This window comes from Chlorocebus sabaeus, chromosome 20 (assembly GCF_047675955.1).
Source record: "Chlorocebus sabaeus isolate Y175 chromosome 20, mChlSab1.0.hap1, whole genome shotgun sequence".
NCBI classification, from domain to species: Eukaryota; Metazoa; Chordata; class Mammalia; order Primates; family Cercopithecidae; genus Chlorocebus; species Chlorocebus sabaeus.
The window spans coordinates 121,143,752-121,276,381 of NC_132923.1; the positions used below are offsets into that span (position 1 = coordinate 121,143,752).

Consider the following 132,630-nt stretch of genomic DNA (forward strand, 5'->3'; position numbering starts at 1 on the left):
CAGGAGAATGGCGTGAACCCAGGAGGCGGAGCTTGCAGTGAGCCGAGATAGAGCCACTGTCCTCCAGCCTGGGAGACAGAGTGAGACTCTGTCCCAAAAAAAAAAAAAAAAAGGTACAAAAATTAGCCAGGCGTAGTGGCGCATGCCTGTGGTCCCAGCTACTCAGGAGGCTGAGGCACAAGAATTGATTAGACCCAGGAGATGGTGAGGTTGCAGTGAGCCAAGATCGAGCCACTGCACTCAAGCCTGGGCGACAGAGTAAGACTTGGTCTCAAAAAGCAAAGTTAATAGGAATGCAGCCTGTATGTTCTGGTGTCATCTTTTAGCAATTCCATGAAGTACAATGGAGTTTCCAAGTTTTCTCTGTGACAAAGGGATGCTGCTTTGTCAACTTTTTTTTTTTTCTTTTCCACAGGGTAAGAGTCTTACCCTGTAGCCCAGACTGGAGAGCAGTGATGTGATCACAGCTCACTGCAGCCTCCAACTCTTAGGCTCAGGGAATCCTCCCACCTCCTGAGTAGCTGAGACTGCAGGTACATGCCACCATACCTGGCTAATTTATTTATTTATTTATTTTGTTGTGACGGAGTCTCGCTCTGTTGCCCAGGCTGGAGTACAGTGGCTCTATCTCGGCTTACCACGAGCTCCGCCTCCCGGGTTCATGCCATTCTCCTGCCTCAGCCTTCCGAGTAGCTGGGACTACAGGCGCCCGCCACCTCGCCCGGCTAGTTTTTTGTATTTTTTAGTAGAGACAGGGTTTCACCGTGTTAGCCAGGATGGTCTCGATCTCCTGACCTCGTGATCTGCCCGTCTCGGCCTCCCAAAGTGCTGGGATTACAGGCGTGAGCCACCGCGCCCGGCCAAATTTTTGTATTTTTTGTAGAGACAGAGTCTTACTAATGTTGCCCAGGCCGGTCTAGAACTCCTGGGCTCAAATAAGCCTCTCACCTTGGTCACCCAAAATGTTGGGATTACAGGCATGAGCCACTGTGCCCAGCTGAGCCTTGATGTTTAAATAGTGGTCTGGGGAGCCGCAGCACTGACATCCCCCCCGGAGGCTGTTAGAATTGCAGAATGTCAGGTCCCACCTCAGACCTAGTGATTGAGCATTTTTACATATTAACAAGATTCACAGGTGATTTGTATGCACATTTCAGTTTGAGAAGGACTGTTTTAGAATGGAAGATAAAAAAATGGCAGATAAGGCATGGCGCTCATGCCTGTAATCCTAGCACTTTGGAAGGCCAAGGAGGGAGGATCACAAGGTCAGGAGTTCAAGACCAGCCTGGCCAACATGGAGAAACCCCATCTCCACTAAAACAAAAAACAAAAAACATAAAGCAAAAATTAGCCGGACGTGGTGGCGGGAGCCTATAATCCCAGCTACTCAGGAGGCTGAGGTGGGAGAATCGTTTGAACCCGGGAGGTGGAGGTTGCAGTGAGCCAAGATCGTGCCAATGCACTCCAGCCTGGGCAATAAGAGCAAGACTCCATCTCAAAAAAAAAAAAAGGCAGGTAAAGTGTTAAATACCTTCAGTTCAATTAGGGATTGATAAGAGACAGTGTGACCTAAAACATTCTTCTGGGTTGAATTTGACCTTGTTGCCTGGACGGTCAATATTGTGGTGTTTATCCTCTTAGGGAGAGAACTCCAAAGACCAGATCATTTCCTTAATCTGCTTCTCTAACCAGGTGTGGATCCAGATTGCCTCAAAATCTTGAGCTGTTAAGGCTAGGAAGAGCCTGAGATGTCATCAGTTGAGCTCAATCCTTAGCTGCTGCCCTGCCCACTTCTGCACACCCCCATTTCACAGGCAAGGCTCTGGGAAGGGCAGTGGTTTGCTCAAACCACATATCAGCCCAGGGCTGGCCACAGTCCTGGGTCCCAGCCAGTAGTTACGTTTTCTCTAAGTTTTGGTCCATTTTTTTATCTTATGAATTCAGCCTATCTTTTTAGAAAAATGAATTTTAAAAACATATATGGCCGGGAGCAGTGGCTCACACCTGTAATCCCAGCACTTTGGGAGGCCGAGGCGGGCGGATCACCAGGTCAGGAGATAGAGACCATCCTGGCTAACACGGTGAAACTCCGTCTCTACTAAAAATACAAAAAATTAGCTGGGCGTGGTGGCGGGCGCCTGTAGTCCCAGCTACTGGGGAGGCTGAGGCAGGAGAATGGCGTGAACCCGGGAGGCAGAGCTTGCAGTGAGCCGAGATTGCACCACTGCACTCCAGCCTGGGCGATAGAGCGAGACTCCGTCTCAAAAAAAAAAAAAATAATAATACATTGGTTCGTATTAGAAAAGTATCATTGTAGCAGGACGAGCCACAGACAAGAACCCGTCAGACACCGAGTTGTAGAAGGAAAGGACTTTATTCAGCTGGGAGCATTGGTGGACTCACGTTTCCAAAAACCGAGTTCCCTGAGTGAGCAATTCCTATCACTTTTAAGGGCTTACCACTCTAAGGGGATCCACGTGAGAAGGTCGTGATCGATTGAGCAAGCAGGGGGTATGTGACTGGAGGCTACATGCACCGGTAATCAGTAATCCGTAATCGGTAATCAGAACGGAACAGAACAGGACAGGGATTTTCACGTTGCTTTTCCACACAATGTCTGGAATCTACAGATAACACAAGCAGTTCGGTCAGAGGTTGATTTTTAACTACCAGGCCCAGGGCGCGGTGCTGGGCTATCTGCCTGTGGATTCCATTTCTGCCTTTTAGTTTTTACTTCTTTCTTTGGAGGCAGTAATTGGGCATAAGACAATATGAGGGGTGGTCTCCTCCCTTATCATGTGCTTATTGTAAAAAAATCAGAGTTGGGCACAGTGGCTCACACCTGTAATTCCAGCAGTTTGGGAGGCTGAGGAAGGGGAATCACTTGAGCCCAGGAGTGCAAGACCAACCTGAGCAACACAGTGAGACCCTATCTCTACAAAAAAAAAAAAAAATCAAAAAATTAGCCAGGCAAGATGGTGTGCGCCTATGGTCCAGCCTACTCAAGAGGCTGAGGCTGGAGGATCACTTGAGCCCAGAAGGTCGAGGCTGCAGTGAGCCATGATTGCACCATTGCACTCCAGCCTAGGTGACAGAACGAGACCCTGTCTTTTTAAAAAAAAAAAAAAAAAAGCTTTAAAAGGGTGAATTTTGTATGTGTGAATTATATCTCAATAAAGTTGTTATTTAAAAAAAAAAAAAGCAGGCCGCCGGACGCAGTGGCTCATACTTGTAATCCCAGCACTTTGGGAGGCCGAGGTGTGCAGATCACCTGAGATCAGGAGTTTGACCAACCTGGCCAACATGATGAAACCTTGTCTTTACTAAAAATACAAAATTTAGCTGGGAATAGTGGTGGGTGCCTATAATCCCAGCTACTCGGGAGGCTGAGGCAGGATAATCGCTTGAACCTGGGAGGTCGAAGTTGCAGTGAGCCGAGATCACCCCACTGCACTCCAGCCTGGGCAACAGAGTGAGACTCCATCTCAAACAAACAAACAAAAAAAGCTAGAGAGAAGAAAGTAAAATATCCTTTGAGTCACCCAAGCCCATACTCCACGCAAGTAGCCACTCATTCATTCCACAGATACTCTCTGAGGGCCTGTTCTGTGCAGGCTAAGTGCCAAAGGTTTACACCCTAGGAGCAGTGCCACCCAGGTATCCGTCCCCCGTGACCAGTGACTGCCCCTCCTCTGTAATATCTATTGACTGACCTCTCTGACCTCACCTCCTTTCTTTCCTCCAGTGCCCCGGCTACAGTAGTCCATGGATCCTGCCCCCTTCCCGTGTACCTCAGCCTGCCTGCCCTCAGTGTCTTTCCTGCCCAGCCCACAGTTCATGATCAGGCTCCACTCCCACCCCTCCTGCGGTCCTGACAAAGCCCCAACACTGCTCAGTCCCACTGCTCCACCTCCGCGGCATCTGCACCTGCACTTGGGCAGCTAAATGTCACACCACAGCTGCCTCCCTTTCAACTCATGACACAAAACCCAAGAGGGCCCTTAGTGGATGCCAGGGTCATTCACTGTCCCCATGACCCTTGCACCCCTCTTTTCTCCTCTCTATAAAATAAGGGCAATAATATTTCTGTCTCCCGGGGCTGTTGGCAGCGTTAGTAGTAGGTCCTTGCTGGGGGGCAGCCACTGGGGTTATTTCCTCTGGTCCTCAGTCCAAGAGTTCCCTGGTGTCTTGGTGTCCGCGGAGTCCCACCCTGCGGTCATTTTTTTTGTTCCACTGGTTGGGCAGGCATGGGCTGTCTGCCAGATCTGATCATCCTCCCAGAGACAGGAGGGAATGGAATGTGGCACCAGGCAGCAAAACGCATGGCTGAGCTCAGCAGGAGAGGAAAGCATCCAACTTCCTGCAGCGAACGTCCCAGGTGATAGGTCGAGTCCGGCCCAGCCGGTGGGGCCAACACGGAAACTTACTAGGGCCTCGAAAAGGTGTGTGTGGGAGTTCCGAGAGGAGTGGACACAGCCAGCATCCCAGTCTGGACCCACAGGGCAGGGCAGGGAGAGGAGATGGCCCCGCCCCCAGGAATCCAGGCCGCACCTCCCTCCAGGGAACTGAGATCAAAACCGGGAGGAAGGAGGAGTGTGAACCTTGCGCCCAGTGACTCACTGCATCCCCCTAGGGCAAGTGCTCTCACCCGTGCAGGAATCCTGCCCTCCTTCCCACTGACGAGACCGTCTGCACTGGGTCAGCCTGTGTTCATCACTGACCTGATTCACCTGCACACCTTCATTCCCCCACCTTCATCCTCCTCCTCGCAGGGTGTTCAGATGTTTGCAGGTGCCTGCCTGTGTTTACAAGTAGGTCTTGGAAGATAAGAGAGGCAGTGGGAGGGGTGGGAAAGCCCTGTTCTGGCAGTCAGGACACCCAGGGCTTGGCCACTAACCAGCTGTGGGAGCTCCACCGGTCTCACACCCTCTCTGGGCCCCGGCCACCACCTCTGTGGTTATGGGCGGTTGGACTCAATGGCAAGTTCATCTGCCCTACCGGCTTGGGGTTCTACTGGCTGGGGGTTCTTCCTTCTCACCGTTGCCCTTGTGGGAAAAAGTCCCAACCCTGGCACAGAGTCTAGGAAGCCTTGCTGCTTTGGTTCCTGCCTGAGGCTGGCCCTCATCCTGCCACTTCCCACATGCTCAGCCGCATTTCGCTGTACCCAGCTCAGAGAGCAAGCGCCTGGAGAGCTCTCGTCCCAGAGCCTCGCCTGGCTGACCCCTGCACACCCTTTAGGCCCAGCTCTAACATCACTTTCTCCATGACCTGCCCTCCTGGACTCCTGACTGTGCCTCCCCAGCACGGGCTGTTCTCTTTTCTCCTTTTTCCATTAAACTGAGCTCTGTGCCAAGGGCAGTGACTGGCAGATGGGAGGGGTCAATTAGTATTTTATTAATGAGTGAATGACTGAATGAACAAATGAATGAATGCAGTGGGATCTCTAGGCACACTGGAGTGGAGCCATTGTTTACTTCCTGCCCATGGAACTTGATTTGATGCCATTGGGAGTTCTACCCTGCCAAGGAGGGGTTGCTGGTCAGAGGGGTGCTGGAAGGCGGGGGGTGCCGGGGAAAGGGTGCAGATTTGCAAAGGAGGTTCTACTTGAGCTCCCTGCATGCCACAGCCCGTCTGAGCAGTCCTGGGAAGCCCCAAGCTGCCAGGCCCATGACTCACAGGCCCCAGAGAGCGTTCTTAACCCTCCCTGACCCCCCATCTGTCTTCTGATTGGGCCCTCAGGGTAACCCCTCATGGGTTTCTCTCCTGCTTCAGCCAGTCCCTCCCTGTGGTCTGAGGTGTGGGATCCTGCTAACTGTAAAGGACCAGTTCAGGATTCCTGGGCCGTATTGTGATTTTTTTTTTTTTTTTTTTGAGAGGGAGTCTCGCGCTGTCGCCCAGGCTGTAGTGCAGTGGCTGGATCGCAGCTCACTGCAAGCTCCGCCTCCCGGGTTTGTGCCATTCTCCTGCCTCAGCCTCCCTATAGCTGGGACTACAGGCGCCCGCCACCTCACCCGGCTATTTTTTTTGTATTTTTTAGTAGAGATGGGGTTTCACTGTATTAGCCAGGATGGTCTCGATCTCCTGACCTCGTGATCCGCCCGTCTCGGCCTCCCAAAGTGCTGGGATTACAGGCTTGAGCCACCGCGCCCGGCCGATTTTTATTTTTTTGAGACGGAATTTTGTTCTTGTTGCCCAGGCTGGAGTGCAATGGCTCGATCTCAGCTCACTGCAAACTCCGCCTCCCAGGTTCAAGCAATTCTCCTGCCTCAGCCTCCCAAGTAGCTGGGATTACAGGCATGCGCCACCACACCTGGATCATTTTGTATTTTTAGTAGAGACGGGGTTTCTCCATATTGGTCAGGCTGGTCACGAACTCCTGACCTCAGGTGATCCGCCTGCCTCGGCCTCCCAAAGTGCAGGGATTACAGGCGTGAGTCACCACGCCCAGCCATAATTTTTTGTATTTTTAGTAGAAATGGGGTTTCACCATGTTGGCCAGGCTGGTCTCAAACTCCACACCTTAGGTGATCCACCCCCCTTGGCCTCCCAAACTGCTGGGATTACAGGCGTGAGCCACCACGCCTGGCCCATATTGTGTTTTCCTGAGCAATCCTTCCTGTGTTCATGGACAGGAAAAAAGTTACCACGCGTACTAGGTGAAGGTCACTCTGATTTTCTGAGACCCCCTCACCATCCTCTTCCTACTTCGCACCTGTCTCCCGCATGCTATAGAAATTGGGTCAGGTCGCCGGGTGCAGTGGCTCACGCCTATAATCCCAGAACTTTGGGAGGCCGAGGCAGGCGGATCACGAGGTCAGGAGATCGAGACCATCCTGGCTAACACAGTGAAACCCCGTCTCTACTAAAAATACAAAAAATTAGCCGGGCATGGTGGTGTCGAGCGCCTGTAGTCCCAGCTGCTCGGAGGCTGAGGCAGGAGAATGGCATGAACCTGGGAGGCGGAGCTTGCAGTGAGCCGAGATTGCGCCACTGCACTCCAGCCTGGGCAACAAAGTGAGACTCCGTCTCAAAAAAAAAAAAAAAAAAAAGAAAGAAAAGAAATTGGGTGAGGTCCTCCACTCCTCTTCTCTGCCCTTTTCTCAGCCCCTCCCCCTTGTCCAGACATGACTCCCCTCTCAGCCCAACTTTCCTGTTAGCGGAAGAGTGTCTGATGGCCTCCTCTCACCCCTTGTTCTTATATCATCAGTGGGAGGCAGGGCATCCCGGAGCTCAGGCTCAAAGGCTTTCCTCTTTATCCCATTAGTTTGTTAGATAAGAAAGTTTCGATTTCAAAATAACTTTAGATTTACTGAGGCTTGGCATGGAGGGTCACACCTGTAATCCCAGCACTTTGGGAGGCTGAGGCCGGCGTATCACGAGGTCAGGAGATCGAGACCATCCTGGCCAAAGTGGTGAAACCCTGTCTCTACTAAAATACAAAAAATTAGCCAGGCGTGGTGGTGCATGCCTGTAGTCCCAGCTACTTGGGAGGCTGAGGCAGGGGAATCGCTTGAACCTGGGAGGCAGAGGTTGCAGTGAGCCAAGATCGCACCACTGCACTCCAGCCTGGTGACAGAGCAAGACTCCGTCTCAAAAAAAAAAAACAAACAACAACCAAAAAAACATCTCACGCAACTATGCACATTTGTCCAAACTAGGAAACTGACATTGGTACAACATGACTCACCAAACTCCAGACTTTATTGGGATTTCACCAGATTTTCCACTAATGTCCTTTCTTCCTTTCCAGAATCCATCCCAGGAAACCACATGACATTTAGTCATCTGCCATTGCATTCCTTTATGTGTATGATCAAGGTAATAATTCTGTTTTGCAGGTGAGGAAAAAAGTAATTCAGTGGCCAAGGGATGGCCCTGTCACATCTAGGGGACGAAGGCAGTGGAATAAAGGGTTTAGGACTTGGCTAAATTTAGAGCCGGAATCTATGTGGTGTGACCTTGAGCCTTCGTCTCCCGGTCCGAACGATGGGATCATAGATCATTCCTTCCTTCCAGGCAGCGGTGGGGACTAAATGAGATAACATATGTGGGCGTATGCGTGCCCACGAAATGGTAGCTGCTGCTGTTGTTATTACTGTCAGTATCGCCATTCTAGGAGCCTTGATCCCAGGCAGGCTGCCTAACTGCTGAGACCTAGCTTCCTGTTCAGCATAGTCAATCATCCCACCTCTCCAGCCTCACCCCAAACAAGACAAACAAGAGCTCAGGAAACAAACATCAGTTGTTGACACCCTTCCTTACCCTCAAAACTTAAAGAGGTTGTGTCTCAAGGTCAAATAACTGGCTAGGAGCTTAACCAGAGAGAGAATCTAGTTTTTTGTTTAGTTTTTGTTTTCGTTTTTGTTTTTGTTTTTGTAGAGATGGGGTTTCACTCTGTTGCCTGGGCTGGAATAGAACTTCTGGGCTCAAGTGATCCTCCTGCCTCGGCTCCCAAAGTGCCGGGATTACAGACATGAGCCACTTCACCCAGCCCAAGAATCTAGGTCTTGCTAAGACCTTGTTCCATCCACTGGGCAGAAACCCTCCCTCTTGTCTTCCTCCTCCCTTCCCCTCCCCTCCCCTCCCCTCCCCTCCCTTCCCATTCAGAGACTACTCTGGGAAGCAGAGGCCACCGGCCGGCTCCTCTTAATTCCACCTCATGGGATGCCCTGCAAGGGACCCCATCACCTCCCCTGGCCTAAAGGAACTGCCACAAACACCTGATGAAGGAAGTGGTCCAAGGTCATTTTCATTTTCAAAAAAAGTAAAATCATGACTCCCACACAGATAGAAAATGAATAGGTATTAACCATTTTATTTAACTCATAAGAGAGCCAGGTGATGTTATAACCAGCTCAAAAGGGCAGTTAAGAGCCAGGCGCAGTGGCTCACTCCTGTAATCCCAGCACTTTGGGAGGCCGAGACAGGTGGATTGCCTAAGGTCAGGAGTTCAAGACCAGTCTGGCCAACCTGGTGAAACCCCGTCTCTACTAAAAATACAAAAATTAGCTGGGCGTCATAGCACATGCCTGTAATCCCAGCTGCTTCGGAGGCTGAGGCAGGAGAATCACTTGAACCCAGGGGGCGGAGGTTGCAGTGAGCCGAGATCATGCCACTGCGCTCCGCTCCAGTCTGGGTGACAGAGTGAGACTCTGTCTCAAAAAAAAAAAGGGGGGGTGCAGCTAAGAACAGTCACATTCATAGGTCAGGAATATTGAAATGAATGTGTAAATGAAACCTGGTTTTTCAACAAGAGAGCGAGTGAGAACCTCTACTAGACAGTGCAATATATCATTTACCTACAATTTACAGAGCTATAAAGTTGCTCAAAGGCAACAAAAGGCTAGAATCTGATAACTAGGAAGGGTGTGCTGGGTGTAGCTAGTGCATTATTTTCCGCTGAATCACACACATTTTTTTTTCTGCAGAATGAAGGTTATGAGCAGGGTATACTCCGGAGTCTCTAATCTAATGCTCACTCTCTGAGAATTAGTGTGAGTCATACAGGATACAAGGACCTTTCTGGATGGATTGGGAAAATTATATCTCACTTGCAAGCAAGAGGCCTGCAGTCTAAACTCCCCCTCTTAAGATGCAGGTCTTGGCCTGGCGTGGTGGCTTACACATGTAATCCTAGCACTTTGGGAGGTCAAAGCAGGAGGATCACTTGAGCTCAGGAGTTCAAGACCAGTCTGGACAACACGGAGAAACCTCGTCTCTTAAAAAAAAAAAAAAAAAAAAAAAAAAAAAAAAAAAAAAAAGATGCAGGTCTTAGCCGGGCACGGTGGCTCACTCCTGTAATCCCAGAACTTGGGAGGCCGAGGCAGGAGGACTGCCTGAGGCCAAGAGTTCCAAACCAGCCTGAGCAACATGGTAAAACCCCATCTTTACAAAAAATTTTAAAAATTAGCCAGGTGTGGTGGTGCATGCTTGGGGTCCCAGCTACTTGGGAGGCTGAGGTAGGAGGACTGCTTGAGCCCATTGAGCCGTGTTTGCACCACTGTACTCCAGCCTGGGCAACAGAATGAGACTCTGTCTCAAAAAAAAAAAAAAAAAAAAAAAATGCAGAACTCAAGACATTAAAGATTTTTTTCAGCTGGACTTTGGCACCTGTGTTACACGATGGGTTCTGAAACGTTCTAGAATATGGATTTCTGAAGTGGGTCTGTACTGGAGGACTATAGAGTTTTCACTGGACCCGCTTTGATCCTGGCTCTGCTGTGCAGCCTTGTGCAGTTATACCAGCTCTCTGATGTGTAGCTTCCTCCTCTCTGGCGATGTCAAAATTGCTACTTCATAGGTTATTTTGTTACATAAACTGTACATTAAAGTGAGGAGAACATTTTTTGGAAAATGTCCTCAGTCCCTGCAATTCTTCCTTATCAGCCCAGCCTCCTCCCCTCTCCCCATCCCTCCCATTCAATTCCCCATTTCCACCGTTTGTCTCTCTAGCAGGGTAGGGAGGGGCTTGGGTTGCCCTGGAGGGGCTGGCCTGTGCTGGCTGAAGTTCACACCTGGACGTACCTTGTACCTTCGGGAAAGGGGCCTCTGGGGACAGGGTGACCATCGGAAAGGCTCAGGGTTCCCCAGTGCACCCTACTGTCCTTTGTCCAAGCTCTGATTCTGTGCTTACTGTGGCCAGGTTCCCAGGTATGAAATTACAGGGTATCGGCTTGGGACTTCCAGCTGGGTCCCTCCTAGCAGGTGGGGGTTTGAGCCAATGAATAATTCAGTCTCCTGACATAGATCTCCCTCCAAAAGGGCATGTGTCCAGGACAGTGGCAGCAATTCCACAGCCATATCACTCACTTTATAGTTTTTTGCTTTGTTTTGTTTTGTTTTTGAGACACGGTTTCGCTCTGTGGCCCAGGCTGGAGTGCAGTGGCGAGGTGTGATCTCAGCTCACTGCAACCTCTACATCCCGGGCTCAGGTGAACATCCCACCTCAATTTCCCAAGTAGCTGGGACCACAGGTGCTCACCACCATGCCCAGCTAATTTTTCTATGTTTAGTAGAGATGGAGTTTCTCCATGTTGCCCTTTTCTTTTGTTTTTTTCCCCACCAGTTGTCAAGTGATCCTTTATTGAAATATTTTCCTTTCTGCTTCTTAACTGGCTGGGCATTCCACAGCACCACTGTTAATGTCATCTATGATGTCATGAGGGTGGCGGCCATCAACATTACAGCCCACAGACTGGGCAGTCCCCAGGATCTCTTTAATGGTTCCAGAGAATTCCCTGGCTAAAGATCGGTGCCACATCTGTCGAGCAATGTTGACGATCTCATCAAAAGTGATATTCCCGCCGGGCGCGGTGGCTCAAGCCTGTAATCCCAGCACTTTGGGAGGCCGAGACGGGCGGATCACGAGGTCAGGAGATCGAGACCATCCTGGCTAACACAGTGAAACCCCGTCTCCGCTAAAAAATACAAAAAAAACCCCAAAAAACAAAAAAAAACTAGCTGGGCGAGATGGCAGGCGCCTGTAGTCCCAGCTACTCGGAATGGCATAAACCTGGGAGGCGGAGCTTGCAGTGAGCCGAGATCCGGTCACTGCACTCCAGCCTGGGCGACAGAACAAGACTCCGTCTCAAAAAAAAAAAAAAAAAAAGTGATATTCCCACGGTGTTTAATGTTTTTCTGTTTCTTTCCGTCTGTTGGTGGTTCCTTGAGGGCTTCGATGATCGGGGCAGAGGCAGAAGGCACCACCCCAATCTGGGCCTGTCTGTTCTGAATGGTCGGTTTCACTGTAATCTTCAGGCCCTTCCAGTCATCCGTTGCCTTGGCAATGTTACCATCAACCTTTTTTGGAGACAGACCCGGGGCCAATCTTGGGGGCCAGCGCAGAAGTAGTACCCCCTTCACCTCCGGTGTACCTCAGGTATACGACTTTGATCTCGTTGGGGTTGAACTTCAGCGGCATGGTGGAAGCGGCTGGTGTTGGATGAACCCGAATTCGGGACAACTGAAGAAAGTTGCACCTTGGTCTCCTTCTTCTTCTTCTTTTTTTTTTTTTGAGACAAAGTCTTTCTCTGAGATGGAGTCTAGCTTTGTCGCCCAGGCTGGAGTGCAGTGGCATGATCTTGGCTCACTGCAACCTCCGCCTTCTGGGTTCAAGAGATTCTCCTGTCTCAGCCTCCTGAATAACTGGGACTACAGGCGCACGCCACAATGCCAGGCTAATTTTTGTATTTTTAATAGAGACGAGGGTCTCACCATATTGGTCAGGCTGGTCTCGAACTCCTGACCTCAGGTGATCCACTGGCCTCAGCCTCCTAAAGTGCTGGGATTACAGGCATGAGCCACCACGCCTGGCCCAGACTGGACACTTTCTAGTTTTGCAATCTGTTCTCTCCTCTCAGCCTCACTGCAACCATGCGTGGTGGGTGGGCCGGAATGACCCTTCCCCTCTTGCAGTTCGGAGAAGCTGAAGACCCAGGTGAGCCCTGAAATAATTCATGCCTGGGCTCCCCGTTCACCGGCCCATGCTGCCCTCTAGTGGCTGTGTGCGCACCTACCTTTAGGGACTCCAGGGCAGCCGGGACAACCAGTTGTCTGCAGACAGCAGTGGCCAGCCTTCCCAGGCTGGGCAGGGGACCCTAGGCAGGGACCGCCCCCTCAGGACCCCTCCAGCACTGCATGCCTTCACCAGTTCCTCTTCCTGTCTCACAGCATCTGGTTTAGATGCATAGATAGATGTATTATATATGTATATTTTAATTGTGCTAAAATACATATAAAATTTACCATCACAACTAACTGTACAGTTTCATGGCATTAAGTACATTCACACTATTGGGCAACCATCACCATTATACATCTCCAGAACTCTTTTTTTTTTTTTTTTTTGAGGCGGAGTCTCGCTCTGTCACCCAGGCTGGAGTGCAGTGGCCAGATCTCAGCTCACTGCAAGCTCCGCCTCCCGGATTTACGCCATTCTCCTGCCTCAGCCTCCGGAGTAGCTGGGACTACAGGCGCCCGCCACCTCGCCCGGCTAGTTTTTTGTATTTTTTTAGTAGAGACGGGGTTTCACCATGTTAACCAGGATGATCTCGATCTCCTGACCTCGTGATCCGCCCGTCTCGGCCTCCCAAAGTGCTGGGATTACAGGCTTGAGCCACCGCGCCCGGCCTTTTTTTTTTTTTTTTTTTTTTTTTTTCTTAAGACAAGAGTCTTACTGTCACCCAGGCTAGAGTGCAGTGGTGCGATCTTGGCTCACGACAACCTCCGCCTCCTGGGTTCAAGTGATTCTCCCACGTTAGCCTCCCAAGCAGCTTGGACTACAGGTGCCCACCACCCCACCTGGCTACTTTTTGTATTTTTAGAGAGAAAAGTTTTCACCATGTTAGCTAGGCTGGTCTCGAACCCTGGCCAGCTTTTTTTTTTTTTTAAAGACAGGATCTCACTCTGTCATCCAGGACTGGAGTGCGACTTCGACCTCCCAGGCTCAGATGACCCTCTTACCTTAACCTCTCCAGTAGCTGGAACTACAGGTGCATGCCACCATGCCTGACTAATTTTTTGTAGAGACGGCGTTTTGCCATGTTGCCCAGGCTGGTCTTGAATTCCTGGGCCCAAGCGATTTGCCTGCCTTTGCCTTCCAAAGTGCTGGGGTTACAGGCATGAGCCACTTCGCCTGGCCTCCAGAACGCTATTTTCCTTCCCAGACTGAAACTCTGCCCCCATTAAACACTAAACTCCTCATTCTTATTTTTCCCCAGTTCCTGGAAACCTCTGTTCTACGTTGTCTTTATGAATCTGACTAGATACTCATATAAGTGGAATCATACAGTATCTGTCCTTTTGTGTCTGCCTATTTCACTTAGCACAATGTTGTCAAGGTGTATTCACATTGTGGCATGTGTTGGAATGCCATCCTTTTTTTTTTTTTTTTTGAGGTAGTCTTGCTTTGTTGCCCAGGCTGGAGTGCAGTGGAACGATCTTGGTTCACACAACCTCCGCCTCCTGGGTTCAAGTGATTCTTCTGCCTCAGCCTCCCCAGTAGCTGGGACTACAGGCCTGCGCCACCACGCCCAGCTAATTTTTGTATTTTTAGTAGAGACGGGGTTTCACCATGTTGGTCAGACTGGTCTCAAACTCCCAACCTCAGGTGATCCGCCCGCCTCAGCCTCCCAAAGTGCTGGGATAATAGGTGTGAGCCACCGCACCTGGCCTAAGAAGGCTATATTTTAATGATAGGAGAAACCACACCAAACCAAACTCGGTGACTAAGAGAAAGTGGCTCCTGAGAGCTGGGAGCTGGTCTGGCCTCGCAGCTGGGGTGTGGTGTGCTCCCAGTTCACCCACATGAGGAAAGGTCACTCTGTGACCGTGAGGAAGTGAGTCAAAGTCAAAAGGAACAACACTCAGCAGTTGTCCTGAACACGCATCTCAGGGCCACCCACACAAATGAGACTGTCTCCCTAACCTGTGCCGTGCTGCGTCGCTCCCAGTCACAGCTGTAGATATAAAGGGATCGAGCCACTCAGCCATACAATCACCCCGCTTTCTGACAGCACACATCCAGAGCAAACCCACACTTCCTTAAATCTTTCTCCAGATCCGATACCAGCACTAACACCGCTTCTGAAGACACCCTGGCTTCCCCGTGCTGTGCGGCCTCCCTTGCCACAGCAAGCATGATAAACCCAGCTTCCTGGTGGTCAGATTTGATTGATAGGCAGCAGCGCGACCATGGAAGGAGTGACAGCTAGATAATTTCAGGGTTCACGAGATGGAGCCAGTGACTCACGAGCTCAGCTGAAATCTCTCAGCCTGATGCTTCTCTTTGTATCACAGCAACCCTCCATGATAGATTAGAACTGTTCCCACTTGACTGGGGTGGTGACTCACGCCTGTAATCCCAGCTATTTGGGAGGCCAAGGTGGGAGGATTGCTTGAGCCCAGGAGTTTGAGATCAGCCTGAGCAACATAGTGGGACTCCATCTCTGTTTATTTATTTATTTATTTTGAGACGGAGTTTTGCTCTTGTTGTCCAGGCTGGAGTGCAATGGCGCGGTCTCAGTTCACCGCAACCTCTACCTCCCAAGTACAAGAGATTCTCCTGTCCCAGCCTCTCAAGTAGCTCATATTACAGGCATGTGCCACCAGGCCCATCTAATGTTTTTGTATTTAGTAGAGATGGGGTTTCACTATGTTAGTCAGACTGGTCGCAAACTCCTGACCTCAGGTGATCTACTCGTCTTGGCCTCCCAAAGTGCTGGGATTACAGGCATGCACCACTGTGCCCGGCCTCTCTCTTTTTTTTTTGAGATGGAGTCTCGCTCTGTCACCAGGCTGGAGTGCAATGGTGTGATCTTGGCTCACTGCAACCTCTACCTCTCAGATTCAAGGGATTCTCCTGCCTCAGCCTCCCGAGTAGCTGGGACTACAGGTGCGTACCACCATGCCCAGCTAATTTTTTGTATTTTTAGTAAAGACGGGGTTTCACCATGTTGGCCAGGATGGTCTTGATCTCTTGATCTGGTGATCCACCCGCCTCAGCCTTCCAAAGTGTTAAAATTACAGGCGTAAGCCACCATGCCCAGCCTCTATTTTTATAATAAACTGTGTGTGTGTGTGTATATATATATATATATATGTTTTTTTTTTTTTTTTTTTTTGAGATGGAGTCTTAGTCTATCACCCAGGCTGGAGTGCAGTGGTACGATCTCGGCTCACTGCAACCTCTGCCGCCCAGGTTCAACCGATTCTCCTGCCTCAGCCTCCCAAGTAGCTGGGATAACAGGCATCTGCCATCATGCCTGGCTAATTTTTGTATTTTTGGTAGAGACAGGGTTTCACCATGTTGGCCAGGCTGGTCTTGAACTCCTGACCTCATAATCTGCCTGCCTCGGCCTCCCAGAGTGTTGGGATTACAGGTGTGAGCCACTGCGCTCAGCCAATAAATACAATTTTTAAAATTGCTCCAGATAAGAACATCAAGCTGAGGGTTACTAACTTGTCCACGCTATTGAGTACAGAGATAGGTCTGAGATCTGGGTGGCCTGTCCCCAAGCCAGGGCTCTTTCAGGCCACCAACTCTCCCTCGGCCTGTGCTGACCAAGTGAGCCCAGGGGGCAGTGTACAAGCTTGAAGAGCGACAGCAGCCTGGTTTTGTGCAGGGGGCATGCCCTCGGGGAGAGTGGTCTTCTTTATTTTTGAGACAGGGTGTCACTCTGTCACCTAGGCTGGAGCGCAGTGGCAGTGGCACAATCGCGGCTCACTGCAGCCTCGACCTCCTGGGCTCAAGTGATCCTCTCACCTCAGCCTCCCAGGTAGCTGGGACTACCGGTGCACACTACTGTGCCTGGCTCGTTTTTCTTAGAGACAGGGTTTCGCCATGTTGCCATGACTGGTCTCAAACTCCTGAACTCAAGCCATCCACCCACCTCAGCCTCCCAAAGTGCTGGCACTGCACCCAGCCTGACTGTTGATTCTTATTTTGAATCAGTCTATCACCTAGGCTGGAGTGCAGTGTTGTGATCTCAGCTCACTTCAACCTCTGCCTCCCAGGTTCAAGAGATTCTCCTGCCTCAGCCTCCCGAGTAGCTGGGACTAGAGGCATGCACCGCCATGCCCAGCCAATTTTTGTATTTTTAGTAGAGGCAGTGTTTCACCATGTTGGCCAGGCTGATCTGAAACTCCTGGCCTCAAGTGACTGGCCCACCTCAGCTTCCCAAAGTGCTGGGATTACAGGCATTGGTCACCACGCCCAGCCTGAGTGTTCATTCTTAAAGCATTTGGCAGCTCTACTGAGGCCCCTGCAGCCAACCCCATTGGTGGTGGCCTGTGTCCAGGAGAAGCACACTGGTGAGTTGGCCGGCGCCAGCCTCTGGTGCTGGGGATGAGGCAGGGAAGGAGCCCCTCCATCTGCTGAGCTGAGCCCCAGCGCTCTTCAGACGCTCCCACCACAGCGAGCAGATGCCCAGCAAACATCTTTCTAGGGCTACCACCAAAGGCCAGCGTTTACCTGTGCGAGAGCTTATACACAACATGGAAGAGCTTCTAACACGTATGCGTTTATTTTCATGTGTAAGAAGAAAAATGTAACTAGCACGTGAACATGACTGCACGATACATGGCTCAGCACAAGACTAAAGTCAGAAGTGAGTGAAAACAAAATAGCATGTTGATTTAAGCGAAAGAACAGAACAGGAGGTCTTTGGTTAGAACAATTGTGGAGGTGGCCTGTGAATGCAGAAGTTCAGGACTCCCTGCTATAGGCTAAGGGTGAGATGCTGCCATCTGGGCTGAAGCCCCTGGGGTTCTACAGAGAAGCCTGCCCAGTGCATGGCCCCTGTGGCCTTCTCGTGAGAGCCTATGGGACAGCAAGACCCCAGGGAGGAAAGCACATTCTGTTTAACTTGTCCAGGTGCTACAAAATGTCTTAGAAGCGATGAAGCAACAATGATGATTCTCCTTCAAAGGGAAGAAGAATCTTCCAGGTGTGGTCTTGAGGAGGCAGGGGTTACAAGACAGGCGGGGCTGCAGGGCCCAAGTAGGACTTGAGGTCATAACCAGGGGACTGAAGAGATACCTGTCCTGGCACCATCCTGGAGAAGTGCTTGTGTGTGTGTGAGGGAGAGGGGGTGCATGGCCCGAGTCAAGGCTGAAGGAGGCACACTCGGTCCCCGCACCCTGTTCGCAGCACGTACCAGGCTCTCACCCCATGCCTGCTGACACACCGCAGCACCCGGGAGGTGCCAGAAGGCAGGTGGGGGGCTGCTGACATCCCGGGGTGTCTGTGGACCACCCTTTCCTCCTGGGCCTGGGCCCTGGCCCCACTTTGGCACCACACATTCCAGAGTGGGGAAGTCCATGGCTGTGCCCCACTGGATCCCATTCCTGTACATGTGCGAACCAAGGCGAGGTGTTTGCTATTACGCTCCCCACTAAATCCAAAGAATGTTGGTTCCCATCATTTCAACCTCAATATTTTCAGAAAGTACTTTTTTTTTTTTTTGGAGATAGAGTCTCGCTGTGTCGCTCAGGCTGGAGTGCAGTGGTGCCATCTCAGTTCACTGCAACCTCCGCCTCCCCAGTTCAAGCAATTCACCTGCCTCGGCCTCCCAAGTAGCTGGGATTATAGGTGCGCGCCACCACATCCAGCTAATTTTTGTATTTTGAATAAAAACAGGGTTTCCCCATATTGGCCCAGGCTGGTCTCAAACTTCTGACCTCGAGTGATCTGCCTGCTTTGGCCTCCCAAAGTGCAGGGATTACAGGCATGAGCCACCACGCCCAGTCTAAAAAGCACTTTTTTTTTTGAGACAGAGTTTCCCTCTTGTCACCCAGGCTGCAGTGCAATCTCACTGCAACCTCTGCCTCCCAGGTTCAAGAGATTCTCCTGCCTCAGCTTCCCTAGTAGCTGGGATTACAGGCACCTGCTACCATGCCCGGCTAGTTTTTGTATTTTTAGTAGAGATAGGGTTTCATCATGTTGGCCAGGCTGGTCTTTCCTGATCTCAAATGATCCACCCACCTTGGCCTCCCAAAGTGCTGAGACTACAAGCGTAAGCCACCCTGCCCAGCCTCTAAAAAGCCCTTTTTAAGGAACCCTGGAGTTGTTCCTCAAATAGCTCAACCCTGCAAGCCAGGCTGGTCCCAGCACCCCTACCAGACAGCTAGTCAGTGAGAAGGGTCCAACTTCCCCCAGCTTTTCCCTGGAAGTGGGGTGGGGTCAGCAGGGAATTCTGGGGGTGACGCTCATGGTCCAGGAGCCTTCTGATGCCCAGAGGGTACAGGAGGAGTGGAAGGCCTGGGGGTACTCAGCCCCACTGTATCTTGGACAGGCTAGGCCGACTTGCAGGCTGGTCCCCACGGAGGCTCAGAAGGAAAGTGTGCAAGAGCAGGTCAGGAAAGGAAACCAAGTCAGGGAAGGGCCCAGCCGGGGCTAGTGGTCCATTCACTGCCCAGCAGGTACTCAGCAGCACCCCGCAGCACTCCGCTTCACGTGGCACGGCTTGCAGAAGAGACGATTGTTCAGGGGGTAGCAGCCTTGGTCCGTGGGCTCAACAGACAGGAGGATCCTGCAGTCCTGAGGAGACAAAGACACATGTGGACCCGCCCTGGGCCTGGGAGCTGCCTGTACAGGGGAGGGACTCACTCGACATCTGCTGAATAAACCAACTACATGAGTGGATGTACTCCCTAAGCGGGAGGAAGGTGGATGCTCGTTGCTGCCCTCCCAACACCTGGGCCAGGTCTCCATCTGGGAAGATGAGACACAGGCACACAGGGAGGCTTTAATCCACATGGAGGCGCCGGAGAGGACATTCACCGTCAGGAGAACTAAGGACACCTAAGGAAGTCCCCTGAGCGTTCAAGGAAAGCTGGGGCTAGAAGGGCCTTAATAACCCCTTTATTATTTTTTAAAATGTGTTTTTATTATTTATTTTGAGACAGAGTCTTGCTCTGTCGCCCAGGCTGCAGTGCAGTGGCACGATCTCAGCTCATTGCAACCTCTGCCTCCCGGGTTCAAGTGATTCTCCTGCCTCCTGAGTAGCTGGGATTACAGGCATGTGCCACCACACCCAGCTAATTTTTTTTTTTTTTTTTTTTTTGAGACGGAGTCTTGCTCAGTCGCCCAGGCTGGAGTGCAGTGGCGTGATCTCGGCTCACTGCAAGCTCCGCCTCCCGGGTTCTCGCCATTCTCCTGCCTCAGCCTCCGAAGTAGCTGGGACTACAGGCGCCCACCACTACGCCCGGCTAGTTTTTGTATTTTTAGTAGAGACGGGGTTTCACCGTGTTAGCCAGGATGGTCTCGATCTCCTGACCTTGTGATCCGCCCGCCTCGGCCTCCCAAAGTGTTGGGATTACAGGTGTGAGCCACCGTGCCCGGCCAACATTAATATTTTCTATTTTTCGAATCACCAAAGGATTTCAGAATGAGGAACACAGGGACTGGGACTCGGGGCCCAAACTCTACCAACATCACTGTTCTGCCCCAGAAACCTCACCTGGGCACATGCTGGAGAGTAACAGAGGGGACAATTTGTGCACAGAGACTTGGTTCTGGGCACCCTTTGGAAGCTGCATTGATCCCACAAAAGAGTCCTTACAGGGGGCCAGGCACGGTGGCTTACCCCCATAAGCCTAGCACTTTGGGAGGCCGAGGCGGATGGATCAAGAAGTCAGGAGTTCGAGACCAGCCTGGCCAGCATGAGGAAACCCCACCTCTATGAAAAATATAAAAATTAGCTGGGCGTGGTGGCGGGTGCTTATAATCCCAGCTACTCATGAGGCTGAGGCAGGAGAATTGTTTGAACCCGGGAGGCGGAGGTTGCTGAGATCATGACATTGCACTCAAGCCTGGAAGACAGGGTGAGAGTCCGTCTCAAAAGAAAGAAAAAAAGAGTCCCTATAGGGACTACTTTGGGGTCACAGGTGGGCCTCCTGATGCAGTAGGGACCAGGGTCTGCAATCTGCCTTCCTCCATGGTCAGCTGGGTGAGGTGCTCCTGTGTCTCCTCCCTGCAAGGCTACTTGGGTCTCTCAAATGGACCACGGGCTACACAACGGCATCTGTGCCACCTGTTTGGCATTGTAACACATGCTGGAGGGCCACATGAGACCCCTCCTAAATTAGAACCAACTGGAGAAAACACCTCATCTACCACCAAGTCTCACAACCTCTGCAAGGCAGTTGTGCGGTGGCTGAAACCTCACTGAACCCAGCCCACACAAGCATGGCTGGAACCCGTTTTCTGAGACTGTTTGCCTGTTCCCCCCCCCCTTTTTTTTTTTTTAAGATAGGGTCTCACTCTGTCACCCAGGCTAGAGTGCAGTGGCATGATCATGGCTCACTGCAGCCTCCAGCTGCCAGGCTCAAGCAATCCTGCTGCCTCAGCTTCCAAAGGAGCTGTAACTACAGAAGGGTACAACCGTGCCTGGCTAATTTTTCCAATTTTTTGTAAGATGAGGTCTTACTGTGCAGGCTGGCTTTGAACTCCTGGGCTCAAGCGATCCTCCTGCCTCAGCCTCCCAAAGTGCTGGGATCATAGGTGAGAGCCCACGCACCCCACCAGTTTCCCCATCTTAATGGGGACAATAAATCCCATCTCACAAGACTGTCACTAGGATTAAACAAGGTAAGGTCAATGAAAGCATTTTATAAATTTAAAAATACTACCTACATCTAAAAGCACTGTTATCCTTCCAACAATAGTCATAAATAATATGGACCCCAAAGCAAGTAGAAATGGTGAGATATGGGTGTGGGCAGTGCATGGAAACCCATTTTCTTCTTAGGTTAACAGCACTCAACTCCTTCCAGGCTGCTGTGTTTCAAGAGCCTCATTTTTTTTTTTTTTTGAGATGGAATCTTGCTCTATTGCCCAGGGTAGATGGCTAGAGTGCAACGGCACAATCTCGGCTCACTGCAACCTCTGCCTCCTGGGTTCAAACGATTCTCCTGCCTCAGCCTCCCAAGTAGCTGGGACTGCAGGCATGCGCCACTATACCCAGCTAATTTTGTTTTTTGAGACGGAGTCTCACTCTGTCACCAGTGTGGAGCACAGTGGTACAATCTCGGCCCACTGCAACCTCTGCCTCCCAGATTCAAGCAATTCTCCTGCCTCACCTTCCCGAGTAGCTGGGACTACACACACCACCACACCCAGGTAATTTTTGTATTTTTAGTAGAGATGGGGTTTCACCATGTCGGCCAGGATGGTCTCCATCTCTTGACGTTGTGATCCGCCTGCCTCAGCCTCCCAAAGTGCTGGGATTACAAGAGTGAGCCACTGCACCTGGCCTAATTTTTGTATTTTTAGTAGAAACCGGGTTTCGCCATGTTGTCCGGGCTGGTCTTGAACTCCTGAATGCAAGTGATCCATCCGCCTGGGCCTCCCGAAGTGCTGGGATTACCAGCATGAGCCACCGTGCCTGGTCAAGAAGCCTCATCTTCTGACACATAACTTCTGGAGTCCAAATGCTGACTTACTACACCGCCCTTGGCCAAGTCATCAAGACCACTGTGGGGGTTTATTCACTTCCTGACTTCCTGGCTCAGGAAAGTGCCAGTCACTGCTGGACTCATTAGGACAATGGTGGGGATAACAGCATTTAAACTTCCTCATTGGGCTTTCAAAATGCACTATCAGCAGGACTTTGAACTATAACCAACAAAGAAAATGTAATTACGCAGCAATTTATCAACTTCTCTACCCAGCTCCTTTGACAACCTCAGTGAAAATAGTCTTTGGGTCCCAGTATCTGTTTATATAAGTGGGAGTGAACAAGTGTTTCGAAATACTCATCGAGTAAGAGATCTGCTCTGGGGCTCTCCAGTTAGGTTCCCCCATAAAAGTTGCCACCTTGTCACCATCACCGGAGAAGACAGAAGCTTCAGTGACAAGGAGCCAGCAGTAGAAGGGGTGGGAGACGATTTCTGAGCCTCCTCAGCAGGACTGACTACATAATTTCTAGGATCTTGGACAAAATAAAAATGTGGGGCCCCTTGTTCAGAAATTAAGAATTTTGGCTGGGTGTAGTGGCTCACGCCACCCAGCACTTTGGGAGGCCAAGGTGGGCGGATCACTTGAGATCAGGAGTTTAACACCAGCCTGGTCAACATGGCGAAATCCCGTCTCTACTAAAAACACAAAAATTACCCGGGCACGGTAGTGCGAGCCTGTCATTCCAGCTACTCGGGACGCAAGAGAGTTGCTTGAACCTGAGAGGCAGAGGTTGCAGTGAGCCGAGATAGTGCCACTGTACTCCACCTTGGGTAACAAAGTGAGACTCAGTCTCTGAAAAAAAAAAAAAAAAAAAAATTAAGAATTTCAGGCTGTAGATAGTGGCTCATGCATGTGATCTCAGCACTTTGGGAGGCCAAAGTGAGAGGATCGCTTGAGCCCAGGAGTTCAAGACCAGCCTGGGCAAATTTCTGTAGAGAAGTCATCCCTATAAAAATTTTAAAAATAAAAAAATTAGCTGGGTGTGGTGGTGCGCACCTGTACTTACAGCTACTCAGGATGCTAAGGTGAGAGACCTGCTTGAGCCCAAAATTTCAAGGCTACAGTGAGCTATGATTACACTATTGCACTCCAGCCTGACTCCAGTCTCTGTCTATTAAAAACAAAGGCCGGGGGCAGTGGCTTACGCCTGTAATCCCAGCACTTGGGGAGGCTGAGGCGGGCGGATCACGGGGTCATGAGATCGAGACCATCCTGGCTAATACAGTGAAATCCCATCTGTACTAAAAAATACCAAAAAAATTAGCCGGGTGTGGTGGCAAGTGCCTGTAGTCCCAGCTACTCGGGAGGCTGAGGCAGGGGAATGGCGTGAACCCAGGAGGCGGAGCTTGCAATGAGCCGAGATCGCGCCACTGCACTCCAGCCTGGGTGACAGAGCGAGACTCCACCTCAAAAATAAATAAATAAAAATAAAAATAAAAACAAATCAAAAAAATCAAGACTTTAAAGAGAGCAATAGCAGAACTTTAAAGCTAGCATAGGACCCTTCTGATTGCCAAGTCGTGTGTGACGACACCTGGGCCCTTCTTCCTGGGACAACTGCACCAGTTTCTAATCAGCTCACCCATCTCAGCCTGACCCCTCTCTGCAGCCTGAAGTCCAGACTCTCTAGCCTGGCACTGCAGCCCTTTCCTTCACTCTGGCCTCAACATTAACCATAACCCCAGCCCTCTACACTCCAGTCACATCTATAGACTTCCACTTCTGGCCGGGAGCAGTGGCTCATGCCTGTAATCCCAGCACTCTGGAAGGTTAAGGCAGCTGGATCACTCGAGATCAGGAGTTCAAGACCAACCTGGCCAACGTGGTGAAACCCCATCTCTACTAAATACAACAATTAGCCGGGTGTGGTGGCGCACGCCTGTAGTCCCAGCTGCTCGGGAGGCTGAGGCAGGAGAACCGCATGAACCCAGGAGGCGGAGGGTGCAGTGAGCTGAGATCGCGCCACTGCCCTCCAGCCTGGGTGACAGAGTGAGATGCCATCTCAAAAATAAATAAATAAATAAATAAATAATAAAAACAATTTAAAAGAGACAATTTCTAAGTGAAAAAGTAACATTCAAAAGAGTTGATCTAGGCCGGGTGCAGTGGCTCACACCTATAATCCCAGCACTTTGGGAGGCCGAGGCAGGCGGATCACCTGAGGTCAGGAGTTCGAGACCAGCCTGGTCAATATGGAGAAGTCCCATCTCTTCTAAAAATATAAAAATTAGCTGGGCGTGGTGGTGGGCACCTGTAATCCCAGCTACTCAGGAGGCTGAGGCAGGGAGAATTGCTTGAACCAAGGAGCTGGAAGTTGCAGTAAGCCAAGATCGTACCACTGCACTCTAGCCTGGGAGACAGAGTAAGACTGTCTTCAAAAAAAAAAAAAAAAATAAGGCTGGGCACAGTGGCTCATGCCTGTAATCCCAGCACTTTGGGAGGCCGAGGCGGGCAGATCACCTGAGGTCAGGAGTTTGAGACCAGCCTGACCAACATGGAGAAACCACGTCTTTACTAAAAATACAAAAAATTAGCTGGGTGTGGTGGTGCATGCCTGTAATCCCAATTACTTGGGAGGCTGAAGCAGGAGAATCCCTTGAACCCAGGAGGTGGAGGTTGCGGTGAGCCGAGACTGCGCCATTGCACTCCAGCCTGGGCAACACGAGTGAAACTCCATCTCAAAAAAAAAAAAGGAAAAGGAAAAGACGCTTCCACTTCCTCTGATTCTTCAGGCTTGCTTATGCTACTGTGGATTTTTACAGCTCTTTTCCTCTTTCTGGACTTCTTCTCCCCTCTATCTGGCAAACTCCTCCTCATCCTGCAAGGCCCAGTCAAGCATTGCCTCCTACATGAGTGCCTTTGATTCTACCACGCTGGTTGGACCAGCACTGCCTTCTTTATGCCAATGCTGATTTATTTTTTATTTCATTTTTTTTTTTTTAAGATGGGGTTTCACCATGTTGCCCAAGCTGGTCTTGAACTCCTTAGCTCAAGTAATCCACCCATCTCAGCTTCCCAAAGTGCTGGGATTGCAGATGTGAGCCACTACACCAGGCCCCCAAAGCTGATTTCTACATTCTCTTGCCTGGCACCCGGAAAAGGTATGTGGTGTAGATCTGTCCAGCATCCTCTTCTCCCTTCCTCCGGTTGTAGCAACCCCTCTTTTTTTATGTGGTTCTGCCTCCCTGGCCCCAGGGGTTATCAATCCTAGCACCCAGCCACAGTGACTGGCCCTGAATGGGCATGTGACCCCAGCTGGGGTGATTAGAGGCCTTCTAGGGACAGTCTGGCTTCCTTGGATGTGGTGTGCTGTCTTTCCCCTAGGGTTTCTAAGCTGGGGAGATGTAAACCTGGGCCACCTCTGCCCATGCACTGTGCCCCGCCTCCCCACAGAGAAGGCCAGCCCATAGGCAGCAAAAATGAAGCAAACACATAAAAAAGGCAGAGCCAAGAGATGGAAAAGAGGCCAGGAGCGTTGGCTCATGCCTATAATCCCAGCACTTTGGGAGACGGAGGTGGACGGATCACCTGAGACCCACCTGGCCAACATGGTGAAACCCCATCTCTACTAAAAATACAAAAACTAGCCAGGTGCAGTGGTGCATGCCTGTAATTCTAGCTACTTGGGAGGCTGAGGCAGGAGAATTGCTGAACCCAGAAGGCGGAGGTTGCAGTGAGCTGAGATCACACCACTTCACTCCAGCCTGGCAACAAAAGTAAGACTCTCTCCAAAAAAAAAAAAAAAAAGAAAGAAAGAAAGAAAAAGAAAGATGGAGAGAGTCCTGATGCCATCACTCAATACCATCAGTGTTCCCCCACCATTAGCCAACAGATTCTCTTTTTTGTAGAAAGCAACTTGAGTTTGGTTTCTTATCATTAACGCGAAGAGTTGATAATAGACTATAGTTGTATTTCCAGCATCTTTTGTTTCTCCTACTGGACAGTGAGCAATTTGAGAGTACAGCCCCCACCCTGACCTGTCCCCATGTCCAAGCAACCCAGCCAAGGGCCTGGCAATGCAGCGACGGAATATTATTAAACCACCTGGGCTCTACTCACCTCACACCTATAGCAATTTTCATGGAAGTTTCTTCCCATGCACTCGATTTTGAAGGCATCTTTCCCATCCCGAGGAATGATGGGATTTTCACAGATGCTGCAGACGGGGGCGAATTTCCTAGAAGCAAAGAAACCCATGCTTGGGAGGCGTTCATGCCACAACCACATAAATTAATTAGCTGTCAGAACTCGGGCTGGCTGGTGTTCACCTCCTGAGCAATTTCAGTCCCGTTGCTATGGGACTGCACTAGCAGCTATAAGCAGAGATGTCTATTTCTTCCTGGCAGGAGCAGGTGGAAAGACCTGTGTAATGAGACCTGGTTTCACTGGAGATTGTCTGAATTGACAACTGTGTTCAGTGGGGCTGGGACCCATCTCATCTGTCTTTTTTTTTTTTTGAGACGGAGTTTTTTGGCTCTTGTCACCCAGGTGGGAGTGCAATGGCACAATCTCTGCTCACTGCAACCTCTGCCTCCCAGGTTCAAGCGATTCTCCTGCCTCAGCCTCCCGAGCAGCTGGGACTATAGGCAGGCACTACCATGCCCAGCTAATTTTTGCATTTTTAGTAGCGACAGGGTTTCACCATGTTGGTCAGGCTGGTCTTGAACTCCTGACCTCATGATCTGCCCACCTTGGCCTCCCAAAGTGCTGGGATTACAGGTGTGAGCCGCCGTGCCCAGCCAGTACTTCTTTCTTAAGAGGCACATCTGTCTCTCCCCTTGAGTGGTGAGCAACTTATGGGCAGGGATTGAGTCCAACAGATGTGTCCCCACTGCATCATTCAGCTCCAAGGGCAGACCCAGAGGTCTGGGGTTTCAGAGCAGGGCCCGAAAGTCAGGTCCCTGGGGATGTGTATACTTACCAAGAGTTTCAATACTTACCTGTGGAGAGACTTTGGGTACTTAGCTGCTGTGTGCCTTGGTTGGTAAAACAGAACCCTTAATAGTACCTGCCTGTGACATTATATATATTTTTTAGTTTTTTGCTTTGTTTTGCTTGAGATGGAGTCTAGCTCTGTCGCCCAGGCTGGAGTGCAGTGGCACGATCTCAGCTCACTGTAAGCTCCGCCTTCCAGGTTCACGCCATTCTCCTGCCTCGGCCTCCTGAGTAGCTGGGACTACAGGCGCCCGCCACCAGGCCTGGCTAATTTTTTTTGTATTGTTAGTAGAGATGGGGTTTCACCGTGTTAGCTAGGATGGTCTCAATCTCCTGAACTCGTGATCCACCCGCCTCAGTCTCCCAAAGTGCTGGGATTATGGGCATGAGCCACCGTGCCCGGTCCAGCCCTGTAATATTCTTTATAATAAACCAGTAGACAGGAAACTGGCCCAGCACCCAGGACTCAGGCTCGGCTCCTTCATCCTGCTTGGATCTCGCCCTGTCCCTGCACCCCACCTGGTGCCAAACCCCTCTCGTACCTGTAGAAGTCATCCAGGCAGTACACCTCGTTCTGGCTGCCCAGGGCAAAGCTCTCATCCCCAATGCACCGGGCGCAGGTCACACACGTGAAGCAGGAGGGGTGGAAGGCCTGGCCCAGGGCCCTGATGATGTGGTCCTGGACCACTTCGCCACACTTGCCGCACTTCTCCAACGTGTCCTGGGACAGAGGCCACTGCCAGAGTCATCCACGGCACACCCACTCCAACCCACAAGGGTCTCTTCTTCTGGGAGGCTGCCCTCGGGGGCCCAGGAATTGGGAAGTACAGGAGAGGCCTGCAGACAACCTGTAACTATCGCCCAAAACCTCCACCATTGCTTATAACAAATTGAGCTTAGCCTTGCATCCTTGGCTTACTGCATGGAATACTGCCCTGATGCCCTGATGCTATGGCTGCATTTCTTGTTACTGGGATATGTTTAAGGTCAGGGTTCACAGAGCTCATAGGAGAAACTTCGCTTAAACCTCAGGGTCAGGAAGAGGAATTCTCAGGAGAATTGGGTGCTTTTATCATATAGACAAGAAGCCTTGAAATTCTTTCCCTTTTCCATTTGGCCACTTGGAAGCTCAGAGCCAAATTTCACATTTCATATTTCGAAACCATTATAGGGCTTTTTTGTTATTTGGTTTTTGTTTTGTTTTGGGACAAAGTCTCACTCTGCATCCTCTACATGAGGTTCAAGTGATTCTCATGCCTCAGCCTCCTGAGTAGCTGGAACTACAGGTGCATGCTACCACGCCGGGCTAATTTTTTGTAGACATGGTGTTCCACTATGTTGGCCAGGCTGGTTTCGAACTCCTGACCTCAAGTGATCGACCTGCCTTAGCCTCCCAAAGTGCTGGGATTACAGGCGTGAGCCTCCCTGTCTGGCCTCCTCACACACGGTAGGTCGTAACATTCCCTTTGATCTCGTCTCACTTTCTGATTTTCCTTCTGTTTGGATGTCTTTATTTTACATATCATAGTATTATTGCAGTCTTTTACAAATTGTTTTATTGTTGGAAGAACACTTAACATGAGATCTACCTTTTTTTTTTTTCTGAGGCGGAGTTTCGCTCTTGTCACCCAGGCTGAAGTGCAATGGTGCAATCTTGGCTCACCACAACCTCGCCTCCTGGGTTAAAGCAAATCTCCTGCCTCAGCCTCCCAAGTAGCTGAGATTACAGATATGCGCCAACGCCCAGGCTAATTTTTTGTATTTTTAGTAGAGATGGGGTTTCTCCATGTTGGCCAGGCTGCTCTTGAACTCCTGACCTCAGGTGATCCGCCTGCCTCGGCCTCCCAAAGTGCTGGGATTACAGGCATGAGCCACTGTGCCCAGGCTTTTTCTTTTTTGTGAGATGGAGTCTTGCTCTGTCACCCAGACTGGAATGCAGTGGTGCGATCTTGACTCACTGCAGCCTCCGCCTCCGGGGTTCAAGCAATTCTCCTGCCTTAGCCTCCGGAGTAGCTGGGATTACAGGCATGCACCACTGTGCCTGGCTAATTTTTGTATTTTTAGTAGAGACAGGGTTTTTCCATTTTGGTCAGGCTGGTCTCGAACTCCTAACCTCAGGTGATCCGCCTGCCTCGGCCTGGCATGAGCCACGGCACCCAGCCAGTTAATATAATTTTATATGACGCCTTTAAGAAGAAATATGCCAGGCAAGGTGGCTTATGCCCGTAATCCCTGGACTTTGGGAGGCCAAGGCAGGCGGATCTCCTGAGGTCAGGAGTTCCAGACAAGCCTGGCCAACATGGTGAAAACCCCTGTCTCTACTAAAAACACAAAACAAAACAAAACAAAACAAATAAAACCCAACCAACCAACAAACAAAACAACCAGCTGGGCATGGTGGTAGGCACCTGTAATCCCAGCTACTTGGGAAGCTGAGGCGGGAGAATCACGTGGAATTTTTCAGTGCACCTATATCATTGCGGTCTATAGGTATACATGCATTCTCTTTAAAAACACGTTTTAATAAAAAATCACTATTTTAAAATAGAGGTGGAGTCTTGCCATGTTGTCCAGGCTGGTCTCGAACTCCTGACCTCAAGTAATCCTCCCACCTCAGCCTCCCGAAGTGCTGAGACTGCAGGTGTGAGCCACTGCGCCTGGCTGGTATATATGCATTCATAGAAGCTGCCTCAAATTCCTTCTGGAATAAGGAGCAATGATAAAGAGATACCTGAGGCAGGGCAGCAGGCCTCCCTCTAGCCTTTCCACCTTTTCTCCTGGACATGCTGTCTCTCCTTCCTGGCTGTGCTCCTGTGCATTTTACCTTGACCCCACCGGGACAGATGTAGGGGCATCTCCCACTCCCACCCTCCCTCTCATGGGCACGGCCCTTCTCTCCCCAGCACACTGATCAAGTCTTCCTCTTGGCTGCTTTCAGCTAGACACCCCTCCTCACTCCTCCTCCCCCAGAGTCTCACCCCTGAGGGACACTCCCCCATCATGTTGATGGGGTCACAGGGACACGGCAGGGAGGGCCTGGCTCCTCTCTCCTCCCACAGTGCCTCACTGGTGGTGAGCCTGGGATTAGATTGTTTGGATTCTTCTGGAGAGTCTCAGCTCCAAATACTCTAACCCCTCAAATCAGCCGTTTTCAAACTTCTATATGCATGAGAATCACCTGAGACACTTGCTCAAAATGCTGATTTCTAGGTGTGGCCTACACACATACCCAGGGGATGCGGCTGTGGGTGGTCGCCACCCTTGACATGCCACCACAAACCATCCAAGAGTTAGAAATTCCAGTATGCTGGCATCCCAACTGGCTCTCCCAGATTGCACTTGGTACCCGGAAGCAACATAGATTCCATGAGATCAAATATTGGAACCTTGTGGCTCTAGGGGAGGTGGTGGCAAGACTGATGGCAGCCTCCAGAGCCACATGGGTGTGGAATAGAATCCCAGTTGCTTGGCCATCTTATGTGACCTCGTGTGGTAGCTAAGAGATGCCCCCAAAGATATTCAGGTCCTTATCTCTGGACCCCATGAACGTTACCTCGCCCGGAAAAAGAGGCTTTCAGATGGGATAAGTTAAGGATCTTTTTTTTTTTTGAGACAGAGTCTCACTCTGTTGCCCAGGCTGGAGTGCAGTGGCACGATCTTGGCTCACTACAACCTCCACCTCCCGGGTTCACGCCATTCTCCTGCCTCAGCCTCCTGAGTAGCCGGGACTACAGGCGCCCGCCACCAGCTAATTTTTTGTATTTTTTGTAGAGACGGGGTTTCACCATGGTCTCGATCTCCTGACCTCATGATCCATCTGCCTCGGCCTCCCAAAGTGCTGGGATTATAGGCGTGAGCCACTGTGCCCAGCCAAGTTAAGGATCTTAAGATGGGGAAGATTATCCTGATTATCCAAGTGGGTCCTAAATGCCATCACAGTGTCCCTGTAACTTGACACAGAGGTGGCAATAGGGCCGCTGAAGCGGGATCCTACACTGCTGGCTTTGATGGCAGAGGAAGGAGTCAAGTAGAATGCAGCTTCAGAAACTGCAAAAGGGGCCGAGTGCAGTGGCTCACACCTGTAATCCCAGCAGTTTGGGAGGCTGAGAGGGTGGATCCCTTGAAGTCAGGAGTTTGAGACCAGCCTGGCCAAAGTGGTAAAACCTCATCTCTACTAAAAATACAAAAATTAGTCGGGAATGGTGGCAGGCACCTGTAGTCCCAGCTACTCGGGAGGCTGAGACATGGGAATCGCTTGAACCTGGGATGCAGAGGTTGCAGTGATCCGAGATTGCACGACTGCACTCCAGTCTGGATGACAGAATGAGTCTCTATCTCAAAAAAGTGCGGTGGCTCAGGCCTATAATCCCAGCACTTTGGGAGGCCGAGGCGGGTGGATCATGACGTCAGGAATTCAAGACCAGCCTGGCCAAGATGGTGAAACCCTGTCTCTGTGAAAAATACAAAAATGAGCCGGGTACAGTGGCAGGTGCCTGTAATCCCAGCTACTCAGGAGGCTGAGGCAGAAGAATCCCTTGAACCTAGGTGGCAGAGGTTGCAGTGAGACGAGATTGTGCCACTGCACTCCAGCCTGTGCGATAGAGTGAGACTCCGTCCCCTACCCCAAAAAAAGAACTAAAAAAAAAGAAATTGCAAAAGGCAGAGATGTGGGTTCTCCCTCAAGCCTGCAGACAGCACAACACCTTGGTTTTGGCCCAGTGAAGTTGATATTGGACTTCTGACTTCCAGAACCGGGATAGAATAAACGTGTATTGTTGGAAATCACCAAGGTTGTGATCTCTTAAAGGCAGCCCTAGGAAACTAATCGCCTTCACTGGGCTCCTTCTTTCTGAGCCTCAGTTTCCTCATCTGTGAAAGGGGTCAATAGTGCCTACTTCCCAGGATTGTATGGGGAATGAAATGATACAACATATTCTAAGTGCTCAGCTCAATGCCTGGCACCCAGAGGTCTGCTGCAGGGGTTACCTGGTAGCAGGGTTCGCAGAGGGGTCGCCCATCCTTCTGGTAGAAGCTCTGTCCAGCCAGCTGGCGGCGGCAGTTGCGGCATGTAAAGCACTGGGCATGGTACTGCCTTTTCATGGCCTCCACAGCCAGCTCTCGGGGGGACACGGTCTTGTGGCAGAAGGCACAGATGTCTGGTGTAGGTAAGACACAGGCCATTACTAGCCCAGCCTGCGAGGACTGTACTCAGGCACCACCCAGAACATGCCCAGGGTACCCGAGGCTCTGTCTCAAACCCTGTAAATTCCTCAAATGACAAATACAAAGGGTCATGAGGAGCATTAAAAAGGAATCTGAGTCAGGCGTGGTGGCTCATGCCTGTAATGCCAGCACTTTGGGAGGCCAAGGTGAGCAGATCACTTGAGGCCAGGAGTTCGAGACCAGCCTGGCCAACATGGTGAAATCCCATCTCTACTAAAAATACAAAAATTAGCTGGGCATAGTGGCGTGCCCCTGTAGTCCCAGCTACTCATGGGGCCGAGGCAGGAGAATCATTTGAACCCAGGAGGCAGAGGTTGCAGTGAGCCGAGATCGTGCCACTGCACTCCAGCCTGGGCGACAGAGCGAGACTCTATTTCAGAAAAAAAAAAAAAAAAAAAAAAAAAAAACAACGAATTCTGGACAGCAGTTTCAGGACAAAGGGATTGTTGGCTGCCTCGACCTCCCAAAGTGCTAGGAGTACAGGCATGAGCCACTATGCCCAGCCAGGAGCCACTTTTTTATTTTATTTATTTGTTTTTGAGACGGAGGCTCACTCTGTCACCCAGGCTGGAATGCAGTGGCACAATCTCGGCCCACTGCAACCTCTGCCTCCCGGGTTCAAGCAGTTCTCCTGCCTTGGCCTCCCAAGTGGCTGAGATTACAGGCGCGTACCACCACGCCCAGCTAATTTTTGTATTTTTAGTAGAGACAGCATTTCACCATGTTGGCCAGGCTGGTCTCGAACTCCTGACCTCAGGTAATCCACCTGCCTCGGCCTCCCAAAGTGCTGGGATTATAGGTGTGAGCCACCACGCCCGGCCAGGAGCCATTTTATATTCTGATGTGTGACCAGCTCTGAGATGTACGAAGGAAAGAAAGTGAACAGCAGAAGGGCCTAGTTTGCTGCTTATGGAAAAATGGGGCCGGGCGCGGTGGCTCAAGCCTGTAATCCCAGCACTTTGGGAGGCCGAGACGGGCGGATCACGAGGTCAGGAGATCGAGACCATCCTGGCTAACACAGTGAAACCCCGTCTCTACTAAAAAATACAAAAAACTAGCCGGGCGAGGTGACGGTGCCTGTAGTCCCAGCTACTCGGGAGGCTGAGGCGGGAGAATGGCGTGAACCCGGGAGGCGGAGCTTGCAGTGAGCTGAGATCCGGCCACTGCACTCCAGTCTGGGTGACAGCGCGAGACTCCGTCTCAAAAAAAAAAAAAAAAAAAAAAAAGAAAAATGGGGGGAGGGAGTGGGTGGACACATATTTGTATTTGCTTGTGTGTGCACAGTGTCTTTGGCAGGATACATGAGAGCTCAATGACAGAGGACGCCCATCGGGAAGGAAACCAGGTGGTAAGGAGATGGGGCAGGTTGCAGGTTTCTCACTGTGTCCCCACTCATGCTGTTTATTTTGCACCATGTGAGGGCATTAGATATTCAGAAAATAAAATAATGAGACAAAATTTCAAGACATTTTTGTTATCGTAGCAAACTGTGCAGACTAACATTTTAAATAGAATTTAGGTATAAAGGGGAAAAGGCTAAGGCAACACAAATTAAATGGATGCCCAACTACAAAGTCCATCATTGTAACATGAGCTGGGGTGGGGCTGGGAAGGGGCGTCCTCACGCTCCTGGTTTCAACCTGGAAGCCCATGCTGGCCCCATGAGATCCCCCCAGAATCCTCCCAGCCCTGTGCACCCACCTGTGGACGCCTCTTTCTCAGCAGGTTCTGCTGGGGGAGGTGGCAGCTCTTCCTCTACGGGCCTGAGGGGACCGGGCTGGACTGAAGGTCCCTCTGCTGGGGCCTGTGGGGATGCAGACAGGGAATCACCCAGTGGGGACCCCAAGCAACCCTCCCAGCTCTGTTCCTCTTCTGGGTGGCAACGGGTGCAATTAGCCGCATTGCACTGAGAAGGAAACCGAGGCCTAGGGAAGCAAGGGACCTGCCTAAGTCTCTCAGCAGGAAGGTCGCAGTGGCAGCTGACTGGGGTCCCTTGATCAGCCACTGCTCCTCATCCTACTTAGGACTCTCCTGCAACCAAGCTTCCCCGTGGATGCTGGACTGAAGTGAACTAAGCCCTTGGCCTGTGATGCCCCCCATTTCTACACAACCTCTGTTAAGGGCCCAGGGTTAAAAAAAACAGGTTCCTGGCCAGGCGCAGTGGCTCACACCCGTAATTCAAGCACTTTGGGAGGCCGAGCTGGGTGGATCACCTGACGTGAGTAGTTCGAGACCAGCCTGACCAACATGGTGAAACCCCACCTCTACAAAAAGTATAAAAATTAGCCAGGCATGGTGCAGGTGCCTGTAATTCCAGCTACTCAGGAGGCTGTGGCAGGAGAATCACCTTGAACCTGGGAAGCGGAGGCTGCAGGGAGCCAAGATCATGCCACTGCACTCCAGCCTGGGCGACAGAGCAAGACTCCATCTCAAAACCAACCAACCAAACACAAACCAGGTTTCCTATGACCTAAGGGATTAGGTCAGACTCAGGAAAATGTCTTCCTCAGAGCTGAAGCGTGTGTCTGCAGCGGGTGGAGCTGGGAGGCAGTGGCAGCCCTCTCCAGGGACCATGAAACACTTAACCAATTTTTACCTGCTGAATAGGGACTTCTGAGAGCTTCAAAGGACGGCCCCCGAGCAGAAGAATGCACCAGACAAAGTCCAAGTTTAGAACCCCTGAATGCCCAGACTCCCCGTCCCCCAACCCAGGAGACCAAGGGATTGCTGGGGAGGGCAGTACCTGTGGTGGGGGCGGGGGCGGGGACAGGTTCAGCTGCTGTAAGTCTGCAATGAGTGAGGTCCCCATTGGAGCAGGAGCCTCCTCTTCAGAAGGTAGGAGCACCGGAGGGGGCGGTGGAGGGGGCGGGAGGAGGTCCAGGTCAGGAAGCACATCCTCACCATCTAGGACAGGAGGAGGGGGTGGGCATCCTGCAATGGGGGAGGAGAGAGGGCTGGTCAGAGCCTCCCAGGTGGACTGGGGAGGGTTTTACTTACCCACATGGGCACATGGAGGGTAGCTGAGGGCTCGGGTTGGGGTCACCCCGGCCTGGGTTCCATCTCTAACTCTGCCACTGATGTGCTGTGTGTCCTTAGGCAAGAAACTTAATCTTAGGCCAGGAATGGTGGCTCATGCCTATAATCTCAGCACTTTGGGAGGCCGAGGTAGGCAGTTTGCTTGAACCCAGAAGTTCAAGAGCAGCCTGGGCAACATAGTGAAACCTCAACTCTACTAAAAATAAAAAAAAAAATGTAGCCAGACATGGCAGCACAGGCCTGTAATCCCAGCTACTTGGGAGGCTGACATGGGAGGATCACTTAAGCCCAAGAGGTTGAGGCTGCAGTGAGCTTAGATCACACCACTGCACTTCAGACTGGGAGACAGAGCCAGACCCTGTCTCAAAAAAAAAAAAAAAAAAAAAAAAAAAAAAGGCCAGGTGCAGTGGCTCATGCCTGTAATCCGAGCACTTTGCGGGGCTGAGGCAGGCGGATCACCTGAGGTTGGAAGTTTGAGACCAGCCTGACCAACATGGAGAAACCCCGCGTCTACTAAAAATACAAAATTAGCAGGACGTGGTGGTGCATGCCTATAATCCCAGCTACTGAGGAGGCTGAGGCAGGAGATTTGCTTGAACCCAGGAGGCAGAGGTTGCTGTGAGCTGAGATTGCACCACTGCACTCCAGCCTGGGCCACAAGAGCAAAACACCATCTTAAAAAAAAAAAAAAAAAATTAGGCTGGGCGTGGTGGCTCACGCCTATAATCCCAGCACTTTGGAAGGCTAAGGCGGGCAGATCACCTGAGGCCAGGAGTTTGAGACCAGCCTGGCAACCATGGTGAAACCCCATCTCTACTAAAAACGCAAAAATTAGCTGGGTGTGGTGGTGGGCGCCTGTAGTCCCAGCTACTCAGGAGGCTGAGATAGAAGAATGGCGTGAACCCGGGAGGCAGAACTTGCAGTGAGCCGAGATCGCGCCACTGCACTCCTGCCTGGGCGACAAAGCGAGACTTTGTCTCAAAATATACATATATATATATACACACACACAAAAATTAGCTAGGCTTGGTGGTGAGAGTTTGCAGTCCCAGCTCCTTGGGACGCTGAGGTGGGAGGATCGCTTGAGCGAGGGAGGTTGAGGCTACAGTGAGCCGTGATCACACCACTGCACTGCACTCCAGCTTGGGTGACAGAACAAGACCCTATCTTGGAAAAAAAAAAAAAAAAGAAATGCAAATTATGGGGCCCCACGGCAGATCTGCTGAGTCAAGAAATACTTGGGGCGGGACCAGCAGCTGTGCTGGAACAGACCGGTGGCTGTGTTGGTACAGGCCCGGGTGACGCTGCTGCTGCTGCTGACTCAGCGGAAGTGTGAGAACCAGACCCTGATGAGCTCACGGAGTCAGGAACCAGGTGTTGGGGAGGTAGTGTAAGAGTGCTGTGGCCTCTCCCAGTGCCTGCCTCCCAGTGCAGGGCCCACAGGCTGTGATGGGCGGGCAGGAATTCAAGAGAGAAGCAGGGGGACTTGAGGCCCCAGGGCAGGTGGGAAAAAGGGGGTCCCAGACCTGCTCAAGGATGACTCTGAGAGGACAAGCACTAGGCAGACAGCAGATGGCAGCCTTCGGTGTAGACGGTTTCAAGCAGCTGGCAGCATCCCCAGGGCCTGGGGCCAGCCTTTGTGTCAGACCAGGCACATGACCAAGCTGGTCACCTAAAACTTATCTCACTTCAGGGAGACTGAACCCCAAGATCCCTGTGCTCTGTTTGAGGGTATCAAATTGGCAGACAAAACGGCCGGCCAGCCATGCTGACCAGTGGTGACAGGCCAGTCCTTCCCAGGCAAGTTTGATCTTGTTCCCACACTCCCAAGATCCTCTTCCCATAATCCCAACAACCATGAAAATGCCCCAGAAATGCCAGGCGCTACTGCACTCCAGCCTGGGCAACAAGAGCAAAACGCCATCTTAAAAAAAAAACAAAACTTAGTCTGGGTGTGGTGGCTCACGCCTGTCATCCCAGCACTTTCGGAGGCCGAGGCGGACGGATCACGAGGTCAGGAGATCGAGACCATCCTGGCTAACACGGTAAAACCCCGTCTCAACTAAAAATACAAAAATTAGCTGGGTGTGTTGGTGGGCACCTGTAGTCCCAGCTACTGAGGAGAATGGCGTGAACCCGGGAGGCGGAGCTTGCAGTGAGCCGAGATCGTACCACTGTACTCCAGCCTGGGCGACAGAGTAAGACTGTCTCAAAAAAAAAAAAAAAAAAAAAAAAGAGAAAAGAAAAGAAAAAAAGAAAATGTCCCAGACAGAAATTCCGACATCTAGTCTTTATTTCCCAGACTTCCTTGCCCACCCAGAAGGGGCACATATTTTTGTTTCCAGTTGGATCCTATGTCCTGATGTGTGCATTTTGTCAAGATGGCCCTCCTATACAGCGAGGTAGCTGGGAGGAGCCTGTGTTCTTGGGATGCGAGATTAGGAAGGAAAGATCAACGTGGGAGTATCCGTCACAAGGAGGAAGCATGTTCCATGGAAACATATGCGCACTCAAACCCATGTGGCCCCTTGTCTTGACCCCTTTCTGGCTTCCTATAATCAGCACTTCCAACTGATTGCTAGCTGATTTCTATGACAGACAGGGCTGCCCCAGCTCTGCTCAAGGACAGCAAGACACCTGACTAGGCACCTGGAAGACTCCAGGGACTGCTACCCTGGGCTGGCCTCTGCCCCTTAGCATCTCGGCTGGTACCCTGTCAGATGATGACCCACCCCCTGCCCCAGGGCCCTGGGCTGTCACCCTTCCTCACTCCCACCCCGCCTGACAGCTGAGACTTTCCATAGGAGACACAGGGCAGAGGACTGGAAGGCTCCCTGTCACCATGGCAACAGGGCCAGTCCGACCAGGCCCAAGGGAATGGAACACTCATTAGTGCTGTGTTCATTTTGTGACTGATGGTCACATCCACACACAAATTTCCACTTTCCAGAAGAGGACCCTGAGGCCCAGAGCAAGGAGAGGACTCACTCCGCTCATACAGCAAGAGAACAGCAAAGCCCAGGAGAAAACAAAGGCACTTTAAAAGACCCTTCACCCACCAAATTCCCTCCTGCCTCAGGGCCTCTGCACCGCCCCTCAGACTTCACTTCCCCCTGGCCAGCTCCATGCTGTCATTCAGGTTTCAGCTGAAATGTCACCTCTTCAGAGAAGCCATCCAGAGCACCCTATGAAAAGCTGCCCCTCAGCCAGGCACAGTGGCTCACACCTGTAATCCTGGCACTTTGGGAGGTCGAGGCGGGCAGATCACCTGAGGTCAGGTGTTCGAGACCAGCCTGAACAACATGGCAAAACCCTGTCTCTACTAAAAATACAAAAATTAGCCAGGCATGGTGGTGTGTGCCTGTAATCCCAGCTACTCAGGAGGCTGAGGCTGAGGCAGGAGAATGGCTTGAACCTGGGAGGTAGAAGTTGCAGTGAGCTGAGACTGTACCACTGCACTCCAGCCTGGTGACAGAGTGAGACTCTGTTTCAAAACAAACAAAAAAGCTGCCCCTCCTCACCCCTCCACCATGCTTCACTCCATGAGAGCGCATGTGTCTGCCCGACATCAGACATCGTATTTTCATTATGTGTGTCCCCACACTGGGATGGAAGCTTCGTGCAGGCTCAAAACCTTATGTCTCAGCACTTTCTGTGTGACATGGATAAGGCTAAACACTCTACATGTATATTAACTCATTTAACCCTCATAACCACATTCCGAGGGAGCTACTATCTTTATCCCTGTTTTACAGATTAGGAAACTGAGGCACGAGAGGTTAAGTGGCCCGCCAACATCACTCAGCTGAGAAATGGAGAAGCCAGGGTTCACACCCAGGCAACTGGGTTCCAGAATCTGCCTGGCACTTAGTAGGCACTCAATGAACGAACGAATGAATGAATGAATGATGCTGGAGCCTGCCCCTTCCTCCCCACCTCTGCCTCTGACCTAGTCTTCCCAAAGTCCCTTCCGCTCTTACCTCCATTGGAAAGCTGCAGAGGTGCAGCTGGCACTGTGGTTGCAGCCTTGCCAGGGGGTGTCCAGGGGCTGGGCCTCCTCGCCAAGCCAGCCTCGGGTGTCTTCACTGGGGCAGGAGCCGCCCAGGGGCGGCCACGCCAGGCCTCACAAACCGCCTGCCTCACTTCCTCCGCCACAGCTACATCGCGGCGCGGGGGTGCCAGGGTGATAAAGACAGACGATGCCACCCTCTTCTCAGGCTTTGAGGCCATGGCTCCAGCTCCTGGTGTGGCTAGGGACAGAGTGGGGCATGGCACGGGATTGCCACCTGGACACACAGACACCCTCCCCCGAGAGGCAGAGAGCCTCCCTCCTCCCAAAAAGACAGGTCAGCCACCCTACCACCCCAACAACTCAGTCCAGCACCCAGCCCAGCCAGAGAGGGGGTGGTGGGTGTCCTGCTGGGGAAAACAGGGCCCACCAGGGGACTTGGCCACGGGGTGAGACCCGGAAGTCCTGACTGCCCCCTCCCGAACCTGCACACCTAGGGAAGCAAAGGGCAGCCCTCACCAATGATCACTTTTCCTCGTCTAACACCTGTGAGAAAGGAACAGCTCCTTCAGCTCCCAGCCCCAGCAGGGCTGACTTCTGTTCCCAGCCTGGAGTCCCGCCTGCCTGCTAGGCCACACCCCAAGTGACCTCCCTCACCTGGGATCAGATTCTCCTGGAAGGGCTGAAGTCCTGGAGGTTCAGGCTAGCTCCACTTTGGAAGGGAAAGAGAACAGATCAGGATCTGTCAGGGCGTCAGGGCTGGGCTCCAATGGCGGAGTGGGCGGGGGCAGTGAGAGCTGCCCTTACCAAGACCTGCTCTGCCCTGAGCACATTATCCTCATTAACTCATAAACACTCACAAGGTGGCTGTGGGGCAAGCACTATCACCACCTACCTAACACATCAAGCAATTGAGACTCAGAGAGAAGTCACCTGTCCAGGGTCACACAATGGTGAGGTAGCATTGGAACCCAGAGCCCATGCTCTTGGCCACTTTGCTCTGCTTTGCCCTTTCCCAGCCCTGCACACGAGCCAGCACCCTCCTTGCTTGCTTTCTAGTACTGGAATCTCTCACTCCACCCAATCTCCAAAACCTGGGTCCTGGCTCAGGCCTGGGCAGTGGGCAGGGGGCAAGGGCAGAGATGGGGAGGTTCCATGGCCTCTGGTCTCACCTCCTAACCCTGATCTTTCTACAGCATCAATCTCTTTCTCCTTTACTCAAAAGCCTTCCATGGGCTGGGCATGGTGGCTCACAGCTGTAATCCCAGCATTTTGGGAGGCTGAGGCAGGTGGATCACTTGACGAGACCACCCTGACCAACATGGTGAACCTCCCCCACCTCTACTAAAGATACAAAAATTAGCCATGCGTGATGGTGGGCACCTGTAATCCCAGCTACTTGAGAGGGTGAGGCTTACTTGAACCTGGGAGGCCGAGGTTGCGGTGAGCCGAGATTGCAACACTGCACTCCAGCCTGGGCAACAGAGCAAGACTCTGTCTTAGAAAAAAAAAAAAAAAGGTGGGAAGTGGTGGCTCATACCTGTAATCCCAGCACTTTGGGAGGCTGAGGCAGGTGGATCACCTGAGATCTAGAGTTCGAGACCAGCCTGGCCAACATGGTTAAACCCCATCTCTACTAAAAATACAAAAATCAGCCGGGTGTACTGGTGGGCGCGTGTAATCCCAGCTATTTGGGAGGCTGAGGCAGGAGAATCACTTGAACCCCTGGGGGTGGAGGCTGCAGTGAGCTGAGATGGTGCCATTGCACTCGAGCCTGGGCAACAAGAGCGAAACTCTGTCCGGAAAAAAAAAAAAAAATGCATGGCTCTCCACCACCTCAGGATGAAGTCCAACTGCAGCGGCCTCAGCCTCTTTGAGCCCCTGGACCACTTGCCCTTCCTATGTCCTCTCTCTTGCCTTGCAGTGTTTCTCTTGTGGTTTTCCTCTCCTGCCCCCACAGGGTGAATTTCAGCTTTCTCTTAGAGGCCCAGCTCAAACATCACCTCGTCCACAAGGCGCCCCCTGATTCCTGGCCCTCTCCAAGGGCGGTTTCCTGCTGCCAAGGGTGGAAGAAAGTGATGACAGCCCCAGGGCAGGACAGGCTGGCTCACAAGCTCACTATCAAGGCCTCTGACCTTTAGCGGTGTCTGCATTCTTTGTGTGCCTAGAGGATAACTCAGAGTGCAGGTATCAAAGCACAGATCCAGCTGGGTCGGTGGCTCACACCTGTAATCATAGCACTTTGGGAGGTGGGCGATCACTTGAGGTCAGGAGTTTAAGACCATCCTGGCCAACACGGTGAAACACTGTCTCTACTAAAAATACAAAAATTTGGCCAGGTGTGGTGGCTCATGCCTGTAATCCCAGCATTTTGGGAGGGCAAGGTGGGTGGATCACAAGGTAAGGAGTTCAAGACCACCCTGGCCAAGATGGTGAAACCCTGTCTCTACTAAAAATACAAAAATTAGCTGGGCATGGTGGCGGGCGCCTGTAATCTCAGCTACTCGGGAGGCTGAGCCAGAGAATTGCTCAAACCCGGGAGGCAGAGGTTGCAGTGAGCCGAGATTGCACCACTGCACTCCAGCCTTGGCCACAGAGCAAGACTCTGTCTCAAAAAAAAGAAAAAAAAAAAAAAGAACAAAGCTTAGAAGTGGCCCCAGAGGTTTTTTTTTTTTTTTGGAGTAGGGAATAAGGAGTAGGAAGGAGGGCTGTGGGGGTGGCACCCGTGAGCTGCACATTCACTGCCCCAAGGCTGCAGTCTCTAGCCGGTCTGGGTGGCTGGCTGGATCCCTGCCTCCTTCCTTCCTTTGGACAGGAAATGACTTCCCCCCTCCCTTTGTTCCCACTTTTCTCCACTTATCTAATTGGATCTGTGATTCACTCTGTGGGCGGGGGGTGGGGGTGGGGGGGGAATGAGCCATGTGTGGTGGCATGCACCTGTAGTCCCAGCTACTTAGGAGGCTGAGGCAGGAGAATCAGTTGAATCCTGGGAGGTGGAGGTTGCAGTGAGCTGAGATTGCCCCACTGCTCTCCAGCCTGGGTGACAGTGTGAGACTCTCTTTCAAAAAAAAAAAAACAAAAAACATCAGAGAGCATGGTGGCACCCTGATACCCTGATGTCAGAAAAAGGACATTATTTCCCATCTCTCAGGTAGTTCCTGCTGACAGGAGCCTCTCTGGGCAAGGCTGAGGTGGGGCCACAGGTGGGAAAGCTGGGCGTCCAGTGAGCCCACCAGATCTCACCAGGCACCCAATGCCTGTGCCCAGGGCTAAACATGTCTCCTTTTCTATCTTACTCTTCAGGTTTCCCTCCTTATCTCAAAGTGCACTGGCCACTTTGGGTTCTCAGCCAGTGATGGGTGATAATAAAAACAATAACACGTGCTCCTAAATTCCTGTTAAGTTGGTTTATGTCTTTGGCTAAAATATATAGCTCAGTCTGATAATAAAATATCTATTCTGAGTAAGAAACCAATATATTAGGAAAGAGCTTCAAAACTTATTTAAAAGTACTTCTCTTTTGCTTCCGTGTTTGGAAATGATGTCTGGAAGTATGTATGTTTATGCTGGCTGTCTCAGGCTTTAGTTTTATACTTTGTTATAAGTTTAAGAATCTTTTTTTTTTTTTTTTTTGAGGCAGAGTCTCGCTCTGTTGCCCAGGCGGGAGTGCAGTGGCCAGATCTCAGCTCACTGCAAGCTCCGCCTCCCGGGTTCACGCCATTCTCCTGCCTCAGCCTCCGGAGTAGCTGGGACTACAGGCGCCTGCCACCTCGCCCGGCTAGTTTTTTGTATTTTTTAGTAGAGACAGTGTTTCACTGTGTTAGCCAGGATGGTCTCGATCTCCTGACCTCGTGATCCGCCCGTCTCGGCCTCCCAAAGTGCTGGGATTACAGGCTTGAGCCACCGCGCCCGGCCAAGAATCTATTTTTGTCAGCCAGGCACGGTGGCTCACGCCTGTAATTCCAGCACTTTGGGAGGCTGAAGCAGGCGCATCATGAGGTCAGGAGATCGAGACCATCCTGGCTAACATGGTGAAACCCCATCTCTACTAAGAAATACAAAAAAACTAGCTGGGCGAGGTAGGGGGCACCTGTAGTCCCAGCTACTTGGGAAGCTGAGGCAGGAGAATGGCGTAAACCCGGGAGGCGAAGCTTGCAGTGAGCTGAGATCCGGCCACTGCACTCCAGCCTGGGCAACAGAGCAAGACTCTGTCTCAAAAAAAAAAAAAAAAGAATCTATTTTTGTATTTTTGTTAACAATGTTCAGAGTGCGTGCATGTGAGATTTAAAGAAATACCAAACAACTCACTGATAAGGCACTTATCTTGTGCCAGGCCCTGTGCCAGGTGCTATATGTGCCTCAAAACTCACCAGCCTCTCAATCTAGCTGCAAGAAAGGCTCATCCTGCCCCCACTTCGTAGATGGACCCTGTAAGGTTCCAAGAAGTGAAGTGACTTTCCCAGGCCATCCATGGCACTCAGAATTCTAATGGAACATCATCCAAAAGTCCCCCCACACACTTTTCCTTCCTTGGGTGGCACAAGGTCGCCCAAGTTCCCAGGCCTGTTCTCACTCTAGAGTGGCCCAATCCAGACCAGAAATCTTGTGGTCGGCACGTTCCGGGCTGGTCCCTAGGGGCTGCTGTGGGCCTTCGGGATGGCCCTCCGCCTCCTCCCACCCAGCCCTGACCCTTCCTCCACTCCTCCAGGAAGTCGGATCTGCCTGGTTTCTCGGAAAATGTCCAGCACTGAGGCCAGATGTTCACAGCTGGGCAGCCCCCATACCTCCCAAGAAGTGACTGTAGGGACCTCAGGCCCCAGGGGGACTAAGCTGGGGAGTTTCAAAGCCCTGTCAATCCCATCAGGAAAGGGAGCCCCGGCTTCCCCCTGGTCCCACTGCCCCCCATTCAGCTGGGAGCAGGCTGTAAGTTTCCCGGGGCAGTGTCCCAGTCAGTCGCGCCCAGGGGACCCTCCGCCCCCACTCTTCCTCCCCCAGAGAGCGCATCACAGATCCAGTTAGATAAGTGGAGAAAAGTGGGAACAAAGGGAGGGAAAGTCATTTCCTGCCCAAAGGAAGGAAGGAGGCAGGGATCCAGCCAGCCACCCAGACCAGCTAGAGGCTGCAGCCTTGGGGCAGAGGATGTGCAGCTCACGGGTGCCACCCCCACAGTCCTCCTTCCTACTCCTTATTCCCTACTCAAAAAAAAAAAAAAAAAAAAAAAAACACCTCTGGGGCCACCTCTAAGTTTTGCTCTTTTTTTTTTTTTTTTTTTTTTGAGACAGAGTCTTGCTCTGGCCCAGGCTGGAGTGCAGTGGTGCAATCTCGGCTCACTGAAACCTCCGCCTCCCAGGTTCAAGCGATTCTCCTGCTTCAGCCTCCGAGTAGCTGGGATTACAGGCGCAGGCCACCACACCCAGCTAACTTTTGTATTTTTAGTAGAGACCGGGTTTCACCATGTTGGCCAGACTAGTCTCCAACTCCTGACCTCAGGTTATCCGCCCGCCTCGGCTTTCCAAAGTGCTGGGATTACAGGCGTGAGCCACCGCGTCCGGCCAGCTTTGTTCTTTAATGACTGGATAAAGCAGTGTACCTTTGGGTACGGAATTAAACTTAGGCAGAGGCGGCGGGGACAGTGCCCCAACCCCTCCCACCTTGCAGCTTAGGGGAGGGATTCCCTCAACCTCTCTCCCACCCCAGGGAAACAGAGGAGGTAGAGAGCTGGGTTCACACGGGGCCCCACTTCTTTCCTGCGGGGTAACCCCGAACAGGTCACCGAAACTCTCTGGTCTCGTTTTTTTTTCATAAAGTGAGAATGAGTGTGTCCCTAGGGCGCTGAGAGTATATATAAAGTAAGAAGGCTCAGGGTCTAGGCCCTCGGAAGGGGCAAAGAGAAGGACAGCTGGGTAGGCAGCGGCTGAGCGGGAGAAGCAGCCCGGGGGCTGGGCTCGGCTGGGGGTGCCTCCAGGACCCGGACAGAGCCTACACCGTCATTAAGAGCAGGAATCTGGGCGCGGCCCCAGCCTCTCCCTGGGGTCCTCAGGCTTGGGCGGGAGGTGAGGGGTAGGGACGGCGCCAAGATCGCCCCAGGGCACACACCTAGGGATCGGCCATCTCCACACCTTCTCAGCCCCCGACAGGCGCGTGAGGCCCAAAGAGGAGCAGCCCCGGGGCCCGTCCCTCCCCTTGCTTGACCCTGGTTGGGAAAAGGGGCCCAGAGCTCCCGGGGGCTCCGGAAACGCGGGACCCTCCGCAGGCAGCCGAGCAGGGCGGCCGCCAGGGTCACCGCGGGGCGCCGCCGCGGCTTTAATTGGATCCATGTGCGGGACTCCGGCCCTTTGTGCGGGAGCTTCCGCCCAGCTCGCCCGATCCCCGGCTCCCGCTCCCGCTCCCGGGCTGGGACTTGGCCCTCCGCCACCCTCACTGAGCCCTCGCCCCGAACCTGCCGACCCCCCGACTCCGGGGACAGAGACCAAGAGACTGGGACGCAAAGGGCGTGAGGACCGCACCCCCCACCCGCAGGCCCCTCCAGGGGCGCCGAGCCAGGGGTCCCGGCTGGGGACAGAGCAGGCTCCGGCCGAGCGCTGCCCGCGCTGTCACCTGTGTGCACCGGGGGCAGGGACGGAGGGACGCGACCCCCACCCACCCGGCCGGCTTACCTGGGCCGCCAGCGTCCCGGCGGCTCCGATCCGACGCCCGCGACAGCGGAGCCCGGAGCCGCGGGGCCTCCCGCCCCCTCCGCCCGTCCGCCCTCCCCGCCCCCTCGGCTCCCTCCGCCCCGCCGCCCCGCGCCGCGTTACCATAAAAGGTGAGGCTCGCGGGGAGGGGGCGCGGGATTCCCGCCCCGCGGAAGCGGCCCCTACCTGCTCCCCAACCTGCCCGGCCGCGCCTCGCGCCGCCCCCTCCCCCTCCCCCTCCCTTTGTTCCCTGTACCATATCTCCCTTCCCCCTTGGCACAGGCCCGGGGGTGGGGATGGGGGGATGGGGAGTGGGGATGGGGGATAGGATGTGGGGATGGGGGGTAGGGGGGATGGGGAGTGGGCGTGGGACGATGGGAGTGGGGGTGGGGTTCCTTCTCTCCCTGTTGCCCACCCCGTCGCATCCTTTATGGACCCCAAGTGGTCCCTGTCCTTCCCCTTCCGTCGCTCTCCTGCGATGGCGACCCCACCTACCCTGTCCGGCGGAGGTGAACGCTTACACCCTGGTTTGGCTCTGGGATCCGCTGGGGTCCTGCATCAAACCGACCAGGGTTCTGCGGCCGTTCACTAAGCGTGAGACCTGCAGCAGTCAGGCCACCTCCTGAACCTCAGTATCTTCATCTGTAAAGTGGACGTAGCCACTGCCTACCTCTCCAGGTTGTCCTGAGGATAAAAGGTGACAGTCACAGCCAGGACTGTGATCAATAGTGGTTAATATATGCTGGGTTGGGGGCTTTTTCCGGGAGTGTCCCTGGGGGTGGGGGTCTCAGAGACCCCCAGTGGAGCAGGTCACCTTGTTCTGCTCTCCTGGGCCGTAAGCCCTCTGCAGGTGGGTCCCGGTGTCGGGGACAGGCCGCTCCAGGAGCTCTGGAAGGCAGGGCCCGGCTGGTCCTGTGGCTGAACCCCTCCCTCCCCCTCCCAGCTGAAGCAGATAGGACAGGAGCGGGAGGGGAGGCAGAGCCTGGACTCTGGGGCCTGGGATGGGGCCGGGATGGACTGCCTGGGTCCCTGGAGGCCTCAGGAACATTGTGGGGAAAGGAATCTGGGTCTGATTCAGAGGCAAACAGATTGTTCTTTTGATTAAAGCCACAGTGGCTGAGGCTGGAGGAGCGCTGGACCCAGCGCCATCTGCGGGGCAGCCAGGCAGGATCTGGCCCTCTCCTGCAACCCCTCAGCTAGTCACCCCTCCAGGGTGGCTCTGGGACTGGCTCTGGGGCTGTTTCTGAGGCAGGCTGGTTTATGAGGGTCGGAGGAGGCTGCCTCCGCCCTCACCCACTGATCATTGCCTCCCATCCCTCTTGTCGCCCCTTTTCCCGTCTGATCCTCGCAGCCAGGCTGCAGTAACAGCAGCAGTAACTGCAGCAGTCTCAGCGGCTGCCATTGACAGGGGCTTTCTAGGTGCGGGGACCCATCCTCATCCCCATCCTAATCCCACAAGAGCCCTGGGCGCCAGGGCTGGTGATTCCTGTTCACAGTCAAGGACACTGAGGCCCAGAGAGGCTCAAGGCCACACTAGGGGCAAATGACAGAGCCAGATTCAAACCAGAGCCACTGTGTCCCTGGGCACACAGCTCTGCTAGTCTCAGGAACAGGTACCACTGCCACCCTTTACAGATTTGGAAGCCGGGGCTTGTAGGTGATAAGAGTTCTGTGCAGCAGGGCGAGGCTGGAACTCAAGGCTGAGTCCCTGCTCGGCTCATTCCTGGCTTGGCAGTGATATCCTGCCCCCGCAACCCCCACAAAACCTCAGCTTTGCAGCACGCCTTGGAGGAGACTTCCCCATACCCTCCACCGGGAGGGAAACACTGAACGCCAGAGACAGGAAGGACGCAAAGGAGGAAGGTGCGATCTGGGGGTCTTCAGGCGCTTTTGGCTGTAGAACCCCTTTACAAGTGCTTAGTGACCCAGAAGTTTATTGAAGAGATAAAAGTAGAGCTGCCTGCCCTCACCTCCATGACATCCCCTGAACCACCTGTTGCACCCCCAGGTGGGATAGTGAGGCAATGAAGAGTTGATTTGGGGCCTTGTTCAAGGTCACGCTGACAGTCTAGGACCCAGGCTTCCCACATCTGCTCTAGGACAGTCCAAGGGGAATGAGGAGTTCAGCCGCCTCTGCTTACCTGCCTCCAGCACCCCAGGCCGCCTGTTCCCCCGCCACCACTGCTCCCGGCTGGAGGGGTTCGACCTGGCCCGCAGCAGCCCGGGTGTCGATGTCACCGATCGGCAGGTGCCAAACTTCCTGCAACGGAAACCCAGGAAGTGCCCTGGACGAGAACACACGCCCTTTGTCTGCCAGCTCAGAGGCTCTGCTGCCCTCCACCCTCCCTGCCAAGCTCACAAGGGCTTTCTCCTCCCTCATATGGCCCCAGCAGGCAAGGGGCTCAATCTTCTATTAGGATGATGGCAGCTGAGACCCTGAGTGGCAGGGAAGGGGTGGCAGAGAGGTTTGAGGGCTTGCTGGGGTGGGGGTGGTACCTCCACAGTGGAGAGCTTTGACTGAGCAGACACTGGCCGGGCACCCACTGTGTGCAATGCATGAGTCAAGGAGACGACAGGATCAAATCAGACATGATCAGTCCTTGTCCCCACAGACCTTACAGGGAGGTTGGGTGGAGCAAACCATAAAGTAAATTAACATCATAATAACCAATAGTAAAATGTGCTATGAAGGAATGGACAAGGGTCTGAGACAAAAGGGGGTGGGTGGGGGTGAAGTGGGGATGGGAAAACCTCTCTGAGGAGGTGAGGGTTAAGTTGAGATGGGGAGGAGCCAGTGTGAGAATAGGGACGAATATTCCCAGGGAAAGGGGGCAGAGGGGAAAACTTAGGCTTTCAAGGTCAGACATCAGCTTGGCAGACAGCCTCGGAAGCCCCTTGGGCCTCCCAGCTTCTTCCTCCATCCCCCATCCTCCACCCTACCTGCTTGGAGTCAGGTCAGTCCAATGCGTATTTCCTGGGTGCTGCTGTGTGTGGGGCCCTGTGCTAGGCAGGGCAGGGAGAGGAGCAGCATAGAGAAAAGGGAGCTCCCCCATGGTGGCTGGGTCAGATGGGGACACAGATACAGCTGTGAGTAACATCAGTATCTGGAAGCAATTCCAGCTCTGCCATTGGCCAACCTTGGGCAAATCACATCTTTCTGGGCCTCAGTTTCTTCTTGCAAAAGAGGGGTTGCAAACCCAGGTTTGTCCCTTGTGGCTTCATAGCGATAATCTGGTGGGGTAAATGTGGGTAAAAATACTTGGTGCTCAGTAGGTGTTCAAAGATGAATTCCTTTGCTCTCCCCACCGCATAAAGGATAGAAGTTTTAGTAAGAGGGACAAAGTGCTGAAGGGAAGGGAAGGATGTGACTTTGTCCTGCAAGAGAATCCAAGGAACATCCATGGCTCCTGATAGCCCAGCACTGCTTTCCCTGATTCTGATAACCAGTCAGTTTCTGTTTGGGGAACCTCTCTTCCACTCTCAGTGCCTGGGGTTAAGATGGGACTCCTACATCCCCTGGCTCTGCAGATGTATGTATACATGACCCATGTCTAGCCAATCATGGTGGCTGTTAGTTCTAAAATAAGCTCTCTGGGCTTGTTGACTGGCAGAATACAAGCTTGACACCACTTTTGCCCCTCACTTGGACCACCACAGAGGACAGCAGAGCAAAGAGAGAAAGAAAGATAACTGATTTCATCACTTAAGCTGCTGGATCCAGCCATGCCTGCAATCCTACTACCAGACCTCCAGAGTCAATGCATTTTTTCCCCTTATTTTTTATTTTTTATTCTTTTGAGACAGAGTCTTGCTCTGTCACCCAGACTGGAGTACAACTATGGGCTCCCTTACTTTTTCTTTTCTTTTCTTTTTTTTTTTTTTTGAGACAGAGTCTTGCTCTGTCACTCAGGCTGGAGTGCAGTGGCGTGATTTCCTGCCTCAGCCTCCCCAGCAGCTGGGACTACAGGTGCACGCCACCATGCCTGGCTAATTTTTTTGTATTTCTTTTTTAGTAGAGATGGGGTTTCACCGTGTTAGCCAGGATGGTCTCGATCTCCTGACCTCGTGATCCGCCCACCTCGGCCTCCCAAAGTGCTGGGATTACAGGCATGAGCCACCGTGCCTGGCCCTTACTTTTTCTTAAACCAGTTAAAATTGTGTTTCTCCAGTTATTTGTTGCGCTTTTTCTCCTTGTTCTAAATAAATAGTCATGAGGCTGGGTGCAGTGGCTCACGCCTATAATCACAACACTTTGGGAGGCCAAGGCAGGCAGATCGTTTGAGGTCAGGAGTTTGAAACCAGCCTGGCCAACATGTCAAAACCCTGTCTCTACTAGAAATACAAAAATTAGCCAGGCATGGTGGCAGGCGCCTGTAATCCCCGCTACTCGGGGGGCTAAGGCAGGAGAATTGCTTGAACCCTGGAGGTGGAAGTTGCAGTGAGCCGAGATTGTGCCACTACACTCCAGCCTAGACAACGTGAGACTCCACCAAAAAAGAAAAAAGGAAAAAAAGTCAAGTGGGAATTGACCAGGCCACAGCTAGAGCCACATGGTGTCCACTCTCAGGCTCCAATCCTGTGTCCAACTGCCTTAACCCAGGCAGATCCCAGCTTCCCAAGACCTGGCTGTGACAATATTGTCTGGGTGTTAATCCCCCTCAGGTTTAGGGGCCTGAACTGGCTCTGACCAGGCGTGCTGGTTCCCACGGCCAGGCCGTCCACTCAGCAAATCAGCACAGGCTCCAGGGTGAGGAGGGTGAGAAGTGTGGGAGAGGCCAAGGAGGGGCCTGAGGCTCAGCGGACTGAGGGGGCCCCTCCTCGCCCTAGGCCTTGCCAGTCAGGGCCCCTCTGCTCCTTATTTGGGAGGGTCTCTGAGCCAGCCCCAAACCCTCACTGATCTCAGTCCCCTCCTTGAGCCCCCATCCCACTGGGATCCTCCACTCCCAGCAGCATCTATCCTGCCATCCGCCCTTGCTGATCTATCTCCACACCCTCAAGCCCTAAGCCTTCTCACTAAAGCACAACGTGGCCCGGAACCTGCCATTGCCCCTGTGGGTCTCCCCCTCTTCTCTCTTAGCCAGAGGTGGGCTTATTGTGAAGTTAATAAAACTGACACTCATGGCCTTACTTCCATGGCCCCTGTGAAGGCTGGGAGTTGCTCGGAGTTACAGAGTGTTCTAGACAAGGAGGGAAGCCGGTTTCACTCAGGAAGCATGTCCATGAGGCACGCCTAGCAAACTGTCCAGGGAGACCTCAGAAGAACGACCCAAATCTCCAAGTCTCCAGTCATTTATTGTGCTTTTTCTCCTTGTTCTAAATAGTCACTTTTGGCCAGGCACAGTGGCTCAAGCCTGTAATCCCAGCATTTTGGGAGACTGAGGCGGGCGGATCACCTGACATCAGGAGTTCGAGACCATCCTGGCAAACATGGTGAAACCCCGTCTCTACTAAAAATGCAAAAATTAGCTGGTCGTGGTGGCGGGCACCTGTAATCCCAGCTACTCAGTAGGCTGAGGCAAGAGAATTGCTTGAACTCAGGAGGCGGAGGTTGCAGTGAGCGGAGATCGTGCCATTGCACTCCAGCCTGGGCGACATGGTGAGGCTCTGTTCTCCCCCTCACCCAAAAAAAATAGTCACTTTCATATGAATTCTGTATTATTTTTCCTAAAGGGAGTCCTTAAAATTGGATCTGCCTTGCTGTTTTTATTTTATTTTATTTTGAGATAGGATCTTGCTCTATCGCCCAGGCTGGAGTGCAATGGTGTGACTATGGTTCACTGCAGCCTCCACCTCCTGGACCCAAGTGATCCTCCCACCTCAGCCTCCTGAGCAGCTGAGAGTACAGGCGCATGTCACTATGCCCAGCTATTTTATTTATTTATTTATTTATTTTTTGAGATGGAGTCTCGCTCTGTCACCCAGGCTGGAGTGCAGTGGCGCAAGCTCTGCCTCCCGGGTTCACGCCATTCTCCTGCCTCAGCCTCCTGAGTAGCTGGGATTACAGGCACCCACCACCACACCCAGCTAGTTTTTTGTATTTTTAGTAGAGATGGGGTTTCACCATGTTAGCCAGGATGGTCTCAAACTCCTGACCTCGTGATCTACCTGCCTCAACCTCCCAAAGTGTAATTTTTTTTTATTATTTGTAGAGATGAGGTCTCACTATGTTGCCCAGACTGGCCTTGAACTCCTGGGCTCACAAAATCCTCCTGTCTTGGCCTCCCAAAGTGTTGGGATTACAGGCGTGAGCCACTACACCTGGCCCGTATGCCTCACTCTTATTCTTTACAATCCCCTCTTCTCACAGTAGCCAGAACACCTCACTAAAGCAGCATCTAACACCCTTCTGTGCATAGCCCTCTGTGGCTCCCCGCTGCTCTCCGGGACAACGCCAAGCCCCTCACCCTGGCCCTGTGTGATCCCACCCCCACCCACCCCTGAGACAGCATCTCCCACCACTGCACCCCTCACCCGCTCTGCTGCAGCGGCACTGACCCCTCCTCAGTCCCTCAGGCAACTCTGGAGCCTTGAAACCTGCCTGGGCTTCAATACCATCCCCTTGGCCTGGGAATGCCTGTCTTCTCACCTGGGTTACTCCAAATGCTTCCAAACTATTCTGAAAACAGCCACGAGAGGACTCCTCTCAAGATGTACATCAGCGGGCCGGGCGCGGTGGCTCAAGCCTGTAATCCCAGCACTTTGGGAGGCCGAGACGGGCGGATCACAAGGTCAGGAGATCGAGACCATCCTGGCTAACACGGTGAAACCCCGTCTCTACTAAAAAAATACAAAAAACTAGCTGGCAAGGTGGCGGCCGCCTGTAGTCCCAGCTACTAGGGAGGCTGAGGCAGGAGAATGGCATGAACCCGGGAGGTGGAGCTTGCAGTGAGCTGAGATCCAGCCACTGCACTCCAGCTTGGGTGACAGAGCAAGACTCCGTCTAAAAAAAAAAAAAAAAAAAAAGATGTACATCAGCTCCTGTCATGTCCTCGTGCGAAACCCTCCACTGGCTCCCCTCAGGGCAACGCAATCCAAAGCCTTGCCCAGCGCTCCAGGCCCTGCCGCTCCACCCTCTCTGGCTCTGTCACCCAGGCAGGAGTGCAGTGGTGCGATCTGGGCTCACTGCAACCTTTGCTCCTGGGTTCAAGCAATTCTCTGCCTCAGCCTCCCAAGTAGCTGGGATTACAGGCACCTGCCACCACACCTGGCTAATTTTGGAATCTCTAGTAGAGACGGGGTTTCACCATGTTGGCCAGGCTGGTCTTGAATTCCTGACCTCGTGATCCACCCACCTCAGCCTCCCAAAGTGCTGGGATTACAGGCGTGTGCCACTGTGCCCTGCTCTACCACCTTCCTAAATCCCCTGGCCTGTTCCTGCCACAAGGCCCTTGCTGAGCTGTCTTCTTGGCCTGGGAAGTTCTTCCCTCCGCTGTTTGCTTGGTTGTCCCCTGACTCTGTTCAGGTCTCTGCTCCAATGCCCCTCCTCACAGGAGCCCTCCGTGGACGGCAGCTTCTGAGATGCCCTCAGGATCCCCACCTCCTGGGATCCATGCCTTCCCCTCGGGTGGGTGGGACCTGGGGACCTCTCCTCAGCGATAGACTGTGACCAAAACAATAGGATGTCACTTTCAGCATTGAGACAAAAAGACGGCAGCAGCGTGGGCTTGCTTGTCCTCCACCCCCTCCCCGGCCGGCTCTGAGGAAAGCCGGCTGCCACGCTGTAGGGCTGCCCTGCAGGAGGCCCAAGTGGCAAGGAAGAAGGGAGGTCCTGGGCCTTAAGATGACTCCACGGCCTCGGTGACACCTTGACAGCAGCCCTGAGACATAGGACCTGGCTCAGCAGCACCCAGATCCCTGACACACAGAAAGAGCAAGACGATCGATGTCTGTTGTTTTAAACTCTTCAAGTTTGGGGGTAATTTGTGACGCAGCTGTAGATAACAAATACACCTTCTGTCACTCCTGCCCATCCCCCCACCCCCCGTTGTCACTCTGTCCCCTGACCCGGCTTTAATTTTGTTTGTTTGTTTTGAGACAGAGTCTCACTCTGATGTCTGGCTGAAGTGCAGTGGCATGATCTCAGTTCACTACAATCTCCGCCTCCCGGGTTCAAGCGATTCTCCTGCCTCAGCCTCCCAAGTAGCTGGGATTACAGGCATGCGCCACCACACCCAGCTAATTTTGTATTTTTAGTAGATCCGGGGTTTCTCCATGTTGGTCAGGCTGGTCTCGAACTCCTGGCCTCAGGCGATCCACCCGCCTCAGCCTCCCGAAATGCTGGGATTACAGGCTTGAGCCACCACACCCAGCCTCTGGCTTTACTTTTCTTTGCACATTTTGTGGAGGGGAACCTCCCTTACTCTTCCCAGCATCCCCAATGCCAGCTTAATGTCTGGCTCCACGCAGCTACTCAGTGATGACTTACTGAATGAATGAATGGGTGAAGAAATGCAAGGCCTCAGAAAGAAAATGCCAGAGCTCAGAAAAGCCAGAAGTAGGCGGCTTAGGATGGGGAGGCCAGCTTACCCCAATCCCAGCCGCCCAGGGGTCACTACCCACTTTACGCAGGGCCTAGGGACACTGGTCCCCAACCTCTTCAGCACGATGTTGCCCTGACCCTAGGATCTTGGTCCTGGAGGTCAGGGCCCAGGGGTCAGGCTCTTAGGGTCCCCATGAGGTACTGGTCCCAGCCTCATGCTTTGCCCAGACCACACAATTTGGATTGTCCTATGCCTGCTGGACTTCAGGCCTATTTTTCTCCATTTGGTGTGGAGATTTGCTAAATGCCTCATTTAGAGGGAGCTCATTTTATGCCCTTGTCAGTATTTTCACAAAAATACTTCGATAAGAAAAGAATGCTATTCCAGCCCACGTGTCCTGATTTTTGTTTGGAAAACAATCCCTGTGCCCATAAAAAGGAAAGGACTGCTGAGTCCAGTCCCCTCCTGGTCCTGTCCCTAATGGGGCCCAGGCTGTGCCAGCGATCGAGAGGCTGAAGCACATTCCAGCAAAAACACTGGCCCCTGCTTGGAACCCAGAGCCCAGTCTGGGTCCGGCAAGGGCTGGCCCTGTGCCCACCTAGCTGAGCCATTTCCTCCCAGACTGGGGCACATTTCCTGCCCGGAGGGAACAGAGCGCATTCCCAGGCCGGGTGCACTGGGTCCTGTATTGGGGGAGGGGATTCCATAGGCATTTCCCCGACCCCAGCGACCACACCGTGGGATGAGAGGCCTGTCCTGGTGGTAGGGCTAGGAGCACGGTTCAAAGGGTGGGCTGGAGCTGTCCAAGGGGTGGCCATTCTTGGGGGAATGAGCTGAAACCACCCGGCCCAGCCTTGGGTGTAGCCTGCTCTGTAGCCCAGGCGCGCTGAGCGTAGAGCGTTAAGGATCCTTGGGTCACCCCTGCCTGTCCCAAGCAGCAGTCTTCGGGTGAATGTGGTGCCTTTGTCAAGAGGGAGGGACCCATCAGAGCCTGGAATCCTCAAGGTGCCCTCTCCAGGCCTCCCCTCCTCCCTAATGCCTTCCTGGCCACCCCCACACCTCTCAAACCTCCTCCAGAAAGACCACTGGCTGGGAGGTTCCTTTGCCCTGTGGGGCTTCCCCTAGGAAAGGGCCCTGAGGTGCAGCCCTGGATCCCCATAGAATCAAAGGGCCCTGGGGACTGGGGCTGGGCTTCCTTGCGCCAAAGTGGCTGCAACCGCATTCCAGAACCTGCTGGTAATGGAGCCATATTTCTCATCTCTGTTAGTTTTCCTGGCCCCAGATTTTCAACAAGGAGAGGGGAGCAGGGAGCATTCAAAGCACTTGAGTCTGGGGGCCAGGCCACCTGGATTCAAATCCTGGCTTTGCTACTTAATGCCTGTGCGCCCTTGAGCAAGTCACTTAACCTCGGTGAGCCTCAGTTTCTGACTCTGTAAAAAGGGGTAACAGGGCCTGCCTCTTGGGGCTGATGTCAAAAAGAAATGAAACAGGGAAAGTACCCGGCACATGGCAGTGGTCATTCTTCTGCCAGGCTCAGAGAGGGGTAGTGGCTTGTCCAAGATCACACAGAGGGTAGGCAGAGGAGCTGGTACCCAACCCTTTGACCTTCCTGAGCTGGGCCCTGAACGGGCTGAGATGGGAAGGATGCTCATGGCCTTCAAGAAGTCAGGGTTGGGGCTGGAGACCACAGAGCACCCAGCAGAGGCCTGGTCAGCATCGTGTGTCCTTCAGCTGTTTCCCAGCCTGGGATGGGAGAGGACATGGCTGCTATCCACCCAAGACTGCAGGTGGGTGCCAGACCAAGTGTCCATCCCCGCCGTCCCCCTCACCTCCTCGCCACTCTACCTGGTTCTCTACCCAGAATGGTTTTTCTCAGTCTGCAAGGAGCCATGTCCCCCAGGGGACCCAGCCCAGGCCAGCCTGAGGCACATATCCCAGGACCTGTCAGAAGAGCTGTGTCGCCTCAGACACAGCTTTCCCTCTCTCTGTGTTTTTGATTATTCTTTGTTGTTGTTGTTTTGTTTCTGAGACAGAGTCTTGCTATGTTGCCCAGGCTGGAGTGCAGTGGCACGATCTCGGCTCACTGGAAACTCTGCCTCCTGGGTTCAAGCAGTTCTCCTGACTCAGCCTCCTCAGTAGCTAGGATTACAGGCATGAGCCACCATGCCCAGCTAATTTTTGTATTTTTGGTAGAGACAGGGTTTCACCATCTTGGCCAGGCTGGTCTTGAACCCCTGATCTTAGGTGATCCGCCGGCCTTAGCCTCCTAAAGTATTGGGATTACAGGCATGAGCTACCATGCCTGGCCTCTGTGTGTTTGTGATTCTAAGCACAGGTGGATAAAGTCATTGTCTTTATTGTCCATGGAAAAGGGAAGGCAGACCAGTAAAGGGGGAGCCCTCCTGAGGATGCACCCCCCACCCCTGCCCAGGAAGGCAGGTCTGAGGGGCTGCATCATTGCCCACCCTGAGAAAAAGAGGGTTCAACCAGGGGCCCCTAGGTGTCCCCTCTACAGAGGCTCCCATCGCCAAATCCTGCCTTCCCTTCTTGGGGTTCCTAGGGCCTGTGTTGAGCTCCGGGCAGGGGGCCAGCCCTGCCACTCTGCCTCCAGGCATCGCCCTGGGGTCAAGGCCTCGAAGGTCAGGCTGGTGGGCTTGAGACAGACTCCAGATCCTCCCTGAGGCAGGTCAGGAGGGGACCGAACTCTGGGACTGGGGTGCCGAGGGCAGGGGCTGGCTTGGTGTTGACACTGGAGGCCTCTGGGATGGAAAATCCTGAGGAAAGGCATTGAGAATGACACCACCCATTCACCATCCCCCTGGGGGCCTTGGGCCTCTAGTGACCCGGGCACTTTCTCCCACTTGGGCCTCTGGGTTGCTGCTGGAGAGGGCTGTGGACAGGGTAGGGGGTGCTAGTGACCTAGAGGATAGCCCTGGCCTGATGACAGAGGGTGGGAGAGGTGATTCCAGCTCCTTCTGCCCCTGACCCCCAACAGAGCTCACCCTGGCTCTGTCTTTTTTTTTGGAGACAGAGTCTCACTCTGTTGTCCGGGCTGGAGTGCAGTGGCACGATCTTGGCTCACTGCAACCTCTGCCTCCTGGGTTCAAGTGATTCTTAGGCCTCAACCTCCTGAGTATTTGGGATTACATGTGTGAGCGACCGTGCCCAGCTGGCTCTTCTTAAACTTGAGCCTCTTAAGGCTCCTGGGCTGTTTGAAGCAGAGATTGTCTGCGGGACACGTTGGATGGGGGTGCCCACCTGTATCTGGCAGAGGTCAAGCAGGGTGCGGACGCCCACCAGACACCAGAGCTCGCCCAGCAGGGAGACAAAGATGCCCAGCAGGTCCAGCCAGCGGCCCACGGTCAGCAGCAGCACGAAGAGGCCGCCCATGCGCACCAGCACCGTCTGCACTTTGCTCTGCAGGCCGGGGTGCTGCCGCTGCTCCTCTGTGGAATGCGGGTGCCTGTCACCGTCCGACCCCACACCCCCAACTGGGCCTCCCGGCTCCCTGACCCACCCTCCACAGGACAAGCCTTTCGCTCCGTGCAGCCCTCCTCCCATCACAACCTCCTGATCCCCACCCCTTCTCCGAGTATCTGCAGGGCACCAGGCGCTCTGCCTCCAGGACTCACTGCCCAGCCCACAAGCCTCCCACTGGTGCAGGCCAGAACCCCGCAGCCTCGCAGCCTCGCAGTGGCAGGAGTCAGCCTGACTCCTCTCTTTGCTGCACACCCGCCTCTAGTCCCTCAGTTAGCCCTGGCAACTCCTTCTACCAAGCACATTCCCAGTTGAGCACCTCTCATCACCCCCATGGACCCACCTGGGCTTAACCACATTCCTCTTTCCAAGAAGTTTCCTTGCCAGACTCCTGGCTTCTGTTCTTTTTTTTTTGGAGTGCAGTGCAGTGGCACGATCTTGGCTCACTGCAACCTCCACCTCCCAGGTTCAAGTGATTCTCCTGCCGAGTAGCTGGGATTACAGGCGCACACCACCACACCCATCTAATTTTTTGCATTTTTAGTAGAGACAGGGTTTTGCCATGTTGGCCAGGCTGGTTTTGAACTCCTGACCTCAAGTGATCCATCTGCCTCAGCACGCCCAGCCCCGTTCTTTTTGTTTGTTTGTTTTTTGAGACAGAGTCCAGCTATTCGGGAGGCTGAGGCAGCAGAGTTGCTTGAACTCAGTTGGAGGTTGCAGTGAGCCGAGATCGTGCCACTGCACTCCAGCCTGGGCAACAAAGCAAGACTCCATCTCAAAACAAAACAAAATAGCAACAATGAAAAACCCTGCAGTAGGCTGGGCATGGTGGCTCATGCCTGTAATCCCAACATTTTGGGAGGCTGAGGTAGGTGGATTGCTTGAGCCCAAGAATTCAAGACCTGCCTGGGCAACATGGCAAGACTCCTTCTTTTTTTTTTTCTTTGAGACGGAGTTTCATTCCTGTTGCCCAGGCTGGAGTACAATGGTGCAATCTTGGCTCACTGCAACCTCCACCTCCCTGGTTCAAGCAATTCTGCCTCAGCCTCCCAAGTAGCTGGGATTACAGGCACCTGCCACCACACCTGGCTAATTTTTATATTTTTAGTAGAGACGGAGTTTCACCACGTTGGCCAAGCTGGTCTCGAACTCCCGACCTCAGGTGATCCACCTGCCTCGACCTCCCAAAGTGCTGGGATTACAGGCGTGAGTCACCACGCCCGGCCAAGACCCTTTCTTTCTTTCCTTTCTCTCTTTCTTTCTTTTTTTTTTTTCTTTCTTTCTTTCGAGACAGAATCTCTCTCTGTCGCCCAAGCTGGAGTGCAGTGGTTTGATCCTGGCTCACTGCAACCTCTACCTCCTGGGTTCAAGCGATTCTTGTGCCTCAGCCTCCTAGGTAGCTGGATTACAGGCACAGACCACCACACTGGGCTAATTTTGTATTTTTAGTACAGGCAGGGTTTTACCATGTTGGTAGGCTGGTCTTGAACTCCTGACCTCAAGTGATTTGCCTGTCTCAGCCTCCCAAAGTGCAGAGATTATAGGTGTGAGCCACTGTGCCCGGCTGACCCCTTCTCTACAAAAAATAAAATTAGCCTGGCACAGAGGTGTGTGTCTGTAATCCCCACAATTTGGGAGGCCGAGGTGGGAGTTACACTCTTGTTGCCCAGGCTGGAGCGCAATGGCATGATCTAGGCCACCAAGCAAGACCCTGTCTCAAAAAAACAGAAAAGCAAAACAAAACAAAAACACAAACAAACTTGTACAGCGGCCTCTTATCAGGCTTCCCCGCCTGGCTGATGAGGGCTCTCCGACGGGCCCCTTCGAACCTGGCCAGCCTCGCCCCTTCCCTGTGCCCTTGGGATGACAGCCACACTGACTCCTGTGGCTTGTTTGGCGCTGCCATGCCCTCTCTCCCCCCTGGGCATTGGCACATGCGGTTCTCTCTGTCCAAGATTCCCTTCCCTGCCTCACTTCTCTTAGGGATCTCCGCTCATCCTTCAAGGCCCAATCTAAAGGCTACCCCCTCAGGGTGCCCACAGCATGCTGCTTCTCTGCGCTGCCCCTGCCACACAGCCTCTGTCCTGACCAGGCTCTCTAGGATGGCAAGAGTGAGGACTGACAGCTGTCGGCCTCCCGGAGCCTGGCCCAGACAGAGGAATGTGCGTGGATGGAATGGACGGGCCCCGCAGGGCTCACCTTGCATGTAGATGACCAGCAGCGTGTAGCAGATGGTGAGCGGTGTCCAGAACCGCACGGCCTCCGAGGTGGTCAGGAAGTCCTGGTTGATGAGGGCCACAGCTGCCAGGTCACCCACGGCAAAGGCCACGGCCAGGGCGCGGCCCAGCAGCTGGGGGAGGCCGTGCGCACCGGCCAGCAGGCCCAGGCACACCCCACAGTAGTGCTGGCTGCTGTGCAGCTCGTAGAGGCGGCAGACGTGGCGGCGGAGGCGCCGGGCACCCAGACCCAGCAGCATGGCCAGCCCGAGGCTCAGCAGCAGGTTCAGCGTGCGGTGAGGGGCGCCCTCCTGCAGGAAGCTCAGGCCGCAGGTCAGCCCGCAGCCCAGTGAGTACTGGCACAGCAGGTAAAGCTGCAGCCTCTCGGCAGCACCCCGGGAGCCCTGTGGGGAGCGCAGAAGAGGGGCCAAGATGTGGGGGCTGCCTCACTACAGCTGCTGCCCGCCACAGGAGGCCGGAGCCTGAAGGGACCTTGGGGATAATTCCTGAAGGGGCCACATCGGCGTCAGATGAAGCCCTAGGGGATCATCTCTCTCACCTTAATTTCAATCGTGGTTTGTTTTTTTTTTTTGAGACAGTCTTGCTCTGTCACCCAGGCTGGAGTGCAGTAGCTCAATCTCTGCTCACTGAAACCTCTGCCTCCTGACTTCAAGTGATTCTCCTGCCTCAGCCTCCCAAGTAGCTGGGATTACAGGCATGTGCCCCCGCGCCCAGCTAATCTGTTTGTTTTTGTTTTTGTTTTTTGATAGGGTTTCTCCATGTTGGCCAGGCTTGTCTTGAAATCCTAACCTCAGGTGATCTGACCGCCTCAGCATCCCAAAGTGCTGGGATCACAGGCGTGAGCCACCGCACCCGGCCTCCAATCACGTCTTAGTACTTGGGGCCCATCTGTTAGCTGAAGGGTGGTGGTTCAGAGACTCAGAGACCTGGGTCCAAAGCCTGACTCTACCTGTTGACCATAAACAAGCCACATACTCTCTGAGCCTTAGTTTCCCCATCTGTGAAATGGGGAATCAGAGCAAACCTTTACTCCTGTGGCTGTGAGGATTCCATAATGCACACAGTGCACTTGGTGCAGGGCCTGGCATTCGGGGAGCCGGATCTACAGGAGCTCTCGCTCTTGTCTTCTTGGGACTGGGACTGTATCCCCTGTGAGTGTTGCTGCTTCAGCAGCCAAACCCGAGGGTGCAACCTGCAGCCTCTGTTCCCAGTCTTACAGAAAATACAGCGAACAGGCTGGGATGCTGGACCTGGGCTCTGCTGCTCACGTTCCGGTGGTGAGTCCGGGCTCTGGGCTGGGGAGTGATCCACCCACTGCCTTCCCAGAGGCCTCACCTTGTCCAGTGACAGCAGCGTGGACACAGCCCGGAGGGAGAACTCGAGCACCACGAGGGCAGCCACCCGGGACCCCACGACCGTCAGAAACAGGGCCAGCCCTGCCAGGTGCACTGTTTCCAGTGAGGCCCACTGGGCCCGAAGCCGCTCCTTTTCGGGCCACCGCTGCGGGTCACTGTGGGGACAGAATGGGTGTGGGCAGGGGTGCAGAACTGCCACCCTCGACCCCTGGTGGGGGTCCCCGTACCCCCAGCCACATTCCCTGTGGGGATGAGGTGGGAACTCACTTGGCACAGCCCACGAAGAAGTAAACTTTCAGGAGGCTATTCAGGACCAAGACTCCAAGGGCCCCGATCAGGCCTGAGGGGGCAGGAGGGAGGCAGCAAGGCAGCGAGGCAGCATGCAGGGGTGTTAGGAGGGCAGGCTTGGTTGGTAGGGTCAGAGGAGGGGGCGGCCAAGGGTCAGGGGTGGCGGGAGACCAGGTGGGTGGGGTCCACCCTGCACTGCAAAGAGCTGGAAGGGGGCGGGGCCAAGGCAGGAATGGGGCGAGGTGCTCACCTTGCAGGAGGGAGTGGAGGAGGCTAGAACCCCACTCGAGGGAGGGGAGGCCGGGGAGCCAGGAGGGGAGGGATGGCAGGGAGAACATGGCAGCCCCGGAACGGCCAGATCTGCGCAGGGACAGACCTACGTCACTGGGCAAAGGTGTCAGTGGAGGGAAGGAGAGAGGCTGGGAGGGGTCAAAGGCCCAGGGGAGGGGAGGGGAGGGGAGGAGAGCCAGGGGTGTTAACCCTTTGAGGCCCAGAAGGGCAAGGTCCCAGCTCCAAGGGACAGGTGTCTCTGGGCTGGTCTGTGGTCTCTGTCCCTGCTAAAAGTCTGGCATCCACTTTACTTGAAATCTTCCTTGAGGGAGGCCAGGCGCAGGGGCTCACACCTGTAATCCCAGCACTTTGGGAGCCTGAGGCAGGTAGATCACGAGGTCGGGAGTTCGAGACCAGCCTAACCAATATGGTGAACCCATCTCTACTAAAAATACAAAAAATTAGCCGGGCATGGTGGCAGGCATCTGTAATCCCAGCTACTCTGGAGGCTGAGGCAGGAGAATGGCTTGAACCCAGGAGGGGGAGGTTGCAGTGAGCCGAGATCACGCCATTGCACTCCAGCCTGGGCAACAGAGCAAGACTCTGTCTCAAAAAAAAGAAAGAAATCTTCCTTGAGGGCTTGGACCACCCAATGCCCCTTCGAAGCCCGGGGCTCCATCTGTCTTGCACAGCCTTAGGTGTGGGTCCTTCCTCTCGCAGCCTGAAGTGTGGGCTCTGCTCCTTCAGCCCAGGGTCTGAGAGTAGGGACTTTATCCCCCCATAGCTAGAGATCATCGGTGCCCTCTCAGCCTGAGGTCTGGGGCTCTCTTCCCCCACAGCCAGAGGTCAGCTCTGCCTGCTTTTTGTAAGGTCTGGTTCCAGCTTCCCAAAGCCTTCCGTCCGGCTCTGACCCGGTGTGGAATCTCCCGCAGCCCGAGCCCACCTGAGCCTTCTCCTCCCACAGACCGGGACAGCGCTTCTTGATGCTCCTCCCTGGTCCACTAGGTGGCAGGCCTCACCTGGGTCCAGCAGGGCGAGGCTGAACAGGTGGATACGGCTCCCATCCTGCTTTCACAAACAGAAAGGGCAGAGGGAGCAGAAGGTGGGGGTCAGGGATGGGGGAGACTGAGACTGGCCACAGAGGGGGTTCGCTGAAGTAAACAAAATATAAAACTTTATTGGTTTGGAGTGTGCAGTAGCAGGTGTTCCTGGGAACAACCCTTACAGACTCGGGGTGTGGCTGGGAGGGCAGGTGGGGCTGCTTGGCAGCAGTGCTGCCCCTGCCAGGGAGTTGGTGTCCATCTCTGCAGTGCGAAGGTTGGTGCGGCGTTGAGAGCACACCCATGGGGAGTGGTGCTCAGTCTAGAGAAAGGGCCCAGGGTCTGCTGCTGGCCCTGCCACATTGCTTCCCTTTCCCGGGCCTCAGTACCCTCATCTGAACAATGGGCACTCGGAGTTCCTTTCAGGCATGTCAGGATATGTGCAAATGCCCACAGTGCGGGCTGCTGGGAGGCCTGCCGTGAGAGCCCTTAGATGATGTTGGCTGAGGCCGGGCGTGGTGGCTCACACCTGTAATCCCAGCACTTTGGGAGGCTGAGGTGAGCAGCAAGGTCAAGAGTTCAAGACCCACCTGGCCAACACAGTGAAAGCCCATCTCTACTAAAAATGCAAAATTAGTTGGGCATGGTGGTGCACGCCTGTAGTCCCAGCAACTCGGGAGGCTGAGGCAGGAGAATCACTTGAACCTGGGAGGTGGAGGTTGTGGTGAGCCAAGATTGCACCACTGCACTCCAGCCTGAGCAACAAAGCGAGATTCCATCTCAAAAAAAAAAAAAAAAAAAAAAAAAGATGATGGTGGCTGAACTGCGGCCCCTGCAAATGTGCATGTTGAAGTCCTACCCTCTAGTAGCTCAGGATGTGACTGCATATGGAGATAGGCTCTTGACAGAGATAATTAAGTTAAAATTGGGCCAAATGAGGTGGCTCATGCCTGTAATCCCAGCACTTTCGGAGGCTAAGGCCAGTGGATCACTTGAGGTCAGGAGTTCGAGACCAGTCTGGCCAACATGGCGAAACCCCGTCTCTACTAAAGATACAAAAATTAGCCAGGTGTGGTGCTGGGCGCCTGTAGTCCCAGCTACTCGGGAGGCTGAGGCAGGAGAATTGCTTGAACCTGGGAGGCCAAGGTTTCAGTGAACCGAGATCATGCCACTGCACTCCAGCTTGGGTGACAGAGCGAGACTTCGTCTCAAAAAAAAAAAAAAAAAAAAATTAAAGTGGGGTCATGAGGGTGGGTCCTAAGCCAACATGATTTGTGTCCTTATAAAAGGAGGAGATCAGGACCCAGACGCACATCAAGGGACCACCATGTGCAGACACAGGGAGAAGGTGGCATCTGCAAGCCACGGACAGAAGCCTCTGAAGAAACCAGCTTGCTGACAGCTTGGTCTCCAGCATCCAGCCTCCAGAACCGTGAGAAAATACATTCCTATTGTCTAAGTTGCCCCGTATGTGGTTCTTTGCTATAGATGCCCCGGCAAATAAGGCAAGTGACAACGCCACAGCCTCCTAATGCACCCCAGCTCTCACCATGGCACAGCGACCCCTATGAGCAGTCCGGACCCATGGGCTTCTCACAGTCATGCACTTGTCAAGCGCATAGGTCTGGGGTGAGCAGGGCTAAGCTCCAGTCCTGGCTCTGCCACTTCAAAATTGTGTGGCTGTGGTCAAAGCCACATCACCACTCTCAGCCTTGGCTTTCTGATGGTAAAAGAGGTAAAAGTGCCGGCCTCGCGCTGCTGTCTGAGGCCTAAGTGAGCCGATGTGTGTAAGTTACTGGGCCTATGCCGTGTGCTTGCCTGCAGCAGTTGCTATAACTGAGTAAGGCTCTGGGATGCGGTGACCCAGTACACCGTATGGAGAAGGAAGAGAATTGTCTGGAAGACAGAATGGGTGGTAATTTGGAGTGGATGCTCTGGCCCTGGGTGGGCCAAGGGGCTGGGTGGACCAGAGCTGTCCACACTCTCCCGGGGCCTCTGGCAAGGCCCAGGCCCATGGCCCGCCCTGGGACAGCCAGTTGTGCTGCAGCAGGCCATCACTTCCGGCCAAGTGCCGAGCCATGTCAGGATGTGGGAGTGAGGGCCGCCATCTAGGTGCCCTGGTGCTGGGCCCGCCCAGCCAGTTTCCGAAGCTCGTCCCAGAAGAGCATGCTGAGGATAGTGTGGGGACCCAGGCGCAGGTAGGCGGGGCCCAGGCCCTTGTAGAGCGCCAGGGGTCCCTCTTGCCGCCAGATCTTCACCATGCAGTCGGTGAGGCCCCCATAGAGCTGGCCCTGGGGAAACACATGGGGTGAGTGTTACTACAGGGGCCGTGAGGCCCTGGCTGGCACCACGTCTTGGCACACGGGTCAGTTTCACCCCCACACACCCTATGGACAGCGCGTCTGTATTGGGCACATGTGTGAGGCTGCGGTGCCATGAGAAGGCTGTAGGATCAGGCCTGGATTCCAGTTCTGGCTCCCCCACTTACCAGCTGGGGGAACTCATGCAAGTCACTTGATCTGTCTGAGCCTCAGTTTCCTCATCAGGAAGACGAATGTGATTTTAAGGATGGAATAAAATCCAGATGTGAAAGTGCTTAGCCTGTGCTTGGGACATGGGAGCTCAGCAAACAAGCCCAGTTAATGTGTTTGCAGGCATGGCCTGTGTGTGCATGTCTCTGGCTGTGCATATGTGAGTGTGTGTGAGTGTGTGTGTGTGTGTGTTGGGGGGGTGCTCCCAGCTCCCCACATCCTCCCCTAGACCCACTCCTGCTCACCCTGCCAGCTCTGTCCACCGGCTGATTGTATAGCCGTGTGCTGACCACATCGAAGGGGGTCATGGCGACAACCACGGCTATGCTGCTAATCATGCCTCCCGCCAGGGCCACCAGCCAGCTGTCCTCCGGGAGCCACTGTGGGGATGGCACAGGTGGGGACCCCTGCATCTGCCCTCTACCCACCCACGTGGTGCCCTCCCGGCCTCCTACTACACAGGGGCTAAAAGGGCTGCAGAAAGGGGAGCAGATGGGGCCCCTCCAGCCATCCTCCAGCCCTGCCACCCTGAGCTCCTTCTCAGCTTTGGGGTTCACTGCTGACCCCCCACTCCTGCTGGTACCAAGGGTCAGAGTCACGACTCTGAGGGCAGAGGCCCCATCTGTTGCCACCCCCTGGTCTTCCCCGTGTGGAAGGAGGCAGGTGGTCCCCCTCAGTCCCGTGTGTCTCTGTGGGTAGGCACAGGTGTCCCCAGCTCCTCACCTGTTGCTTCTGCACCCAGGCCTTGGCAGAGGTGAAGGTGGCCAGCTGGGCAGCTGAGCCTACCATGACTCGGGGCACAGCCCCACCAACGCCCTGCCACAGACCCAGCAGCCCTTGCTGCCGCCAGATGGTCTCCAAGGCACCCAGGACAGTCTGTGGGGAGAGGGCACGGGGTCACTGGCCACCCGTGCCCAGGCTGGGAGCATGCCCAATCCGTGCCCCCAGGGAGCTCTGAGAGTGGCAGGCCTCACCTGGTGATTGTGCTGGTGTCCCACAGCCATCGCGGCCACTGTCTGGGCTTGCAGCTGTGTTTTGATCTGTAGGAGCAGAGGGGACATGGGGTGTGGGGATGGAGCCTGGGAGAGCCAGGATGAGCTGTGTGTGTTGAGGGCGCCTCCGCCCCTGTGCCCCTGGAACTCAGAGCTCTGTGGTCCCTAGCCTGAGGCTTAGGGGTCATGTGAAATAGGGTTGAGGTGCAGCTCTGGGGTCGGCCTGGGTTTTGCATCTCAGTGTGACTTGGAGCGAGTTACTTAACCTTCTCTGGACTTCAATTCTGTCACGGTTGGAAAGCTGTTCTGAGGATTAAGTGAGACAATGACTCCCCAGCACCAGCCAAGGACAAGGCAAGCCTTTGCTCAAGGGTAGCTTTTTTCTTTTTGTTTCTTTCTCTATTTTTTTTTTTTTTTTTTTTGAGACAGAGTCTTGCTCTGTTGCCCAGGCTGAAGTGCAGTGCCACGATCTCGGCTCACCGCAACCTCTGCCAGCCGGGCTAAAGCGATTCTCCTGCCTCGGCCTCCCCAGTAGCTGAGATTACAGGATGCATCACCACGCCCAGCTAATTTTTGTGCTTTTTAGTAGAGACGGGGTTTCACCATGTTGACCAGGCTGGTCTCAAACTCCTGACCTCAGGCGATCTGCCCGCCTTGGCCTCCCAAAGTGTTGGGATTACAGGCGTGAGCCACCGCGCCCAGCCAAGGGTAGCTTTTTTCAAAACATTTTTTAAAAATTTTTTTATTTGTTTTGGGCGGCCCTGAGGCGTCCCTGCAGAGTGCACGTGAGGAGGAGGCCCTCAAGGGTAGCTTTTATTCTTATCGTACACGAGGCACAGGAAGAGAAGTAACCAAGCCAGGATTTGAGCCAGCGTATCTGCCACCCTTTGCCCCCTCCCCTGGCCCAGGACCAGTGGGGCAGGGTCCCCAGGAGAGCATGGATCAGAGCAAGGCCCTGGTGCCCTGGGCCAAGGGGCAGATTCCAGGCCTGGGCTAAGATGTTCCAGGGGGCAGCCCCACCCAGGCTGCCCCACCCCACCCAAGTCCACTGAGCCCAGCCTTTGGAGGCTGCAGGGTCCCTGCAGGAGCTGGGTCATGGGATGGTGGAGGATGGAAACAAGCCACTCACCAGGTAAGCAGGGCTCCCCACGAAGGCTCCCAGTGCTCCTGCCACGGCTCCTGCAACCACGGTGCCACCTGGTTGCTGTGTGAGGCCAGCCTGGCATGCCAGGCTGTAGCAGTAGAAACGAACGCCGTTCATGAGGCCTTGGTACAGAAGGCCAGCAGCCAGCCCCTTCTGCAGGCCCCACAGCCCGTCTGCTCGGGCCACAGCAGTGACAGAGGCCATGAAGCCCCGGTAGGGCTGTGGGTAGGTGCCCCGGGCCTGCAGCTCCCCCTGCAGCTGCAGCCGCGTCTTCACCACCTCCAGGGGGTTGGTGAAGACACAGGCCAGGCAGCAGGCCGAGGCACCCAGCACCAGGTCCACTGCTGGGGGAACTGTCTCCACAGCCTCCGCGCCAGTGGCCTTCTGTGCCTGGGCCAGGTGCATGGCACAGGCCCTGTGGTGGTGGCGTTTAGGCTGTCTGTAACCTCGCAGGGCCACGGGGCTGGGGTTTGCAGGGGCCTGAGGCCATGTCTAGAGGGTAAGAGTCCTGGTCTGATAGGCCTGTGGCTGCCTGGAGTCCCTGGTCTATCTCAGCAGTCCACCTGCTCTGCTCAGCTGTTCCAGTGGTCTGCTGGAGCCTGAGACACGCCTCCACCGGCTGTGACCAATCCCAGCTGCTTCTGTGCTCACACCTGCCAGCTGAGGGCGGGCCTGGACCCTGGGATCTGGGGGAAAGGTCACTTGGGACTGGAGGGAGAGCTTGGATAGGGAGAAGGTGCCAACCAGCTCAGGCTCCTCCTCCTGGTCTCCCTCTGGCCCTGGGTAAATGGCTGGCACCCCTGCCTTGCCTCTGGCTTAGCCTGTCCAGCTTTGGCAGAGCCCTGGGCAGGGGGCAAGTGACTGGGAGGTCCCTGGCATGGGGTACATGGCCAACTTCGCCCCTGCCCCACTCTGCCCCTGATGTGCCCCTGGTGACTGACTTCCCCTTTCCAGGACTCAGTCTTCCAGTCTGGCTCCCACTGTCTATAGGCCCATGCTCAGCAGGGTCAGAAGTAGAGAAGGGCTCTGGAGCCCTGGGGGGAGGACTGGAATCCCAGGTGCCGCTCTTATGTGCGACCCTGGGCAAATCACTTCCTCTCAGAGCTTCACTTTCTCTCCTTTGTAAAATGAAGACACTGACATCCACTCCAGAAGGTTCTGTGGAGGAGTGGCGATGAGAACAGTGTGCCTAGGTCAGTGCCACGCCGAATAAAAGGCACCCGCATTGCCTGCTGGCCCCCACCCCCACTGCCTCCGGCTCCTATGCCCCCCTCACTGCTCCCAGGACTTCAGGGCGCCTGGGTGAGTAGGAGTTGAGGAGTGACCTCAGCTGGTAAGGACTTGCAGCCAGTCCTGCCCTCCTGCTGGGGGAGCCCCTCCTGGGCTGGGCAGGAGGCTCTGCTGCTCCCTGAAGGAATGGCCAGGCAGCCAGTGGGGCAGGAGGTGGCCCTTGGATGCCCTTTGTGCCTGCTGAGAAGAGAGCGCCACCTGGGCCAGCGGTCAGGTGTGTCTGCTCAGGCTGGGGCCGGCACCAACATGCCCACTTTGGCCTCTGCCCCCAGACAGCTCTTTCCTGCCAGGCCACCCTCAATCACCCAAGGCCCAGTCCAAACCAGAGGCAGAGCCACCCAGGCTGGAGTCCCACACCCACCTCCCAGGGTCCACCCCTTCCCTCCCAGGCCCTTGAGGCAGCAGTGCTGAGTGGCTTGAGGGCCTCGGGCTCCCGGCCTGGCAGGCTTGTCACCCTCTGGCCAGCCCCGGAGAGGACAGTGCAGCAAGCAGCAGGAAAGCTTGGATGCTCCTGGCTTTGGGCACTCACTCCGGGGCTGTGGAGGCAGGAGCGTCCCGCCCCGGGATGGGCTGCAGATGGTGGGCGGTAGTGCAGATGTGCCCTGGGGCTTGAGTTGGTGGCTGCTCCTCCCCTGGCCGCTGTAGCAAACGGGAACAGGAGGGAGGGCAAAGGTCAGGCTGAGAAACTCCCAGGGCCTGAGGGCCTGCAGTGAGTCCACCCGGCAACTGTGGCTGATCTGGTTCTGCATATCCTGTGTATCCCTCGTGTCAGGCACAGGGCAGGATGGAGGAAGGTTTGCAGAAAAGGGCCCAAGGGATTTGGAGACCTCCCTTCCCCTACCCTGCTCACAAAGGGCCAGTGACAAGCCTCGGCAATATAACATGTCTATTTTATTTTAAAAAACAAAACCCAAACCACCTGAGCCCTTCCCCAGGAGGCTCTGGACGAAACTCTAGGGAAGGGCCTGGCTCCAGCCAAGCAGGGGACAGTCAGAAGATGTCAACATGGATGCCAGGCTGGTGGGCTCTGCCCTTCTCCAAGCACCCCATCCACCCCTTTTGCTCCTTGGTGCTACAGGCACTGCCAGGTTGAAGGGAGAGGCAGGGCAGGACCGTGGGCATGCAGAGCCTCCTGGCAGCCAGGGAGGGCTGCCCGCCCCCTGCATCTGGCGAGGCAGGCAGCTGTGTGTGCGGTGATGGAGCTAGGAGGAGGAAGCATGCACAGACACCCCCTGTTCCTGCTTCCCCACGCGGCCAGGAGAGTGTTCAAACACGAACAAGGATGGCTGGGCACTCAGGGCCCCAGCCCCCAACCCAGGAGAGGAAGAGGGGGCTCCCGCCCTCCTGGTTCTTTTGTTCTTCCTTAGATCGATGCTGTTCTCAGTGCCACTCGGCAGAGATTCTGCAGACTGAGGCAGACGCCCGGGAGGAGGGCATGCATCTGCAGAGCCCACAGGGCTCAGACCCTCTGCCCCCAGCGACCTCCATTCGCTACCTGTCGGGCAGGATGCCCAGGGGTGCTGGGCACCTGATCTGGATCCCTGGAGTGGAGGGACCCTGTCTTAAGCCACACTCGGTTTTTTCTGCCGCCCGGGGCAGGGGTGGGCTGTAGGCTCCCGACAGTATGGCGACAGCCGTGACAGTGTGCCTGTCGGTTGGCGTGCCTTCCTTTCCTGCCCACCAGGGACGCCAACCAGCTCTGCCTCAGCACCAGGGGTCTCGGGAGGCTCGGCCTCGGCAGAGACTGTCGCTGCGCTGCCAGGCGCTGTGGATGAGGCTCAAGGCATCCTCGAATTTCTTCTTGTTGGAGGCTTCCTGGATCGCCGTGTGGGGGAGGTCCACCTGTGTGGAGGGCGTGCAGAGAACAGATGAGGGCTGCAGCAGTCTTCAGGGCTTGTGAGCACCATGCCTGGCTATGCCTTGGCCGCGGCGCCTGTCAGGCCCTCCCATACCTCCCTGGGAACAGCTTCCACGCTGCCAGTTTCTCCTGCTCTTGCCAGGGGCTTGAGCTGAGGATGGGGTGGTACCCGCTGAGCCCCCTCTTTCCTGGGAAGGCCCCAGCCCTCAGTATGGCCCAGCGAGGCAGGCGCTGCAGGGAGGTGGTCTGTCCTGAGCTGTTCTCTGCCTCCGGGTAGTCCAAGCTTCCACGGGGCTAGAGCACAGCACATGCTCAAAACCCACTTGTGCAGGGCTCTCATGAGCGCCCTCCCACACTGGTGCTAAGCCTGGAGGGTAAGGAAGAGGGTACTGCCAATCTTGTGCCCCCACCATCTGAGCACAGCTGGAGGTCCACCACCATGCGTGCTGTTTGATTAGAACTAAGGTCAGGAATTAAGTTTCTTAGGTTCTGTTTTCAGCTTCGGCCTCAGACTCACTAGGAGTCAGGGTTTTGCCCCTTTGGTTCTAAGTTTTTGTGCCTGTCAGGTGTGTCTGCTCAGTCTGGGGCCAGCACCAACATGCCCACTTTGGCCTCTGCCCCCAGACAGCTCTTTCCTGCCAGGCCACCCTCAATCACCCAAGGCCCAGTCCAAACCAGAGGCAGAGTCACCCAGGCTGGAGTCCCACACCCACCTCCCGGGGCCCACCCCTTCCCTCCCAGGCCCTTGAGGCAGCAGTGCTGAGTGGCTTGAGGGCCTTGGGCTCCTGGCCTGGCAGGCTTGTCACCCTCTGGCCAGCCGAGGAGGGGACGGTGCAGCAAGAGGCAGTAAGGACAGCGAGGACTCTCCTGGGTTTGTTTCAAGAGCAGCAAGCACTCACCCCCCAGGTCTGAGGCAGGAGTACCCTGGTACATGGCTGTGCCCAGGATCCTAGAGGCAGGGCCAGGTCCTGGGAGCAGCTAGGGTTCGTCTCCCCAGGGAGTGGCTCCCACTCCACAGGGTCCCTGGCTAATGGGGTTCCTGGGCAGCTGGGTACCTGATAAATGGTTTTCCACCCAGAGTTCAGTGCAGACAGCAATCGGTCCAGTTCAGAAGTGCAGCTCAGGTAGATGACCCAGGGCGGAAGGAGCTGCTGGCTGTCCTGGGAGAACTCCTAGGGAGAGCCAGGCCCCCGGTGAGCAGTCAGAGCTTTCCTTCTGCAGGACCTGCATCCCCACCCCCACCCCCAGCTCACCAAGACACAGTACTCCTTGCCCGGCTCAGTGGAGACAGCGCTGATGTCGCCCAGCTTGGCTGTGCCCAGAGAGCGGAAGAAGCTGGTCTGGCAATCCTCATGGCACGTGAAGAGGCGGTCATCGGTGAGGACCAGGCAGCAGGGGATGCAGGGGCTGGGAGCTACGCCCTGAGGGATGACCTGGCAGCGGGGCAGGGGAGAGGCAGGCTGGGGCCTCCAGGGCTGGTCTACACCAGAACTCCCCACTCCAGGGGACCCAGCCAGCCCTTCTGCTCTCCCTCCAGGGATCAGGAGTAGAGGTGGGGATGGGAGTGATGCCCCTGAGCTCCAGGGTCCATTCCTGGGCTGCCCCCTGGAGGTCTTGGCCCTCAGGTTGCTCTGTGACTATGGGTTTAGAGATGGGACCCTGGGGGTCTGGGTGGGTGAGGCAGGCCAGGTGAGCGGTGGGGGCAGGCAAAGCTCACCCCTTTGGACACAGCCTGGCAGAGGTGCTGCATCCACTCAGCCATCTCGGCCTCACTCTCGGCACTCAGCTCTAGGCAGGGCCGGTCGGAGAGAATGACCTGGAAGGCGTGGGGCCGATCCGTGGTGTTGGCTCTCCGGCAGCCACCGCACTGCTCCCCCCTGGGCCAGAGGAGGAGGGTGAAACGGGAGCGAGAAGGCAGGGGCAGCATCGAGGGGCAGCCCCCAGGGTTGGTGCAGGGTGTGCGGCACAGGGTCTGCCCCACCGTCCTGGGGGCTGGAGGATACCAGAGGGCTCTCCAGGCCCCTCCAGCTCCCAGGAGAAGTCTGGGAGCCCCACCCACCACCTTTCTGTGTAACACCTTTCATCTCCAGAATGCCCAAGGTCTTCTAAATCCCCAAGCATGGCCAGGTGGGGCTGCGAATCAGTTGTCCCTCTGGCCCTCTGAGAATTGGCCTCATTCATTCATGCGTGCTTCCTCTTGAGGGCCCGCTGTTCCTTCCGATTACCCGAATGTCCATCTCCCATCAGGCCGGGAGCTTCTGGGGAAGGGCCTGCCTCCCCCATCAGACTGGACCTGTTCTAAGCCAGGAGCTCCTTGCTGCCTCCCTCATCCCCTCCTGTGGGCTCCTTGCAGCATTCCGATCATGGAAGCCCCAGGCCACCTGTCAGGGCCGCTGGATCGGGGAGGGCTGAGGGCGAGGCTGAACTGCCAAGCGGGGAGGACATCTCGAACGAGGGAGACGGCAGCTCTGGGCCCCAGGACACACCCCCTTCTCCCGGGACACTCACCCCATGTTCACTGAGAGCAGAGGGATGACATCGGTGCGGTCCGGGTACTGGTAGAGGATCCCGTTGCTGCAGGGACACAAAACAGGGCGAGTGAGCCCTGTCCCAGGAACTGGGGCCAGGCAGAGCCCAAGTCCCAGGGTTCCCCTCCCACACACATGCTGTGGCCATGAACCTGAGGCAAAGGAGGCCAGGAGCTGTCATCTACGGAAGGGAGGGTGAAGAAAGCCCTGGGGGCCCAGCAGGGAACGTGGCCACCTCAGCAGACCTGGGACACAGCTCAAGGTTCATCAGAGGGACCAAGCCTGCGTCCTCCCCTGAGGCACTCAGGGATTCCTGGGCCCCAAAGATGACTGGCTGTACAGAGAAGCTCTAACAGCCTGAGCTAGGTCGACTCCAAGCTCTTATAGGGAAGAGAAGCGTCCTCTTCTCAGGCTGCTCCCTAAGTGACCTGCTGCGGAGAGATCCCCCGGCTGGGGACCTGACTGCCCAGCCACCCCAGGGCCCAAGCCCCAGGCCTGGAGCTGCCAGGGCTCCCACCTGAGAACCACAAAGCACATCTTCCAGTGTTCCTTGCCCAGGTAGGAGGTGCCCGCCTTGTAGTGCAGCATGCCTTCTTTGGTGATGGTGCCCTCGGGGGGTGAGCAGTGGCAGGGGGCAGGGCCCAGGGACTCATCTGTGGGGTCCTCCCAGTGCACAAGGCCGTAGAAGCGCACGGTGACAGCAGATGCCTGGGTGGGGGACAGGGAACAAAGCAAGTAAGGCCGGGGCCAGGCAGGTGGCTGAGCCCGGACTGGGCTCACTGATGGCACCTGGGGTAGCCAAGAGCAAGGGTTTTGTTTTTTTTTCGGGGACTGAGTCTCGCTCCGTCACCCAGGCTGGAGTGCAGTGGTAAAATCTCTACTCACCACAACCTCCACCTCCCAGGTTCAAGCGATTCTCCTGCCTCAGCTCCCGAGTAGCTGGGATTACAGGTGCCCGCCACCGTGTCTGGCTAATTTTTGTATTTTTAGTAGAGACGGGGTTTCACCATTTTGGTGAGGCTGGTCTCGAACTCCTGACCTCAGGTGATCTGCCTGCCTCGGCCTCCCAAAGTGCTGGGATTACAGGCGTGAGCCACCACGCCCTGCCGAGCAAGGGTGTTTTAACCTTAGGACACAGCCCAAGTAGGAAGGTGGACATGACCTTCCTCCCGTCCAGGATGGGAAAGCCCCGTCCCATCCCACCCAGGTAGGCGATTGTGAAATGGCAAAGACGTCTATGTGCATCCCTTAACCTTCATGGCTGCTGCTCTGCCATCTCAGGGGCCGCACCCAGCTTCCTCCCCAGGTTCTTACCTCACACTTCGATTCTTGGGCCACAAATTTGGCCAGTGCCAGCTTCTCCATGGTGGCATCCGTCAGGATGCTGGGGTAGGGTGGTTCTCGACAGCCTTTGATCATGGCTGACTTCAAAGAAGCCAAAAAGAACCTACACAGGGAGTGGGGTGTGTGGTTAGAGGCCTGAGAACAGGGCCACAGCTGGACAGGGCTTAGTCTTGAGCGCTCCTGGCCTGGAGGGGGTCACAGAAACTTGGGGGAGGGGCCTGGCTAGAACCAGTGACCAGGGTGGCAGGTGCAGCAATGACGAGGTCCAAGGTCATCAAATGACAACTGGAACAGGCCTGATCATTCTCAGTGGCCAAGGGGCCTTGGAGTTTGACAGTGAGGCAAGACTGACAAGGAGGGTTGGCAGGACTTGAACGGGTGGGACCTTGAGCCAGGACAAGGATGCAAGCGTTCAAGGGCACACCTGGCCCAGCAGCATGGCTCTCTGCCTTCCTTCCTGTCAGACAACTCATGCCAGCACCCCCAAGAGTCGCCAGGGGCTGAGGTCACCTGGGCTGACCACACGAGTCCCGTGATTTTCGTCTACTTGCCTGCCTCTCTGAGCAGATGCAGGTTCCACAGGGAATGCATCTGGTTTCCCCTCCTGGATCTCCCACTTCCCATCCCCCACTCCCTACCCCCACCCCCAGGGCACCCACACCTATGTATGGGCAGCTTCGGACTCTCCAGTACTTCCAGAGGGGCGGGGTTGCCACTCACTCAGCCAGCGCCACATCAGCCGTGTCCAGCAGAAACTGCTTCCTGCGGTTGGTGCACACCAGCTTCACCGTCTGCTGGTCAAGGCCAACCTGCCAGAAACCACACCCCGACATGCACTTGGGGCTTGGCTGCTGCCTGGTGGCGGAGGCAGTGTGGCCAGGCTGAGCGCTTGCTGGGAAGGAAGAAGCACACCCCGGGCCGCCACCAAGTAGAGCCCCAGAGGCCAGGGGCTGGCATGAGTGAGGGAGGGGCGGTCAGAAATCTAGCACGGGAAGAGGCGACCTCAAGCTTGGTTCTTACCCCCCAGCATCGTGTACAGAAGCGTTTGAGAGTTAAGTTGGTGCCCAACCCCGGGATATGAGTAAGGGGCTGTGCCTCGCCCTGCAGCTCTATGGGTAAGTGGCCTGAGAAGCCCTGTACCTACAGCAGGCGCGCAACTGCGGAGCCTGGACTCACCGACACATAGTCAAGTTCATTGTAAGAAACGGCCTCTTCCACCAGGTATGGCTTCTCTGTGGCCCCTGAGAGAGGAGACCCCAAGGCCTATTATCCCCACAGGCCTCTTTTCTCTCCCCCTACCCCATTTTCTTAGACAAAGCCCCCGCTCTTAGGGGCCTCTCCTTGCCCTGCAATAGGAGGATGGTGTGGAGTGCTCACACAGGGAGCCCCAGGCTCATGTCTCAGGGCTGCTGGCAACACCTTCCTTGGGGTGCCTTTCCATCACTGCATGCCAGGCAGCCGGAAGGCAGTCAGAGGGCAAGGGGACTGGGGAAAATGGGCTGAGAGTCAGCCTCATCCACAACCCACTGTCTGCCCGGGGGCGGCGGGCACCTTTCCGGAGCAGGTAGACATAGCAGTCTGTGAGCAGCACGTACAGCAGCTGCAGGTTGCCCTCCATGTGCCCGGTGCTCATCCGGATCATCTGGGGGCCGAAGCAGACAGGAGTCAGGCAGGCAGTTCCTGCCGCTCCAGCGGGGGCGGTGGCCCATCCCGCCTCGCCCTTGTGGTCTCTTGCTCGCTCCTGAGTTCCTAGGACTTACTTTGAACAGCTGCTCTTCGTTTTCTCTGAACACGTGGATCATTAGCAGGAGCAGGTGATTGTTGTCTACTCTGTGAGGGCCAAGTCAGGAGGGTGAGGTGTCAGGTGGGCAGAGGTGGGCGAGGCCACACCCCACCCCAGAGCCAGGGAGTAATGCCTCCACCTCCCACCCGGAGCTGAAGTTAGGGAGGGAGGCTCACACCCCTTTTCATTCAGGCTAGGTCTTCCTAGTGCTTAATTTATCTGAAGGTCAGAGGTGCAGTGTCCCCAGCTTCAAGGGCGGGGAGAGTCCCATGCCAGTCGCACAGTCTTGTTACCTGAACTCCGAGGAATGGACCATCTCCGAAGGGCTCCCCTGTCCCTCATCCACCCCAGAATCCTCAGCGCTACTCAGATACGGGCTGGGCTGGTCTCGCTTGAGCTGGCAGAGAACCTCCTGGGTCCCAGGCTCTGGCTCAGACACAGGCCCCTCCCTGACCAGAGACAGCTGGGCCTCCAGCTCCTGAGCCTCCCTCGTGGTATCCTCTAGGGGCCGAGGCGTCTGTCCCTCTCCTCCTCCTCCCTCTTCTTCTTGGCCAGCAGCCTCAGGGCTACTAGGAACATGCAGCGGTTGGCCAAGCCCTGCAGGGTCATGGTGGCCGCCACCTGATGTAACAGTGCTTGGACTCTCGACGGTAAAGCGGTAGAAGTCCATTGGGGCTGAAAGCCCCTCACTAAAGTCGCAAAGCGGCAGCCTCTCCGGGGCATCCCCGGGAGAGCCGGTCCGAAAGGACTGGTCTGGGGGCTCAGCACGGGAGCACCAGGTGCTGGGGTCCAGCTGCCCGTTGAGCTGGTCGATAACCTTGCTCAGAGGCTGCCCCAGGCGCTCCATGGAGGTGTCCTTCATCTCGGGGATCAGCAGGCCAGGCTCGGAGCGCTCGCTGCTCTCCGTGGTGCTGCTCGGCCCCTCTCCCTCCTCCTGGGGGGAGGCAAGCGTAGTGTCTGGCGAGTCCCGCCCCAGGCTTGGGCTGCCGTTGCGGCTGTCACTGTCCCCCTGCTTGGCACATTTCTTCTGGCTGCAGGCGGGGTGGAGTGGACTCGCCTCCTCATCTGATCTGCTCTTTTTCTTCTTGCCAATTTTCTTCTTCTTGGTGACTCTGGGACAGTAATGACAGGCAGAGAGTTAACACCTGAGGAGTCCAGTGCTGAGGAAAACCAGGCTGGGTCACGGTGGTGGTGCTGGCCATGTAACCTCTGAGGGCACAGCTAGCGTGTCAGTGGTCCTAGGCAGTGCTGGGTGGAGGCACTGGCTCAGGGGACAACAGCGGCTCAGGCCCTGAGGTACCCCCTTTGCTGGCAGAGGCGGGGTGGGGGTAGCATGGGCTGGGCACAGATGGCTGCAGCCAGAGGAACCCCAGAGTGGGTCCTCCGAATTCCTCCTAATGGAACAGCTGAGCTAGGTGCACACTAGGAAAGGAAACCAGGCCACGGCTGGTCAGACAATGCCCCCTCCACTCAGCCCCTCTGAGGATGTGGATCCTGAGCTGACCTCACTTCCCTTAGGCATCATGATGGAGGAATCACCCAGAAAGTACTCAGCGCTTTCTGGACTCATGCTCCGGGTCCCACTCTGGTTCCAGGTTGGCTGGAGTGGGCTTAGCTAAGGGACCCCAGGTCTGAGCATGATGCTGCTGTGGACTGGAACCAGCCTATGGGGTGGCCTCCTGGCTCCAGTCACCGGGGAGCAATCCCCCACCTCAGGCCAGCAAGCCTGGGCAGTCTGACATGCACACAGGGCTTCTCTTAGTCAGTGTGAAGTTTCAAGAAGGGGTCAGGGAGGTCAGAGAGCTGGGGAGGCTCTGGTCGACAGTCCCTGCTGGCCACCCACCACGTCCCTCCTTTCCATGTCGTGCCCATATGACAAAGATACTTTTCTTTCAATGAATCTCAGAAATTGTATCTTAACGTCCAAGAACTCCTTTAGGAAGAGTCCAGCCTGAAGGTGCTTTCTGATCTTAGGCAGACCCAGCAAATGCCCCGGCAGCCTGGACATGGCCCCAGACGCCAGCCACAGTTGCTGCCTGTGCCACCGGCTTCCAAGGGCTTGAGCCCTACAGTGGGGTGAATGTGTGTGTCCCCTCCAAATTGCTATGTTGAAATCCTAACTCCTGATGTGATGGTATCAGGAGGTGGGGCCGCTGGGAGGTGATGAGGTCCTGAGGGTGGGATCCTCAGGAATGGGATCAGCGCCCTCATAAAAGGGACCCTAGAGAGCTTTCTCTCTGTTCCCCACCACGACACAGCGAGAAGAGGGAAATCTGTGAATCCCTCATCAGAGCCTGGCCACGCTGGCACCCTGACCTCGGACTGCAGGCTCCAGAGCTGTGAGAATGTCTGCTGTGGAAGCCGCCCGTCTGCAGTGCTTTATTCCAGCAGCCGAGATGACTAGGACAGGCCTCCACTTCCTCTTGCTCAAAGAACCTCCTAGAGGTGGGAAGGGTTTCCAGGAAGGTGTGCAACTGCCCTCAGGGGGTGTCCCAGTCTGCCCTGGACGAACAGCTGATGCTGGGAGTAGACAGGTTGGACCCCAGGACCCCAGCTCCTCTCTGGGCCCCTCCCCGCTGACCTGATGACCTCGAGCTCTGTGCAGGTATCTGGCAGGTCCAGGGCCTGGGCCTCCTCCTTCTCCTGAGAGGTGGTGTGCACGGGGGTGGTGTCAGAGGAGGACACGGTCTCTGCCGGCTCCTCGTTGAAGGGGTTCTGGCGCTGGGTGGGGCTCCTGGTGGAGGCCTTGCTGCTGGTCAGGTCAGAGGCTGTGGAGCGGGGGCCGCTGACCGTGTCTGTGAGGTCTCCATCTGGGAGGACAAGGAAGCAGGAGACACCCTATCAGGCACCTCCTGGGGTCCCCAACCCCCAGAGCATGCGTTAGCCCAGGAGGGAGGCAGACTGGCCAGTTCCTCCCAGGGAAACCTATTTCCTGGGAAATAGGAAATAGGGGTGGCCCCTATTTCGAGTAGAAGCCCCAACCTAACAGGACATGGGATTTGTACTTTAGGAGCAACTTGGAGGGACACCATCTCCACCACCCCTGGGGGCCCTCCAGAGCTCACAACAATTTGGCTGAGTTTGTGTTAAGGGCCCCGCGGGGAAGCAGCCTCCAGGCTCAAGCTCCAGGCTAAGTCCCATAGGGATAGTGACTTCGAGGCCTCCATGGGTGGCTGGGAGCCCCAGAGAGGAGCCAGGCTGCATGCTCTTAGGTTACCCTCAGAGCCTTCCTGCCAGGCTGCTACAGGGGTATCCAGCAGCCCCGTTAGCCCCATACCCCACTTGTAGGGCTGAGAGGCGCCCAAAGTCCTCTGAAGGGTCCCTTGCAGTGGTCAAAGGACACAAAGTGAGAAGAATGGAGGAAGACAGCAGAGAAAGTGAGGGGTGCAGAGTGGGGGCAAAGGCTGGGAGGACAGGATGAGAGCCCAAGGGGTGGGAACCATGGGGCAGAGGGAAACGCCCAGAGCGCAGAGTAGAGACAAGATGACAGAGCAGGGCAATGAGAACGAGGTGTGAAGGGGCAAAGACAGGGGTCTGAGAGGCTGCCCCCCAGGCTGCTTCTCCCCAGCAGCCCCAACCTACACACTCCTCAGGGGCAGGACCAGGCGCCCCTGCAAGGGTGGTGCAGTGGTGCTGAAACTCCTTTTTTTTTTTTTTTTTTTGAGACGGAGTCTCTCTCTGTCGCCAGGCTGGAGTGCAGTGGCACGATCCCAGTTCACTGCAACCTCCGACTCCCCGGTTCAAGTGATTCTCCTGCCTTAGCCTCCTAAGTAGCTAGGATTACAGGCATGCGCCACCACGCCCAGCTAATTTTTGTATTTTTAGTAGAGCCAGGGTTTCACCATGTTGGCCAGGATGGTCTCAATCTCCTGACCTCGTGATCCGCCCCCCTCAGCTTCCCAAAGTGCTGGGATTACAGGCGTGAGCCACCGCGCCCGGCCAAGAACCCCATTTCATTCAAGCGTCAGCTCACTGACTGGTCCTTTCTGAGTCATACCCTGACACGGCCCCCGAGAGGGGAGCTGGCTTAGACATCCTGCCCCACCCAGCCATCTGCCCCTGGTTACTGCAACAGGGCAGGAGAGGGAGCATGGGCAGGTGAAGCACACAGGCCATTTAGCCAGTGGCAGATGGGAGCCACCCAAGCAGAGAGCTGAGGCCCAGCTGGTGAAACCGCGTGGGTGAGGGTCAATGGCAAGGGCCAAGGCTGGTCATGCTCCATTTGCCAGTCAATACTCATCTTGCTGGCTGCTATCTGCCCGGAAGAAAAGAGGCAAATATGCGCCCCACAGCCCCACTGGGGGCTCAACCAGCTGTCAACTTAGTGCCTCTTGGAAGCCTCAGGGCAGCTGTCTACTGATGCAGCACACCATCCTTTTTTTTTTGAGACAGGGTCTCACTCTGTCGCTCAGACTGGAGCGCAGTGGCACAATCACAGCTCACTGTAGCCTTGACCTCCTGGGTTCAAGTGATCCTCCTGCCCTGCCTCAGCCTACAGAGTAGCTGGGACTATAGGCGAGCACCACCATGCCTGGCTAATTTTTGTAGTTTTAGTAGAGACGGGGTCCCCCTGTGTTGCCCAGGCTGGTCTCAAACTCCTGGGCTCAGGTGATCCTCCAGCCTCAGCCTCCCAAAGTGTTGGGATTACAGGTGTGAGCCTGGCCTCCCCACCGCCCTTTTTTTTTTTTTTTAAGTCTGCTGTCTTTTAATATAAGGACAAAAGAGGAGGCTAAAGGCAATGAGCAGCTCTGCCAGACCACACCAGCAACATTGGGGACTTTTTCCAGATTTCCTGGGATCCCAGAGCCTGAGTTCTAAGATACAGAAAACCATGCCTCTCGGTCCCAAAGCAGGCTCCTGCCAAGCCCATGTGTTCTTGCTCCAGCCCCTGTGATTCTCCTCAGCACATGTGGTTGCACCCAAGAGGAGCCCTGACAGGTGAGTGGGCAGATCATGAGATGTGGTGGGTGTCAAGACCTGGATGCCCACCAGTTCTGTACATAAGCCAGAGACCAGGGGAAGGCCACCCCAGGCTCAGAGTTTGGAGCTGCCCCAAGTCCTGCCTTCCTCCAGGTCCAAGGAGAAGACAGAGCCTCCCCAGGTGGGCTGCCAGAGTGAGCTCAGGAATCCTGCTCCAGGAACTCAGGAAATCTCACCCTGCCCTGAGGCAAGCAGTGCAACTGGGCTGTTAGTTCTCAGGCCGCAGGGAGCTCTGAAAGGCTGCAGAGGAAGGTCAGGCCCTGCTTGTCAAGTGACTGCAACAGGCGTGTCAGGAGGGGGGTTAGTTGTTAGAATCAGAGGGGAAAAAAACAATATCCAGCATGTGTGCTGCAAGAAGAGAGGCTGAGAGGGTACATGACGTTATGATGGAATTCTGGAATCCAAGCTAATTTAGCTCAAACAGGGGACCCCTCAACACTACTCTTGGCCAAGTGTCATAGTGTGCTAGCAGCCCTCTCTCAGCGCTGCCAGAGTAGACGCTGAGGCCGGAGGCTGAGGAGGCGCTGAGAGTGAGGGCTGCTAGCACTCATCAATTCCGGACACAATAGTTTATTTTTACCAATGCCACATCTTATTTCCCCCAGAGTTAAGGTATTTCATACTCACATTATTTGGGAAGGGATCACCTGTCCCCCATCACTCAGTGATCATATCTCTAATAATGTGGGGAGAGCCACCTGCCCCTCATCCTCAGGTTGTGGCAGTTCTCACCTCCCCTGTTCAGAGGCCAGGTTCCCTCACCTCCCCTGTTCCAGGCTGGAAGTGGCCCAGAGGGTAGGAGGCTCTTTAATAACAGGGATTTGGACCAGGTGCAGTGGCTCACACCTGTAATCCCAGCACTTCGAGAGGCCGAGGCAAGTGGATCACCTGAGGTCAGGAGTTCAAGACCAGCCTGGCCAACATGGGAAAACCCCGTTTCCACTAAAAATACAAAAATTAGCCAGGCATGGTGGCACACACCTGTAATCCCAGCTAGTTGGGAGGCTGAGGCAGAAGAATCGCTTGAACCCGGGAGGTGGAGGTTGCAGTGAGCCAAGATTGCACCACTGCACTCCAGCCTGAGCAACAAAGCTAGACTCTGTCTCAAAAAGTAAAATAAAATAAATTAACAGGGATCTGCTATGGCCTCAGATTTAAGGGGGGAACATTCACCTTATTGGCAACATAGCCTTTGCTTTGAGTAATCGTGGCAACCTGGAAATAGTTTTGTGAATTTATGTAAGCCCAGAAGTGGAATTTCAGGCAGAAAAATGCCCAGGCACTGCTACTGCCCAGCAGACAGGGTGGGAGGGCTGGCAGATTTCCTTTTAATCTGCTTTAAAGCTTCAAAGAGATTCTGTCTGTAGGAAGTTTCAGCTGTACCTGGGCAGTTCCCTTACTTGGACCTCAACCACTCCAAAACACCCATGAGGAAGCCATTAGGAACAGACTGAAAGAATCAAGCTCTTTCTCCTCGATGCTCATCTGACCCAAAGGAGCTTACAACCTGCATGTTTAAAGGCATGGTTTTCCAGAACAAGTCTTTGTTCACTGGGTCAGGCCCTACACAGCCCGAGAGCATCAGCTGGCACTGGAATCAGGAAGGGTGATCCTGTATCCCCCGAAATGCAGCCACTTAGTGACTCTGAGAGGCCACTGCACAAAGGCAGGAGCCCTGCACTGGGAGAAGGGATTTGCCTACGGCTAGAGGTCCAGTTTTCCCACTGCAGAATTCCATCTATTAGAACACCAAACTTGGCTTTATTATGATTATGGACATTATTATAAATAATAAGGAGCTGATTTGATACATGCAGCAAGCTTGGCATGGAAACATTGCAAAACAGGAAAAGAGGGTAACAGCGGACTCTGGCCCACCTTCCCAGTCTGTGCTGGGTACAGACGGCACTGCTGGAAACACATCTCCAAAATCATAATCTACAAAAACGAGGGACAAAACTGAAGATTAGAAACACAGGCAGTGGAAGGACGACTGGAGGGAGGGGAGGGGAGATGGGATGGGAGACACGGGGAGGAAATAGGAGAGGAAAACTTCAACTTTCTACATTGTATCCAACAACCTTGGGGAAACTGACTAGGGCCCTGGCTGCCTCTCAGCTTGGGCACTGGTCCAGGAGCCTCCAACCAGCTGGAAAGACCTTTCAGGGCCACCCCTTTCCATACCCAGAAGCTGGTTCTGGCAGAGAGAAGCCTTGCTGCCTGTGCCTAGCTTTGTTTTCTACCCCTTGCGTTCCTTCCCTCTGTACCCTAGCAGGGTACGGAGACACTGCCCTGGCAGCTGCGGTTACACAATCTCCAAATTGCTGAGGGGACACCTCCATCCATGGATCCATCCTTGCCCTGGCTCTTCCAGCAAGGCCCGCCCCTCCGACTCCTCTAAGGTGGCCCATGGGCCCAACCTAAGGAGACTGAACTGCCGTCTTCAGCTTGCACAGTCAGCAATGCAGGTCTTGCTAACAGCAAGTGTGAAAGGGACCTACCTCCCTTCCTGGGACATATAACCCATGGTACAGCAGAAATAAAGAAAGGGGAAGGTCAAGGTCTCAATGCTAAGGCAATTCCAGGGTGCCCCAGGGCTGAACTGGGGCTGGGATCCCCTTCCCTGGAGGTGAGGTGGTGGGGTGAAGTCAATGAAGGGCTCTGGTCTCCCACAGGGGAAGAGGGGGCGAAAATGGCCAGTTTTATCCATGAACACCAGGGCCTAAGGTTTGAGAGAAACCAGGCTGTTCCAGTAAGTCATTGGGTCAAGACAACAAAATGACCTGCAGCTTCTTCCTCGGTCTCTGATGCAAAGGGTGAGACCATCCCACACATCAGCGATCGCAGAAGGAACTCGGAGAAATTGGACGGACACGCAGGACACAGTGGCAAGGTTTCCCTGTGCTTCAGACCTGCCTGGTTCTCTCTTCTTCTAGGGGTTGCTTAACCTCTTTCTAACTGGAATGTGGGTTCAGACAAGCTCCCCAGAGCAGGCAACAGTCAACCCTGTGACAAGGGTTTCCACGTCCCACTGCTAAACCTTCCTTGCTTAGAAAACTGCCCCAGGCATGTGACTAGAACCTTCTGGAAAAGGGTCTAACCTTAAAATATATATATATATATATAAAAAATTTTGGCTTTTTGTGCCCAGAATCCGCTTTTTAGCCACCACAGGGACTCTGAGGAGATGAATATCTGGGAAATGGCCAGCCCTGTTTAATTGCAAATTTCAGCCACCAGATCAAAACTAGCCAAGAAAGACGTCACTCAGCCAGGCTTAAGCAGCTCAAGTCTGTTTCACAGCAGGGGCTTGGCCGTTCTGCCCTGGGGCCACTCACCCTCACTAGATGGGGCAATCGCACTGTCATCCCACTCCAGGTTGGTGGAGGTGACGGAGTTGAAGGAGTTGAGGGACAGACTGTCTGAGCCGTGGACCGAGCTGGGAAGGCGGTCTTCGAAGTCCAGCAGATACTGAGGTTTGTAGTAGTCGGGCATGTAGGGGGCCAGGTCTAGGTAAGGGGCATCCTGAGGAGAGAGTAGAGGAGGCCCGTTTGGTGGGAGACTCCGTGTAACGGCCTTCCGCGGACAACAGAATCCAGGCCTGGGAGACGCAGATGTGCCTCTGTCACACCCTCTATGCTAGTTATTCTTTGGGAAATCAAGGGCTGAAAGTACTAAATTCAAAGAAAAGCTGGTAAGAAGAGCAGTGTGAATAGTGTTGGCTTTTAAAGCTGTAAAGCTGCTGACGGAAGACACAGCTGTCAGAACTCAGCTATACCCTTTGATGCCCCCGCTGTCTCTCTCTCTCTCTTTTTTTTTTTTTTGAGACAGTCTCACTGTTGCCCCGGCTAGAGTGCAGTGATGTGATCTCGGCTCACTGCAGCCTCCATCTCCTGGCTTCAAGCGATTCTCCTGCCTCAGCCTCCCAAGTAGCTGGGATTATAGGCACCCACCACCACACCCTGCTAATTTTTGTATTTTTTTTTTTTTTTTTTTTTAGTAGAGACGGGGTTTCGCCATGTTGGCCAGGCTGGTCTCGAATTTCTGACCTCAGGTGATCCGCCCACCTCAGCCTCCCCAAGTGCTGGGATAACAGGTGTGAGCCACTGCATCTGCCCCAGGGAGGTCATTTGATTAGGACAGGGCAGCTGCATTCCATTCTGAGCCCATTCCAAGAGGTGCCTGGGAGCCTCTTTGGCTCCATGTGGGCCAGCATCACATTTGTACAGGATGTGATGGGGAGAGAAGCTTGAGAACTTGAAGAGGGTGGCTGAAGGCTCGTCATGGAGCTGATGACACCTTTCAGAACCCCAGAAGCACCAGGCTGAATTTGCCTTGTCCTAACTCTCATGTCCTAAACATGAAGGCCAGTTCTTCTGGGTTAAGATACTCCAGACACCGGGCGCAGTGGCTCACGCCTGTAATCCCAGCACTTTGGGAGGCTGAGGGGGGTGAATCATGAGGTCAGGAGATCGTGTCCATCCTGGCTAACACGGTGAAACCCCGTCTCTACTAAAAATACAAAAAAATTAGCCAGGCGTGCTGGCGGGCGCCTGTAATCCCAGCTAGTCTACTCGGGAGGCTGAGGCAGTAGAATGGTGTGAACCTGGGAGGCAGAGCTTGCAGTGAGCCGAGATCATGCCACTGCACTCCAGCCTGGGCGACAGAGTGAGACTCCGTCTCAAAAAAAAAAAAAAGATACTCCAGGCAATGTGCCTTTTCTCCAAGTTGGATAGGGAGATAGGAGGAAGTAACCTAAACCAGGAATTCTTGCCATCAGTAAGGCAAGAGAATCACTTCTCTTCTCACTCAATTCAACGGACCCTGAAACCTTTCCCTCACCCGAAAAAACAAGCTTTGCTCAAGCCCAGTCATACTCAACAAGCTCCCCCACCAAGACCTGAGAAATGAAACTGCCGCCCACCCTGCCCCTCCCCCGGCCCCTCCTCTGCTTCCCACAAGCAGCGCGGGCCCTGGTGTCTCACCAGGTCCAGCTCGAAACGAATGAACTCTAGCCCGGACACCAAGGTCAGGAAGAGTGTCAGGTGATCGTGGCTGCAGACCAGGGCATTCCTGCAAGACACAAGAAGCCACGATGGTGCCTCTGGGTCTGTTGACCAGCCTGGCCTGAGCTTACCAACATGCCAGCTGTGTTGAAATTTGACACGTGATGTCCCCCACCTTGGAAGGCACCCATCTTGATATAGCTATCGCCCACCACCCTCTCAGCGATCTCCTGCTGGGTTAGCAGCCACACTGCACTGTCCTGCCAGTGTCTTCAGAGATGGATAAGCACAAGGCTTGTCAGGCTCTCAGCAGCTGCTGTACACACACTGTTCCTGCAGCAACCCTAGCAAAGCCTGAGCCAAAGCTTGGGCACTGGTCAGCTCTGAAGCCTGGGAGGAGGACCAGGGAGCAGCAGAGACCCAAACTGGACCCAGGAGCCCAGATGGGACACCGGTGCTCTCAGTGAAGGCCACCCAGCTACCGGCAAGGTTCTAATGGCTCTCTGGCATCACTGATGTGGCACACTGTGCTGTCTGCATGACCTCCCACCTTTGGGAGGTGGCTGAAGGGGCGCTCTGAGGCTAGGGGAGACAGACCATCCCAGACACTCACTTGACATAGTACTTATGCAGCAGACCCAGGTTCTCCTGGAACAACCGCAGGTAGCTCTCCAAGGAGTTCTCGTTGAGGGCCAGGTACAGCCAGGCACGGCCTGCAAACAAAGGCAGGAGTAACCGGCAGGAAGGCCTGTCAGAGTGCTGGCTTTGATTTGCCAAGCAAGGGCAGAAAGGAAAGAAAGAGCAGGTCAGGGGACCAGGCACTTCAGCAGCCTTCGCGCTTGGTGGGGTACCGTAACCCCCGAGTGCTTTATTTTCCTAGTCGGACCTTAGCATGTAGCTGGCCAGGAAATTCTGATAAAGAGGGCAGACTGCACACTTCACATAGGTCAAGAAACACCAGGATCCTGCACTGATCCTGTAGGTAACAGTGATCCTGGCTCAGGGAGAGAAACCAGACTCCACAGCATGTGCTCAGGCTGGGATTCCATAGGAGTCCAGCTCTTGCTGGGAGCTCGTCCTCCTTCCCATCACTGCTGCGCCAAAAAACCGTTATATGCAGGGAGAAAAGAGGCCTCATGGAGGGGGCTGGCATTTTATACATTTATTTTTTATTTATTACTATTATTTTATTTTTTGAGACACAGACTCTGTCACCCAGGCTGGAGTACAGTGGTGTGATCATAGCTCACTACAGCCTTAAATTCCTGGGCTCAAGGGATCCTCCTGCCTTACCCTTCCAAAGTGTTGGGATTACAGGCATGAGCCACTGCGCCCAGCCATTTTCCTAAATCTTTAGAGATAGGGTCTCACTCTTTCTTCCAGGCTGGAGTGCAATGCTGTGGTTATGCCTCACTGCAGCCTCAAACTGCTGGGCTCAAGTCATCCTCCCATCTCAGCCCCTGAGTAGCTGGGACTACAGGTGTGTACCAAGACATCCACCTAATTTTTAAATTTTTGTAGAGATGGGGTCTCATTGTATTGCCCAGGCTGGTCCAAACTCCTGGCCTCAAGCCATCCTCCCCGCTCAGCCTCCCAAAATGCTGGAATTACAGGTGTGAACCACCATGCCTGGCCTGGTGCTGGCATTTTAACACCCCACTGCTATTGGACACCACCAGGTAATGAGCCTCCCAGGGCTGACCCTGAGGCTAAACCTGGGACAGAGCCCCAAGCTACTCACAGAGAAGATGGAGCTGGTCCCTTCCCCAGAATCTCCTTGTGACTACTCACTGCGCCCCAGGTTGGTGGCCACGTGCTGCAGCACCTCGATCTGCTTGATGGCCTCTCTCCGAGTGAAATGCACCACAAGCACCCAGTAGCCAGAGGAGAGGTCTTGCAGTCTGAGGAAACAGGACAGGAGCTGCTGTGACGTGCATGGGGCCACCCTGGGAAGCTGCGGTCAGCTGGTCCAGCAGTGAGCGCAAGGTAGGAAGTGATGGATCCCCAGCAGGTCTCCCAGGCACCCAGCACACCTTCATGTTGTTTGTGGCGAATCCTCCCCCCATCATTTATGTCTGCCCAGAGATGATTTACTGGGGTAACTACAGAGAGACTGTGGCCCACTTGAATGGGACAAATCCCTTTCTGCCAAGGGGAAAGAAGGAAGAAAAGGCAGACAAGCTAAGGGTTTCTCTGTGGAGGCTACTCATGGCCTGGGTTGTGCTCTGTGGTCTTTGGAAACTTCCTCCACCTTACCCGTACAGCAGGGCGTGGTCCAGGTGCTCACACAGACGCTGCAGGACCTTGTCATGGTTCCGGATGGCAGGGGTCTCATCCTCACATGCAGCAAAATAGCTCTGCAACTGAAAGAACAAAAAAATCCCCTCCAAATCAGAAATGGATTAAGAGGAGGGCTACAAAAGTTCTGGAATCAAGAAGGTAGATTAAAAAAAAAAAAAATAGTCAAATGGTGTATCTACAATGACCAACAGAGATGTCTACCTCAAACCACCCTGTCCCAGGGGCAGCTCTGGCACTGGAGGTTCCAGCAGGCAGCGGCTGTATCTTTACAGCCCAGTCCCCAAGAGGCACCCAGTCAGCAGTCCACACAGTGACAACTTGAGGCTGGAGGGATCCACAATCCATGCATAGGTCTCAAGTGGTGGCAAGCTTCAGGTCAGGGCCACAGCACGGCACAACTCCAGGAGCACTGCGTATAGTGCTGTCTAGATCGATGCCACACAAACCCAGAGTTGGGGCACTGATACAGAGAGCACTATATGCATTTTCCTCCATTGTCAACAGACCTTTAAACTTCATGTTATTTTTTTTGCCCTGTTGAAAAATTTTTAATTTTGATGCAGTCAAATCTGTCAGTCTTTTCCTTTATAGTTTCCCATTTTTCCCAGTTAAATATTAGAAAAGTACCTTGTTTTCTTTTCCTTTTGGTTGTTGTTTTATTGAGACAAAGTCTTGTTCTGTTGCCCAGGCTGGAGTGCAGTGGCATGATCTCGGCTCACTGAAGCCTTCGACTCCCAGGTTCAAGTGATTCTCCTGCCTCAGCCTCCCAAATAGCTGGGATTACAGGTGCCCACCACCACGCCCAGCTAATTTTTTATCTTTAGTAGAGACAGGGTTTTGCCATGTTGGCCAGGCTGGTCTCAAGCTCCTGACCTCAGGTGATCCACCCACTTTGGCCTCCCAAAGTGCTGGGATTATAGACGTGAGTCACTGTGCCTGGCCTGTTTGTTTTGAGACAGGGTCTCGCTCTGTCACCCAGGCTGGAGTGCAGTGGTGTGATCACAGCTTGCTGCAGCCTCAACCTCCTGAGTTCAAACAATCCTCCTTCATATCACAGTGGCCCCACTTGTAGCTACCCTCTGCATACACTAAGGGCCGATGGACTGGGACACCTGCCCCACCAGCCTTCTTGCCAGCCTTCTCGCCATGGACTAGAATTGCCTGCAGAACCTGACAAGGCTGGATATGGATCTAGGTGCATGCAAGGCTCATGTTAAGCCCTACGCCAAGAAGGACACCAGTGTTCCTGGGCTGGGATGATAAAAGGAGATTTGGGCAGTAGGTGAGATGAATTGCAGCAGTGTGCAAACCCCACCAGGCTGGTGAGGGCAAGGGCAGCTCCATCAGCCTAGTTAAGGACAAGAAAGCCCAGATATTGGACTGAGTTCACTGCAACCGCAGTTACAGAGAGAGGGCGCCTTTCAAGCACAGCTCTAGGAGAAAAGTCTCTCCAAGCTCATGTTAGCCATACCCTGTTCTACTACTGCCCTTCCCATGGCCAGAAGGGAGTAGAACACAAGAAAAGAGCACAGATGCCTGATCCTGATCTCAGGTTTAAGCTCTTGGGACAAACATATTCTCAAGTGTTTTCTGGAAGCAGTGGTAGAGACGGCCACAGCAGGCAAGATACATCACCACATCAACAAGCATGTGCTCCTGGAGAGAGGCCAACAATTCAGCTCCCACAACAAAAATAGCCTCTCTTCTCTGCAGCCCAGAACAAGCCTGGCAGGCCTGTCAGCCAGGACAAACCTCAGTCCTGCAGGGTCTTCCCTTCCCTTCCTCCCAGAGGCAGGCAAATCAGAGCACCACAGGGAAAGATTTCTAGAGCTGAAAGAAAGAGCAATAAGCCTGCAAAAACTGCACAATGCCTCTCAGCAACAGCTGGGAACATCACTGCACACTTCAGTATGAAGTACGACCACACTGGGGTAGAGCTTTTTTTTATTTTTATTTTTTGAATTTCAAAATCTGAGTAAATCTGAGATCAGAGAGCCTACAGACAGATGTTAGAGCTAGAAGGATCCTTAGAGATCTAGTGCAACGTTCTCATTAAAAAACCAAAACAGGGCCGGGTGCGGTGGCTCACGCCTATAATCCCAGCACTTAGGGAGGCCGAGGCAGGCAGATCATGAGGTCAAGAGATCGAGACCATCCTGGCTAACATGGTGAAACCCCGTCTCTACTAAACAAAATGCAAATAATTAGCCAGGCGTGGCGCCTGTAATCCCAGCTACTCAGGAGGCTGAGGCAGGAGAATGGCGTGAACCCAGGAGGCGGAGCTTGCAGTGAGCCAAGATTGCACCACTGCACTCCAGCCTGGGTGACAGAGCAAGACTCCGTTTCAAACAAACAAACAAACAAACAAAAACAGAATATTATTCATTCTCTTGAATTATAATACCCACATGGAAAAGAATGTGTATGTGTGTGTATTTACAGAGAAGAGGTTAAGTCCCTCAATATGGTTTTTAGTTAAGTGACAGACCCAAGGCTAGAACTCAGACTCCTTTCTCAGGCTAAGATACCTTTAAAGAAAAATTATTCTGAAAACATTTGCTCATTGTAAAAATGCAAGCAATACAGAGGTGTGTATAAAGAGTAAAGGCCCCCTGCTCCCATTTACTATTGCCAGCAGCTTGGTGTGCACGTATCTCCCCAACTCTTTTCCTGTATACACAGACCTAAGAAAAAAGAAAAAAAGGAATGCCAGGAGTGGTGGCTCATGCCTGTAATCTCAACACTTTGTGAGGCCCAAGCCAGGAGGATCCTTGAGGCCAGGAGTTTGACACCAGCCTCAGCAACATAGCGAAACGCTGTGTTTAAGAAAAAAAAAAAAGAAAAAAAATTAAAAATTAGCTGAGCGTGGTGGCTCACGCCTACAATCCCAGCACTTTGGGAGGCCAAGGCAGGCAAATCAGTTGAGGACAGGAGTTTGAGACCAGCCTGGCTAACATGGTGAAACCCCATCTCTACTAAAAATACAAAAATTAGCTGGATGTGGTGGTGCACGCCTGTAATTCCAGCTACTTGGGAGGCTGAGGCAGAAGAATCGCTTGACCCTGGGAGGTGGAGGTTGCAGTGAGCCGAGATTGCACCACTGCACTCCAGCTGGGGCGAAAAATAAAAACAAATTAGTTGGGCATGGTGGCATGCACCTATAGTCTCAGCTACTTGGGAGGCTGGGGCGGGGGTCGGGGGAGGTGTCCCTCGAGCCCAGGAGTTTGAGGCTGCAGTAAGCTGTAACAGCACCACTGCACTCCAGCCTGGAGCAAGAACGTTCTCAAAATAAATAAATAAATAAATAAGTAAATAAGGAAAATAAGATCATGCTATATTCATTCCGAAACTTGCTTTGCCTTTAAGGAAGATCTATGTATATTTCCATATCATTATGAGGCACCATACTTCAACCATTGTTAAATATGGATATCATATCCAGTTCCTGGACATCGCACACAATATTGCAGTGACCATCGTGCAGTCCTGTGTGGATGCTTCTGTATGGTGAGTGCTTGCAAGGGGAACTGCTAAGCCAAGGGACAAACACATTTACAGTCTGCCTGGGACCTGCCACCTGCCCGTCTCGAATGTATGACTGATTTACACTCCCACCATGCTGGTCAACACTCGATATAATTAGTCTCATTTTTTCCAGTCCATTTGGTGAAAAATAGTACCTGTTTTCTCTTCTAGGAACTCAGTATTCACAGCCTTTGCCCAATCTTCTACTGGCTGCTTGTGTTTTTTGTTATTATTTGTTGCAGCTCTTTAAGGATTTAACCTAATGTGTTGTTATGTATTATTTTCCCCCCATTATCAATTGACCTTTAAACTTTGCTTATGTCATTTTTTTTCCCTATTGAGAAATTTTTAATTCTGATGCAGTCAAATCTGCCAGTCTTTTCCTTTACAGTTTCCCATTTTTCCCAGTATAAGATTACAAAAGTGCCTTTTTTCTTTTCTTTTTCTTTTTTTTTTTTAAGATGGAGCCTCAGTCTGTCGCCCAGGCTGGAGTGCACTGGCACAATCTCGGCTCACCGCAACCTGCGCCTCCCGGGTTCAGGCAATTCTCCTGCCTCAGCCTCCCAAGTAGCTGGGATTACAGGCACCCACGACCACCCCTGGCTAAGTTTTGTATTTGTTAGTAGAGATGGGGCTTTGCCATTTGGCCAGGCTGGTCTCGAACTCCTGGGCTCAAGAGATCCACTCACCTCAGCCTCCCAAAGTGTGGGTATTACAGGCATGAGCCACCACGCTTGGCCACAAAAGTGCCTTTTTTCTTTTATGATTTTAGGACAATTTGGTTTTGGTTTTTATGTTTTGATTTTTTTTTTTTTTTCCACTGCTGGTTTTTCGTCCTCTTATGTTTTTACTTATTTTATTTTTATTTTTGATAGAGACAGGGTCTCCCTATGTTGCCCAGGCTGGTCTTGAACTCCTGGGCTCAAGGAATCCTCCTGCCTTGGCCTCTCAAAATGCTAGGATTACAGGGATAAGCCATCACACCTGGCCAGGTTCCCTTATGTTTAGATCTTTATATATGTCATGAGGTAAGGATCCAGTTTCACCACGTTGGCCAGGCTGGTCTCGAACTCCTGACCTTAGGTGATCTGCTTGCCTTGGCCTCCCAAAGTGTTGGGATTACAACACTTTGGGCGTCACGGCGCCACGGCGCCCAGCCCTCGTATTTATTAATGTTAATTAATGGTCCAGCTCTCCCTAATCCTCCCACCTCAGCCTGCTGGGTAGCTGGAACTACAAGTGCATGCCACTATGCTTGGCTGATTTGTGATGTAATATGCCCCTTTTAAAACTACTTTGTGTTGTTGGCTTATTATATATTCCTGTGCTGGTCCTCCATTTAAAATTTTTAGCTTATTCAGCATTTTGGTATGGGCAGAACAAGTCTACCCCAGCCCCCTCAACATTCTTTTTCAAAACTATTTCGGTGACCGGGTGCAGTGGCTCACACCTGTAATCCCAGCACTTTGGGAGGCCAAAGCAGGCGGATCACCTGAGGTCAGGAGTTCGAGACCAGCCTGGCCAACATAGTAAAACTCCATCTCTACTAAAAAAAAAACACAAAAATTATCCGGGTGTGGTGGCCCACGCCTGTAATCCCAGCTACTCGAGAGGCTGAGGCAGGAGAATTGTTTGAACTCGGAAGGCTTACTAGCCAAGATCATGCCACAGCACTCCAACCTGGACGGCGGAGTGAGACTCTGTCTCAAAACAACAACAACAACAGCAACAACAACAACAACAACAACAACAACCCCGTTTTGGCTGTTCTAGTACATTATTTTAATCAAATTTCACTACAATTCTCTTCTGGATTTGTACTAGAATTATACTGAATCCAGAAATCATTTGGGGGAGGAAATAATATTGCAATATTGAGTCTTCCTATCCAGGAACATGGAATCTTTTCCCCATTTATTCAGGTCTTCTTTTATATCCTTTGGTAATTTTTATAGCTTTCTTTAGATATGTCCTGAACATTTATTTCCAGGAGGCTTGCATATCTACACATGGTATTATGAGTTAGGAAACAATCTGTGCCTTGAAACAATTTCTGCAAAAAGTACAGTACAAAGAGTGTATATGCCATGGTGGTGGAGAGAGAGGGCTCAGTAGGCAGGAAACCCGGGTCCAAAGTGCGGCTCTACGACTGCAGAGGTGGGCACCTTTGGCAAATTACTTAACTCTTTAACCCTCATTTTTTCTTATCTGCAAAATGGGTTATAAAATGACTATTTAGACCTGAGCTGTCCAATACAGTAGCCACTAGCCACATGTGGCTATTTAAATTTAAATTAATTAAAATAGGTCGGGCGTGGTGGCTCACGCCTGTAATCCCAGCACTTTGGGAGGCAGAGGTGGGTGGATCATTTGAAGTCGGGAGTTCGAGACCAGCCTGGCCAACATGGTGAAACCCCATCTCTACTAAAAATATAAAACTTAGCCAGGCATGGTGGCATGTGCCTGTAATCCCAGCTACTCGGGAGGCTGAGGCATGAGAATTGCTTGAGCCCAGGAGGTGGAGGCTGCAGTGAGCTGAGATCGTGCCCCTGCACAGAACATTTCCATGATGTAGAAAGTTCTATTGGACAGTACTGATTTGGAGACTAAAATGATAAAATGTATGCAAAAGGCTTAGCATAGGTTTGGTAAGCAGCAAGTGCTTGACAAACACTAGCTGAGATTATAAACAATAACAAACCCATCTTCTTGGTCAAACCAATGACATACACAGTTAAACCTAAGTTCAAGTGCAAAGAAGACCTGAAGATATATCTGCTGTCAATAGTTAATATTCTGTTTACTGGGTCACAAGTTCAAAAAAAAAAGTTATTATTAACTTTTTTAATAGTTATTAATAACTATTAAACTATTAATAACAGGCTGGAGTGCAGTAGTACAGTCACAGCTCACTGCAGCCTCAACCTACTGGACTCAGGTGATCCTCCCAGCTCAGCCTCCCAAATAGCTGAGACCACAGGTATGTACCACCACACCTGGCTCTTTTTTTGTCTTTTTTTTTTTTTTTTTGTAGAGATGGAGTTTTGCTATATTGTCTAGGCTATGTTGTCTAGGCTGGTCTTCAACTCCTGCACTCAAGTGATCCTCCTGCCTCAGCCTCTCAAATTCTAGGGATTATAGGCATGAGCCATGGTGCCCAGCCCAACGCCTACACTTTAAGCACTCTTTTTTTTTCTTTTTTTTTTTGAGATGGAGTCTCTGTTGCCCAGGCTGGAGTGCAGTGGCATGATCTTCGCTCACTGCAACCTCCACCTCCCGGGTTCAAGAGATTCTCCTGCCTCAGCCTCCGAGTAGCTGGGACTACAGGTGCACACCACCATGTCCGGCTAATGTTTGTATTTTTAGTAGAGATGAGGTTTCACTATGTTGGCCAGGCTGGTCTCGAACTCCTGACCTCGTGATCTACCACCTCGGCCTCCCAAAGTGCTGGGATTACAGGCGTGGGCCACCGCGCCCAGCTAAGCACTCTTTTACAGCAGGTTGATAAAGATTTCGCATGATCTCAGGGGACAAGGAGATCTGGAATCAATGCTACCACCCAGCATAGTTCCTGAAAGGGGAAGAAAGAAGAAGGTCTCCGATTCAATAATGCAAGAACCTGCAGAGCTATGGCAATAGCCTGAGCTCAGATTTTGGGAGCTGGGCAGAAAGCACATAAAGGTAAACAAACAGCAGTGGCACTCTCCTAGCTGCAATGAGGCCGCAGCTGGCAACCACCTCCCGCTCCAGTAAGATCAGAAGGCTCTGAAAGAATAGGAGCGGAAGGAAAGCAAACATCGAAGAAATGAGGATCCCAGAACAGAATTAATGGGGTGAGTATAACAAATATAACCCCGCCTGGGAGCACAATCGCCATCTTTTATGTCAAATTACTCTTTGGTTGCACTCAATACCTGCTGGTAGAGCTAATACCCACTACAATTAGGGCCATGATTTATTGAGTGCACATTCTGTGCGTCAGGATGGTGGCAGAGCTGTTAAGAGTGTGGATTCTGGAGTCAGACAACTTGGTTTGAATGTTGACTCTTCTGCTCATTCACTGTGTGACCTTGAGTAAGTTACCTAACCTCTCAAAACTTGTTTTCCTTGTCTGTAAAATGGGCTTAGTAATAGGACCCTCCCTATAGGTTGCCATGAGGGTTCATGATGCTTACACTGTGTTTATCAAAGTACATGATACATCGTAAACACTTAACAAATGTTAGCAGCTATGATGATGACACACTTTTCAAACGTAATTTAATCACCACCGCAACCCCATAAGTAGGTCACAGAGCTAGAAAGGGGCAGAGACAGATTTTAAACCCAAGTCTTTTCATCAAACCTGGGTTGGAGGTCCCTGAATGAATAATGTATGTAAAATGTTAGGCTCTAGCCAGGCATGGTGGCTCACCAGTATAATTCCAGCTCTTTGGGAGGCCAATGAAGGAGGATCATTAGAGGCCAGGAGTTTGAGACCAGCATGGACAATATAGCAAGACCCCATCTCTATTTTAAAAAACTTTTTTGTAAAGTTAGACTCTATTTAAATCCCATCCTAATATGTTTTAGGGGAACCCAAGAAAAAAAAAATGCCGTTCCGGGCCGGGCACAGTGGCTCATGCCTGTAATCCCAGCACTTTGGGAGGCCAAGGCAGGTGGATCACGAGGTCAAGAGATCAAGACCATCCTGGCCAACATGGTGAAACCCCATCTCTACTAAAAATACAAAAATTAGCTGGGCGTGGTGGTGTGCACCTGTTGTCTCAGCTACTTGGGAGGCTGAGGCAGAAGAATCTCTTGAACCTGGGAGGTGGAGGTTGCAGTGAGCCGAGATCGTGCCACTGCACTCCAGCCTGGTGACAGAGCGAGACTCCATCTCAAAAAAAAAAAAAAGAAAAGAAAAAAAAAAAAAAGAAAAATGTAGTTCCCTGTCTTTTAAATCATGAGAACTGGCTAGCAGTGGCTTATGCTGGCAATCCCAGCACTTTGGGAGGCCGAGGCAGGCGGATCACTTGAGATCAGGAGTTCAAGACCAGCCTGGCCAACACAGTGAAACTCTGTCCCTACTAAAAATAGAAAATTAGCTGGGAATAGTGTGCACCTGTAGTCCAAGCTACTGGGGAGGCTGAGGCAGGAGAATCACTTGAACCCAGGAGGTGGAGGTCACAGTGACCTGAGATCGAATCACTGTGCTCCAACCTGGGCGACGAGAGCGAGATTCCGTCTCAAAAAGATATAAATACTGATATAAATATAAACCATGAGAACTCAAAGCCCATGGTAGACTTGAGCTCAGTGTCTTCTGCAGTTCTGCTTCTTGGAAGACAGACCCAGGAGAGTGGCCAGGCTGGCTTCTCTGCCAAGAGCCCTTGCTGGTACGCTCTCTGTCCTTTGGCCCCACACTGGCATCTCCTGAGTGAGGATGTGTCTTGTTTGGTTTTAAAAAAGCTGCAGCTGCTCCAGGAGGGGCTTTCCCCACTTCTGGGAAGAAGTTCATCCTGCTGATCAGACTGCCAAGTGGTTCTGAGTGTCTCCTTCCTGTTCATGTGGATTTTGGGGAAAGGCAGAAAATCTCAGAATTCATGGGAATCTGGGGCAGGGTGGCTAGGGGGCCACCTCCAAGTTTTGTGTGTAAAGTTTTATTGGAACACAGCCACTCCCATCGGCTCATGTGTCACCTGTGGCTGCTTTTGGGCTATGATAGCAAGTGGAGCGGTGTTTTTAGAAACAGGTCTCACTTTGTTGCCCAGGCTGGAGTGCAGTAGTACAGTCACAGCTCACTGCAGCCTCAACCTACTGGGCTCAGGTGATCCTCCCAGCTCAGCCTCCCAAATAGCTGAGGCCACAGGTATGTACCACCACACCTGGCTAATTTGTGTGTGTGTGTGTGTATTTTTTGTATTTTTTTGTAGAGATGGAGTTTTGCTATGTTGTCTAGACTGGTCTTCAACTCCTGCACTCAAGTGATCCTCCTGTCTCAGCCTCTCAAATTCTAGGGATTACAGGCATGAGCCATGGTGCCCAGCCCAACGCCTACACTTTAAGCACTCTATTATTTTTTTTGAGACAGAGTCTCTCTCAGAGACCGCGTGGCCCGTACAGCCTGAACTATTTAGCACCCGGCTCTTTATAGAAGAAGCTTGCTGGCCCTTGGTCTGAAGCCTGGAGCAGAGGTGGCAAGGAATGCACACTTGTGATTGGCTTGGCTGAGGAGCTGCCTCTTGCTCAAAGCTCAGTTCAGCAGTGGCCAGAAGGGGAGGCTCAAGCCGTGAAGGGTCACATATTTCAACACACAGTTACTGGGCGCCTGCTATGCACATATCAGACACGGTGGCGGAGATGAATTAGTGCAAATATGTAACATGGCATCAGGGAGTAGTAAGTGCTATAAAAAAATGAAGCAGGGTGTGGAAATCTGTTATAAATACAGAGTCCCCGGAAGGAAAAAAATAAATATGGAAGCCGGGCACAGTGGCTCACACCTGTTATGCCAGCACTTTGGGAGGCTGAGTCAGGTGGATCCCCTGAGGTTAGGAGTTCGAGACCAGCCTGACCAACGTGGTGAAACCCTATTTCTATTAAAAATACAAAAAATTAGCCAGGTGTGGTGGCGCACACCTGTAATCCCAGTTACTCGGGAGGCTGAGGCAGGAGAATGGCTTGAACCTGGGAGGCTGAAGTTGCAGTGAGCCGAGATCATGCCACTGCACTCCAGCCTGGGCAACAAGAGCAAAACTCCGTCTCAAAAAATAATAATCAAAACAAACAAACAAATAAACAAATAAGGAACCAAGAAGATCTCCCTGAGGAAATGACTATTGTGGCATCCAGGGGGAAAGTATTCCAGTTAGAGGAACAGCAGGGGCAACAGTGAGGAGCCTGGTGTGGCTGGAGCTCAGGGAGTGAGGGGGTGAGCAGCATGAGATGATGTCAAGAAGGCAGCTGAGGGCCAGATCATGCACAGCCACACAGGCCATGCGAGAGGCCTTGTGTTGCATTACCAGTTTGATGGGAAGCTGTTGAAAGGTTGAGAACAGGGAAGTACATAACCCGACATCACTGTTACGAAGCTACTATAGCTTCTTGCTTGTTTTTGAGACAGGGTCTCGCTCTGTCGCCCAGGCTGGAGTGCAATGGCGCGATCCTGGCTCACTGCAGCCTCTGCCTCAATCGATCCTCCCACTTCAGCCTCCCGAGTAGCTGATACTGCAGGTGTGCGACACCACAGCAGGCTAGTTTTTGTATTTTTTGTAGAGATGGGGTCTCATCATGTTGCCCAGATCGGTCTTGAACTCCTGGGTCAAGCAATCCACCCACCTCAGCCTCCCAAAGTGCTGGGATTATAGGCATGAACCACCATGTCCGACCTTGCCATAGCTTCTATATGGTGAGCAGACAGACTATGAAAGGCCAAGGTGGAGGCAGAGGCTGGTTAGGAGGCTAGTAGCCCCACTGATGGGAAAATGGGGGCTGGGAGCTGGCTACAGTGTGGAGGACTGGAGAAGTTGTCATATGTAGGGTCTGAAGGCAGAGCCCCAGGGATTTAGTGATGGATTAAATATGGGGCATGAGGGAAACGGAGGAGCCAGCAACAGTTCTGAGATGTGGTCTGAGCAGGAGAACGGCAGCCGTTTCTGGATCGGGTGGAGTGCAGCTCTGGCATGGTAAGTTCAGAACACCTATCCGATATCTATGTGGAGGCTGGGCATGGTGGCTCATGCCTGTAATCCCAGCACTTTGGGAGGCCAAGGTGGGTAGACTGCCTGAGGTCAGGAGTTCGAGACCAGCCTGGGCAACATGGCAAAACCCTATCTCCAGCAAAAATACAAAAAATTAGTCGGACATGATGGCATGAGACACCTGTAGTCCCAGATACTTGGGAGGCTGAAGTGGGAGAATTGCTTGAGTCTGGGAGGTAGAAGTTGCAGTGAGCCAAGATCGCACCACTGTACTCCATCCTGGGTGACAGAGTAAGACCCATCTCAAAAAAAAAAAAAAAAAAAAGATATCTACTTGGAGACATCAAGGAGACAGCTGTGGAAATGGATCTGAAGTTCAGGGTGAGGTGGGCGCCACCAGGCTTTGGATGACACTGAAAGCCATGAGTGTGCAGCAAGAAGAACGTCTGAGTACTGAGCCGCCAGGGCTGCGTTAGATCAGGGGTCCTCACCCACGCAGCACAACAATGCCCAGGCCCCTTTCCAGACCAGTGACATCAGAAACCCTGGAGTCAGGGCACAGGAAGCAGCACTGTAACACTCCAGGTAATCCTGATGCCCGGCCCGGGCTGAGGATCACTGTCTCACACCATGAAGGCACAGCCAGTGAGGCGGGCAGAAAACCTGGGCAGTAAACCTGGGCAGTGTGTGCTCCAGAACCCGAGTGAGGAAACTTTCCCAAGGGCAGGCGTGGTAAGTCGCCAGGGTCGTGGCAGCAGGCGCCTAAAAGGGAGGTGCTGCGACCATGAGGAAAGCACATGGGTGCAGGGGCAGGGGCATCAGCCTGATGGGCGCTCATCACGGACGGCAGGAGCTTGCGTGGATCCTGCATCAGCAAATGAGGCATTTAAACATGACAGTGAAGAGGCAGCTGGGACTCGAAAACATAGCAAGTATTTGACGATAATGAGGAAAAGTTATTGTGAATTTTTTGTAATATTGGGTCATGTGAGAAAAGAATCCTCATTTTTGAACAATATGTACTGAAATATTTATGGATGTCTGGAAATCTGTTTCAAAATAATAGAGGGCTGGTGGTATAGATTGTCCAGTGATGGTAAGAGCTGAACATGGAGCTTCAGTATGCCATTCTGCCTATTTTGGGTCAGAAGAGGGGGTGAGGGAAGTGGAAGAAGAGGAAAGAGGAAGGAAGGAAGGAAGGAAGGAAGGAAGGAAGGAAGAGGGAAGGGAAGGGAAGGAAAGGGAGGAGGAAGGGAGGAAGGGAGGGAGGAAGAGACAGTAAATACAGAAAATCCCTTTGACCAGTTTTGCCAAACAAGTGGCAGGAAAACTGGGGTAAAGAAAGAAAAGTCCTTGCCCAGGAAAGACAGGATTGTCCCCCTCTGGCTACAATGGAGAGTCCAGAAGCAGGTCAGCCAGTATGCTCTGTGGTGGGAGGATGAAAAAGTTATCAGAAGAAAATTCAAAAGCAAGCAAGATCGACTGAGAATGAAGAGAGAGATTCAGATTTAAGGTAATTTTATTTTTAACACGGTGGTTCCCTAAGGTCCATGAACTCTGAGGCCTCTGTCTCAAAGGCGTGTTCCCAGACCATGCTCTAGACCTGCTCAGCTACTGTCCTGTCCCTGCTGCTGATTTTTCGGGTGTACTCAGGCACCAGGACCAGGAAGAGCTGGCTCAGCTCATCCTAGACTCTCCCAAAGCCAGGAGCACGGGGCTCCCAGGCACTCTGGGAAGGCTGGGCGTCACAAGACTGCTTCGGGGAAGTGTGGGTGGTACACTCCAACAAGCCAAGAAATGCCTGACTCAGAGAATTTTAATCAGGGTGAGCCCCACTCTCTGCTCTGAGCTGCCACAGCCTGGCCTTCTCTGTCCCGTGTCTCTCTGATCTTCACACACCCACCAAACAATTTCTAGTACTATGGTTGATACGAAGAAATCCTTCCAGATTGGTGTCTAATAATTAACTCAAAGGTGGCTGTGAAAGATAATGAATGGCCAAATGTACACAGCTAATCCCGCCACCAACACAGCTAACTGTTTTGTATTTTTAGTAGAGACAGGGTTTCACCATCTTGGCCAGGATGGTCTTGAACTCCTGGCCTCATGATCCACCTGCCTCGGCCTCCCAAAGTGCTGGGATTACAGGCGTGAGCCACTGCGCTGGGCTAATAACACCACATTTTTATGTGATCCAAGGAATAAACCACCACTGCCAACAGCACTTATGTAGATACTCTCCCCTGCGATCTAAGACAAGGCTGGGTGCTGGCCAGGGCTGAGGAATTTCAGCATCGAAGAGCGGAAGAGCCCTTAGAAACCATTTGGTTAGGAAGCAGAGTTTCCTGGGGACTCCCGTTCAGTAAGAATGCCCTGCCCTGTGTAGAAGGGTGTGTGAAGGGAGCTGGAGTTAAGGAGAGGGAGAGGGAGAAGTTATCAGTGAATGAAACTGACTACTGAATGTAAAGAAAACCAGAAAAATAATCACTTAGCCACAACCCTCATTTTATAGGCAGGGAGACCGGAGCCCAGGGAGACAGGGGCACTTCCTGCATGCCCTAGCTTTGGCCAGTGTCCCACCACTGTACTGCAGTCTTGGCCAGGTGTGCTCACACACAGGGGTAGCTACTACTGGAGCTCCTTCTGCTTCATTCCACCTGGAGATAAAGCGGTCGGGACATCAGCTGTCACCACCCCAGAAGTATTCATCCCAGCCTGGGTGACAAAGCGAGACCCTGTCTCTAAAAAAAAAAAAAAAAGAAACTGAGGAGGGCAGAGCAGCAGGGGCCATGGGCCATCCCCAGGGCTTCTGTGATGGGGCTCTGTAGGATTTAGGGGACCACATCAGGAATGTCCCAGTTGCTTCCCTCCTAGACAACACGAGATGTCAACAGAGGCTTCAGCTGCTGGGTGTCTGCCGCTTTACCAGCCCCAGGGAACCACAACGCTTCCGATGTACACTGCTAATTTTATTTTTGTTGTTTTTCTTTGAGATGGGGGCTCACTATGCCCAAGCTGGAGTGCAGTGGCTAATCACAGGCATAAGCATAGCACACTACAGTCTCGAACTCCTGGGCTCAAGCATTCCTTCCACCTCAGCCTTCCATGTAGCTGGGACGATAGGTGCACACCACCATGCCTAGCTTACTCTCCTAGAATAGTATATTTATGTAATATAATAATAGAAATGGGGTCTCACTATATTGCTCAGGCCGGTCTTGAACTCCTGGGCTCAAGCGATCCTCCCACCTCATCATACCCGGCCCAGTCTCCTATTTATTTGTTTTAATAATAGAGATGGGGTAAAGACACATGCACACGTATGTTTATTGTGGCACTATTCACAATAGCAAAGACTTGGAACCAACCCAAATGTCCATCAATGATAGACTGGATTAAGAAAATGTGGCCCATATACACCATGGAATACTATGCAGCCATAAAAAAGGATGAGTTCATGTCCTTTGCAGGGACATGGATGAAGCTGGAAACCATCATTCTGAGCAAACTATCACAAGGACAGAAAACCACACACTGCATGTTCTCACTCATCGGTGGGAACTGAACAATGAGAACACTTGGACACAGGGCGGGGAACATCACACACCAGGGCCTGTCAGGGGGTGGGGGACTGGGGGAGGGATAGCATTAGGAGAAATACCTAATGTAAATGACAAGTTAATGGGTGCAGCAAACCAACGTGGCACATGTATACCTATACATGTGTGCACATGTACCCTAGAACTTAAAGTATAATAAAATAATAATAATTAAAAAATAATAGAGATGGGGGGTCTCACTATATTGCCCAGGCTGGTCTCGAACTCTTGGGCTCAAGTGATCCTCCTGTCTTGGCCTCCTAAAACCCTGGGATTACAGGCATGAGCCACTGCATCAAGCCTACTCTCCTAACTTTAAAATCCTTCACCTGAGGTTCCACTGCACCATAGCCTGGAAAATATTTCATTCTCAATGGCAATCAAATTATAGAGCAAGAGAGCCCAGAAATCACCCCTGCATAAGAACCAATCAGAGATCTTGCAATTCAAAAACGAGGCTAGTTGCTCTATGTGAAAAATGTTGGCCAGGTGCAGTGGCTCACACCTATAATCCCAGCACTCTGGGAGGCGAAGGTGGGCACATCACCTGAGGTCAGGAGTTCGAGACCAGCCTGGCCAACATGGTGAAACCCCGTCTCTACTAAATATATTAAAAACTAGCCAGGCGTGGTGGTGCGCACCTGTAATCCCAGCTACTTGGGAGGCTGAGACAGGAGAATCGCTTGAACCCAGGAGGCAGAGATTGCAGTGAGCTGAGACTGTACCACTGCACTCCAGCCTAGGCATCAGAGCAAGACTATGTCTCAAAAAAAAAAAAAAGAAAAAGAAAAATGCTGTTGGCCGGGAGTGGTGGCTCACACCTACAATCCCAGCACTTTGGGAGCCCAAGACAGGAAGTTCGCTTGAGCCCAGGAGTTCAAGACCAGCCAGGGCAACATAGCAAGACCCCCATCTCTACAAAATACTAAAAAATTAGCCAGGCCTGGTGGCACGCACCTATAGTCCTAACTACTTGGGATGATGAGGCGGGAGGATTGCTTTAGCCCAGGAGCTTGAGGCTGCAGGGAGTTATGGTTGTGCACTGCAGCCTGGGTGACAGAGCAAGACTGTCTCTAAAAATAAGTAAGTAAGTAAATAAATAAATAAATAGAAAAATGCTGTCCTTCAGCGATGTCTTAGAAGGGCAGTCAAAGCCCCTAGCCAGGAAGGGTGTGTGCCCAGACTGGGTGGCATCCTGGGTCTGGTAAAGTCCCCCAATGTGTGGGGGTTTATCCACTATGGGACTGCGTCGATCTTTAAGCAAGTTTGGTGAAATCAATGCTTCTTAACCATTCATTCGCCACTCAATACAGCAGCCAATTGCACAGGTTTCTTTGCCCACCTCCGAAATCACTTCTGCTGGAGAGCTGGTAGGCTCTCCACTTTACTGGCAGCTCTACTGAAAGATATGCAGGGGGTGACCAGCCTGGGCAACATGGCGAGACCCTGTCTCTACTAAATGTACAAAAAAAAAAAATTAGCTGGGCATGATGGCATACTCCTGTAGTCCCAGCTACTTGGGAGGCAGAGGCTGCAGTGAGCTGTGACTGCACCACTACATCCCAGGCTGGGTGACAGAGTGAGACCCTGTCTCAAGAAAAAGAAAGACATGCAGGGGGAAAGGTGGAAAAAAGCAGGTACTTGAATTACCTGTGGATTTCATTTTTCTGTGCTTTATTTGCGGTGTAGGAACAATGACAGCTGAAAGTGACTAGCCTACTTGGGCACAGATCTCTAGCATAACTGACAGAACATGGTTTCCAAAAGCAGCTAAATGCTGCTTCTTCCTGGAAGGGGAGTGTGCAAACCTCAAGGCACTATGATTCCTCTGGCTCAGAACTCAGCACAGGGACTGACTTCTTACAGAGGGACCGAGGACTGCTCTTGAGGTGGGGAGAAAACTGCTAAGAGGTTCTGCCGAGGGTCCCCTCAGTGAACCCCAGAGACCTAGAAGCCAGCCGATGGCCTGAAAAACAGAGTGCACACGATTCTACTCCATTCTTCTTCTGCTGGGACGGAAGCAGGAGCTGGCAGAGACCCTGAGCTCTGTTTTCTGAGCTCTCCACACTCAGTGTTGTGTGTGGCACTGGTGGAGGAGAAGGGAGTTTTTCAAAGCCTCATTTTAACCAGGCTTTCAAAGCACGGAAGCTTCAGCTGGTGTGTTCATCTTTCACTTCCCTTTTCCTCTCCTGTGCCTACACCACCACCTCGTGAGTGCCTCCCCCACCCTACAACACCACCTCATGAGTGCCTCCCCCACCCTACACCACCACCTCATGAGTGCCTCCCCCACCCTACAACACCACCTCATGAGTGCCTCCCCCACCCTACAACACCACCTCATGAGTGCCTCCCCCACCCTACAACACCACCTCATGAGTGCCTCCCCCACCCTACACTACCACCTCATGAGTGCCTCCATTACCCAGACAACCCAAGTATGACCAAGGGAAATGCTCACCCAGTCACTGTCTAAATCACAATGTTAGGCTGGGGGACCCTGGGGAGACTCTTGCTGCCATTCCAAGGCCCGTGCAATACAGTCAGACATTCTACAGGCTGAAAATGTAAATACAAGGCTAGAAAGCATGATAGACCTTCATGGATTACAAATCCATAATGGATAATAAAGGACATTAGGGATGACTTGGGGCATACACCTATCCCACTGCAATTTGTTTGATGTCTGTCTCCTCTTCTAGAATGTCTGCCCCACGGGGGAAGGAGCTTGGTAGGATTTGCTCACTGTTGATTCCTATGACTAGAAGAGTGCTCAGCACATAATACTCACTCAACAAATATTCGTGGCCAGGCGCGGCAGCTCACGCCTGTAATCCCAACACTTTGGGAGGTCGAGGTGGGTGGATCACCTGAGGTCAGGAGTTTGAGACCATCTTGACCAATACTAAAAATACAAAACTAGCCGGGCGTGGTGGCGGGCGCCTATAATCCTAGCTACTCGGGAGGCTGTGTTAGGAGAATTGCTTGAACTCAGGAGGTGGAGGTTGCAGTGAGCCGAGATTGCACCGTTGCACTCTAAGTCTGGGCAACAAGAGCGAAACTCAGTCTCAAACAAAACAAAACAAAACAAAATTTAAAAAAACAAATATTTGTTAGATGGTTTTATGGAGGACTGGCCCCCAGACTGACCCATGGGGATGTGTTATCTGTTACTTCAAGACCAACACCATGGAGAAGGAAAAGGGTCAGAGAAATGGAAACAGCAAAAGCCAGAAAATGGTTCAAATTCCAGCCCTGCTCCTTGTGAGCTTAATAACCTCTGGCAGTTTATTTCTCTAAACTTCATTCCCTCATGTGTTAAACAGGCACCGGGCGAGTGCAGTGGCTCACGCCTGTAATCCCAGCACTTTGGGAAACCAAGGCGGAGAATGGCTTGAGCCCAGGAGTTTCAGAGCAGCCTAGGCAACATGGCAAAACTCCATCTCTACAAAAAAAAAAAAAGCAGAAAAAATTAGTTGGACGTGGTGGTGCACACCTGTAGTACCAGCTACTCAGGAGGGCTGAGGTGGGGGGATTACTTGATCCTGGGAGGTCGAGGCTGCAGTGAGCCGAGATCACACCACTGCATTCCACCCTAGGTGACAGAGCGAGACCCTGTCTCCAAAAACAAACCCCAAAGCCGGGTGCGGTGGCTCACGTCTGTAATCCCAGCGCTTTGGGAGGCCGAGGCGGGCAGATCACCTGAGTTGGAGACCAGCTTGGCCAACAGGGTGAAACCCCATGGCTACTAAAAATACAAAAATTAGCTGGGCATGGTGATGAGCATCTGTAATCCCAGCTACTCTGGAGGCTGAGACAGGAGAACCGTTTGAACCTGGGAGGCAAAGTTTACATTGAGCTGAGATGTTATCACTGCACCCCAGCCTGGGCGACAGAGCGAAACTCTGTCCAAAAAACCTCAAAAAAACCAAAATGCCCCAATATCATGGGCACTGACCCAGGAAACGCATGTAAACATGCCAACTCTAGGGCCTGGCATGCAACAGGTGCCGAATAAACTAAATGTTAAAGATTCTTGTGGTTTTATTACTCCCCTTCCTCTCAACATGTTCAGGACTCTCATGCCTCAGTAGTCTGTGAACACCAAAAACAACTTGGGGCAGAAGTGTGAAAAATGAAGGTTGATTACCCTCAAAAATTAAGTTTAGGCCGGGCGCGGTGGCTCAAGCCTGTAGTCCCAGCACTTTGGGAGGCCGAGGCGGGCGGATCACGGGGTCAGGAGATCGAGACCATCCTGGCTAACACGGTGAAACCCCGTCTCTACTAAAAAATACAGAAAAAACTAGCCGGGCGAGGTGGCGGGCGCCTGTAGTCCCAGCTACTCGGGAGGCTGAGGCAGGAGAATGGCGTGAACCCGGGGAGGCGGAGCTTGCAGTGAGCTGAGATCCGGCCACTGCACTCCAGCCCAGGCTACAGAGCGAGACTCCGTCTCAAAAAAAAAAAAAAAAAAAAAAAAAATTAAGTTTGGAGATTTTGTGTATTTCAAGCACTCATCAGTTCCTTCCTTGTTCTCGCATAATATTGGGTTTCTCAGAATCTGTTAGTTCCAACTGTTAAATACAGTTATCTGGGGAGGAAGGGAATTATAAGAAACTAATATCTTCTTCCTTATATATTTGTGCAATGTTTGTAGACACTTATAGGCAAAGGAGGAAAAGATAAATTACAAGTACACAGCATAAGGCCAGGTGCGGTGGTTCATGCCTGTAAGCCCAGGACTTTAGGAGGCCAAAGCAGGATCACTTGAAGTCAGGAGTTCAAGACCAGCCTGGCCAATATGATGAAACCCCGTCTCTACTAAAAAATACAAAAATTAGTCCAATGTGGTGGTGCCTGCCTGTAATCCTAGCTACTTGGGAGGCTGAGGCAGGAGAATCACTTGGACCCGGGAGGTGGAGGTTGCAGTGAGCCAAGATCACACCACTGCCCTCCAGCTTGGGCAATAAAGTGAGACTCTGTCTCAAAAAAACAAAACAAAACAAAACAAATACACAGCATGGAGGAGAATATCTGTACAGAGGGCCACCTGCTTCACTGGCAAGAGGTCAGGAGAAGCTCTCAGGACCCTGGATGGTTTCAATAACTGATAGATCAATGGCCTAAACTTGAATCTCCAGTGGAAAGGACTCTCCCAGAAATCATCCTTATTCACCTGCCTCAAATGGAAGTTCTAGGACGTCTGCACCTTGAATGAGCAACACCAAGGGGGATAGGGCTGGAAAGGAGACTTCACCCAAACCAACCGGCCCTGCTGCCTGATTTAGACTCTCAAGGAGGAGAGCTCGGGGCCCAGAGTTGCTCGTTCTCTATTGCACGGCAGTTTCCAGATCACAGGCCGAGAAACCTGTTTTTGTTTTTGTTTTTTCTGAGATGGAGTCTTGCTCTGTCGCTCAGGCTAGAGTGCAGTGGCACGATCTTGGCTCACTGCAACCTCCGCCTCCTAGGTTCAAGTGATTATCCTGCCTCAGCCTCCCGAGTAGCTGGGATTACATGCATGCGCCACCATGCCTGGCTAATTTTTCTATTTTTAGTAGAGACGGGGGTTCACCATGTTGGTCAAGCTGGTCTCGAACTCCTGACCTCGTGATCCACCCACCTGGGTCTCCCAAAGTGCTGGGATTACAGGCGTGAGCCACCACGCCCGGCCAAGAAACCTGTTTTATCAGCAGAGGTGGCAATCCAGAGAGCTCTTTGTCGTGAGAAAAGCTCTATTGCTTCCCTTGGACAGAAGGGCACTGCCAGCTCCAGCAGCAACACACTCCTGCCGTGGTGGTGAATCCTGATGCCTGAGATGGGCACTGGAGAATCCTGAGGTAGGAATGACCCAGCCAGGAGCCCCACAGTCCCAGCAAATGCCAGCCTTCTTCTCCCCACAACAGTCACGAACTGAACACCAGCTCTTGCCTTTCCACATTAAGGCTTGTGTGGACCACTCTGCCTCTTACTCAACGTTTCCAGACCTAACATTTGTGTCAGCTGGCAGCAGATTTTTAGTTTTGCTGGGAATTTCTTTTCACACTAGGCTCCAGCTGGATGAGTTCTGAGGGAGAACCACAGGAATCACCACTGCTCCATCTGAAGCTCTGGAGTGCCAGCCACGATGGCAGAGTGACCACAGACAGTCAGCCCCATCCGAACAGACAGCCTGTTACTACCAGATGGCGACCTGTTTCTGTTAAACCCCAGGTGAGTTTCTGCCTGGCCTCAAATCATCACACAGGGCCTTTCAATCTGGATGGGCCTAAGCCATCGCCAATCCATGGAGAGAGCGAGCCCAGGGCGTTCTGTGATGCGATGGAAAGGACCACAGTGTCACAAGGTTTCTAACAGAAACCTGACGTCAGAGAAGCATTTCGTAAAAGGAGAACCATAAGTTAAAAGCAAACGGGCATGGGTCCGGGTGAGGTGGCTCATGCCTGTAATCCCAACAATTCAGGAGGCTGAGGCGGGCAGATCACTTGAGGCCAGGAGTTCGAGGCCAGCCTGGCCAACATGGTGAAACCCCCATCTCTCCTAAAAATACAAAATTAGCTGGGCATGGTGGTGCACGCCTATAATCCCAGCTACTTGGGAGGCTGAGGCAGGAGAAATGCTTGAACCGGGGAGAAGGAGGTTGCAGTGAGCTGAGATCGTGCCACCATGCTGCAGCCTGAGCAACAAGAGCAAAACTCCATTAAAAAAAAGAAAAAGTGAATGGGCATGGGCACAGTGGCTTGCACCTGTAACCCCACACTTTGGGAGGCTGGGGTGAGAGGAAGGCTTGAGGCCAGGAGCTCAACACCAGCCTGAGCAACACAGGGAAATCCGGTCTCCACAAAAAAAAAAAACAAAAAAAAACGAAAAATGTAAATGGGCAGGGCTCAGAAAAAGCAGTTATCACTTCTCCACTAGTATCTACTCCTGAGCCTGGGTGGAGTTACTCACAGGGTTAGGAGCCCTCTGTGCACACCATGGTTTCCGGGTTAGGGACCTTCAGGTCCCTCCCAGGCCTCACCAGACAGCCTCTACTCTGGGAGAGAGGAAAGGAGCAGGGAAATAGCCACTGAGAATTTAGGACCTGGAGGAAGAAGAGGAAGAGGAGCAGGGAGAAGGCACACTGACCCTTAACACTTCAGTTTGTAACGTGTGTGTGTAGATACTATTTTATGTAAATCTTTATCCTGGTGACTCATGTCCTTAGGGATTTTGAGAACATTTAAAACTCTAAAACTCTTACGAGTTTTTCTGTAAAGCCAGAGAGAAACAAAACTATTGATCTAAACCAAATAGTCAATACAATTTTTACATCTATCTACCTACCAGTCCCTCTCCAGGAATGAGCTACCCTAGCTAATTTTTTTTCTTTTTTCCAAGACAGGGTCTCACTGTCACCCAAGCTGGAGTGTAATGGCATGATCCTGGCTCACTGCAGCCTCAACCTTATGGGCTCAAGTGACCCTCCTGCCTCAGCCTCCTGAGTAGCTGGGACTATGGGCATGTGCCACCATGCCCACCTAATTTTTTATTTTTATTTTTGTAGAGATGGGGTCTCATTATGTTGCACAGGCTGGTCTTGAATTCCTGGACTCAAGTGATCCTCCCACCTCAGCCCCCGAAAGTGCTGGGATTATAGTCATGAGCCACTACGCCCACCGCCTCCCCTCCCCGCCCCCAGCTAATTTTTATGTACTTGCAGATCTAACCTATCTCAGGAGTAGAAAAATGAGAAAAAGTTCACAATCCAAGGCAGCCTTTTCAACTGCACAGACAGGGTGGGCTGAACAACAGCTGTGGCTCATTCACCAGAGCCAGTAAATCCCGATCCCGGCTGGGGACTGGGAGACTCCTGCTCAAGGCAGTGTGCCTGGCTGGAAATAGAACTTCACTCAGAGCCGACGCGGTGGGGCACTGTCTGTCCAAACCAAAGTGGGTGGGAGACTGAGGCCAGAGAAGGTTGTCAGGACCCAGGAACTAAGCAATGGTTACCCTATTACAATTCACTTACCCCTTTAAAGGGTGGGAAAACAGGGGCAATTACTTTTCATTTTATATAATTCTGAGCTATTTATGTGTTTTTAAAAACAACTCCTTATTTTCTTAGAATAATTTTACGGCCAAGTGCAGTGGCTCATGCCTGTAATCCTAGTACGCAGGCCAAGGTGGGAGGATCACACGCGCTCAGGAGTTCGAGACCAGCCTGGGCAACATAGTGAGACCTTGTCTCCACAAAAAAATAAAATAAAAATTAGCTGGACGTGGTGGCATACATCTGTAGTCCCAGCTACTCAGGTGGCTGAGGTGGGAGAATCGCTTGATCCCAGGAGTTGAAGGCTGCAGTGAGCCATGAAGGTGCCACTGTACTCCAGCGTGGGCCACAGAGTGAAACCCTATCTCAAACACACACACACACACAAAGAATCATTTTGCATTCTCTTATCCTACTCGGTATCCCTTGTAGGTTGCAATGTCATTGCCTTAGGGAATCTTCCCTGATCATCTCCAAAGCAAACTTCCCTGCCAGTTCTTTATCATATTGCTTGAACGCCTTCATAACGCTTACCATGATCTGAAATCATCTCTGTATTTGTCTACGAATTTATCACCCTTCTTCTTCCTCTAGAATGTCAGCTCCATGAGGGCAGACTCTCATCTGCCTGTTCATAAGAACCTTCCTAGGGCCTATGATGGTGAGGTCCTAAGAAAGGTGCTCACTAAATAGTTTTGAATAACTGAATACAAGGACACATGATGGGATTTACAAATGTCCACATTCACTCCGCAAGCCTAATATAACGTGCAAAAACACAGCTACAATAGAGATTTGGTTAACTATAGGACTGGTTGCACCAACTTCTCTGGAAGTAATCCCTGGCCTGCGTTGGCAAGGACTTTTTCATATGAACACATGCTTCATATGTGAAATACTGCCTGTGGGCTAAATCCAGCCTGCTACCTATTTTTGTAAATAAAGTTTTATTGGAACAAAGCCACACTCATACACATTTGGTTGCTTTTGAGCAGAACTGAGCAGTTTCAACAAAGACTATACGGCCTGAAAATATTTACCATGTGGCCTTTTAAGAAAAAGTTTGAGCTTGAAGAAACAGAGCAGTGTAGTATAAGACTCTAGCCGGGCGCGGTGGCTCACGCCTGTAATCCCAGCACTTTGGGAGGCCGAGGCGGGCGGATCACAAGGTCAGGAGATCGAGACCATGGTGAAACCCCGTCTCTACTAAAAAATAGAAAAAAATTAGCCGGGCGCAGTGGCGGGCGCCTGTAGTCCCAGCTACTCGGGAGGCTGAGGTAGGAGAATGGCGTGAACCCGGGAGGCGGAGCTTGCAGTGAGCCGAGATTGCGCCACTGCACTCCAGCCTGGGCGACAGAGCGAGACTCCGTCTCAAAAAAAAAAAAAAATTAAAAACAAACAAACAAACAAACAAAACAACAACAACAAAAAATACTTCACAACAACCCTAATTTTATCCCTGCTTTATAGATGAAGAAACTGGGGCATGCAGAGGTTAATAAGCCTGACCAAGGTTACAGGGTTATTAATATGGCAAGGTGGGGATTCAATCGGGCAGCTAGACTCCAGAATCCATGCTCCTAACGATGATGCTGACCATGGCTTTGGTTGTGATACACCCAGGGATGGGTTTGCAGTTTCTAGTGTGTGACATTTTCTGGGGTGCATTCCAGCTCAATAAAGTGTCCTTGTCCAAACACCTACAATTATATGCATCTTAGCAAACACACCTAACTCTCATAAGTGACAGCCTGATTTACAGAGTGATTCCCTGCCTTCAAAAGACTCATGCTTATACATGTGACTGGGTGCTCCACGTCTACCACCTCTCCATCACGGACTTTCTCCATTCATTTGTTTGAAATAAAAAGACAAATGCCAGGTCTACCTGAAGCCACAATCAGCCCAGATTAGATTAGAAAGGTCACCTGTGTTCCTTTCTCTTCCATTAGGAAAGATGTATTGTTTCTCAACAAAGTATTTGCTCATCCTGCCCTCCTTGAGTAAGCAAAAATCATACCACATTACATTAGCAAAGCTCAGTAAAACTACATAAAACTCTTGTTGTATCTCAGCAATGTTACTTTAGTTGTGCTTTTAAACGAACGTTTTTAGTAAGGGCAATTTGAGAATCTGTTTTATTTTTAAGTCACATTTATCTTTATAAAAGGTAAAATAGCTTGCCTGTGTTGCTTTTGAGGAATCTAAGTGGGAAAACAGACAATTATTTCAATATGATGGTTGATCTAATTATCTTCATTTTGCTTCTTCAAGTAAAAATAAGCTGCTGAGTCCCTCACCCAAACCATTTTCTTTTTCTTTTCTTTTCTTTTTTTTTTTTTCAGTTTCTGAGACTATCTGGTGAGCCAGGAATTCAAATTACACACACACACACACACACACACACACACACACACACACAGAGAGAGAGAGAGAAAGAGAGAAAGAGAGAAAAAGAGAGAGAGAGAGAGAGAGAGAGAGAGAGAGAGAGAGAGACAGAGAGATAAATCCATTCTGATTTGGCCATTTAGGTTTTCAGTGAATATGGATTCTTTTAAAATTATTATTTTATTTTTACATCCAGCCCAACAATGTCAGAATATGGATTCTACCTTCTAGCACGGGACCCTTTTGCGGATATGCCAACTTCATCACAAATACATGCCCTTGACAGGTATGTACTCATTTCTACCTGGAATTGGGACAGTGATGTTTACTGCGGCAAGCCCTACAGCAAGGTGTCTGTGGTGTCACCCGGTTCCTCGGTTCCGCATCCAAAATGCAATCCCCAGGTACTTCAGGTTCTTATAATCAAAGCCCCCAGTGAACCTCTTCAAAGCTACCATCCTTGAGCAAGATTATTCAGGGGACTTCCCAGGAGCAGAGGCAATGTCGCCGGGACCCAAGCCCGGGGAAAGTTAAGTTGCTTGTCACTGGTCTCCACCCTGACTGCCAGACCCTGGGCGACGCCAGCCTCGCAGTGGGACCCGGGGATGCAGCGGATTCCGCAGGAAGCTGCACAGGGCTCCTTCAGGAGCTGCCGGGGGCGCCGCTGCCCCAGTGGGGGACCGGAGGGTCGCTGACCCCTCTCTGGGAGGGCAGGGCCCCGGGCCAGGTTTGGGGAAGCTCCGAGGATGCTGACCTAACTTTGTTCTTTAAAAATAGCTCCGAGGCCGCGGCGCTCACGTGAGCGGCCCCGCTTCCCCTCCACCGGCCCGGGGCTCCCGGCCGCTCGTCGCCCCCCGGGTCGCGGAGGGGAAGGGCGGGGGGCCCGAGTCCCGGCGGCAGGAGGGACCCCGGCCCGGGCAAGCGCCGCCGGAGGGCGTTGGGGGAGCGGCGGGGAAGGGGCCCCGGCCGGGAGGGAGGCCGGCCGCGCTCACCTTCTTCACCGACAGCGAGATGTTCTCCAGGATCCGGTCCTTCACCTCCCGCGGCTCCATGGCGCTGCCACCGTCGCCGCCGCTGCCGCCGCCCCGCCGCCTCTTCCCGCGCCGGGGGCCGGGGGCCGCCGCCAACCGCTGCCGCCGGCCGTGCGGGGGCTCCGTCGTGCCGGCCGCGGGGCCCGGCGCCCGCCGCCCGGCCCTCGCCTCGCCCGGGCCCTCGCTCCACCGCGGCCCGGCGGCTCCGGAGCGCGGCCGGCGGGGAAGGAGGCCGCGGGCTGTGCGCGGCGGCGGCGGCAGGAACTGATGTCAGGCGGGGCGGCGCCAGGGCCCGCCTGCGCCTGGGGACTCCGGGGACCCGGAGACCCGCACAGACCCTGGGCGCGGCCCTCCCCAGAGACCCCGAGACCCGCCCCCAGCCCTCCTCAGGCCACAGACTCTCCCCGGGTCCCCAGAGACACCCTCAGACCCCAGGGACTCCGGAGATCTCGTGCCGGGGACCCCGGCCCTCCTCAGAGACCCTCCCCAAGCCCTCCTCAGCACACAGATTCTCTCAGGGACCCCAGAGACACCCTCAGACCCCAGGGACTCAGGAGACCCCGACCCCACCTGCCCAGGACACCGACCCTCCCCACCAGCCCTCCTCAGGCCATAGACTACCCCCCGGGACCTCAGAGACACTCTCAGATTCCAGGGACTCCGGAGAACCCAGTCCCACCTGCTGGGGACCCCCACAGACCCTGGGCCCCCAGCCCTCCTCAGAGACCCCCACAGACCCCGAGGCGCTGGCCCTCCTCAGAGACCACGAGACCCTCCCCACAGCCCTCCTCAGCCCACAGGCTCCCCCTTCAAAACCCCAAAGACTTCCACAGCCCCAAGGACTCTGGAGACTCCGACCCCACAGGCCAGAGACCTCCACAGACCCGAGACCTCCACAGACCCCGAGACCCTGGTCCTCCTCAGAGACTCCAGAGACACCCACAGACCCTGGGCCCCCTCCTGCCGGCCCTCTTTAGTCCACAGACCCTCCTCCCTCGCGGGGGCCCCACCCCTCCTCGGAGACCCCAGTGCACCCCACTAACTCTGGCCAGGGGCCCCGAGACCCTCTCAGCCCACAAGCCCCACTTATCTTCCTCCCCTTCCTTAGCCGAGCCATCCCCTCAATGCGCAGACCCAGGCTCCCTGGCTTTGGCAGCCTGAAGGACCCAGCACCCCCACCGGGTCAGCCTAGACTCCAGCCCCCAGCCCTAGACCCTCCCTGGCCCCCCGGCCCTCCCCAGCCTCTCCCCTCCTCAGTGCCTCAACCTAAAGGCCCAGTCTTACATTTGAGGTCCCTGGTGCTCCTCCCCAGCCCCTAAACACACCCTCTTCACCTTCAGCCCCAAGGCCATTCCCACTCCTTATCCTTATCCCTCTTCTTCAGCCCCACATATCGCGAGGGCCTCAACTCCCTCAGCCCCTGAAGCCCACCATAACAACTCTGTTCCCACACACCCTCCTCAAATCCATCTCATAAAGCCCCTGCACTTAGAGGTCTCAGTCTCTTACCTGGCTCTGTTCCCTCCCTAGGTTCCCAAATAAATATATCCTGACACATCGATTAGTCCCTCCTTTTTATTCTCAGATACCCCAATTCTCAACTCTGGTTCCCTGGTCTTCCCTCTTCTCTGCTTAGGCCACCCCATCCCTGAAGTCCCCTTAGCATCTGAAATACTGATTCATTGGTTATCTCAGAGGAACCCCACAAACCTCCAAAGGTTGCTCCCCACCCCTCGGTTTCCTAAGGAGAGACCCAAGATAGTGTTACTTTTTTTTTTTTTTTTCTGAGACAGCCTTGCTCTGTTCCCCAGGATGGAGTGCAGTCATGCGATATCGGCTCACTGCAACCTCCACTTCCCAGGTTTAAGCGATTCTCCTGCTTCAGCCTCCTGAGTAGCTGGGACTACAGGCACGCGTGCCACCACACCCAGCTCATTTTTTTTTTTTTTTCCCGAGGCAGAGTCTTGCTCTGTTGCCCAGGCTGGAGTGCAGTGGCACAATCTCGGCTCACTGCAGCCTCTGACTCCCGGGTTCAAGTGATTCTCCTGTCTCAGCTTCCTGAGTGCTGAGATTACAGGCGCCCACCACCATGCCCAGCTAATTTTTTGTATTTTAGTAGAGATGGGGTTTTGCTATGTTGGCCAGGCTTGTCTGGAACTCCTGACTTCAGTTGATCCACCCGCCTTGGCCTCCCAAAATGCTGGAATTACAGGTGTGAGCCACCACGTCCTGCTGGTACTTTGTTTTTATATGACTAGATCAGGGGACAAAATGAACTCAGGAAAAGGAAAAGAAAACAATTACCTGAGAAGCTGGGGTTGCTGCATATCATTATCACCCCAGGACCTAGGACAAGAGTTCCTAACAGTAAATACGAGTGTTGACAACAGTGAATGTTAAGTGTTTAGTGTTAACTATGTGTCATGCACTGAACTCAGTGCTTTCTGTACACTGGTCTCATGTATCCTCATAGAACGATTCTTGTACAGATAAAGAAATTAAGGGATAGGATTTAGGTACTTTGCTGAAAACCATACAGCAAGTGGTGGAGCCCACATGCCAACCCAGGAATCTGACTCCAGAAGCCATTTGTATACTTTTCTGGGCCAAGGAACCCTTTACAGTTTTGAATGCTATTCTAGGAGACAATCCCATGGGGGCTGGGTCTAACCCTTTAGGGAAAAAAGTGAAGTTTATACTAACTAAACCCAGGACATTTTCTTTTTTGTTTTTAAATTATATTTATGTGTTTGTTTATTTATTTATTTATTTATTTATTTATTTATTTATTTTATCACCCAGGCTGGAGTGCAGTTGCATGATCTCAGCTCACTGCAACTTTGCCTCCCGGGTTCAAGCAATTCTCTGCCTCAGCCTCCCGAGTAGCTGGGATTACAGGCACCAGCCACCACACCCGGCTAATTTTTGTATTTTTAGTAGAGACGGGGTTTCACCATGTTGCCCAGGCTGGTCTTGAACTCCTGACCTCAGGTCATCTTCCCGCCTCGGCCTTAAATTATTATTATTATTATTATTATTTTATTTATTTTTTTTTTTTTTTGAGGCGGAGTTTCGCTCTGTCGCCCAGGCTGGAGTGCAGTGGCCGGATCTCAGCTCACTGCAAGCTCCGCCTCCCGGGTTCACGCCATTCTCCTGCCTCAGCCTCCCGAGTAGCTGGGACTACAGGTGCCCGCCACCTCGCCCGGCTAGATTTTTTTTTGTATTTTTTAGTAGAGACGGGGTTTCACCGGGTTAGCCAGGATGGTCTTGATCTCCTGACCTCGTGATCCGCCCGTCTCGGCCTCCCAAAGTGCTGGGATTACAGGCTTGAGCCACCGCGCCCGGCCTAAATTATTTTTTAAAGACAGGGTCTCACTCTTTGTCACCCAGGCTGGAGTGCAGTGGTGTGATCATAGCTCACTGCAGCTTGAACTCCCTGGGGGATCCTCCCACGTCAGCCTCCCAAGTAGCTGTGCCACCATGCCCAGCGAATTTTATTTTTTGTAGAGACATGGCCTCGCTCTGTTACCCAGGCTGGTCTAGAACTCCTGAGCTCAGGCCATCCTCTTACCTCAGCCTCCCAAAGGGCTGGGATTACAGGCATGAGCCATCATGCTCAGCCCAGGGTATTTTCTTATTTGTACTGAGTTCAGGAAAATAAGAGATAACAGCCTCTTTGGAGTTGTCATCTACCTCTCTTACTCAGAGAGCAGAATAAAAACAGATGAGGGTTGAGACTCCAGTCACTGGATAGGTAGAGAAAAAGTTGAGGACGGAGGACACATTATTTTGAATGAGGAAATAAATAGCCAGGTATCTGTAAGTGGAAATAGCCTCCTACTTACCAAAGGTGTTTGTGGAGTCAGAGGCGGCTGGAGTGAGTGACTAGTCTAATCGTGCACTTCCTTCCCACTCCATCCTGGCTACGGTGCGTACAGGCCCCAGCCTGTTGGATGCAGCTCTGGTTCATGAAAATGCAGTCCCCCGTAGTTGACCCAACAAGCTGTGGTATTCTTCTCTGCTGTTGAATAGCAGGCCATCTTCTGCTGAGCACTGTCTTCTGCCGGGCACCTCCTCCCTAGGAATGGCTGTTCATGGCTTGGACACATGGTACACTCAATGGATATTTTTATTCCTTGGCCGTATACCCGGGGTGATCCACTTAGTCTGTGACGTAAGAAGGTGGTGGCATTTCTTTTTTTTTTTTTTTTTTTTTTTGAGACGGAGTCTCGCTCTGTCGCCCAGGCTGGAGTGCAGTGGCCGGATCTCAGCTCACTGCAAGCTCCGCCTCCCAGGTTCCCGTCATTCTCCTGCCTCAGCCTCCCGAGTAGCTGGGACTACAGGCGCCCGCCACCTCGCCTGGCTAGTTTTTTTGTATTTTTTAGTAGAGACGGGGTTTCACCGTGTTAGCCAGGATGGTCTCGATCTCCTGACCTCGTGATCTGCCCGCCTCGGCCTCCCAAAGTGCTGGGATTACAGGCTTGAGCCACCGCGCCCGGCCAAGCATTTCTACCCTATTGTTTTCATCTTCATGCATTGGGAGATGGTCACATTCAGCATTTTACAACATTCAGAGGAACATAAGGTCTCACTGTCTACCAAATTCCTAAGGTTTGCATAGTTGAGCTGGTAGAATAGACATTGTTATCTAACAAGATTTCTTGCAGGAAAGAGGGAGAGGCCAAATGTGCATTCATGTGCAGCTAATTGCTCCTTGTCCAGCATTCAAATATGGAATCCATTCTGCGTGTCAAACACAGGGCGAGCCGGGCGTGGTGGTGCCCGTCTATAGCCTCAGCTGCTTCGGAGGCTGAAGAGGGAGGATCTCTTGAGCTCACGTGGCTGCACTCCAGCCTGGGTGACAGAGTGAGACTTCATCTCTAAAAAAACCCCAAAAAGCACACAAACAAACAAACAACAACAACAACAACAAAAACAGGGTGACTCTGAAAAACACAAGATAACTATTTGTTTTGTTATTGGGAGTCACTTAAGCTGGAAATTGAAGCTCATTCATTTATTGCACAAGACTTTTCTGATCACATGAGAAGTGCATGGGACTCTGAGTCAAAAGGCAACAAGAATCAAAAGCCTCAGCTGATTCATGCTAGGGCCTCAGGCAAGTCACTTTGCCTTAATTTCCAAATCAGTGACCCAGGAAAAATGATTCTATTTTTCTATTCTTATTTTTAATTTTTTATTTTTTTTGTCGTTGTTCTTTGAGACGGAGTCTTACTCTGTCGCCCAGGCTGGAGTGCTGTGGCTCGATCTCGGCTCACTGCAACCTCCGCCTCCTGGGTTCAAGCAATTATCCTGCCTCAGTCTCCCAAGTAGCTGGGATTACAGGTGCCTGTCACTGCACCTGGCTAATTTTTGTATTTTTAGTAGAGATGGGGTTTCATCACGTTGGCCAGGCTGGTCTTGAACTCCTGACCTCATGATCCACCCGCCTCGGCCTCCCAAAGTGCTGGGATTACAGGCGTGAGCCACCGCGCCCAGCCTGTTTTTTTTTTTTTGGTCTTTTTTTTTTTTTTCCTTTTTTGTGGAGAACGGGGTCTCGCTATATTACCCAGGCAGGTCTTGAACTCCTGGTCTCAAGCTATCCTCCCGCCTCTGCCTCCCTGAGAGCTGGGATTACAGGTGTGAGCCACCGCGCCCGGCCCAGCCTGTTATTTTTTGAGACAGAGTCTCGCTCTGTCACCCAGGCTGGAGTGCAGTGGTGTGATCTCAGCTGACTGCAGCCTCCACCTACTGTCACAGCATTTAGAATACAGTCCATACTCTTTTCTCTGGCTTCCAACGCTGATCTGATCCAGCCTCCCTCCCTGACTCATCTCCTAATCTCTCAGCTGGTATGTGCCAGCACCACCACCCTTAGTTTCTCAAGCATGCTGGTCTGTTCGCATCCGAGGGCCTCTAGCTATTCACGCAAATCTGCTCTCTCTGGCTGGGTGCGATGGCTCACGCCTGTAATCCCAGCGCTTTGGGAGGCCAAGGTAGGATGATCACTTGAGCTCAGGAGTTCACGACCAGCCTGGGCAACAAAGTAAGACCCCCATCTCTACAAAAAATCCAAAAATTAGCCAGGCATGATGATGTGTTCCTGTGATCCCAGCTACATGGGAGGTTGAGGCTGCTGTGAGCCATGTTTGCACCACTGCACTCCAACCTAGGCAACAGAACAAGACCCTGTCTCAAAACAAAAGCCAAACAACAAAAAAACAAAATCTTCTCTCTCTTTACACAGTAATACGGTTGTAACCAGGCACAGTGCTACACTACATTTCCCAGACTCCTTTGCAACAGGCACGGCTATATGATCAAATCCTCTCAAATAGAACATGAACAGAAATGTGATCCATTCCTAGGCTGGGATTCTACACAAATTTCCTCTTCCATGCTGTTTCTTCTGCTATCAGTGGGATGAAGCCAAGGGGATGTCAGACTTATAAAATGTAGACACTCTAGTTCCTTGAATCACTGTATGGAAGAGAGCTGTCCATCAACCTAGAACAGCTGCCTTGAGCTGTAGCATACAAAGGGCTATGCTACAGTTTCTTTTTTCTGATTAATTTTCTGATTAATTTCTTTTTGCTGATTAATGGTTTTAACTTAATTAAAATGCAGATAAAGTTTTTAGCTGGCCATGGAAGTTAAAGGACAAAAGAGACTGTGTGCAGTCGCTCACACTTATAACCCCAGCACTTTGGGATTCCGAGGTGGGTGGATTGCCTGAGGTCAGGAGTTCAAGACCCCAGCCTAGGTGACAAAAACAAAACAAAACAAAACTAAGAACAAATGATGTAAGGTTGCTTCTCTTTACACCTGATGATATAGTTTGGATATTTGTTTCAAATCTCATGTCAAAATATAATCCTCAGGCCAGGCGTGGTGGCTCATTCCTATAATCCCAGCACTTTGGGAGGCCAAGATAAGCAGATCGCTTGAGGTCAGGAATTCGAAACCAGCCTGGCCAACATGGTGAAACCCCGTCTCTACTAATAATACAAAAATTAGCCAGGCATGGTGGCACACATGCCTTAATCCCAGCTACACTGGAGGCTGAGGCAGGAGAATTGCTTGAACCTGGGAGGCAGAGGTTGCAGTGAGCTGAGATCACGCCACTGCATTCTAGCCTGGGCGCAAAGCAAGACCCTGTCTCAAAAAAAAAAAAAAAAAGTAATCCTCAGTGTTGGAGGTGGGGCCTGATGGGGGGTGATTGGATCATGGGGGTGGAGTTCTCATGAATGGTTGAGCACCATCCTCTTGGTGCTGTCCTCAAGACAGTGAGTGAATTCTCGCAAGATGTAGTCAGGTAAAAGTATGTGGCACCTCCCCACCACTCTCTTTCTCTTGCTCTTGCTTTTGTCATGTGATATGCCTGCTCCTGCTTCACCTTCTGCCATGAGTAAAAGCTCCCGGAGGCCTCCCCAGAAGCTGAACAATGTTGGCCTGTGCTTGTGCAGCCTGCAGAACCATGAGCCAATTAAACTTCTTTTCTTTATAAATTACACAGTCTCACCGAGCACAGTGGCTCACGCCTGTAATCCTAGCACTTTGGGAGGCCAAGGCGGGTGGATCACTTGAGGTTGGGCATTCAAGACCAGCAGGGCCAACGTGGTAAAACCCCATATCTACTAAAAATACAAAAATTAGCCAGGCATGGTGGTGCATGCCTGTAGTCCCAGCTACTTGGGAGGCTGACGCAGGAGAATCGCTTGAACCTGGGAGGTGGAGGTTGCAGTGAGCCAAGATCATGCCACTGCACTCCAGCCTGGGCAACAGAGCAAGACGCCATCTCAAAAAATAAAATAAAATAAATTACCCAATCTCAGGTATTTATAGCAATGAAAGACTGGCCTAATACACCTGATTTGAGCCTTTCTGTTCTAGGAAGATAATGGGTGAGGTACTCTGATCAAAGACTGTAGCAGAGAGACACTGTTTGCCAATGTCCCAAATTAGTCTTATATGTGGGTATAATAAGAAGTACTACTTCACTGGGGCCAGGTGCAGTGGCTCACACTTATAATCCCAGTACTTTGGGAGGCTGAGGCAGGAGCATTACTTGAGGTCAGGAGTTCAAGTCCACCCTGGGCAACATAGTAAGATCCTGTCTCTAAGAAATTTTTAAAAATTAGCTGGGTGTGCCTGCATGCACCTCTAGTCCTAGCTACTCAGGAGGCTGCTGTGAGAGGATGACTTGAGCCAAGGAGTTTCAAGGTTATAGTGAGCTATGATTGTGCCACTGTACTCTAGCACTCCAGCCTGGGCGATAGAGTGAGAACCTGTCTAAAAAAACAAAAACAAAAAACAAAAAACAAACAAACAAACAAAAAAAACGACCTCACATAGAAGTCTGCAAGCATACTAACCCTGAATGTCATCTGCCTTAAATCTACATTAAACTCAGCATCAGTGGTCATCGGGGCTAGAATCTCTCAACGGGCCTCACTGACCTGTCTGGGTTTCAGGCACATTTCTGCCACTAGCTATGTCACCCCACTTATGGCAGCCTCTCAGGGACTTTGAAGTCAGGAAACTGAGGCAGAAAAATGGTGTTCCTGGATTTGTTCATTCAAAACATATCTGAGTGGTGTAAGAGTTGAAGAAAGAAGAAAGAAACATGAAAAGTGGCTTAACAGTCAAAGATGGGCATATTTTGGAGAATAAACCTGAGAGGGGCTTCTGGCCAAGTTAAGTTGGGAGCCTTTTCTCTTACAGACTATAAGTATTTAAGAGTTCAGGGTGGGAGAGCTTATCACAGGCTCGGAATGTTTCTGTGTCTCTTTGTCTTGCTTACCTGGGAGGGAGAGTTGTGTGTCTGTTCCCATACATCTTCCTGTAGCTGCAGGCATCCCCCAACCCCCTAAGTCTGCTTTTTAGCTTCCCTATCTTAGTGCACCTAGAGGGAAAGGAATGTGCTTATTAGGGCCCACTGTTTTACTGAGGCCCATTGTATAAGTGTGAAGTTGACTTTCTCCCTCCTTCTATGCCTGAGCTGTCTTATCTGTGTTTACTGTCTGCTCTTTCTGGCTGCTTGTTGTTAGAAGAGAAGTGATTTCCTTAAGATGCATGAGGTTTGAAAGGGAGCTGGAACTTAAAATAGTGGTGTTTGTCCAAGAGGACGGTGCTCCTGCTCTGTCAAGTGGCTCCTCTGCACAAGGCACAGTTATAGACACTGAAGGTATGGCATTGAGAAGGACAGACATCAATCCCTACCCTCATGGAGCTTACAGTCTAATAGCAGAGAAAGAAAATAAACAAGATACATAAGTGAGACACCGAGTATGTTAGGTAGTGGTCAATGCAAAGGAGAAAAATGTGGAAGGGAAGTGATGTGGGGAGGGGCAGCTACAATTTTAGATAAAGTAGTGAGAGAAGGCCTCACTAAGGTGATATCACTAAGGTGTTATACTGTCACCTAGTATCACTTTGGTGAGGTCTTCTCTGGCTACTTTACCTAAGTAAGTTATCAAATATTTATCAATTACACCTGTAATCCCCACACTTTGGGAGGTGTGAACCTGTAGTTCCAGCTCCTCAGGAGGCTGAGGTGGAAGGATCTCTTGAGCCCAGGAGTTTGAGGCTGCAGGGAGTCGTAATTGCACAGTACCTCAGCCTGGGTGACAGAGCGAGACCTTGTATAAAGGTCTGATTTATATTTATATTGACCACATTTATTTATATTTATTTATATTTATATTTACCAAATTTATATTTACCTGATTTATATTTACCAAATATTTTATCTGAGTAAAGACTTGAAAGAAGTGAAAGAGAAAGCCAGGAAGGTCTCTGAGGAAACAGAATTCCAGCCTAAGGAAATAGCAAGTGCCAAGGCCCTGACGTGGGAGCAGGCATGTAATGGCAAGTGTCAAGGCCAGTCAGGCCAGGGTGGCTCAGAGCTGAAGGGTGGGAAAGCAGGAAGTGAAGGAGAGAGCGCCACCGGGGTCTTGGAGGCATTATAAGGACTTCAGCTTTTACTCTGAGTGAGATAGGAACCCGCCGAAGGGTTTGGAGGAGAGGCCTGATCTGATTCAATACCTGGCTGTTATGCTAAGAGCAGACAAGGCAGTTAGGTAGGCAGGAAGGCAAGTGGGTAGGTAGGTAGGCAGGCAGAGAGACAGGTAGGCAGGCAAGCAGCAGGTATGCAGATAGGTAGGTATGTAGATAGGCATGTAGGTGGGCAGGTAGACAAGCAGTCAGGCAGAGAGGTATGTAGATAGGCATGTAGGTGGGCAGGTAGACAAGCAGGCAGACAGGTATGTAGATAGGCATGTAGGTAGGCTGGCAGCTAGGTAGGTAGGTAAGTAGGCAGGCAGGCAGATAGACACGTAGGCAGGCCAGCAGACAGGTATGTAGATAGGTAGGTATGTAGATCAGCATGTAGGTATGGAGGAAGGTAAGTAGGTAGACAGGCAGGTAGACAGGCAAGCAGGAAGTGAAGGAGAGAGAGCCACAGGGGCCTTGGAGGCATTATAAGGACTTCAGCGTTTACTTTGAGTGAGATAGGAACCCATTGAAGGGTTTGGAGGAGAGGCCTGATCTGATTCAACACAGTTATGCTGGCTGTTGTGCTAAGAGTGGACAAGACAGGTAGGTAGGCAGGAAGGCAGGTAGGTAGGTATGTAGGCAGGTAGGTTGGTATGTAGGTAGGCATATAGGTAGGCAGGCAGGCAGGTAGCTAGGTAAGCAGGCAGGCAGGTAGGGAGGCAGACAGGCAGGTAGGTAGCCAGGTAGACAAGGGCAGGAGCAGGTCACCTCAGGTGATCCACCTGCCCCAGCCTCCCCAGCGGATCACGAGGTCAGGAGTTTGAGACCATCCGGGCTAACACGGTGAAACTCCGTCTCTACTAAAAAATATAAAAAACTAGCTGGGCGAGGTGGCGAGCACCTGTAGCCCCAACTACTCGGGAGGCTGAGGCAGGAGAATGGCGTAAACCCGGTAGGCAGAGCTTGCAGTGAGCTGAGATCTGGCCACTGCACTCCAGCCTGGGCAACAGAGCGAGACTCCGTCTCAAAAAAAAAAAAAAAAATTATCCGAGTGTGGTGGTGCATACCTGTAGTTGTAGCTACTGGGGCGGCTGAAGTGGGAGGATTACTTGAGATCAGGAGGTCGAGGCTTCAGTGAGCCGTGATTGCACTGCTGCACTCCAGCCCGGGTGACAGAGCAAGGCTGTCTCAAAACCACCAACCAAAATAATGGACAACACAATGCAGAAGGAGAAGCCCGCAGCAGCAGACCATTCACATCAATCTGTAAGAAAAAATTCATCTTGTTTGTGCCCTAACTGAAGAGGACTGAGATTAGCAGCAGAAACAACAGCCAGCACCACAGACATCCCAATTGGTTCAGCTTGCAGAATTCTGATTAAAAAATTAAAGCTGAGCAAACTTGCCACTTGCTGGTGGCAAAACAGTCGAGGCCAGGTCAGCTGCAGACAAGAGCAGAGCTTTCAAGGGAAATTTTAAACAAGTGGGATCAAGATCCTGAAGCAGGAGTTTGAGACCACCCTGGGCAACAATGGCAAAATGCTATCTCTACTAAAACTACAAAAAATTAGGCTAGGTGTGGTGGCTCACACTTGTAATCCCAGCACTTTCGGATGCTGGGGCAGATGGATCACCTAACGTCAGGAGTTCGAGACCAGCCTGACCAACATGGTAAAACCCGGTCCCTACTAAAAATACAAAAAATTAGTTGGGTGGGGTGGGTGCCTGTAATCCCAGCTACTCAGGAGGCTGAGGCAGGAGAATCGCCTGAACCTGGGAGGCAGAGGTGGCAGTGAGTCAAGATGACGCCATTGTACTTCAGCCTGGGCAACAAGAGTGAAACTCAGTCTTGAAAAAAAAAAAATTAGCCAGGCATGGTGTGCACCTGTAGTTCCAGCTACTCGGGAGGCTGAAGCATGAGAATCACTTGAACCCGGGATGCGCAGGTTGCAGTGAGCCAAGATTGCACCACTGTGCTACAGTGACAGGGCGAGGCTCTGTGTCAAAAAATAAAAAAGAAAAAAAAAAAATCCTGAAGCTTTTATTTGGAGAATTTTTTTTTTTTTTTTTGAGACAGAATCTCACTCTGTCACCCAGGCTGGAGTGCAATGGCACAGTCTTGGCTCACTGCAACCTCCACCTCCCGGGTTCAAGTGATTCTCCTGCCTCAGCCTCCCCAGTAGCTGGGATTACAGGTGCCTGCCACACCACCTGGCTAATTTTTGTATTTTTAGTAGAGACGGGGTTTCACCATGTTGGCCAGCTTGGTCTCAAACTCCTGACCTCGTGATCCGCCCACTTTGGCCTTTCTTTTTTTTTTTTTTTTTTTTGAGACGGAGTCTCTCGCTCTGTCGCCCAAGCTGGAGTGCAGTGGCGTGATCCTGGCTCACTGAAAGCTCCACCTCCTGGGTTCATGCCATTCTCCTGCCTCAGCCTCCCGAGTAGCTGGGACTACAGGCGCCCACTACTGCGCCCAGCTCATTTTTTGTATTTTTAGTAGAGACAGGGTTTCACCGTGGTCTCGATCTCCTGACCTTGTGATCCGCCTGCCTCGGCCTCCCAAAGTGCTGGGATTACAGGCGTGAGCCACCGTGCCCGGCCTACCTTGGCCTTTCAAAGTGCTAGGATTACAGACATAAGCCACCACGCCCAGCCAATTTTTGTATTTTTAGTAGAGACAAGGTTTCACCATGTTGGCCAGGCTGTTCTCAAACTCCTGACCTCAGTTGATCTGCTCGCCTCGGCCTCCCAAAGTTCTGGGATCAGAGGCGTGAGCCACCGTGCCCGGCCTTCTTTTCTGTTTTTGTGAGAGAGGGTATCTTTCTGTCACCCAGGCTGGAGTGCAGTGGCACCATTGTAGCTCACTGCAGCCTTGAACCCCTGGGCTCAAGTGATCAGATTCTCCTGCCTCAGCCTCCCAAAGTGCTGAGATTACAGGTGTGAGCAACTGTGCCCGGCCCCACTTCTCTTTTCTTAGATGACTCCCCCAAGCTGTAGATACAGACTTCTGCCATAAAACCCCGAACACATTTACTCCCTTGATACTTTTAGTCTTTTAAAAAATAGAGATGCAGGGAATTCCCCTTTCTCTGTGCCAAGGACCAGTAATTCTTTCCACTAATAACTAATGTCTCATAATTCCTACTATAATTGGACTAAAAATAAGAGCTCTATCATGTACTAGAAATCTCATTTCAAATAGAACTGAATATCAAAAGATTGAGCAACAGAATAATTATTTCTTACCTTCAACTAGCCTTTGTCCTCATAATTCTTTTTAGACAGGTAAGAAGGGTAGTAGAACAAGGTGAGATTTGTCTAAGCTACCCTGTTTAAACTGCCTTGTCTGTGTACATAGAAATCCTCTCAAATAAAGGCCCCGTGGTACAAATCTATACATAAAGTAATGACTCTACACTGGTTAACACCCCAGGGTATCTCTAAGAGTCTGAAAATGGTTAATTTTTTTATCACTTTAAGCACAGACACGTCATTTAGAAAGCTTTAGGATAGGCCGGGTGTGGTGGCTCACGCCTGTAATACCAGCACTTTGGGAGGCTAAGGCAGGTGGATCACGAGGTAATGAATTCGAGACCAGCCTGGCCAATATGGTGAAACATCATCTCTACTAAAGCTACAAAAATTAGCGGGGTGTGGTGGTGCGTGCCTATAGTCCCAGCTGCTCGGGAGGCTGAGGCAGGAGAATCGCTTGAACCCAGGAGACCAAGGTTGCAGTGAGCCAAGATGGTGTCACTGCACTCCAGCCTGGGTGACAGAGCAAGACTCCGTCTCAAAAAAAAAAAAAAAAAAAAAAAAAAAGAAAAAGAAAAAAGAAAAGAAAAGAAAGCTTTAGGATAGGAAAGTTGTCTTGAAACTCAACAATAAGGAAATCAACTCAAAACAGTTCAGAATTATGGGTCTCTGGATGGGCATGGTGGCTAACGCCTGTAGCACTTTGAGAGGCCAAGCTGGGTGGATCACAAGGCAGGAGTTCGAGACCAGCCAGACCAACATGGTGAAACCCTTTGTCTCTACTAAAAGTACAAAAATTAGCCAGGCATGGTGGTGTGCACCTGTAATCCCAGCTACTTGGGAGGGTGAGGCAGGAGATTTGCTTGAACCTGGGAGGGGAGGCAGAAGTTGCAGTGAGCCAAGATCACGCCACTGCACTCCAGTCTGGGTGACAGAGAGATTCCATCTAAAAAAAACCAAAGAATTATGGGTTTCAATTAGTGAGTATATAACTGAGAGTCAAGAAGACTCTGCTCTCTGGCCCAGCGTTAGAAAGTTGATATTCTGGCCGGGCGCGGTGGCTCACGCCTGTAATCTCAGCACTTTGAGAGGCCAAGGTGGGCGGATCACGAGGTCAGGAGATCGAGACCATCCTGGCCAACATGGGGAAACCCCGTCTCTACTAAAAATACAAAAAATTAGCCGGGCTTGGTGGCGGACGCCTGTAGTCCCAGCTGCTCAGGAGGCTGAGGCAGGAGAATGGCGTGAATCCTGGAGGTGGAGCTTGCAATGAGCCGAGATCACGCCACTGCACTCCAGCCTGGGTGACAGAGCGAGACTCCGTCTCAAAAAAAAAAAAAAAAAAAAAAGTTAGTTGATATTCTTTTTCTCTTAGGTAAAAACGGCGTCAGCCGATCTCTTCTTATCGGACATCAGTTAGTCTACATTTCTCTGCTTCTCCTTCAACTAGGTGTGGACAGGAGACTTTTTGCTGATTTTGTGTGAGAAGTGATATATACCATTTGCAGGTGTGGCCCATGAAAACCCCTCACGCTTCACTCTCCTCATTTCCATCCTGTTCCAATGGAATGCTGAAGGCCAGGGCAACCCTGAGAGCTGCATGAACACAGCAGAGCTGCTGGAAGCCCGATTCCTCAATGAACTTGGAGAAGAGCCCTCCTACCCCATTCCCACCTGACTGACTTGAACCTGCATTGGAATGTTAGTGAAGGAGAAAGAAAGTTTTATGGTGTTAAGCTACAGACATTTGGGGCTGGTTTGTTGCAGTAGTTAGACAACCTTAACCAGTACAGATCCTGGTACTGAAATGGGATGCTTATCACAAAAATCTGTTATAACATTGGTTTGGTGGTCAAGAAGGAAACTGATCTGGGAGGTTGGAAAAGTGGAGACCTATGTTATTCAGAGGGCAAAACATCTGGAAAACTGCCTCCTGCGGCAACTTGGATGGTTGGCTATATTAACTACAAAGCCTGAATCTCTGGCCTGAGAGAAGAGTTGAAAACTCAAGGCCGGGCGCGGTGGCTCAAGCCTGTAATCCCAGCACTTTGGGAGGCCGAGACGGGCGGATCATGAGGTCAGGAGATTGAGACCAGCCTGGCTAACACGGTGAAACCCCGTCTCTACCAAAAAAAAAAAAAAAATACAAAAAACTAGCCGGGCGAGGTGGCAGGCGCCTGTAGTCCCAGCTGCTCCGGAGGCTGAGGCAGGAGAATGACGTAGACCCGGGAGGTGGAGCTTGCAGCCAGCTGAGATCCGGCCACTGCACTCCAGCCTGGGCGACAGAGCGAGACTCCGTCTCAAAAAAAAAAAAAAAAAGAAAAGAAAACTCAAGTCAGTGTGCTGTTACAAGCATTACAAGAACGACCTGGCTGTGTGTGGCGGCTCACGCCTACAATCCTAGCACCTTGGGAGGCCGAGGGTATTTGAGACCAGCCTGGCCAACATGGTGAACCCCCCGTCTCTACTAGACAAAACAACCCTAAACGTAGGAAAGAATTGGCTGGTTATAAGCAGAAATGAAAAGAGTGAGTCAAAATACCTGGGACCTTGAGGGTTGTAAAAAATGAATTTCCTTCGAGATCCCAGATAAGAGCTAAGTTTGAAACAGGCTTTGAATACCAAGGCCCAGTAAGACTCAGCCCTGTAGCAAAAATCATCTGTTGGGGGTTTCCCATTCAAATATACTTCAGACGAAGTCAAGGCAGGTGTCTCTGAGAATGAACTAGAAGTGAGAAACAAAATTAATCAGCCTTGAGAACTGTGTAGAGGCATGAATTGCTAGTGCGGTTACTGGCATGCAGAAATGGCTGCAAGTGAATCATCAGAAGTCTACCAAGTAAATTGTTTTCCCAAATTAACCACACACTCAGGTTTTAAAAGCCACTGACTCTTTTCCAAGGTTTTAGACAACCCTCGGGTCCCCAGACTTGCACCAAGCAGTAAGCTAGCTAGGAAGGCCGTGCCAACTCCCAAGAGCAGACTCAATGCCTACTCAGATGGGGCTATGGACAACGCACAAGGGAGTTCCTTCCAAACTAGGCAATCAGAATTTTTTTTTTTTTTGAGGCGGGGTCTCGCTCTGTTGCCAGGCTGGAGCGCAATGGCGCAGTCTCGGCTCACTGCAACCTCCGCCTCCTGGGTTCAAGTGAGTCTGCTGCCTCAGCCTCCCAAGTAGCTGGGATTACAGGCACGTGCCACCATGCCTGGCTAAGTTTTTTTTTTTTTTTTTTTTGAGACGGAGTTTTGCTCTGTCGCCCAGGCTGGAGTGCAGTGGTGCGATCTCGGCTCACTGCAAGCTCCGCCTCTTGGGTCTATGCCATTCTCCTGCCTCAGCCTCCGGAGTAACTGGGACTACAGGCGCCCGCCACCATGCCTGGCTAATTTTTTGTATTTTTTTAGTAGAGACGGGTGTTTCACCATGTTAGCCAGGATGGTCTCGATCTCCTGACCTCATGATCCGCGTGCCTCAGCCTCCCAAAGTGCTGGGATTACAGGCTTGAGCCACCACACCCGGCCCAATTTTTGTATTTTTAGTAGAGACGGGGTTTCACCACGTTGGCCAGGCTGGTCTTGAACTCCTGACCTTGTGATCCCCCCACCTCGGCCTCCCAAAGTGCTGGGATTACAGGTGTGAACCACTGTGCCTGGCCTAGAATTTTTAATAAACTCCTTCATAATGTCTGTTCAGCACGGTTTTTGTTTGATTTTGAGACGGAGTCTTCCTCTGTCACCAGGCTGGAGGGCAGTGGCATGATCTCAGCTCACTGCAACCTCCGACTCCCAGGTTCAAGCAATTCTCCTGCCTCAGCCTCCCGAGTAGCTGGGATTACAGGCATGCTCCACCACCCTCAGCTAATTTTTCTATTTTTAGAAGAGATGGGGTTTTGCCATGTTGGCTAGGATGGTCTCGATCTCCTGACCTCGTGATCCGTCCATCTCAGTCTTCCAAAGTGCTGGGATTACAGGTGTGAGCCACCGCGCCCAGCCTGTTCAGCATGATTTTCTAATTGTTGGGGCCAGTGACAGCTCCATTTCCCATTTCCTTTTCCAATTGAGATTTGCTACCACAGTTATTCTATCCCAGCTATATCACTGGGTATGGGGTAGAAACAGGTAACTTATCTCCAAGTTCAGAGTTTGCCAGACCTTAAGGGACCACAGTGAAGACCTGGAAGACGACGTGGCATCAGGGGACTCTGGATGTTAAGGTCGATGGATTGCCTCGGTGGGATTTGGGGCCATCTCCTTTGGTGAAAAGGTATGTGTGGTCTCTGTGCAAGTCGACATTGGAGGACTGCTTAGCCAGCCAACTATCTGTACCCCCTCATCTGTCTGGACATCTATTTCACAGCCCACCTTGCCTCTGGTATGGTCATGTGACTAGTTCCA

The 132,630-nt window shown here is 52.5% G+C and overlaps 4 protein-coding genes and 1 pseudogene across 13 annotated transcripts; all 5 read right to left on the reverse strand.

Annotated features, from left to right (window-relative positions):
• Window positions 1–11,000: 11,000 nt before the first annotated feature.
• LOC140709394 (large ribosomal subunit protein uL11-like) lies at window positions 11,001–11,920 on the reverse strand (annotated as a pseudogene).
• A 5,078-nt stretch (window positions 11,921–16,998) lies between these two features.
• On the reverse strand, window positions 16,999–46,774 carry FBLIM1 (filamin binding LIM protein 1). 5 transcript variants are annotated; one of them, XM_073007815.1, is made up of 10 exons: window positions 46,650–46,774; window positions 46,331–46,519; window positions 39,819–39,873; window positions 39,133–39,402; window positions 34,860–35,047; window positions 33,818–33,920; window positions 31,880–32,049; window positions 27,436–27,614; window positions 26,018–26,135; window positions 16,999–19,036 (listed from the first exon to the last, which is right to left on the reverse strand). In XM_073007815.1, exons 4-10 carry the CDS (start codon window positions 39,380–39,382, stop codon window positions 18,923–18,925), a joined length of 1,122 nt encoding a protein of 373 aa, XP_072863916.1. In that variant the 5' UTR covers window positions 39,383–39,402; window positions 39,819–39,873; window positions 46,331–46,519; window positions 46,650–46,774; the 3' UTR covers window positions 16,999–18,922. The 5 variants fall into 5 exon arrangements, with proteins under 5 accessions (XP_072863916.1, XP_007978612.1, XP_007978611.1 ...); XM_007980421.3 differs by lacking the exon at window positions 39,819–39,873; XM_007980420.3 differs by lacking the exons at window positions 46,331–46,519; window positions 46,650–46,774 and adding an exon at window positions 45,818–45,902.
• A 5,932-nt stretch (window positions 46,775–52,706) lies between these two features.
• On the reverse strand, window positions 52,707–62,789 carry TMEM82 (transmembrane protein 82). Of its 2 annotated transcripts, XM_007980422.3 has the most exons (5): window positions 61,652–62,789; window positions 61,365–61,539; window positions 59,992–60,412; window positions 57,574–57,761; window positions 52,707–57,089 (listed from the first exon to the last, which is right to left on the reverse strand). In XM_007980422.3, exons 1-5 carry the CDS (start codon window positions 62,008–62,010, stop codon window positions 57,003–57,005), a joined length of 1,230 nt encoding a protein of 409 aa, XP_007978613.3. In that variant the 5' UTR covers window positions 62,011–62,789; the 3' UTR covers window positions 52,707–57,002. The 2 variants fall into 2 exon arrangements, with proteins under 2 accessions (XP_007978613.3, XP_037840926.2); XM_037984998.2 differs by having other exon boundaries at window positions 56,999–57,761.
• Window positions 62,790–63,099: 310 nt separating this feature from the next.
• SLC25A34 (solute carrier family 25 member 34) lies at window positions 63,100–69,699 on the reverse strand. 2 transcript variants are annotated; one of them, XM_007980424.3, is made up of 5 exons: window positions 67,635–69,699; window positions 66,488–66,553; window positions 66,237–66,389; window positions 65,759–65,893; window positions 63,100–65,273 (listed from the first exon to the last, which is right to left on the reverse strand). In XM_007980424.3, exons 1-5 carry the CDS (start codon window positions 68,052–68,054, stop codon window positions 65,091–65,093), a joined length of 957 nt encoding a protein of 318 aa, XP_007978615.3. In that variant the 5' UTR covers window positions 68,055–69,699; the 3' UTR covers window positions 63,100–65,090. The 2 variants fall into 2 exon arrangements, with proteins under 2 accessions (XP_007978615.3, XP_007978616.3); XM_007980425.3 differs by lacking the exon at window positions 65,759–65,893.
• A 111-nt stretch (window positions 69,700–69,810) lies between these two features.
• PLEKHM2 (pleckstrin homology and RUN domain containing M2) lies at window positions 69,811–115,236 on the reverse strand. 4 transcript variants are annotated; one of them, XM_037984999.2, is made up of 20 exons: window positions 114,952–115,236; window positions 88,695–88,801; window positions 88,230–88,339; window positions 87,052–87,151; window positions 86,418–86,505; window positions 84,771–84,957; window positions 83,311–83,370; window positions 79,034–79,262; window positions 76,746–77,564; window positions 76,430–76,499; window positions 76,221–76,311; window positions 75,846–75,910; window positions 75,390–75,478; window positions 74,640–74,772; window positions 73,843–74,033; window positions 73,306–73,371; window positions 72,515–72,674; window positions 72,051–72,230; window positions 71,853–71,969; window positions 69,811–70,781 (listed from the first exon to the last, which is right to left on the reverse strand). In XM_037984999.2, the coding sequence occupies exons 1-20, from the start codon at window positions 115,009–115,011 to the stop codon at window positions 70,644–70,646; spliced, it is 3,060 nt and encodes a 1,019-aa protein (XP_037840927.2). In that variant the 5' UTR covers window positions 115,012–115,236; the 3' UTR covers window positions 69,811–70,643. The 4 variants fall into 4 exon arrangements, 3 of the variants coding, with proteins under 3 accessions (XP_037840927.2, XP_007978617.3, XP_072863918.1); XM_007980426.3 differs by lacking the exon at window positions 83,311–83,370; XR_005235733.2 differs by lacking the exons at window positions 69,811–70,781; window positions 71,853–71,969 and having other exon boundaries at window positions 72,122–72,230; window positions 72,515–72,613; window positions 114,952–115,099.
• Window positions 115,237–132,630: the final 17,394 nt, after the last annotated feature.

What these genes read in the sequence shown, in the direction of transcription:
- FBLIM1 (XM_007980421.3), bottom strand. Translation starts at nt 39,382, where the DNA reads ATGGCCTCAAAGCCTGAGAAGAGGGTGGCATCGTCTGTCTTTATCACC. An exon ending in CGCCCCCGCCCCCACCACAG is followed by an intron (nt 33,921 to 34,859) that starts GTACTGCCCTCC and finishes GCATCCCCACAG; the next exon opens with GCCCCAGCAGAGGGACCTTC. An exon ending in AAAATTGCTATAGGTGTGAG is followed by an intron (nt 19,037 to 26,017) that starts GTGAGTAGAGCC and finishes TTGTCTCCTCAG; the next exon opens with GACTGCAGGATCCTCCTGTC.
- TMEM82 (XM_037984998.2), bottom strand. Translation starts at nt 62,010, where the DNA reads ATGTTCTCCCTGCCATCCCTCCCCTCCTGGCTCCCCGGCCTCCCCTCC. An exon ending in TTCTTCGTGGGCTGTGCCAA is followed by an intron (nt 61,540 to 61,651) that starts GTGAGTTCCCAC and finishes CTGTCCCCACAG; the next exon opens with TGACCCGCAGCGGTGGCCCG. An exon ending in GCTGGTCATCTACATGCAAG is followed by an intron (nt 57,762 to 59,991) that starts GTGAGCCCTGCG and finishes CGCATTCCACAG; the next exon opens with AGGAGCAGCGGCAGCACCCC.
- SLC25A34 (XM_007980424.3), bottom strand. Translation starts at nt 68,054, where the DNA reads ATGCACCTGGCCCAGGCACAGAAGGCCACTGGCGCGGAGGCTGTGGAG. An exon ending in TGGGGAGCCCTGCTTACCTG is followed by an intron (nt 66,554 to 67,634) that starts GTGAGTGGCTTG and finishes CTGCTCCTACAG; the next exon opens with ATCAAAACACAGCTGCAAGC. An exon ending in GACACCAGCACAATCACCAG is followed by an intron (nt 66,390 to 66,487) that starts GTGAGGCCTGCC and finishes CTCTCCCCACAG; the next exon opens with ACTGTCCTGGGTGCCTTGGA.
- PLEKHM2 (XM_037984999.2), bottom strand. Translation starts at nt 115,011, where the DNA reads ATGGAGCCGCGGGAGGTGAAGGACCGGATCCTGGAGAACATCTCGCTG. An exon ending in ATGAACTTGACTATGTGTCG is followed by an intron (nt 75,479 to 75,845) that starts GTGAGTCCAGGC and finishes GGTTTCTGGCAG; the next exon opens with GTTGGCCTTGACCAGCAGAC. An exon ending in CCCAAGAATCGAAGTGTGAG is followed by an intron (nt 74,034 to 74,639) that starts GTAAGAACCTGG and finishes TCCCCCACCCAG; the next exon opens with GCATCTGCTGTCACCGTGCG.